The following is a 121,896-nucleotide window of genomic DNA, read 5'->3' on the forward strand; positions in this document are numbered from 1 at the left end:
TGAACAGTAAGATACAGCGAATTCCTCTTCAACAGTTTAGCCTGTTCACTTCCTTGTTCTTTGTTCTCAAACTCAACTTTCTTGCTCTCCATGCCTCTTTGCCCCTAGTTACTGTAAACAACCTTCGCATCGGCTCTAATCAATAACTCACACCTGTTCCCAACACGGGACATAGCCCAAGCAGGACAAGGAGTAAAAAGGATAAAAATAGTAACAAAGATATTCCCCCGATAGTCCCTTAGGTCTCATGTTGAAAAACTGGAAAAACAATGAGAGGACCAAACATAAGAAAAAGCAACAGGCCGGGCGCGGTGGCTCAAGCCTGTAATCCCAGCACTTTGGGAGGCCGAGGCGGGTGGATCACGAGGTTGAGAGATCGAGACCATCCTGGTCAACATGTGAAACCCCGTCTCTACTAAAAATACAAAAAAACTAGCTGGGCATGGTGGCGCGTGCCTGTAATCCCAGCTATTCAGGAGGCTGAGGCAGGAGAATTGCCTGAGCCCAGGAGGCGGAGGTTGCGGTGAGCCGAGATCGCGCCATTGCACTCCAGCCTGGGTAACAAGAGCGAAACTCTGTCTCAAAAAAAAAAAAAAAAGAAAAGAAAAGAAAATGCGCCACTAGAAAAGTATTACATATAGATAGGCTGGGCACGCGGTGGCTCACACCTGTAATCCCAGCATTTTGGAAGGCTGAAGCGGGCCAATCATGAGGCCAGGAGTTCAAGACCACCTTGACCAATATAGTGAAACCCCATCTCTACTAAAAATACAAAAAATTAGCTGGGCATGGTGGCAGGTGCCTCTAGTCCCAGCTACTCAGAAGGTTGAGACAGGAGAATCGCTTGAACGCAGGAAGCAGAGGTTGCAGTGAGCCGAGGTCTCGCCACTGCACTCCAGCCGGGGCAACAGAGTGAGACTTCATCTCAAAAACAAAAAAGGAAAAAGAAAGAAAAGGATTACATATGTATAAGTATGAGGCTATTCTGTTGTTTTCTTTAAAAAAAAAAAAGGTAATTTAACATTAACTACCAATAATTCACTTAACCCAGCAAGTTTCTTTTTTTTTTTATTTTTTTAGACGGAATTTCGCTCTTGTTACCCAGGGGCTGGAGTGCAATGGCGCGATCTGGGCTCACCGCAACCTCCGCCTCCTGGGTTCAGGCAATTCTCCTGCCTCAGCCTCCTGAGTAGCTGGGATTACAGGCACGCACCACCATGCCCAGCTAATTTTTTGTATTTTTAGTAGAGACGGGGTTTCACCATGTTGATCAGGATAGTCTCGATCTCTTGACCTCGTGATCCACCCACCTCAGCCTCCCAAAGTGCTGGGATTACAGGCTTGAGCCACCCCGCCCGGCCTAACCCAGCAAGTTTCTTAATCAGGGACCAAAGCTAAAAAGAGAGCGCACAAGTTTAGACTTAATTAATTACCATACAAAGGTCCAAACAGACCTAAGAGAAACTCGCTTCAAGACAGGACAACACTTACTTATAGATGGTTCCTCCCAGGTGATTGAGGGAAAAAGACACAAGGGGTATTCAGTAATTGACAGAGAAGCTCTTGAAGAAATAGAGTCAGGAAAATTGCCTAATAAACTTGTGAGCTGTTTGCACTCAGCCAAGCCTTAAAGTACTTGCAGAATCAGGAAAGAACCATCCGTACTTACGCTAAGGACGCCTTTGGAGGTGGCTCATACATTTAGAAAAATTTAGACTGGCCGGCCGGGCGCAGTGGCTCACACCTGTAATCCCAGCACTTTGGGATGCTGAGGTGGGCGGATCACGAGGTCAAGAGATCGAGACCATCCTGGCCAATATGGTGAAACCCCGTCTCTACAAAAAAATAAATAAATAAAATAAAATTAAAATTAAAAAAAAAAATTTAGACTGAATGAGGTCTTATTAACAACAAAGATTCAAAATCTTGTTCACAGGAGTTAATCATTCAAGTATTGAATAACCTTCATTTGACAGAAGAAATAGCTGTTGTCTATGTCCCTGGACTCCAAAAAAGCCTATCTTTTGAGAGTCGGGAGAATAACCTAGCAGATCAGATAAGCCAAACAGGTGGCCATTTCTTCTGAAATGCCTGTTTTCCACTTAACTCTGTACCTTCCTCCCCCATCATGATCCTCGTTTTCTCTTCCACTAAGAAAGAAAAGCTAATAAAAATAGGCGCTAAAGAGAACTCAGAAGGAAAATGGATATTGCCAGACAAAGAGAAATGTTGTCCAAACCCCTTACAAAGGAAGTCCGAGCTGTGACTCTCTTAAGGGGATCTGAGCTCTGCCCATGTACAGGCCCAGATAGGAAAGCAGAGCCAGAGATGATCTACAGGCACTGATTTCCCTCACGTGGACCTGGCAAACTTCTTCCAAAGTAAATCAAGAAAACAGAGTACTAGCAGGAGAACCAGTCACAATTGCCACCAAAGCTGTGCAGGCAGCTTTTGTCCAGGCTTGGTGTCATGCATCCATTCCTCAGTGACACCCCTGTCAGCTCCCAACTTCTCTGGGGCCATTTTGCTGAGGAACAAAATGACCTTCCACTCTAAAGAGCATCTAATGGCACTGTCTGCCTGTAATCTGACTCCCCTGGGAATACCACACAGTTGCATCTATTCTGTGGTTAATTCAGAGACTCCTTTGAGAACCTAGGTAGCCAGGCGATGAGTGTGCAGAGCTTGTTTGCAGTTATTTGTAAATATATTTTCTACCTGCTCAGTTTACAAAGGTGACTCATCCAACCAGGCGGCACTGCATAAGCCTCAGGGTGCCTGCACTGCTGCGGATTTAATCGTAGGAAAAAATCCAGGAGCTTCTAACCACATCGCTTTTATCTGTGATAGATTAGCAAGCCAGGGCTTATCTGTCCCATTATTCAGTCTTGTATATACCCTGTCTCCATTTATGCACACACTCTCAGGATTCTAAGCTCCTTTTAGCATGGAGCACTTAAAGACTGCTGGGGGCAGGTGTGGTGGCTAACACCTGTAATCCCGGTGCTTTAGGAAGCCAAGGTAGGAGGATTACTTGAGCCCAGGAGTTTGAAACCAGCCTGAGCAACATAGTGAGACCCTGCCTCTTTTTTTTTTTTTTTTTTTGAGACAAAGCCTCACTTTGTCACCAAGCTGGAGTGCAGTGCTTCGATCTAGGCTGACTGCAACCTCCGCCTCCAGGGTTTAAGTGATTCTTCCGCCTCAGCCTCTGGAGTAGCTGGGATTACAGGTGCGCGCCACCACGCCCGACTAATTTTTGTATTTTTTTTCCTCACTTCCCAGTCCACGAGGATAATTTTTGTATTTTTAATAGAAACAGGTTTTCACCATGTTGGCCAGGATGGTCTCAATTTCTTGACCTTGTGATCTGCCTGCCTCGGCCTCCCAAAGTGCTGGAATTACAGGTGTGAGCCACCGTGCCTGACTGACCCTGCCTCTTTAAAAAAAAAAAAAAAAAAAAAAAAACTTGGTGGCCAGAGCAAAAAATTTAAAAAAATAAAAAAATTTGACCAGGCACAGTAGCTCATGCCTGTAATTCCAGCACTTTGGGAGGCCAAGGCGGGCAGATCACCTGAGGTTTGGAGTTTGAGACCAGCCTGATCAACATGGAGAAACCCTGTCTCTACTAAAAATACAATATTAGCCAGTATGGTGGTGGGCGCCTGTAATCTCAGCTACTCGGGAGGCTGAGGCAGGAGAATCACTTGAACCTGGGAGGCGGAGGTTGCAGTAAGCCAGGATGGTGCCACTGAACTCCAGCCTGGGTAACAGAGCAAGATATTGTCTCAAAAAAAACTAAATCTAAGGATCCTGTATGACCCCAAAAGAGGTGACCACAAAAAGATACGATAAGAACATATTTATAACCCAGGATATTGAGACTCCTACAAAAGAGAATACCCTGAGAGACACCCCGTAAAGATAAACTCAGAAATAAAAATTATAAAGCATATGAGGAAACTCAGTACCATGAGAAATAGAAAATGCCACAGATTGTGAACTAGAAGTAAGATAATTTGGAATCCACTTTAAATAGGTGTGTTTGCATTTTTCAAAGAGAATAAAGAAGAAATTAAAGCCATAAAACAAGGCCAAGACATTATGCAAAATCCAGCAGGGGGATATAAGAAAGATTAAAATAGGAAGTCTATAAATTTTTTTTAAATAATTAAAATCAGCTGGGAGTGGTGGTTCATGCCTGTAATCTTAGCACTGTAGGAGGCAGAGGTAGGCGCATCACCTGAGGTCAGGTGTTCAAGACCAGCCTGGCCAATATGGGGAAACCCTGTTTCTACTAAAAATACGAAAATTAGCGGGGCACTGTGGTACATGCCTGTAACCTCAGCTACTCGGGAGGTTGAGGCAGAGAAATCACTTGGACTCAGGAGGTAGAGCTTGCAGTGAACCGAGACTGCACCACTGCATTCTGGATGACAGAACAGGAGTCTATCTCAAAAATAAATACATAAATTTTTTTAATCAAATAGTTAAAATGAAAACTAGTGGGCAGATAAAAGCAATTTGGACTAAGCTGAAAAAAAATATTACATAAACCAGAAGACAGATCTGAAGAAATTCCCCAGATTAATACATAGAGAGTTAAATAACTGAGCTGGGCCCAGTTGCTCACATCTCTAATGCCAGCACTTTCAGAGGCTGGAGCGAGATAGATGCCTGGGCTCAAGAGTTGAAGACCAGTCTGGGAAACATGACGAAACCCTGTCTCTACCAAAAAAACAAAAATTAGGCCGGGCGCGGTGGCTCAAGCCTGTAATCCCAGCACTTTGAGAGGCCGAGGCGGGTGGATCACGAGGTCGAGAGATCGAGACCATCCTGGTCAACATGGTGAAACCCCGTCTCTACTAAAAGTGCAAAAAATTAGCTGGGCATGGTGGCACATGCCTATAATCCCAGCTACTCAGGAGGCTGAGGAAGGAGAATTGCCTGAGCCCAGGAGGCGGAGGTTGCGGTGAGCCAAGATCGCGCCATTGCACTCCAGCCTGGGTAACAAGGGCGAAACTCCGTCTAAAAAAAAAAAAAAAAATTAGCCAGGCGTGGCGGCATGTACCTGTGGTCCCAGCTACTTTGGAGGCTGAGGTAGGAGGATTGCTGGAGTCCAGGAAGTCAAGGTGGCAGATAGCTGAGATTTCATGGGTGACAGAGTGAGCCTGGATGGCAGAGCAAGACCCAGTCTCAAATAAATAAATATTTCTAAAGTTAAAAATTAAAAAGAAAGTTAAACAACTGGAAGAAATGCAACACAGGGGAAGAGGCGTAAAGGTTAAATGTAGAGGTCCAGAAAACATCTGACAGAAGTTCTGGTAGAAAAGAATAGCAATAGGCTGGGTACAGTGGCTCACGCCTGTAATCCCAACACTTTGGGAGGCCGAGGCGGGTGGATCACCTGAGGTTGGGAGTTCGAGACCAGCCTGACCAACATGGTGAAACCCCGTCTTTAAAAAAAAAAAAAAAAGAAAAAAGAAAAGAATAGCAATAATTGACCGGCCATGGTGGCTCATACCTGTAATTCCAGTACTTTGGGAGGCCAGGGCGGGCAGATCACTTGAGGCCGGGAGTTCAAGACCAACCTAGCCAACATGAAAAAACCCTGTGTCTAATAAAAATACAAAAATTAGGCCAGGCGTGGTGGCTCACGCTTGTAATCCAAGCACTTTGGAGGCCAAGGCGGGCGGATCACCTGAGGTCAGGAGTTCAAGACCAGCCTGACTAACATGGTGAAACCCTGTCTTTAAAACAAAAAATATATATACAAAAATTAGCTGGGCATGGTGGTGCATACCTGTAATCCCAGCTACCTGGGAGGTTGAGGCACAAGAATTGCTTGAACGCAGGAGGTGGAGGTTGCAGTGAGCCAAGATTGCACCACTGCACTCCAGCCTGGACAATAGAGTGAGACTCTGTCTCAAAAAAAATAATTTTTTTGTGGTCGGGTACAGTGGCTCACACCTGTAATCCCAGCACTTTGGGAAGCCAAAACCCCATCTCTACTAAAAATACAAAATTAGCCAGGCATGGTGGCACATCCCTGAGCTACTCAGGAGGCTGAGGAAAGAGAATTGCTTTGAACCCAGGAGGCAGAGGTTGCAGTGAGCCGAGATCACGCCATTGCACTCCAGCCTGGGCAACAAGAGCAAAACTCTGTTTCAAAAAAAAAAAGAAAGAATAGCAATAATGGAAAGGCACAACGTTAAAAAAAGTTAACAGCTAAGAAGTGTCCAGACTGAAGAAAGGAATACGCATCCTGTTTGAGAAGCACATGCCAAGTTCTGAGCAGGATAAATAAAAAGAAATCCATAGATTGTGGTAAACTGCAGAAGACCCATGATTAAAAGGAAAAACTTAAAACTACCAGAAAAAGAGGCAAATACTAATAGGTTTCCTTTTTATTATTTTTATTTTTTATTTTTTTAATTTTTGGGGGACAGAGTGTCACTCTGTTACCCAAGCAGGAGTGCAGTGGTGCAGGCTCAAGAGATCCTCCCACCTCAGCCTCTACAAGTGCGCACCGCCATGCCCGGCTAATTTTGGGAGGGAGTTTTGGTACAGTCAGGGCTTTGCCCTGTTGCCCAGGTTGATGTCCTGGGCTCAAGTGATTCCCCCACTTCAGCCCCTCAAAGTGTCGGGACTACAGGTGTGAGCCATCACAGCTGCCCTAAACAGGTTTCTAACAAGAAAATGACACCCAGAGTGGCAGCAGCCTTTTCATTAGCAACCTCAGATGTCAGAAGACAATGGAATTACACCCTCAACGTGCTGGGGGAAATAACTGTCAGTTTAGAATCTTATACTCAACTTCAAGGGTGAGGTGAATTAGACATATTCAGACTTAACAAAGACTGAGTGTTTTTTTGATGCCAATATTCCTTCTGAAATACCTACTAAAGGATGTACATGAGTGAAAGAAAATAAACCCAGAAAGAAGTTAGTAGGATGCAACGAGAAATACTAAGCATAGAAGCTAACAAAACAAATGGGCTTTTCTAAATATTAATAATTGCATGATTATGGCCAGACGTGGTGGCACACACCTATAGTCCCAGAACTTTGGGAGGCTAAGGCAGGAGGATTGCTCAAGTCCGGGAGTTTGAGACCAACCTAGGCAACATAGTGAGACCCTGTCTCTACAAGAAAGTTTAAAAAAAATAATAATAATAAGGGCCGGGTGCGGTGGCTCACGCCTGTAATCCCAGCACTTTGGGAGGCCGAGGCGGGTGGATCACGAGGTCAAGAGATTGAGACCATCCTGGTCAACACGGTGAAACCCCGTCTCTACTAAAAATGCAAAAATTAGCTGGGCCTGGTGGCGCATGCCTGTAATCCCAGCTACTCAGGAGGCTGAGGCAGGAGAATTGCTTGAACCCAGGAGGCGGAGGTTGCGGTGAGCCGAGATCGCACCATTACACTCCAGCCTGGGTAACAAGAGCAAAACTCCATCCCAAAACAAAAAATAGCTGGGCATGGTGATACGCGCCTGTAGTCCCAGCTACTCAGGAGGCTGAGGCACAAGAATCCCTTGAACCTGGGAGGCAGAGGTTACAATAAGCTGATATCATGCCATTGCACCCCAGCCCGGGCGACAGAGCAAGACTTTGTCTCAAAAAAAAAAAAAGAAAAGAAAAAGTCTTAATCCAACAGAAAGCAGAAGAATAATAGGGAATAGGAAAATAAAAAAGCACAGGTATCCAAAAACTCCAAATAAGATGTTAGAAATATGTCTAACTGGGCTGGGCGCGATGGCTCATGCCTGTAATCCTAGCACTTTGAGAGGCTGAGGAGGGTGAATCACTTGAGGTCAGGAATTAGAAATCAGCCTGGCCAACATGGTGAAACCTCGTCTCTACTGAAAAAAGAAAATACAAAAAATTAGCCCAGCATCGTGGTGAACCCCTGTTATCCCAGCTACTTGGGAGGCTGAGACAGAAGAATCGCTTGAACCAGGAGGCGGAGGTTGCAGTGAGCCAAGATCGTGCCATTGCACCCCAGCCTGGGTGACAGAGTGAGTCTCCATCTCAAAAAAAAAAAAAGAAAGAGAGAAAGAAATTTGTCCAACTGTATGAGAAATTATGATCAAGATGAATGGACTAAACTCATGTAAAAGACAGTCTTTTAATGGGCTAGATAATCTTTGTAAGGCACACCTAAAAACAAAGCAAAAGCACACAGCAAGATTAAACAGGAAAGGATAGAAAGGTATTTAATAGGCAAGTAGCTAAAGAAAGCTGGCAAAGCAATACTAAAATAAGAAAAATAAAATTTCAGACAATGACTATTTACAGAAATAAAGAGTAGTATTTTGTAAAAATTAAAGGAACACTCTTACAAGAATAGATAGGAGTCAGGAAATCACTTGTCCCCTTATAACAGACCCTCAAAAAATAGAATTAGGAAAAATTTGTGTGTTGAATTGTAACTGAAGATTTTAACATACTTTTCTCAGGAACAGTACAAGCACACAAAATTCTAGGGAAGGGCTGGGCACAGTGACTCACACCTGTAATCCTAGCACTTTGGGAGGCTGATCGAGATGGATCACTGGATGTCGGGAGTTCGAGACCAGCCTGGCCCTCATGGCGAAACCTCGTCTCTACTAAAAATACAAAAATTAGCCAGGCGTGGTGGTGAGCAACTGTAGTCCCTGCTACTTGGGAGGCTGAGGTAAGAGAATCGCTTGAACCCAGGAGACGGAGGTTGCAGTGAGCCAAGATCATACCACTGCACTCCAGCCTGGGCAACAGAGTGAGACTCTGTCTTAAAAAAAAAAAAAATCTAGTGAGAATTTAGTAAACCTGAACAACACAGTTAAGCTTGGTCAGGCGCAGTGGGTCACACCTGTAATCTCAGCACTTTGGGAGGCCAAGGTGGGCGGATCACAAGGTCAGGTGATAAAAACCTCCTGGCTAATACAGTGAAACTCGCTCTCTACTAAAAATACAAAATTAGCCAGATGTGGAGGTGCGTACCTGTAGTCCCAGCTACTCAGGAGGCTGACGCAGGAGAATCACTTGAACCTGGGAGGCGGAGGTTGCAGTGAGCAGAGATCATGCCACTACACTCCAGCCTGGGTGACAGACAGAGACTCCCTTTCAAGAAAAAAAAAAGTTTGGTCAAAATTTGTATATGTATACACACAGACATACATGCACATACACACATACCTGTACCCTCAGAATAGGGAATACACTTCTCTTTTTCTTTGAGAAAAAAAAAAAGTCTGGTCTTCAACTCCTGACCTTAGGCGATGCGCCAGCCTCGGCCTCCCAAAGTGCTGGGATTACAGGCACGAACCACTGTGCCCGGAAGGGAATATACCTTCTTTTTAAGCACATACATGAATATTTACAAAATAGACCATACTAACTAGACCATTTACTATGCGCAAAAGAGTTCTCCAAAAAATGGATACATTTCATAACCTCAACGTAGTGCAGTTAGAATCCGCACTCAACGAAGGCCAGAAAATTAAGACACATGATCCTAAAAAAATGCATGAATTCATTTTTCAAGAGAAAAATCTCAATTGAGGTTGCTATTTAGAAGTGGACTATGTTGTGCTTCTGGTTTCTACCAATATGCTGAGCTAACCATAGAGGAAAGACACCACGCAATGTGAAGTTTGTGAAAAGCCCCAGAGGCGGAGAGGTCTGCGCCAAGCGTGGGGAGGAGCTCTGGCTGGCGGCCAGCCGTCTGCAGGTGTTTAAAGGAGGAGAGGAGCAGTCGGAGCCGTGCTTTTGCTTCTCCCCCACCATTACCTCGGGGAAAATATTGTCTGCCTCACATCTGTGGCGGCTCTGGAGAACCTGGAGTTCTGATTTCCAAGGGCGGGAGAAGCAGCGTGTAATCTGGCTCCAGGAGAGACAGGGGGAGACCAATTCACCTTTCCTCTGTTTCATCGTTTCATCCAGGTGTCCTCAGCAGTAAAATCAGGGCAGCTCAGGTGCAAGGGGGAGACAAAGCAAGGAGGCCAACTAACTTGGATATTACCTCTCTGCCGCCCTCCGAATCTCTCTTTCCAAACTCCCAGAAGGCAGTTTCAGCCTCTAATTCAGTGAAACCATGACGGTGCATTCCAACAAGAACCCTCACATCCCACAAACTGAAGATCATGGGAATGGGAAGCAGAAATTATTCAGGCAGGCTACGAGGTGTAATGGTGAGGGAGATAATTCATCCTTCGTTCCCTGTTTCCTCAATCCATGCACCCAGGCTATGGGGAAGAAAACAACATGTCCCAGTAACTGGGTTACGGAGTAACCCAGTTAGAACCTGGCAAAAGGGGCCCTGACTTAGACCCATGTTTCAGAGAAACTGCTGTTTCTCCTGGGGCAGTGACCTCACAGGATGAAGCATCTAAGCCAAGGGGTTGTACTTGCTTAGAGCCCACGTGCTCTCCCCCAACCCTGGTCCAGGCACCTCCAGTGCCCAGGACCTTGCAGTTCCCTGCCCACTTCCAGAGTCTGTGCAGTCCTCTTCCTGAGATCTGTGCCACTGCCAGCAGCGTGCACACCCCTGGGCCCAAGGGGTGGCCCTGGGTCAGCTGTTTGCAGGACATGTGGACAGAGCTTGGGACGTTCACAAGCAGGAACACGTGGACAGAGGCTTGGGTATTCATACCATACTATGGGAAGACAAAGCCAGTGATGGGAGCGGAAGGGAGTGGGCCACACACAGGCTGCTGTAGGGAGCTGACTTGCCTTGCACTGCAAGACAAAAACTCTCAGTTCAGATCTGGGTTTCCAGTTCCTTATGAAGATGTGAGTGTTAAGACAGGAAGGCAGAACGTGAGCCTGATTTATAACTTCAAAATATTTCGACATATGGTGTGTCTGCCTCTATTCCCATTCTTGTCTTAGCCCTGCAATGTCAGGGGAGGGCCCGCGTGCTGCAGGGCAACCAGGTCCAGGGTGTGGGCTCCCTGCTCGCAGGCCACCGAGCCTTCAGTAGACCCTTCCTGTTCTGTCCAGCTGCTGCTTCCTCCTGAGGGGCCACTTGCTAAGACCAGGAATTCTGTGGACATTGGCCCATTGTCACACTTCCTTTGCCATAAAATGTGTCCCCTGGTTGGCATTTTACATGTTACGAGGGACACCAGGGTGATGGACAAAGCATTCTTCTATAAGACCATGAAAGAGGATGGCGGCGAAGTGCTGAAGGTAGCGCACCAAACCCCTAGCCTGGATACGTGTCTATCCCCAAGTGGACAAAGTGCTTCTCCCCACCCCCATGATGGGAAAGGGCCCAAAAAAATCCACTCGCCCCCGGTTAGCCAGCTGGTCCTCCAATAAATTTCAGTAGTATTGATCTCTGCTGTTGGCGGGTTGGGCACGCAGAGGGAGCAGTAGCCAAATCTACCTTGGGAAGAGAATAATGTGTCTCCACTGTGGCTGCTTTGTACCTGGACCTATTGAGCAAGCACTGGGGTGGCTGGGCAGGAGAAGGAAACCTCATGCCTGGAATACATGCTGATAGGGTTTGGGTTAATGTCCTGTGCTCCATCTGCAGGACTGGAAGGTCTATTTAAGTGGTGGCATGCTGGCTTTCACAGTGTGCTCTGAGTTGATAATAGGCTGGTGTGAGCCTGTCATTCTGCTGTTTCAAGGTTTTTATGACTATTAACAAAAGCCAACTAACTCCACTACCCGTATAATAATTTACTTTGCCCAGGCCAGGTGCAGTGACTCATGCCTGTCATTCCAGCACGTTGAAGGCCAAAGCGAGAGGATCATTTGAGCCCAGGAGTTCGAGACTAGCCTGGGCAGCATAGTGAGAACTTGTCTCAACAAAAAATGTAAAATATGAGGCCGGGCAAATCACTTGAACCTGCGAGATCAAGGCTGCAATGAGCTGTGATTGCGCCACTGCACTCCTGTCTGAGCTACAAAGTGAGAGGCCGTCTAGAACATAAAAAATAAATAAGTAAAAATGTACTTTGAGCCGGGCGCGGTGGCTCAAGCCTGTAATCCCAGCACTTTGGGAGGCTGAGGCGGGCGGATCACGAGGTCAAGAGATCGAGACCATCCTGGTAAACATGGCGAAACCCCGTCTCTACTAAAAATACAAAACATTAGCTGGGCATGGTGCGTGCCTATAATCCCAGCTACTCAGGAGGCTGAGGCAGGAGAATTGCTTGAACACAGGAGGTGGAGGTTGTGGTGAGCTGAGATCGCGCCATTGCACTCCAGCCTGGGTAACAAGAGCGAAACTCCGTCTCAAAAAAAAAAAAAAAATGTACTTTGCCCCTGTGTCTTTCCAGTGCCGGAGCTATCACAGGATCCAGTATTTCTCCTTCCACCTTCCTCACACCATCTACCACAAGTGAGGTTTTGCAGTTGTGCTGCCGCAGCACACAGGAGCCTCACTGTCCTGCCTGCCACGGTGAGCAATTAGGTCTAATATGGTTTGGCTCTGTGTCCCCACCCAAATCTCATGCTGAATTCTGGTCCCCACATTTTGGAGGAGGGGCCTGGTGGGAGGTGATTAAACCATGGGGCAGACTTCTCCCTGCTGTTCTCATGATAGTGAATGAATTATCACGAGATCTGATGGTTTAAAAGTGCCTGGCACTTCTCCCTTTACTCTCTGTCTCTCTCCTTCTCTGCCATGGTAAGACACCCTTGCTTTCCTTTTGTCTTCCTCCATGACTGTAAGTTTCCTGAGGCCTTTCAGCCATCTTTCCTGTTGCCTGTGGAACTGTGAGTCAACTAAACCTCTTTTCTTTGTAAATTACCCAATCTCAGATAGTTCTTTATAGCAGAGTGAGAACGAACTAGTCCAAGTCCAGAATTCCATCCTCAGACTATGCTTTCTTATAGCTGCTTCTGCTCTCGGCTCTCCTACGTTGGGCTCCAGTGCAGACCCTGAGGTAAGGATTTGAGTGCATGCCCTTTGTTTGGGAAGCAGTCATATAAAACTGAGGGAACAGGGAGGGGAGACAAGGAAGCAAGGAGAGCTCATGGAGGGTATGTGTCAATAGCTGAGGTCCAATCCCACTGGGGACCCTTTAAGGAAGAGTGTGGAACAAGCTTCAGAAATGCACTGAAGAGCAAGAAAGTTGGGATATTTGTCCCCAGCTGCCTTCCCCCGTTGGTTGGGAGCGTTGCCTGTGGCCCTCTAGGCCTGCCCTGCCTGCAGGCAGAGCATGCTTCCCTGGCAAGGGAACACTCTTGAGCAAAGAGACACAGAAAACCAACAGCATGTACAGGGACTGCGCTCTGGGGCAGGCCAAGTGATGGGTGAGGCACCATCAAGCAGCATCTGCAGGTTTTTACCTTTGCAGCCACAGCCTAAGCCAAGTAACTGCAGATCCCTTACAGAACCAGGTTCTGATTTCCTCAGAAACTTTAATGTTTATTTTTATTTAGAGATAGGGTCTTGCTCCATCACCCTGGGGAGAGTGCGGCGATGTGATCATGGCTCACTGCAACCTCAGTCTCCTGGGCTCAATCAATCCTCCTGTCTCAGCTCCCAAGTACCTGGGACTACAGACACCATCACATCAGGCTACTTTTTTTTTTTTTTTTTTTTTTTTTTTAGAGATGGGGGGGTCTTACACTGTTTGCCAGGCTGGTCTTGAACTGGCTTCTAGTGATCCTCCCACCTCAGCCTCCCAAAGCACTGGGATTACAGGTGTTAGCCACTCTGCCTGGCCAGAAACTTTCTTACCACCCTGATGGAAACAGCACCTAGACTGAGGAAGGAAGACAGATTTCATGATTCCGTATCCTGTGTAGCCCACAGCATGTTTTCCCTCCTGCAAGAAAGAAAACCCCAGTTGAGAGCATGTAGGATCTAGGCAGCAGCTATGCCTTCCATTGGCAGGGTGCACTTACTCCCAGGCCTGCCTCACCTGCCTCCTCCGCCTGGCATGCACTCATGGGAGTCACTTCTGCCTGTTTGTGTTTAAGCCGAGAACTGGAAGAATAAAGCATTTCTGGCAAGAAGCGCAGCTTGCCACTCAAAGTCAATTAGAGATGGGGACACTGTCATCATGATGCCCCATACCTTCCTTCTGTTTTCTCTTAGATAGCAGAGGGTTGTAAATGAAGACGAAGGACCCCCTGTGAAGTCCAGTCTAGTAAAATTCACACGCAGACCTTCTGATGCCTAGCAAATGCTCTCACCTCTAGACCAAGTGACCTGACTTTCCTCTCACCTCTGCGTCCCTCCACCCTTGCTGGCAGCTGGAGGAAAGTGATGGGAGTCCTTCACCCTTCTCAGTTCTGTGTTCTCCAGGACACCTCTCAGCACCTCAGCATTGGTCTCTCTGATGAAGAGAGTTCTTACTCACCCCTAAACATATCTGACTGTGACTTGAGATATGACTAGGTTCCTAGCTACAAATCAGCCCTGTACATAGGAATTAAATTACAGGAAGAAAGCATCAATTTTGGCCAGGCGTGGTGGCTCACGCCTATAATCCCAGCACTTTGGGAGGTCGAGGTGGGTGGATCACGAGGTCAGGAGTTTGAGACCAGCCTGGCCAACATGATGAAACTCAGTCTCTACTAAAGATACAAAAAATTAGCCAGGTGTGTTGGTGGACGCCTGTAATCCCAGCTACTCAAGAGGCTGAGGCAGGAGAACTGCTTGAACCTGGGAGGTGGAGGTTGCAGTGAGCTGAGATCACGCCATTGCACTCCAGCCTGGGCGACAGGGCGAGACTCCATCTAAAAAAAAAAAAAAAAAAAAAAAAACAAAATGTCACTTTTATAAAGGTCAGACCAACCAACAAACACACCCTGGTAGATTCTGGGTGCGACGGCTTATATCTGTAATCCCGGCACTTTGCAGGGCTGAGGCAGGAGGATTGCTTAACCTGGGAGTTTGAGACCAGCCTGGGCAACATAGGGAGACCCTGTCTCTATTTAAAAAAAGCCCTGAGAGAGTGAATGGAGACTAGAAAAATTCACAGATCAAACAAGAAGTCAAGGAAATTAGAGGAAGTTCTTTTTCACCTAGAATCATTTATAATTGGTCTGGGGTTCTTTGTCACAAAGGACATAGTCTCTGTGATTCTCAGTCTGTCTCCCATTATGCCCATTCACAGTGGGCAAATGATCAAAAAAACCTTTTTGCCTACTTTTTGTGTGTGTGTGTGTGTGACAAGGTCTTGATCTGCTGCCCTAGCTGGAGTGCAGGGGCACAAATGGGGCTCATTGCTGCCTCAACCTCCCAGGTTCAAGAAATCCTCTTACTTCAGCCTCCTGAGTGTCTGGGACTACAGACGTGTGTCACCACACCTGGGTTAGTCTCAAATTCCTGGGCTCAGGTGCTCTTTCCGCCCCATCTCTGTCCTCTCCAATCATGCTTTTCATTCTTTCACTGATAGGTGCCAGCTGCAAGGTAGAATAGTATCAGCTACAGTATTTCAGAAAAGAAACAAGGTAACATGAAAAAATCACCTACACCTACTTGTAACTGTTAATAAGTGTGGCATATATTCAGGGCAACTTGAATCTATGCTCTCAGGTTGCAATCCTCAGGCTTGACCCAAATACATTCTCTACTTACCTTAATTTTACTTGAGCTTCTTCCTTTTAGGTCAACAAATGAAAACCTAAAATACACAGCAATGGTCTTGAGAACAAGAAGGCAATAAGTAGCAAAGACACAAAGAGTGTTGGGAAAATGACGAACAACTGCTGCCTGGCAAAACATTTGGGAAAATTGTAACTCACATCTCAAGAAAGAGATGAGCTTATAAAATAACTGGCCAGTTTGCAAACAGTCAAGAGAAAATATGGACAGTGCAGAAATAAAATGGAAATTGTTTAATTGGAAATTAAATTAAAATTAAAACTGGTTCCTAGCATATGAAAGGCATGGCCATCAAACTATAGACTCAAAAAACACCCAGATGCAGCTGGGCAAGTTCGCTCACACCTTTAATCCCTGCGCTTTGAGAGGCCAAGGTGAGAGGATTGAGACCGTCCTGGCCAACCTGGTGAAACCTCTTCTCTACTAAAAATACACAAATTAGCTGGGTGTGGTGGTGGGTGCCTGTTATCCCAGCTACTCAGAAAGCTGAGGCAGGAGAATCGCTTGAATCCGGGAGGCGGAGGTGGTGGTGATTGTGCCGTTGTGCTCCAGGCTGGGCAACAAAAGCAAAACTCAATCTCGAAAAAAGACACAGCCTGTATTAGTTAGATTTTTGCTGCATAACAAGCTACTCCAAAACCCAAAATAGCACAAAATATGCATTTTCCTCACAATTCTATACAGGTTGACTGGGTAACTCTTCAAGTCTAGACCAGCTTGGCTTGGGCTGAGGCTGTATGATCAAAGAGTCTCACCTGCTATCTGATTGTTGGCAGACTGAGTAGCCTAAAGAAGGCTCAGCTGGAACCGCTGAGCTCCGCTTTATCTGGTCTGTCATCTTCCAGCAGCCTTCTTCAGAAGTAGCAGAAGAATTCTAAAATAAGCAAGGAAGGGCAAAGTTTTTTTCCAAGTCTCTCCTTTCATTGTTTTGCTCTCGCAGAGCAAGCCACTTGGCTAACCCCAGATTAAAAGCGTGAGAAATCGAATCCACCCTTTATTATGAAGACTGGCAGAATCACAATGCGAAGGGGTGTGCATACAGCAACTGGAGGAATCTGTGACCATTTTTGCAATCTACGACATGGCCTTAGGGCAAAGACTGAATCAAGGGGGTGATTATCGCACCCCATTTGAAGATCTATGTGAAGATTAAGGTGGTGCCATTCAGCTAGACAAAAGAGTTCCTAAAATGATTAACTGTGTGGTCTCACAGAAGCCTGATATGCCTATTATTTAGCATCTGATATTAAGTCTAGAGAGGAAAGCATGAAAGAATTGTGGAAATGGCTTTTGGCCCATGAAGTTGTCTGAAATCAAATATACAGAAAATAACTTTGCTCAAGAGAGCTATTTTGGCAAAGTGCCCCCAACCTGGCCTGATGGAGACAAGATGTAAAATAATCTCGACGTCCCCATCATTCTACAGACAGAGGCTAAAAAAGCTTCTCACGGCCGGGCGCGGTGGCTCAAGCCTGTAATCCCAGCACTTTGGGAGGCCGAGGCGGGTGGATCACGAGGTCGAGAGATCGAGACCATCCCGGTCAACATAGTGAAACCCCGTCTCTACTAAAAATACAAAAAATTAGCTGGGCATGGTGGCACGTGCCTGTAATCCCAGCTACCCAGGAGGCTGAGGCAGGAGAATTGCCTGAACCCAGGAGGCGGAGGTTGCGGTGAGCCGAGATCGCGCCATTGCACTCCAGCCTGGGTAACAAGAGCGAAACTCCGTCTCATAAAAAATAAATAAATAAATAAATAAATAAATAAATAAATAAAGCTTCTCAGCCAACACAGAGGGCACATGTCCCAGTGCCCTCTTCCACAGTGCCCAAGGAGGAGGATGAAAAAGGAAGGACTTTGTGAATATTGAGGAAGGTGTCAACAGGGACACTCAGGGGTAAATACTCCACTGGGAACTTCGTGTTGCTAAATGCAGTGTTCACGTAACTGTAATCGGTTTATTTCCCAATGCACACAGCAAGTCAACAGGCTAAGACACCGGTCTACAGCAGAGAAAGAGGTTTAATCATAGGGCCGCTGAATGAGGGGGTAGGAGGAAACCACATCTGTCTCCTCAAGGAATTTTGGACTAGAGACTTAAGGGTTTTGGAGCAGGCTGAAGTATGATCATTGGTTGGTGAAAGAGTGAAGGAGGAAGTCATGGGACAGGGAGATAAAGAAACGGTTTTCTCATACTGATTCCATTCCTCTGGGGAGGTCTTCAAACTGATTGGCATCAGCCATTTCACGAATTCAGGATCTGCTTAAGCAACTTTAAACAAAAGCCTTATGATTCCAACACCAGAGATGATCTTATCTTAAACAAAAGCCTTATGATTTTTTTTTTTTTTTTTGGAGATAGATTCTCACTCTGTTGCTGAGGCTGGAGTGCAGTGGCATGATCTCGGCTCACTGCAACCTCCGCCTCCCAGGTTCAAGCGATTCTCTTGCCTCAGCCTCCCAAGCAGCTGGGACTACAAGTGCCCGCCACCACACCTGGCTAATTTTTTTTTGTCTTTTTAGTAGAGACGGTTTCACTATATTGGCCAGGTTGGTCTTGAACTCCTGACCTTGTGATCTGCTTGGCTCTGCCTCCCAAAGTGCTGGGATTACAGGTGTGAGCCACTGCACCCGGCCAATTTTTTTTTTTTTTTTTTTTTTTTTTTTTGAGATGGAGTTTTGCTCTTGTCATCCAGGCTGGAGTGCAATGGCATGATCTTGCCTCACTGCAACCTCTGCCTCCTGGGTTCAAGCTATTATCCTGCCTCAGCCTCCCAAGTAGCTGGGATTACAGGTGTCCACCACCATGCCCAGCTAATTTTGTATTTTTAGTAGAGATGGTATTTCACCATGTTGGCCAGGCTGGTCTTGAACTCCTGACATCAGGTGATCCACCCACTTTAGCCTCCCAAAGTGCTGGGATTACAGGCATGAGTCACTGCATCCAGACTGATTTTTTATTTTTTTATTTGTTATTTATTTATTTTTTTTGAGACATGGCTTTATTCTGTTGCCACACCACCAGGCTGGAGTGCAGTGGCACAATGGGGCTCACTGCAGCCTCAGCCTCCCGGACTCAAGCGACCCTCTTACCTCAGCCTCCCAAGTAACTGGGACTACAGACACACACAACCATGCCCAGCTAAATTTTGTATTCTTTGTAGAGATTGGGGTTTGCCATGTAACCCAAGCTGGTCTTGAACTCCTGGGCTCAAGTGATCTGCCTGCCTTGGCTTCCCAAAGTGCTGGGATTACATTGAGCCATGTGCCTGACCCAAAGTCTTATGATTCTAACATCAGAAATTCCATCTATAGGAACCATGAGGATACAAATGGCCAGTATCTAGTGCTGCTACATGACTTTCAGTTACAAGGAAGGAGACCAAAGTACAGGCTGTTTCATGCTTAATAACTATATTTCTGAGTGCAGTGGCGCAGTCGTAGTTCACTGTAGCTCCCAATTCCTGGACTCAAGGCATTCCCCCACCTCCACCTCCCAAGTAGCTAGGACTATAGGTGTGTGCCAGCACACATGGATAATTTTAAAAGCTTTCTGTAGAAATGAGGTCTCGCTATGTTGCTCAGGCTGCTCTCGAACTCCAGGCCCCAAATGATCCTCCTGCCTTGGCCTCCCAAAGCACTGAGATTACAGGCATGAGCCACTAAAAGGAAAATTTTTTTTTTTTTTTTTTTTTTTTTTTTTTTTTTTTTGAGACGGAGTTTCGCTCTTGTTGCCCAGGCTGGAGTGCAATGGCGCGATCTCGGCTCACCGCAACCTCCGCCTCCTGGGTTCAGGCAATTCTCCTGCCTCAGCCTCCTGAGTAGCTGGGATGACAGGCACGCGCCACCATGCCCAGCCAATTTTTTGTATTTTTAGTAGAGACGGGGTTTCACCATGTTGACCAGGATGGTCTCGATCTCTCGACCTCGTGATCCACCCGCCTCGGCCTCCCAAAGCACTGAGATTACAGGCATGAGCCACTAAAAGGAAAATTTTTATTATAGAAATGTTCCTGCTAATACAAAAAAGAAAAGAAATATTCCCGATAATAAAGAAGAAACAAACATACTGATGCACACCTGTAGTCTTAACTACTCAGAAGGCTGAGGTGGAAGGATCCCCTGCACCCAGGAGTTTGAGTCCAGCCTGGACAACATAGCAAGACCTCATCTCTAGAAACAAATAAATACATCCATAAATAAAGAAGGAATGGTAGAATTAGAATATCACAATATTGCATTCCCTAATGAAATAATGAATCTAGGCGGTGATTAAAAGCTGCTGCTGATAAGTGGATAGGGTGGGTAATGCCTGTAATCCCAGCAATTTGGGAGGCTGAGACAGGAGGATTGCTTGAGGCCAGGAGTTCAAGACTAGCTTGGCCAACATAATGAGACCCCCGTTTCTACGGAATAATTTTTTTGGTTTTTGTTTGTTTGCTTTTTGAGAAGGAGTCGCACTCTGCCCTCCAGGCTGGAGTGCAGTAACATGATCTCCATGTGTTACTGCACTCCAGCCCGGAGGACAGCTTACTGCAGCCTTCGCCTCCCAGGTTCAAGTGATTCTCCTGCCTCGGCCTCCCAAGTGCGGTAGCTAGGACTATAGGCGCCTGCCACCACACTGGCTAATTTTTGTATTTTTAGTAGAGATGGGGGTTTGACCACATTGGCCAGGCTGGTCTCGAACTCCTGACCTTGTGATCCACCCATCTCAGCCTCCCAAAGTTCTGAGATTAGAGGCGTGAGTCACCATACCCAGCCAATTTTTTTACGTTTTAATTAAAATAAATAAATAGGCCAGGCATTGTGGTTCACACCCATAATCCCAGAATTGGGTGACTGAGGGGGAAGGATCATGTGAGGTTAGGAGTTTGAGACCAGCCTGGACAACATATCGAAACCCTATCTCTACTGAAAATACAAAAATTAGCCAAGCATGGTGGCAGGCACCTCTAATCCCAGCTGCTCAGGAGGCTGAGGCAGGAGAATCACTTGAACCTGGGAGGCAGAGGTTGCACTGAGCCGAGATGGTGCCACTGCACTCCAGCCTGGGTGACAGAGCAAGACTCTGTCTCAACAAATAAATAAATAAATAAAAGCAGTTGCATATATTTTCATTGTTATCTATGCATAAGAGTAATATACAGGCTAGGCACAGTGGCTCACATCTGTAATCCCAGGACGTTGGGAGGCCAAGGTGAGTGCATCACCTGAGATCGTGAGTTCGAGACCAGCCTGACCAACATGGAGAAACCCTGTCTCTACCAAAAATGCAAAATTAGCCAGGTGTGGTGGCACATGCCTGTAATCCCAGCTACTCAGGAGGCTGAGGCAGGAGAATCGTTTGAACCCAGGAGGCAGGGGTTGCAGTGAGCCGAGATTGCACCATTACACTTCCAGTCTGGGCAACGAGAGTGAAATTATGCTTAAAAATTAATTGATTAATTAATTGAAAAAGAGTTACATATAATGGATAAAACAATGTCTAAATAAATCTAAAAAGGCTCTTTCAATAAAGTAAAATGTCTAAGTGACTGAAGCAATGGCAAAATTCTCCCCATCATGAGCCATCAGAGAAATGCAAATCAAAGCAAAATGAGATACCACTCCACACTCACTAGGATGGCTACAATCAAAAAGAGACATAAATAAGTGTTGGTGAGAATGTGCAGAAACTGGAATCCTCATGCATTACTAGTAGGAAAGTAAAATGGTACAGCTAATTTGCAAAACTTTTTGTCAGTTCTTCAGAAAGTTAAACATAGAGCTGCCATCTAACCCAGGAATTCCATTCATGGGTATATACCCACAGAAACAAAAATATATGCCCAAGCAAAAACTGGTACAGGAATGTTTATAGAAGCATCATTTATAGCAGCCAACAAGTGGAAACAGCCCAAAAATGTAAATGATTGCAGGCGTGTGGTAGCACACTCCTGTAATCGCAGGTACTCAGGAGGCCAAGGTGGGAGAATTGCTTGAACCCAGGATACATAGGTTGGGGTGAGTCAAAATCTAGCCACTGTACTCCAGCCTGGGTGACAGAATGAGACTCTGTCTCAAAAAATATATATTTTTTAAAAACTAGGCCAGGTGTGGTGGCTCATGCCTATAATCCAAGCACTTTGGAGGCCAAGGCAGGCAGATCACTGAGGTTGGGAGTTCAAGACCAGCCTGACCAACATGGTGAAATCCCGTCTTAAAAAAATAAATAATAATTACATTAAAACTAGCTGATGGTGGTGCATGCCTCCCATTCAGGAGGCCGAGGTGGGAGAATTTCTTGAGCCCAGAAGGTCATGAAACACAAAATGTGGTATATCCATACAATGAAATATTATTTGGCAATGAAAAGAAATGAAAAGCTGATGTATCTACAACCTGAATGAACCTTGAAAACATGCTAAATGAAAGAACCTAGTCATAAAAAGCCACTTGCAGTGAGCCAAGATCACACCACTGCACTCCAGCCTGGACAACAGAGCAAGACTATCTAAAAAGAAAAAAAGAGAGAGAAGCAATGACAACGTTTTCCTGTCATGGTGCATGCTGCATGTTACAACTGATGGCATCTTAGCATTGATTAAGTATGGTTTTCTTTTTTTTTTTTTTTTTGAGACGAAGTCTTGTCTGTTGCCCAGGCTGGAGTGCAATGGTAAATGTCGGCTCACAGCAACCACCACCTCCTGGGTTCAAGCGATTCTCCTGCCTCAGCCTCCTGAGTAGCTGGGATTACAGGCACTCGCCACCACGCCCAGCTAATTTTTTTGTATTTTTGTAGAGATGGGGTTTCACCATGTTGGCTAGGCTAATCTGAAACCCTTGGCCTCAGGTGATCCCCCTGCCTCAGCCTCCCAAAGTGCTGGGATTACAGGTGTGATTGGTGTTTGTTTTCTTAATTGGCGAAACATTCTGGGACTTAAGTATTCATATCTGTATCTTGTAAAGTGAACAGCCATTTTCCTGTAAGACTGCTACATTTTGCCCAGGGAAAGTCTGAGTGATTGCACAGCCAGGTTAGTGCAGTTAGGCAGGAAGCCAGCTGTAATCTGAAGGAGCAAGATTAAGCCTGAGCCTAGGGGTCTCACAGAGCTGCTTTGGACTCCAGGAATCCAGGTGGAGGAGAATTAGACAGATGTCAATTTCATCCAGCACGAGACATGGGGAAAATGGAGCTGGAAGCAGAGTATCATTATCCTAAGCTCAGTAGTTTCCCCAGGAACCTGCCTGGTGCTGGTATGGAACTCACTCCCAACCCTCAAGCCCCAGGTTTCAAGGATGGAGTCATCATAGGCCTTCTCTGTTTTCTCCCATCCTGAGAGCAACACCACCAGCTCTGACTCTCCCTCAGAATGTTTCACCCTGTTCTGTTGGAACATTACAACCAGAAAACATTTTCTCTCTTCCCCATGAGGGGCCCAGGAGTTTAAGACCAGCCTGGTCAACATAGTGAGACCTCAACTCTACGAAAATATTTTTTTTAATTGGGTGGGCATGGTGGCACAAGTCTGTAGTCCCAGCTACTAGGGAGGCAGAAGCGGGAGGATAGCTTGAGCCCAGGAGTTCAAGGCTGCAGTGAGCTAGGATTGCAACACTGCTCCAGCCTGGGTGACAGAACAAAACCCTATCTCAAAATAAATAAATAAGCCTTTCTGAGTCATCATAGACCTTCTCCGTTCTCCCCTATCCTGGGGGTAACATAACCAGCCCTGACTCTCCCTCAGATGGAACATTACAACCAGAAAACTTCTCTCCTCTCCCTGAGGGGCCTATCCCCTTGGGCATGACCTGGGCTCTGTCTCAGAAGCCTGAAGATGCTCTCACAGGCTAGGGGGCTTAGTCTTTAACTAAATGCTCTTATCAGAGGCTTCTTTCCCCAGCCCATCCTTAGTGCACAGCAGTCAGCTATTTGGAGAGTTTCAGGAGCCTCATTTCGAATGATGGCTTGGGACTGGGTTAGAAATTTGGCAAATCAGCTACAAAAGCCACCTGAGCAAGGAAGAGGGGAGAAAAGGCAGATGAGTAGGTGTTTGCTTAAGAAGGTATAGTTTCATCCCCAGATGATACCCAGAAAAGAAGGATCCTCTGAGCAAAGCACTGTACTCCAGCCTGGATGACAGAACAAAACCCTGTCTCGAAATAAATAAATTAGCCATTCTAACTCCCTTCTCTTTCCTGACTTCTCTGGGTTAGGAAAAAGAGCTTGGCCAAGCGCGGTGGCTCAAGCCTCTAATCCCAGCACTTTGGGAGGCCAAGACGGGTGGATCACCTTAGGTCAGGAGTTCAAGACCAGCCTGGCTAACATGCTGAAACCCCATCTCTACTAAAAATATAACATTAGCCAGGCTTGGTAGTGTGCATCTGTAATCCCAGGTACTTGGGAGGCTGAGACAGGAGAATCGCTTGAACCCAGGAGGCGAAGGTTGCAGTGAGCTGAGATTGCACCATTGTACTCCAGCCTGGGCAAAAAGAGCAAAACTCCATCTCAAAAAAAAAAAACCTCCGGGTTCCAGCTTTGACCAGTTGTCTTGTTTGTTTCCCAACCCCAAGTCCCCCAAAACCTGCTGTATTGCCTTCTTTTTCCTTTCTGAGGCTCAGCTTTGCCCTTGATGCCATGAGTAGACTTACCCCTGCCCTGGTAACTATTGCTGCTGGGAATTTGCCACCTCCTGGTTCTTCCCAGCCTCCTGCAAGAGCATCTGTTCAAACCCCCCTGCCCTGTCTGCTCCTGCCACTGCTGAGCTACCAGGACTCTGCCGTGGGGCCCCTCTTATCCTGCATTCTCCCTTCAGGGTGGGGCATAGTCTGTGGCTTGGTCAGGAAAAGACAGACACAAGCTTCAGCCAATTGGAATGAATAGTGCAGCACCTAGAATCAGTCCGCATTCTAGCATGGGTCAGGCTTCCAGGTGGAAAGGTTGGTGGTAGAATCTGTACACCTGAGGCCTTCTCGCTCTTACCAAGAGAGTGATGACTCAGCCCTGGGCTAGGTTTATGGATGGGAACCCCCAAGGGAGCCTTCTCTACAACTTCATCAGGGGCTGGCCTTATCCTTGTTGCAATAGAAGAAGGCTCACTTGGTGAGGTTTAGAAATAACAGGGAGGCCTATCTAGCCCCACAAACCTCTGCGCACAGCACTTGAATCTCTCTGCTTTGTCAAGTTGCCTGGGTTAGCCTCATTAGGCATGCAGCCCTTTGAATTAATTGAATCCAGAGTACCATCCAGGTGGTCAAGATTGTTAGGTTTAACCTAATCTAATATAAATCAGCTTTGCGTAAAGGAAAATACCGTGCTAGATCACTGTATCCCATTAGGTTTGGTCCAGCCCGGGACATGATGCAACATCAAAATGTGAATGGAGACAGGAAGATGAGAGTGGCTCAGTCAGCCATGGGGGTGCTTGGGCCATAGAGAAAGAGAACCCTGGTCACATAGGACTATGCTAGGACCACCTTAGGACTTGTCAGCTTGCATTCATTGATCATTATCATCACTATTCATAGCTTCCCAAATCCAGCAAGCATAGCTGGGAAAGGGAGGACGGCAGAAGGAGCTCGAGGTTAGAGTAACCAACCTCCCTCCAGATCTTCTTTGTTACTTGCAAATTCCGGGAGCCCAGTCTCCTAGGGATAGATGTGGATGGGAAAAGGTGGAGTGAAATGGTTTCATTGAGCCCTCAAGTCCCTTACAGCCATTCTGGGCCTTGTCCCCTTCTTCTCAACATTTTATTTAAATAGGAGGTAACTTTTTGGGAATTGCTACATTCAGAAACAAACTGTGGGTCTTTTTTGGGGAGGGTGTGGAGTTTCACTCTTTTTGCCCAGGCTGGAGTGCAATGGTGAGATCTTGGCTCCCTGTAACCTCCACCTTCCAAGTTCAAGCGAGTCTCCTGCCTCAGCCTCCTGAGTAGCTGAAATTACAGGCACAAACCACCACACCCAGCTAATTTTTATATTTTTAGTAGAAATGGGGTTTCACCATGTTGACCAGGCTGGTATCGAGCTCCTGACCTCAGGTGATCCACCTGCCTCAGCCTCCCAAAGTGCTGGGATTACAGGTGTGAGTCACCGAAGCTGGCCTAAACTGTCGGTCTTAAGTGTATGTGCTTCTGGGAGCTGAAGTTTGGCTATCTAGTCATCCATTCCAGTTTTTCCTTTTTCAAGAATCCATACCATCTTTTAATGACATCTGCTGCCTGGGGATGATAGGGTGCCCGAAAGGTCCAGTGAATGTCCCAGGTACTGCTCACTGCTGGATACTTTTTGCTCTGACACCACCATTATTTGATTGGATGTGTTCAAGGAATCAGACATATAGCATAGTCCATGAAGAGTCTTTGCATAATATGGCACTCATCTACTGTGCAGAGGGAGATGGAAGTGTCAAATCCTGAAGAGATATCTACAGTAGGCAAAATAATGGACCCTCAAAGGTGTCCCGGTCCTAAACCCTGGAATCTGTGAATATATTGTGTTACATAGCAAGGGAAATTAAAGGTGCAGATGTAGTTAAGGTTGCTAATCAGCTGAATTTGAGACAAGGAGATTATCCTGGATTTCCTGGCTGGGCCCAATGTGATCACAAGGGTTCGTGTAAGTGAAAGAAGGAGGCAGGAGAATCAGCATCAGAGAGAGGGAAGAAGGACTGGATCAGCCAGGTACAGTGGCTCAGCCCTATAATCCAGCACTTTGGGAAGTTGAGGAGGGCAGATCACTTGAGGCCAGGAGTTCAAGACCAGCCTGGCCAAATGGTGAAACTGTCTCTACTAAAAATATAAAAATTATATAAAAATTAACCAGGTGTGGTGGCAGGCACCTGTAATCCCAGCTACTCGGGAGACTGAGGCAGGAGAATCGCTTAAGCTCGGGGGATGGAGGTTGCAGTGAGCCAAGATCATGTCACTGCATTCCATCTTGGGTGACAGAGCAAGACTCCATCACACACAAAAAAAAAAAAAAAAAAAAAAAGGAGAAAAAAACAAAAGGGCTGGATTGACCATGGCTGGCTTTGGAGATAGAAGGGGATCAGGAACCAAGGAATGTGAGCAGTCTCTAGAAATCCAAAAAGGCAGCCAGGCGCGGTGGCTCAAGCCTGTAATCCCAGCACTTTGGGAGGCCAAGGCGGGTGGATCACGAGGTCAAGAGATCGAGACCATCCTGGTCAACATGGTGAAACCCCGTCTCTACTAAAAATACAAAAAAAAATTAGCTGGGCATGGTGGCGCGTGCCTGTAATCCAGCTACTCAGGAGGCTGAGGCAGGAGAATTGCCTGAACCCAGGAGGCGGAGGTTGCGGTGAGCCGAGATTGCGCCATTGCACTCCAGCCTGGGTAACAAGAGTGAAAGTCCGTCTCAAAAAAAAAAAAAAAAAAAAAAAGAAATCCGAAAAGGCAAGAAAATTCTTTCTTCCTAGCGCCTCCAGAAAGGAATGCAATCCTGTCAACATCTTGATTTTAGCCCGGCAGAGACTCGTTTTGTGTTTCTGAACTACAGAACTGTAAGATCATACATTTAGATTGTTCTAAGCCTCTAAGTTTGTGGCAGGTTGCTACAGCAGCTATAGGGTATGAACACAGTGTCTACTGCAGTCAACGCCCAGCAGTACTCTCACGAAGAGGGGTCTGTGTAGTCCACCACCAGGACTAGCAGGATCCGGTACCCCCAGCTACATGCTCCGAAGCTCACTTTGCCACTCAACTAGGCAGCTAGCATTTCAGGCATGCTTGCCAGACTTCCTTGACCTCAGGTGCTGGAACCACTAGGCCTGGTTGTGGGGTCCAGTCCTGAATTGTATATAGATTACCACATCCTGTGTGATGGGTATCCAGGGAGCTATGGTCCTCACCTGGGCAGCGCAGATCTCATTACCTGATTGATTCCATTGATGTTCACCCTTGAAGGGTCCTATCTCAGGGGCACCCACATGGGTCATGAAGGAGGGGTAGGGGTAACAGGCTACATTGATGGGGAAAGGGGGTGTGTTAACAAGGGCAAGTGCCACAGCCTGCAGCTCTGCCCATTGAGCAGAATTCTCTTAACCATGCACAGCTTGAAACTGTCTCCTTTGGGGCTGCCCAGGAGTAGTGGTCCAGAACACTCCATCAGCCATTAACTAAGTGGATCCATAAATGAACCAGGCCTTGGTATCTTCAGGAACCTTGCTGTACCAAAACCCCTAGGAAGCCCAAGATGCCAGCATAGACCTGCATCTGAGGTAGCCACATCTGGAGTGTGACTGGCCACTTTTTCATGTGGCTGTGAGGCACCACGAATGCTCAGTTTACTCCTTTCCTGGATATACTGCCTGCACTTAACCATGAATGATTGCTGGGCAACATCCACATGTTGGTGATCTCAGTTCTGATGCATCCAATGGTAGGGCTGGCAGTGCCTGACACCACCTGTGTTGATTTGTTAGTCTCTCAGTGTCCATCAGTGATGTCCGGTAACAAGCCAGTAATTGCCTCTCAAATGAAATATACTGGGTGGCACTGTCAGCCACAGGCTGTTCAAAACCCCAGGGTGCCTTTTGCCACAGGCTCCAGTCTGCATAGTTGTCAGTCACTGACACATGTAGTTCAAATAGCTCATTAGGGCTGATGGCCCGAGCAGAAGTCTATACAACTTGTTGAATAGTTTCTAGGGCTTGTCATTGGTCAGGGTGCCATTCAAAGGTGGTTTCTTTGTGAGAGATCTTATGAAATGGGTTGAGCAGGGTCCCCATGGGAGGTAGGAGCTGCCTCCCATACCCAAACAGTCCCGTTAGATGCTGTGCCTCCGTTTTGTTTGCTGGAGGTCTTAAGGCTGACAGTTTTCCTTCAACAGTTTCCAGCATTGTTCTCTGAGGATCAGCCCACATGGTTCCTACATTAGTTTGTGAGGCCTACCACAAAATAGCACACACTGCGTGGTTTAAACAGCAGAAATTCATTCTCTCGGCCAGGCGCGGTGGCTCAAGCCTGTAATCCCAGCACTTTGGGAGGCCGAGGCGGGTGGATCACGAGGTCAAGAGATCGAGACCATCCCGGTCAACGTGGTGAAACCCCGTCTCTACTAAAAATACAAAAAATTAGCTGGGCATGGTGGCGTGTGCCTGTAATCCCAGCTACTCAGGAGGCTGAGGCAGGAGAATTGCCTGACCCCAGGAGGCGGAGGTTGCGGTGAGCCGAGATCGCGCCATTGCACTCCAGCCTGGGTAATAAGAGCGAAACTCCGTCTCAAAAAAAAAAAAAAAAAAAAAAAAAAAAGAAATTCATTCTCTCACACTTCTATTTTCATTTATTTTATTTTATTTTTATTTTTATTTTTTTCCTGCTGGGTGGTTGTGGGTATTCTGGTTCAAAGCCTCCCTGATACCTCCCTGTCTGGGAGGGGTAGGAGTGCCTTGTGACTGCTTGCCACAATGCTTTCACTGTCACCATGGGGGAAGAGGGAGGAAGGGTGGTCTTGTTATCTCTGGGAAAATGTTAAGTCATTGAATCTCTATTAGTCCTCCTCTGACATGACCCCAGCAGGGAGAGGAAGAGCAGCGTTCTTCATCACTCCTGGTTGGGAGTGGAAGTCCAGGCTCCCCTGACACTCCTAGCGGGTGAGGGATGGGCTCCTTATTACTGCCATGCAGGGATAAAAGTCCATCCCAGTCCTTTTTTTTTTCTTTTTCTTTTATTATTTTTATTTTTTTATAAGAAAAAGAATAAAGAAGAGGAAGAAAGAGAAAGAGGAAGAGGGAGAGAGAATGGGGGTATTGCTTTATTGCCCGGGCTAGAATGCAATCTAAATATGGGTATACCTATAATTGTCCTTAATAATGGAGATATAAAAGAAAATGAGGGAAGAGAATAACAAACAAGGAGCCAATGAACATTTCGTTTAAACTTCTAAGTTGATATGATGTGGTACTGATCTACGTATTCCTGTATTGGATGCGTATATATTTAGGATCTTTAGCTCTTCTTGTTGTTGCATTGATCCTTTTATCATTATATAATGTCCTTCTTTGCTTCTTTTGATCTTTGTTGCTTAATTTTAACTTCTGCTTTTTATTTATTTGTTTTAGCTCTCTGTTTGGTTGGTAAATCCTTCTCCATCTCTTGTTTTAAATCTTTGTGTATCCTTGAATGTGAGATGGGTCTGGATGCAGCATACTGATCGGTTTTAGTTTTTTATTCAAATTGCCTGTCTGTCTTTGGATGGGGGATTTAGTCAATTTAAATTTAGAATCAATAATAATATATGTGAGTTTAATACTGCCAGTTAATATTAGCTGACTATTTTGCCCATTAGTTGATGTAAATTCTTCATTATATTGATGCTCTTTTTGGTATTTTTTTAGAAAGGCTGATACTGTTTGTTCCTTTCTATGTGTAGTGATTCTTTCAGAATCTCTTGTAAAGCAGGCCTGGTGGTGATGAATTCTCTGAGTGCTTGCTTATTCACAAAAAACTTTATTTTTCCTTCACTTGTGAATCTTAGTTTGGCTGGATGTGAAATTCTGGGTTGAAAGTTCTTTTCTTTAAGGATGTTGAATATTGGCCCCCACTCTCTTCTGGCTTGTAGGGTTTCTGCTGAGAGATCTGCTGTAAGTCTGATAGGCTTCCCTTTGTGGGTAACCTGACCTTTCTCTCTGGCTGCCCTTAGTATTTTCTCCTTCATTTCAACCCTGGTGAATCTGACGATTATGTGCCTTGGAGTTGCTCTTCTTGAGGAATATCTTTGTGGTGTTCTCTGTATTACCTGGAGTTGAATATTATCCTGCCTTACTAGGTTGGGAAAATTTTCCTGAATAATGTCCTGAAGCGTATTTTCCAGCTTGGATTCATTCTCTTCCTCACTTTCAGGTACACCTATCAAGCGTAGATTAGGTCTTTTCACATAGTCCCATATTTCTTGGAGACTTTGCTCATTCCTTTTTATCCTTTTTTCTCTGATCTTGTCTTCTTGTTTTATTTCATTGAGTTGGTCTTCGACCTCTGATATCCTTTCTTCTGCTTGATCAATTCGGCTGTTAAAACTTGTGCATACTTCACGAAGTTCTCGTGTTGTGTTTTTCAGCTCCATCAATTCACTTATATTCCTCTCTAAATTGTGTATTTTTTTAACATTTAGTCAAATCTTTTTTCAAAGTTCTTAGTTTCTTTGGATTGGTTTAAAACAAGTTCTTTTAATTCACAGAAGTTTCTCATTATCCGCCTTTTGAAGCCTGCTTCTGTAATTGGAACACACTCGTTCTCCATCAAGCCTTGTTCCGTTACTGATGAGGAACTGTGATCCCCCGTTGAGGGAGAGGCGTTCTGATCTTGGGTATTCTCAGCCTTTTTTGGCTGTTTTCTTCCCTTCGTTATAAATTTATCCATCTGTGGTCTTTGTATTTACCGTCTTTGTAATTGGTTTTCTGAGTGGACGTCCGACTTACTGATTCTCAGCGCCGAAATCTGAGCAACCCACTGCACCGACTAAATCAGCGGCGTTAAGATCGATGGTGCTTTTCTGACTCTGCACCAAGAACCGACGCTCCGAGGCGCCGGCAAAACCGCCTCGCCGGTCACAAGAGTCGCACTGGCGACCCGTGGGGCTCCTCCGCTGGGAATCTCCTGGTGCGTGAGCAACAAGAATTCATGTGAAGGTGTGGCGTCCTCTCGTTCTTTGCACTTTCACTGGGAGCTACAATCCCGAGCTGCTAGTGGTCAGCCATCTTGGATCTCTCTCGCCCTTTTTTTTTTTTTTTTTTTTTAATATTTTTTAGAAACAAGGTCTTGCTCTGTCCCCCAGGCTGGAGTACAGTGGCATGATCATGGATCACTGCAGCCTCAACCTCCCAGGCTCAAGCGATCCTCCCACCTTAGCCTCCCAAGTAGCTAGGACTACAGGCACATGCCACCACACCCAGCTAATTTTTGTATTTTTGTAGAGACAGTGTTTTACCATGTTACCCAGGCTGGTCTTGAACTCCTGGGCTCAAGTGATCTGCCTGCCTTTGCCTCCCAAAGTGTTGGGATTTCAGGTGTGAGCCACTATGCCCAGCCTCAAACTATCTCTTCTTAAAAGGACGCCAGTCAGATTGGATTAGGGCCCACCCTAACAGCGTCATTTTAATCACCCCACTACAGGCCCTATTTCCAAATACATTGTTGGTACTGGGGGTTAGAACTTCAACATATGAATTTAGGGGAGACACAATTCAGCCCCTAATGGTTCCTAAGAACTTGACTTGGTCGACTGGCTCCTGATTTATGCTGGAGTTAATCTTCTGGCCCTGTTTGCTCAGGTATTGAACCACTTTATCTAAGCAGTCAGTTTGCTTGACTTTAGCTATTAGTCTCCTCTTTGGCGACCCCCAGGCCAGGCTCAATTCCCAGGTCTACATTGTCCTGTGGTCTGAAACTTCCATTTGTCTGTTTCTCCCCCTTTAGCCTGAAGCACATGTACCTTGGGCTGTATCCAGGCTTCTATTCCAGACAGTCTGTTGCCCAGTAGCTGAAGGGCTTTCTGGACTTAATTGTCCATGACAATGCCATTTGAACAAACTGGTCAGTCTGACCCCAAGTGACTATGTCATCATCTGGACACTCATGTTTTCATTATAAACCTAGCCCAGGGTTACAAAGACCCTAAAAGCTATGGGGTCTGTTTCCCATGAGTGCTTCTCAGACAACAGCCACTTCTCTTGGGTAGGCCACTGTTTTTATTGTAGATCTAAAGATTCACTGACTGCAAACCTAAAATACACTAAGAAAAAAAAAAAAGACTCACCGACTACAACTGCCTTGATTAGTGTTTTTGTTTTTTGTTTTGTTTTGTTTGTTTTTTGAGACAGGGTCTCGCTCTGTCACCCAGGCTGGAGTGCAGTAGTGCAATCTCAGCTCACTGCAACCTCTGCCTCCAGGGTTCAAGCCATTCTCATGCCTCAGCCTCCCAGCTAGTTGGGATTACAGGTGTGCAGCACGATGCCCAGCTGATTGTTTGTATTTTTAGTAGAGACGGGGTTTCCTGATTGGTCTTTACATGTTCTTCCTCCATGCTCACGTCATCAGTAGGGTGGAGGTGGAACTTGGGGTCAGTAGGCTGCCCTGGAGCTTGGGATCAGTCATTAGGCAATCAAGTGATTTCTACTCCTCAAATAGCACAACCTGTGTGGCTTCCTAATCTATAGCCCAGGAAGCAACGTCTCCAGTCTCAACCCTCTCTCTAATGTTCCTCCTTTCACACTCATTACAAAAGTGGACCTCAGTGCGTCTCTGAATAACTGACTGCCCTTGATGACCAGGGAGCACCTCATCTGTGGTCATGGTTACTGGTCAGAGGGAAGCAATTTTGCTTTCCCAGTAGTTCTAAAGGGCCCTGAGCAACAAGCACAGTGTGCTTTCATAGCTTTATGGGCCCTTTTCCCTTTATATCTCATCCACCGATGCAAACCACTAGGTTTTTCAGGGTAACAGGCAAGTGCCGCTCGTCCCCTTTGTCACTAAACTCTTCATTCAGCAGGCAAGGTCACTACCATCCAAGCGTCCTGATCCATACCTGGCTGGTTGGCCTGCTGATCTCACAGGCTGTATAGAAAGCCCTGTCCTTCTACGGAAGAGCATTGTGATCTTATTTCCTCCAGGAGGAAAGGGTTAAAAATCCAGCGTTGCCAGCCTGTCAGGAGCAGGTGGGCCAAAGCTCATCGTGGTACAACCTCTGTGATGGGTTAAATGGTGTCCCCCAAAACTTTCACCTACCAGGGACCTTAGAATGTGACTTGGAGTAAGTCCAACACTTTATTTGGACTAAAGTGTTCTTGCAGATGTAATCAAGGTAAAGATTTGGGGTTGAGATCATCCTGTATTAGGGTAGACCCTAAATCCAACAATGAGTGTCTTTTTTTTTTTTTTTTTAAAAGACGGGGTCTCGCTATGTTACTCAGGCTGGAGTGCAGTGGCTATTCACAGGCTTGATCCCACTACTGATCAGCATGGGAGCTTTGACCTGCTCTGTTTCTGACCTGGGCCAGTTCACCCATCCTTAGGCAACCTGGTGGTCCCCCGCTCCCGGGCAACGAGTGTCTTTATAAGAGAAAGACACAGGGAAGAAAGCCATGCGAAGATGGAGGCAGAGTGGAGTGATTTGTACAAGTCAATGAATGCCAATGATGGCGAGGAGAGAGCCCAAGATGGATTATCCTTAGGGCCTCCAAAAGGAATTCACTCTACTGACACCTTGATTTTGGACCTCTGGCCTCCACATCTAGTGTTTTAACCCACATATTTTATGGCAACCTGTTACAACCACCTTAGGAAACTAATAAAGCCTGAATTACAGCAAGACAAACAGGACATCTTTAGCCAACTTTTGTTAGGAGTTACAAGTTCTGTATCAGGAACACAGTTTCTTACTCTGTAAAAGACAGAAGTTTCTCCTTAACTGCCAGAGAAATTCAGTGTTGTAAATCCACCTACATTGTTTTAAAATACTTTACTTGGCAAGCAGACCCTGAGTTTTATTGGGGCTTATGGGTTGGGGTTGCTCCCACTGGCAGGCAGCCAAGGCCACTAAGAATGAGACCTTTAACTTGCCAGTCAGCAAGCCATCATTATAGAGTGAAAATTTTGGACACCAGAAGAATTTTCCAATACTTTATGCGCATTCAAAATTCAAACATGTAGCTACTCTGGGCACACTGCCTATGGGATAGCCCTGCTTTTTGCAAGGAGCAGGGGGAAAAAAGCCTCAATTCAAACTTTTAACGCTTTTCAGCACCAATGACACATTTTTACAATAGTTCATTACAGTGAATGGGCTGGAGCCTCAATTGCAAAGTCACTTTATCCTTCCTCCTACCCCTTCACTGCAAGTTTTTTGCCTAATCTGTAAAGCAGCTTTTTTACAGAAACGCAGACCAAGGACTTTTAACACATGTCTGCAGGAGTTATGCAGTAGCTAGAAGCACACAGAGTAATTTGCACCAGGGAGCGCAGCTTTGCACTTACCTTGGTTTTTTTTTTTTTTTTTTAGACGGAGTTTCGCTCTTGTTACCCAGGCTGGAGTGCAATGGCAGGATCTCGGCTCACCGCAACCTCCACCTCCTGGGTTCAGGCAATTCTCCGGCCTCAGCCTCCTGAGTAGCTGGGATTACAGGCATGTACCACCATGCCCAGCTAATTTTTTGTATTTTTAGTAGAGATGGGGTTTCACCATGTTGACCAGGATGGTCTCGATCTCTTGACCTCGTGATCCACCCACCTCTGCCTCCCAAAGTGCTAGGATTACAGGCTTGAGCCACCGTGCCCGGCCTTACCTTGGTTTTAAGTAACCACTAACGCAGCCTTGAACTCACTTTCAACACCTGGGTACCAACCCTGCCTCTAGCTGCTGGACCACCCAACGTATTTTTGGGGTTTTGTTTAATTTTTATTTTATTTTTTGATAAGAGTCTCCCTCTGTCACCCAGGCTAGAGTGCAGTGACACGATGGTAGCTGTAGCCTCGACCTCTCGGGCTCAAGGAATCCTCCCCACCTCAGCCTCCCAAGTAGCTAGGACTATAGTCATGCACCGCCATGCCCGGCTTATCTTTTTATTTGTCGTACAGACAGGGTGTCACTATGGTGCCCAGGCTGGCCTTGGATTCCTGGGCTCAAGTGATCTTCCTGCCTCAGCCTCTCAAAGTGTAAAGGGATGACAGGTGTGAGCCACCACCCTGGCCTGCCTCCCAATGTTTATCAGCAGGTGGCATGAGCTGCCAGCTCCCTGGGAGTCCCATCTCCTAACTGGATCCATGCAGCCCCTGAACAAGTAGGAGAGTGAGAAGATCCTGCTCCTTCCCTCTCACCTGCAACTCAGGTAAGGGACATGCTACCAGATCCTGGGGCACACAGATCATCTCCTTATATTATCTCACAAAGCCTCAAGTCATTTTTTTTATTTTATTTTAGAAAGTAGAGACCAGGTCTTGCTTTGTTGCCCAGGCTGGTCACAAACTCCTGGGCTCAAGCTAGCCTCCTGCTCTAGCTGGGATTACAGGTGTGACCCACCACACTCAGCCTCGAGTTGTCTTTTAAGGGCACTGTAACTTTACAATCCCTACCACTAGATGGCAAATTTGTCGAACTCCTGAGTACAAGATACGGCAAGGCCAAGATCTGACGATTTGACCAGTAAAGATACAAAAAGGCCGGGCATGGTGGCTCACGCCTGTTATCTCAGCACTTTAGGAGGTTGAGGCAGGTGGATCATGAGGTCAGGAGTTTAAGACCAACCTAGCCAACACAGTGAAACTCCATCCCCACTAAAAATACAAAAATAAGTCGGACACGGTGGTGGGTGCCTGTAATCCCAGCTACTGGGGAGGCTGAGACAGGAGAATTGCTTGAATCCAGGAGGTGGAGGTTGCAGTGAGCCAAGATCGCACCACTGCACTCAGCTTGGGTGACAGAGCAAGACTCTATCTCGGGAAAAAAAAGGGGTGGGGGGAGGGTGGGCATGGTAGCACACACCTGTAATTCCAGCACTTTGGGAGGCTGAGGTGGGTGGATCACTAGGTCAGGAGTTCAAGACCAGCCTGGCCAACATGGTGAAACTCCATCTCTACTAAAAATACAAAAACTTAGCTGGCCATGATGGCGTGTGCCTGTAATCCCAGCTGCTCAAGAAGCTAAGGTAAGCGAATCGCTTGAACCTGGGAGACGGAGGTTGTGGTGAGCTGAGAACTCGCCACTGCACTCCAGCAAGACTCTGTCAAAAAAAAAAAAAAGATACAATGAGCCACTCTTAGATTCCACACGTTACTATTTACATCAATGGTAAAAAGAAGGATAAGCCAAAGGCATTTGCTCCGATTATCTTCATCCCACGAGGTATGGAACATCCTACTGAGGAGGAGCCAAGCTGAGGCTGCAGCTCTGTGGTTTGGTATCCTGCAGCTCTACTCTGAGGGCACCACCACACTCCATCCTGGGGGCAGAGCAAGACTCCATCATCCCCCCGCCAAAAAAATTAGCCAGGCATGGTGGCACTCCCTGTAGTCCCAGCAATTCAGGAGGCTGAGGCAGGAGAATGGCTTGAACCCCGGAGGTGGAGGTTACAGTGAGCCCAGATGGCACCACTGCACTACAGCCTGGGAGACGGAGTGAGACTCTGTCTAAAAAAAAATAAAATAAAATTTATGTAGAGAAAATTAAAGCTGAGAAAGGGGAGAGAGCATGTTGGGTTTGAGGAAGAGGTTGCAAGACCCCTTGATGGTCATAGAATCTCTAAGATCTCAGGTGACATTTCAACAAAAACCTGAGGCTGGCCACTGTGCCCCCACATCGTCCAGGTTCCATCTCAGGCCTCTTGTTACCCTCTACCTTGCTTTTCCACTCCAAACAGCTGGCCTCTTTTCATTTTCTTTTTAAATTCCTTATTTAAAAAAAAAAAAAAAAAAAAAAAAAAAGTCTGACATGCATCTGCAGTCCCAGCTACTCAGGGGGCTGAGATGGGAGAATCAGTTGAGCCCAGGAGGCAGAGGTTGCAGTGAGCCTCGATCATGCCACTGCACTCCAGCCTGGACGACGAGAGAGACAGTCTCAAAAAATAATAGCAATAATGGTATCTATATATCTCCATCATTAGCACACTCACACACCCCTTGGTTGCTTCCTCTGACTTCATGGTGTGGATACTTCTAGACTTATTTCTGGATTATAATGGATAAAACATTTTTTTCTTTGGTCTCAGTTAATTCTGTTAAGACAACAAACTCTCACATATCTCTTGAGGTATCTCCTTGTCTCACCTCTTTTTAAAATATTTCGTCCAAAACTGCTTATTTTCTTGTAAGTCCTTGTGGGACAAAACTTCTGAAGCCTTGCATTCCTGGGGATCTTATTATCAGGCACCTATATTTGAGTAGTTTGGCTGGATGTAAAAATCTAGATTTTAAGTTCTTGTGCTTCAATATTTTTAAAACTCCTAGGCCAGGTGTGGTGGCTCATTGCCTGTAATCCCAGCACTTTGGGAGGCCAAGGCAGGTGGATCAGTTGAAGTCAGGAGTTCAAGACCAGCCTAGCCAACATAATGAAACCCTGTCTCTACTAAAAATAAAAATATAATAAATAAAATAAACTTATTTACTTCTCCAACATCTTCTTGTATCTAGTAATAATGTCAGGCCAGACACGGTGGCTCACACCTGCAATCCCAGCACTTTGGGAGGCCAAGGCAGGCAGATCACAAGGTCCGGAGTTCGAGACTAGCCTGGCCAACATGATGAAATCCCGTCTCTACTAAAAATACAAAAATTAGCTGGGCATGGTGGCAGGCACGTGTAGTCCCAGCTACTCAGGAGGCTGAGGCAAGAGAATCACTTGAAGCAAGGAGGCAGAGGTTGCAGTGAACCAAGATCATGTGATGGCAAGGTGATAGAGTGAGACTCTGTCTCAAAAAAATAGATATTTTTATATACATATATAATATACATGTGCATATTATATACATATTATATACATGTGTATTTTATATACATATTATATATTTATATAAAATATACATATATTTTATATACAATATATAATATACATGTTTTTTATATATGTATATAAAATGTCAGTCTGATTCTTATTTCTTTATATGCAATTTGCCCCTAGAATTTTCTCTTTGGCTTTGATCTACCTAAATATTACTAGAATATATGTAGGTGTGGGATTTTCCCACTCTCAGCTTTGGCAGGCTATGGGCCCTTTCAGTCCAAGGTTTGACAAGTTTTTGAATTCTCAGAAATTAATCTGTATTTTTTCTTCAATACTTCCCCCTCTACTTCTTTCTCTCTTAACCCATGTGTCTGGATATTAGCACTTCTGCAACTATCCTTTGCATTTCTTAGCTCTTCTTTTCTACTTTATATTACTTTGCTCTTTTGCTCTTTTTTTATTCTGAAAGATTTCATTACTATGGTCTAATTTTTTTTTTTTTTTTTTTTTTAGATGGAGTCTCACTGTCACCCAGGCTGGAGTGCAGTGGCTTGATTTTGGCTCACTGCAACCTCTACCTTCTGGGTTCAAATGACTCTCCTGCCTCAGCCTCCAGAGTAGCCAGGACTACAGGCACACGCCACCACACCTGGTTAATGTTTGCATTTTTAGTAGAGATGAGGTTTTACCATGTTGGCCAGGCTGGTCTCAAACTCCTGACCTCGGATGATCCACCACCTCAGCCTCCCAAAGTGCTGGGATTACAGTCATGAGCCACTGTGCTTGGCCTATTTATAACTTCTTTTATTGTTGTTTTTCTTTCTTTCTTTGAGATGGAGTCTTGCCCTGTTGCCCAGGCTGGAGTGGAATGGCACGATCTCACCTCATTGCAATCTTCGCCTCCTTCAAGTGATTCTCCTGCCTCAGCCTCCCAAGGAGCTGGGACTACAGGTGCGCGCCACCATGCCCGGCTAATTTTTTTGTTATCTTTAGAGACAGTGTCTCAAACTCCTGACCTCGTGATCTGCCTGCCTCGCTCTCCCAAAGTGCTGGGATTATAGGCATGAACCACCACGCCCAGCCTTGTTGCTTTTCTTTAGGATATTTATATGTAAATGACTCCTTTACTAAATTATTATGTATTATTATTGAGACGGACTTTCCCCTTTGTTGCCCAGGCTGGAGTGCAATGGTGTGATCTTGGCTCATAGCAAACTCTGCCTCCCAGGTTCAAGCAATTCTGCCTCAGCCTCCGGAGTAATGGATTACAGGCACACATCATCACACCTGGCTAATTTTGTATTTTTAGTAGAGGCGGGGTTTCTCCATGTTAGTCACAAACTCCCCACCTCAGGTGATCCACCCATCTCAGCCTCCCAAAGTGTTGGGATTACAGGCATGAGCCACCACACATAGCCTTTTACAAGATTATATTAATTATAAGCTTTTTTTTTTTTTTTTTTTTTTTGAGACGGAGTTTTGCCTTTGTTACCCAGGCTGGAGTGCAATGGCGCAATCTCGGCTCACCGCAACCTCCGCCTCCTGGGTTCAGGCAATTCTCCTGCCTCAGCCTCCGGAGTAGCTGGGATTACAGGCACGCGCCACCATGCCCAGCTAATTTTTTGCACCATTAGTAGAGACGGGGTTTCACCATGATGACCAGGATGGTCTCGATCTCTTGACCTCGTGATCCACCCGCTTCGGCCTCCCAAAGTGCTGGGATTACAGGCTTGAGCCACCGCGCCCGGCCAATTATAAGCTTATTAAGGGCCAGGCGCGGTGGCTCACTCATAGAATCCCAGCACTTTGGGAGGCCGAGCTGGGTGATCACCTGAGGTCAGGAGTTCAAAACCAGCCGGGCCAACATAGTGAAACCCGTTTCTACTAAAAATACAAAAATTAGCTGGGTGTGGTGGTGGGCACCTGTAATCCCAGCTACTCAGAAAGCTGAGGCAGGAGAATCACTTGAACCTGGAAGTAGAGGTTGCAGTGAGCTGCAATCGTGCCACTGCACTGCAACCTGGGCGACAAGACTGAAACTCTGTCATAAAAAAATATATACATATATATTTTACTTTTTGGACTTGCAATATTAATTGCAAATAATGACGTTTCTTATATTAACACATTTTTTCAACTTAGTATCTTACTATATTGCTCTGCCCATAAACTTTAAAATGTAGTTATGTAGTAATCTTTAGTATTTTATTCTTGATCTTAAAGGGTCAGTTCAGTAGTCAGCATGAAGTGTATTTGGACTGACAATCTGAATTAGAGTACCTTTTTTTAAGATGGAATTTCACTATTGTTGCCCAAGCTGGAGTGCAATCTCAGCTCACTGAAACCTCTGCCTCCCAAGTAGCTGGGATTACGGGTTTGCACCACCACATCCAGCTAATTTTCTACTTTTAGTAGAGATGGGGTTTCTCCATATTGGTCAGGCAGGTCTCAAACTCCCAACCTCAGGTGATCCACCCGCCTTGGCCTCCCAAGGTGCTGAAATTACAGGCGTAAGCCACTGAGCCTGGCCGAATTAGAGTATTTGAATCTTAATCACTTTATCTTAATCATGTTATAAAATATTTTTGTATATAAAATCATGTTACAAAGTATTTTTTTAGGCCAGTCCTGGTGGCTCAAACCTGTAATCCCAGCACTCTGAGAGGCCAAGGCAGGTGGGACACTTGAGGCCAGGAGTTTGAGACCGGCCTGGCCAAAAGGGCGAAACCTCATCTCTACAAAAAATACGAAAATTAGCGTCATGGTGGTGACACACGCCTGTAGTCCCAGCTCCCAGCTACTCAGGAGGCTGAGGCTGGATAATTACTTGAACCCAGGAGGCTGCAGTGAGGCAAAATTGTGCCACTGCACTCCAGCCTGGATGACAGAGTAATATCCCATCTCAAAAACAAACAAAAAAACCCAAAATGAAAAAAAAAAATTGGAGAGGGCAGGGTCAGAATAGACCTTTCCCTTTACAGAAAACCCAGAAATAGAAGTCATTTACATGTTTTTTTCCCCTTAGGGCAAGTGTTAGGAAGAGTGACACACCCTTGTGACTTCTTGGATAGCTACTTCCCTGTAGTGATGTCCCAACATCATCTTTATGCTGGAGCCCTCATTCCAAACACCTCACCTGCCCTCCTCCCAATATGCAAAGCTGATTAAGAGCAAAGCACCATTTAAAAACCACTCTTCTGTACATTGAAAAAAAAAAAAATGCCTCCTTTCATTTGGATGACTTAGGTCCCTGGGGACCAGGGCTCCCATGCTGAGGTTAAGCATCTCAGCTCCCAGACCCAAAAACCCTGAGACACAGACACACTCGTCTTTCAATATAAGTTTCCTTTTATTTTGAAATTGAAACAGCAAAATGAAATGGTTTGTGGCTTCACGGGAAAGAAAACTGGAGTGTTCGTTCATCCATCAAAGAACAAACTCCAACATCTGGGCCAGCTGCCCCACCTCCCCCAGACAAAGCAATGCACAGATTAAAGGATGGGAGGATACAATCAAAATTGGGTGGTGATGGCTGGCAGAATCCAGTAAAACACAGTTTTCAAAGTTGCCGAAATTACAGAATAAGGTAGCACTCGTATTTTTTAAAACGTTCCCAAGCAGTAGGCCTCCAGCCCATCCCGATTTGCACTCATCAAAATACATCTTTCCCTCTTCTGCTTCAGAAGGATGTTTCAGAACTGCTTACAAATCCACTTTGTCTCAGGGGAGGAGGCTCTTTTGATTTACTCTGGTGTTGGGGACCAGGGTCAAGATTCTGGAGAAAAGGGAGACTCCAAATGGTGGTGGAGGACATTTATTCATTATGGTAACATCATCTGCTGAAATTCATTTTGAACGTGCTTTTACTAGCAGTGGCTAACATAAACTTTGCACAGAAATGTTACAAGTGGTTCCCCAGCCCCACAGTAGGTAAGTGCCAGTCAAGATTTAAGCATCCCCAAAACAAAGCCTTTATTCCTGGGAGCTTGTTGGCAGGGGCTGGGGTGACTGAAGTCAGCTGGCTGGGAGGGGAGAAGGAAGAGACGCGCAGGAAGGACTCACTGGCAGGAATGGGGTGGGCGTGGGGTGAGACAAGCCAGGGACAGACTGTGAAAGCTGTACCTGTTAGATTAGCTAGCACGTTGTTTTAAACAAGTGAAGAAAATCGCCAAAGAGTGAAACTTATTTATGGGGGAAAAAAAGGCTTGGGAAATTAAAACAATCCAGTGATCACTGGAAAATGTCTCCCTCTTTAACAAAAAAAATTTTTTTTTGGTTTTTTTTTTTTTTTTTTTAGTTTTTTGGAAAGTATTCTCAAGGTATATTTTTTTCCTTTGGAAAAAGAAATCTTTTTCCCCCCCTAACCTAAGCAAGTGGAGTTGCCACTACCTAATTTATCTATTGTTTTGCTAAGAGGTAGATAAAACAAAAGTGAAACGGGGCTTCTATGAGGAGGTCCATTAGAGGGTGGGGAGGAGCTGGGATTGCCCAGTGGAACTCCCCCAACTACAAAGACGGCCTGAACGAGTCCAAGGACCAGGGCCTCAGACTCTCCCAGGGCGAAGGATCCTGCTCCACCTCTTCTTCTAGAGCCAACTGCGGCCTCCTTTAAGACTGAGAAGGGGCCCAGTGGAGGTGTAGGATCTCAAAGAAACCCTGTTGAAGAGGTCTCAGATCTGGCTTCCCCAGGCTTTCTGACTTAGGGGCTGTGTGGGTGGGTTCCAGACCAAGCCCCAGGTCTCACTCCAGCCAGCCCCCTCTAGAAGGGAGGAGGCCATTCCTTTCCTCACCATCTGGTCCAACAAAGCTATAGAAAGTGAGGGACAAGCTGGAGGCCAAAGGGGTGACACATGGGCAAGGAAAGCAGAAAGCAGGGACCTCACGGCCAGCCCTCCCAGCCCAACTGATGCGGGGGGAATCCTGGCAGGCCTGCTTGTTCCCAAAGGACAAACCTTTGTGGCACAAGCCTCAACTCACTTGTCCTGGCTGGGATTCATACCCTTATGCACGAGTCCCTGCCCTTAGTTCCAATCTTACTGTAAGGATTGAGGTAGTTAATCCATTTATACTCGTAGCATCCATCACCTGCGGTTAATCAAAACACATGCTCCCGAGGAGCTTCCTGCTATTTCATTCAAGAAAAAAAAAAATCTTTTTTCTTTTGTCCATCCGGAGTCAACCAAACTAAGGCGCCAGCAAAGGCACCATCAGACTGTGCCCCCAAAGCGGGGCACAGGGCCGAGGGTCAGGGCTGGGGCTCTCACCTCTAAATCCCCCTTCAGACATGAGGCCTCCTCCCTGTCCCATACCCCAATAGAGAAGCCTTATGTATCCAAAGGAAAGAAACTGAAGTTTTCAGCTGGTGTTACTCTAAGTCTGAATACAGAAAAATGTTCTGCATCTAAATTATCGAGTATTTGGAAGAGAAATGGCTTTTATGTCCCCTGGCATTGATGAGGATTTTTCTTCAATCTTCCTGCAATTACTGTGACAGGCTGTGCTGTTTCCCTTCTACTGGTTTTCAAGAAACAAGCAAATAGTCAAGCGGTTTGAATGGCAAAGCCACTAGGATCTCCCCATAAACACTTCAGGGGAAAGAAAGGAGAACCTCCCCTACCCCTGATGAGAGGTGGGAGGAAGGGGTTGCCTAGAGGCACCAGCTTCTCCTGTGGACCAGGAAGGCTCGAGCAGGCCCTCTGGGACTCTGTGAGGTAGTTACTAGCACTGCTGGTTCCCAGTTTGGCAGAGGGTATGTCTGGGGTGGGAGGAGGGGAAGGCACCCTTGAGAGCTAACTGAGGCCCCTCCTCACTGCCCGTCTGCCAGGCCTGAAGGGAACTCGGCGGTGCTATCTCTGCAGTAGGGGTAGGGAACCGAGAGCAGTCCCACAACAGGGAGCTACCTGGAGCCCCAAACTTCCTCTCCTTCCCCAAAGTGCAACCAGGAGCTGACGGACCAACTTCTTGGCTCCCTACCCCTTGGCTTGGCAAACACCACACCCTAGTCCCCCAGGAGCCTCTGAAGGGAAGGGCCTTGCCCTTAGCTCCCAGTTTCCAGGAGGCCTTCCTCCTCAGACAGCCAGGTATGTGTCCAAAGCTGGCGACTGCTTTGATTCAGAAACAGCCTCTCTCAGCCTCTGTCTGTCTGTCTTTGGCACAGAGGAAAATGGACACATAGAACCAACTAGAGCATCCCCTTCCAGTGTTCTCTGGCTTTTAAATGGGGTCTTTTCTGCCAACAGTGAGGCATAAACAAGAGAATAGCTCCCAGCTGCCTCCAGAAGGAGGGGTCAGGAAAAACGAAAAAAGATTGATAAGGACTGGGAGAATGGAAGTAAAGAGTAGAAGGGCTATAAAACTCCCTGTCCTTAAAAATGGCTCTCTCCTAACCAGACCCCTCCACAGGAGCTGAGTCCACAACCCCAACTGCAAAAGGCAACTAGACCCAAGAGGGGATTAAAGCCATTTGGCGTGTAACTGGCAGATGCAGCTTCAAAGTCAGTCAGTGAATCAAACCATTTTGGTTATGTGTTTCAAAGAATTTAAAAATAGATCCTAAAGAGATGGTCCTTTCTTAAAAATATATATGCAGCACACACACACACATATATTTCTTAGAGCACAGAAGCATTTTTTTTTTAAGTCACTCTTCTCAAATCATCCAAATCTCCCAAGTGCTTTTCACAATAGCTTGTTATCTCACCAAGGACGGGGAAATGGAGGCACTGAGTAGGACGGCAAGGAGTTGCCCTAAGACCTAGCCTACAGGGCACAGGAGGGCCCACCGAGACAGGTCCTTCATCCCACTAAACCTTAACCACCAAACCACGCTCCTTTTGCTTACTAGTGGTACAACTTCCACGATTTTCCTGCTGGGCAAATACCAACAATGAGTGGAGCCTTGCCTAATCCAAGCAAGTGAAGTTTTTCCAGTCCCTTGCCACACACTTCCTGGTCTCTTCTGAGAGCTGAATTAGCCAACAGAAAAGGACTTGGATTCAAGCTGTGAAGGGAGCAGGCCCCCAAGGAAACTGAACACTGCAACAATCACATTTCAGGTACTGTGGGATATTTTTTTTCTTCCTGATGATAGCCTGAACCAGGTATCAAAGCATGCTTGCTGCTGGAAACTCGCTTTAAATTACTAAATGGCCGATGTCTGAACGTTATCTGCTTTGTTTTGGGATAAAGCATATAGAGCCAGAGATGGAAAGCTGGGAGACCCTTTCTGTGGTTGGGACAGGTGGAGACGCTTAATTCTACTGGCCTGATGTGATCCTTAAATGCTTTTCTGCTTCTCTTCAACTTGGGCCAGACAGTTCTGGGGGATACAAGGGAATGTCCTAGGGAGAGTGATAGAAGGCAGGAACCTGTCTTTGCTCCATATCCCCTGCCCCTCCTTGCTACCAGCCACCCTAAATCAGTAATTCCCTAAGTTTGGGTCCACTTTTAAAATCAATCAGACCAATCTAAAGAAGACAGGGAGAAAGAGGTGGGGGCAGTTAGCTAGTATCCGTTTGCCCCTTGGATCTATGGACATAGATTAAGAAGAATACCACGATGGAATTGAAATGAAACAGTAACAAAAATAATGAAAAGCATTGCAACGCCAAACCAGGTGGACCTCTCTATGAGGGCGAGAGGGTGGCCTTGTCTTTCTTCCATGAATGGAATCTTGGCTCCCATATTTTTAGACGGAGAAATATAGATTTTTTTAAAGGGTATATTTTTTAGGTATTATTTCTCTCCTCGATAAAACGGAGGCAATATTTTAAAATATCTCAACAGCACCACTGGTGGGAAAAGCTGGCTGGGATGCTGTTTAACCAAAGGAGGAAAGAGAGGAGACCAAGAGTCAGGTGGCTGGTTGTCAGACATTGTTTTGCCACACTGAGGGCCCCCAGCTCTGCTAAGCCTTTTAACCCTATCAGGTAGGATATTCCAGCAGCGGCTGGCAGCTGGGGCTCTAGAAGTCAGGGATCAGAGCCAAATAAGGCTCTGGGCTCTGCCCCTCTGGGCTCTTGAAAACCTAGAACTTCACTCTTAGCACTAGCTAGCCTCCTCCTAAGGGGCCAGCCCCCACAGCCTTTCCCACCAGGCCTGTTCTCCATAGAGAGTTCTTAAAAGGGTTACTGGCTCATGTTGTAAGAAATTATGAAACATAACTTTCTTGTTTTTTCTTTTCATTAAAAAAATAAAATATTCAAGACTATCAGCTTCTCTTTTGCTTTGCTTTTCTTTTTTATATAAAATATCAGCAAGCCGCAAAAAAAAAAAAAAAAAATCAAAAAAAAAATCAAAAAAAATTTTTTAATGGGGTTGGGGGGAACAAAAAGGAAAATAATTGCTGAGGTAACTTCATACCTTGAGGTAGTTTACTTCGCACACAGCATTGCCTGACTACGCCCACATGTTGCGGTTGTCTTGTTGTTACCTTTGTTGCAATGTTGAAAGGAGGGGAACTCCACACATGGGCTTTTCCACATGCAGAGAGGCCTTCCTCCCTTCCCAGCACACTTGATAGCATTGTCCAGGGTAGCTAAAGTGCATTACCTGGCTAATATGCATTGTCAATCAGTATATTAGGAGGGGAGGCCTAACTTCATTTAACTGATGGCTTCTGTCCCCTACAAGGGCTAAACACTCCATGGGATCTTATTGAGCCTGGTAAATTAATAAATTAAGCTTATTTACCCCCTTGGTATACAATGCTGCTGGTATTCTGAATATGCCAATAATAATTCACGGAGACAGAAGCCGTCCGTTAAAAATTCCTCTCAGATACAAACAGAAGCAAGTACTCTCCAATTTACTGAATTTGCCAGATGATGGACTTTAGCTTTATCAGGATTTCAGGGTTGGGTTCCAAGTCCCACTACCAAGGAAACAGTGCCGTGGCTGGGAGTGCCCCACAACCCCTGCCTCCAGGAACCAGCCCTTATGGGAGCACATGGGCTGGGGTGAGGGCACCGTGGCAGCCTTTGGGGCCACTCAAGTCCTCCATGGAACTGAGACTTCATCAAGGGGAGTTAGCGTCCCCTTCCCAGTGCTCATATCCAATCATTAAAATAGACTTTAAAAAAATATAAAATCCGCCTGAGAACGATGGGAATCAGGGACAGTGGTCAGCCCCTACCCTGCTGAGCATTCAATACCACCTATGTGCACCTGGACATAATGTGGAACCTACACGGGACAGGGACGTGAGAGTGTGGTGGGGAAGCCCCAACAGAGTGGGGTAATTTCAGTTGTGCCAATTTGAAGGTAGTGATCTGGAATAGATCAGCCACAGGGGCACTCCTTTTAAACGTGGATTACTATGTATTTTAACCATCTTTCTCTCCATTTTTCCCTCTTCTTCATTCCTTATTATACCTATTGACTGGTTAGGGAGTAATCTACAGACACTGACCATTCTTTTCCCTTGAGTCAGTATTGTTGGCAAAGCGATGAATTCCTTCCCATTTTAATCTGGTAGCAATAAAGATAAAACAGTTAGTGTAAATATAGAAAGAGGTGGTGAATGGAGGTATTTTAATCAATTACCCAAGTAGGAGGAAGAATACTGGAAAAGTGTTAGTAGGGTCAAGAAATGAATCATCCTTTAAGGCTGATTAAAACACCCCTCTGCATGTTTTTAAAACCTGATGGAAATTTTATTTTTCTTCCCACTGGGGGGTTATCCTCCCTCTTAGTGGGGCCTGGAGAGCTTCTTTATACAATCCACGTTTAAAAGTGCCTTGCACTAGAATTTCTGACACCCCAGGGAGCGGACAGTGTTGGGCCAATTAGCTGGGTGTTTGGGGCTGAGAGATCAGGGTTCCTCACTGGAACATCTTTCTCAAGCGAGTGGGCAAACCTGATCTACAGCCCGGCCCAGGTGTCCCGGATTCCCACTCATTCTCAGGCCTGCCGGGAACAGCACACTCTGGATTTCTGCCCGTTGTTGTCCTGGACTTGAAGGGATAGGGAGGGGCTGGTCACTTCCTCCGTGCCTGGGCCTGGTTACTCTGTCCCTTCTGATGCTGCTGCTTAACCTGGGCCAGGATGTCTCGGATCTTCCGCTGAGCCATCTGTGGCAAGAACAAGCAAGAAGGTGGGGTGAAGACCTCGAAGGAAAGTCTTCCACGGAAGAGAAGTCATCAGGCCCAGACACAGGCAATAAACAGAACAGGTCACATGGACTCAGAGGAAAGATAAAGAGGAAGAATGAGGGTTGGGGTGACATTTGTTATTTCTTTGCTTCCAGTGAAGCCTGAGCATCCACTGGAAAATACAGCAAACATGGTGGATGTGGGTGGGAGATGGGGTTGGCAGACGTGATGGGAGGAGAAACAGTAGTATAAACCCATTCATCAGAATCTAAAACTTTGACAAAGTTGATACACATTACCGAACCCAAAATAGAATGCCTCGAGTTTCTAGGTAGAAATACATTACATGTTATAGACCAGCGGTCCCCAACTGTTTTGGCACCAGGGAGTAGTTTCATGGAAGACAATTTTTCTTCCATGGATGGGGAGGGGGTGGGGGTGTGGGCCTGGTTTAGGATGAAACCTCAGATCAGCAGTCATTAGTTAGATTCTCATTAGGAGTGCGCAACCTAGATGCCTCCAATGCACTGTGCATCCCTCGAACACTTCACAACAGGGTTCATGCTATGAGAATCTAATGCCCCACTGATCTGACGGGAAGCAGAACTCAGGAGGTAAAGCCTACTCGCCTGCTGCTCACCTCCTGCTGTGTGGCCCAGTACCAGTTCGTGACCCTGGGGCTGGGGACCCCTGTTGTAGAGGGTTGTTGAAGAGGGTCATAACTTAAGAGATCACAAATCCATGCCTCATTTTAATATCCCAGGAAAAGGAATAAAATGTCCAGATATGGCCAGGCGCAGTGGCTCACGCCTGTGTACTCCCAGCACTTTGAGAGGCCGAGGTGGGTGAATCACCTAAGGTCGGGAGTTCAAGAGGAGCCTAGCCAACACGGTGAAACCCCATCTCTACTAAAAATACAAAAATTAGTCGAGTGTGGTGGCGTGTGCCTATAATCCCAGCTACTTGGGAGGCTGAGGCAGAAGAATCATTTGAACGGAAGTTGCAAATGATTGAGGTGAGGAGGTTGAGGTGGAGCTTGCAGTGAGCCAAGATCGTGCCACTGTACTCCAGCCTAGGTGACAAGGTGAAACGCTGTCTCAAAAAAATTTTTTTAAATAAAGTCCAGATATGGGTTAGTCAAAAAGCATAAATATACAAGCTTCACTGTGAAAATGGACAAAATACCAAATCTTTTACTATTTCCTTCTTAAAAGGTTCTTCCCTAAGAATAAAGTTGTATAAGGGAAATCAACTGCAAAATGGGATTCACTTCATAGAATGAAGACCAGAAGAATGTCTCCTTTCCATAAAGGAGTGCTTCCTTTCCTGGTTAAAGAGGAAACTGAGTCTGGGCATTGTGGCTCATGCCTGTAATCCCAGCACTTTGGGAAGCTGAGGCAGTCAGATCACTAGATCGCTTCAGCCTAGGAGTTCAAGACCAGCCTGGGCCACATGGTGAAACCTCATCACTGCAAAAAAAATACAAAAATTAGCTGGGTGTGGTGTTGCCTGCCTGTAGTTCCAACTACTTGTGGGGACTGATATGGGAGGATCACTTGAGCCTGGGAGGTAGAGGCTACAGTGAGCCATGATCACACCACTGCACTCCAACCTGGGAGATAAGAGCAAGACCCTGTCTCCGGGCCGGGCGCGGTGGCTCAAGCCTGTAATCCCAGCACTTTGGGAGGCCGAGGCGGGTGGATCACGAGGTCGAGAGATCGAGACCATCCTGGTCAACATGGTGAAACCCCGTCTCTACTAAAAGTGCAAAAAATTAGCTGGGCATGGTGGCGCGTGCCTGTAATCCCAGCTACTCAGGAGGTTGAGGCAGGAGAATTGCCTGAACCCAGGAGGCGGAGGTTGCGGTGAGCCGAGATCGCGCCATTGCACTCCAGCCTGGGTAACAAGAGCAAAACTCCGTCTCAAAAAAAAAAAAAAAAAAAAAAAAAAAGACCCTGTCTCCATTTAAAAAAAAAAGGCCGGGCGCAGTGGCTCATGCCTATAATCCCAGCACTTTGGGAGGCCAAAGCGGGTGGATCACGAGGTCAAGAGATCGAGACCATCCTGGTCAACATGGTGAAACTCAGTCTCTACTAAAAATTCAAAAAATTAGCTGGGCATGGTAGTGCATGCCTGCAATCCTAGCTACTCAGGAGGCTGAGGCAGGAGAATTGCCCGAACCCAGGAGGCAGAGGTTGCGGTAAGCCGAGATCGCAGTGCCATTGCACTCCAGCCTGGGTAACAAGAGTGAAACACCATCTCAAAAAAAAAAAAAAACAGCTGAATTAAAAAGATCCCATTTATCCTCTTAAGCTTCATTTATAAAATGAAACTGTTGAAGGAATTAAATGAGTTAATATACATAAACCATATTAAAAAAGTGCTGGTTTACGTCAAAGGTACCCATAAGTCTTAGCTATTATTATTATGGCTCTTATTAATATTTTTTTGTTTGTTTTATATATCTATACACAAATACATATGTATGTATTACTGAGATGTAACTAAAGCCTATTTTATTAATACTTCTCAAAGGATTATCAGACAAAGTTACTTATCCAAGGTCACATAGCAGAAAGGCTGTATATGTGAAGTTTGAGGTCAAAGCTCCCTGGTTCCAAAACCTTCATACTTGATGCTATACCACATGGCACTGAAAGCCAAAAATCCAAGAGCCAGTTTGCTCCAATTGCTCTAGCAGCCCCAGCAGACCACAAGCCTGCTGAGATCCAGATATCCTCTATGAATTATAGGAACTGTGATCAACAGTCTCCAAAGTTCTAACACTGACAGATTTAAGATTTTAGGAAAACGGCCGGGTGTGGTGGCTCACGCCTATAATCCCAGCACTTTGGGAGGCCAAGACGGGTGGATCACGAGGTCAAGAGATCGAGACCATCCTGGTCAACATGGTGAAACCCCGTCTCTACTAAAAATACAAAAAATTAGCTGGGCATGGTAGTGCATGCCTGCAATCCTAGCTACTCAGGAGGCTGAGGCAGGAGAATTGCCCGAACCCAGGAGGCAGAGGTTGCGGTAAGCCGAGATCGCAGTGCCATTGCACTCCAGCCTGGGTAACAAGAGTGAAACACCATCTCAAAAAAAAAAAAAAAAACAGCTGAATTAAAAAGATCCCATTTATCCTCTTAAGCTTCATTTATAAAATGAAACTGTTGAAGGAATTAAATGAGTTAATATACATAAACCATATTAAAAAAGTGCTGGTTTACGTCAAAGGTACCCATAAGTCTTAGCTATTATTATTATGGCTCTTATTAATATTTTTTTGTTTGTTTTATATATCTATACACAAATACATATGTATGTATTACTGAGATGTAACTAAAGCCTATTTTATTAATACTTCTCAAAGGATTATCAGACAAAGTTACTTATCCAAGGTCACATAGCAGAAAGGCTGTATATGTGAAGTTTGAGGTCAAAGCTCCCTGGTTCCAAAACCTTCATACTTGATGCTATACCACATGGCACTGAAAGCCAAAAATCCAAGAGCCAGTTTGCTCCAATTGCTCTAGCAGCCCCAGCAGACCACAAGCCTGCTGAGATCCAGATATCCTCTATGAATTATAGGAACTGTGATCAACAGTCTCCAAAGTTCTAACACTGACAGATTTAAGATTTTAGGAAAACGGCCGGGTGTGGTGGCTCACGCCTATAATCCCAGCACTTTGGGAGGCCAAGACGGGTGGATCACAAGGTCAAGAGATCGAGACCATCCTGGTCAACATGGTGAAACCCCGTCTCTACTAAAAATACAAAAATTAGCTGGGCATGGTGGCACACGCCTGTAGTCCCAGCTACTCGGGAGGCTGAGGCAGGAGAATTGCTTGAACTCAGGAGGCGGAGGTTGTGATGAGCCGAGATCGTGCCATTGCACTCCAGCCTGGGTAACAAGAGCGAAACTCTGTCTCAAAAAAAAAAAAAAGATTTTAGGAAAACACCATTAGCTGTCAACCACCTGTTTGCCTGCCTTGTTGAGGTTCAGCAAAATTAGAATCCAATATTGGCCTTTCCTTCTAGGCTCTGGAGCCTGTCCCAGTGCTGGACAGCAATGATGAGTTCTGGGAAAGGATGGGAAGGGTGGAAGAGCAGAAACCAGGGAGGGAACAGCCATTCTGAGAAAAGCAGAGGAATTACATTTCAAAAATGCAATCAATCCAGGGTAATAGTACTGTTATTATTCCATGAACAAAACCAATCTTCTTTCCTAACCAGTGCAGAAAGGGGCTAGGGAGGGACTAACGTTTAATATACTATAGTGTGTGTGTGTGTGTGTGTGTGTATGTGTGTATGTATATATATATATATATATATATATATATATATATATATATATATATATATATGTTACAATATACAATATATGTAGTATGTTATATACTATATATATATATATATATATATGAAAGTTGTCAAATCACTTTCCCCAGAGAGTAATCAGAGGGAATTAAGTCATCCACGCATCCGACTTCTGCATCTGAAAGAGGGTAATAACCTAACCCAGAGGCAGGCAGATGTGGTTGAGGCCACAGGATTTGTCAAGGTCATGCAAGCCAACCTCTGGAGTCTCTGCTTCTCTGCTCCCTGGGCTCCTGCAGCCCTCCCTCCCACAATGGGGGAGCACCATATGTACCTGACTGGCATAGAAATGTCCGATGATTTTCACGATGACCTGGTCGTTCTCATCAGGGGTCTGGTCTCTTGGCACTACCACCTCAGCTGCTGTCAAATTCTGCAACTCGTTCACCTGGGGGTGGCCAGAGAGGAGCTCAGGGTGCCATCAAAAAAGCATGGGTGGGGTTGGAGGGAGGAGCCAGGGTGACTAATGGGGAGCAACTGGAAGAGTCAGGAGCTGAGCTTGGGGAGTAGAATCAAGTAAATGAACAAATCAGGAGACCTGAAGTTGAGCAGCACAGAAGCCCAGAGAGAGCTGCTGGGATTGGAGACCAAGGCCCAGGACTTTCAACCTGGCCCTCCAGCTCACCGTTTTGCCACCTTTGCCAATGACCCGGCCAGCTGCCGATGCTGGCACCCGTATGTGGGTTTCCAGCTTCACTTCCTCCTTGGGACCAAAGAAGTTCTCCTCCTTGAGTTTGCCATAGATTCTTCCCTGAGCCTGGGAAGAGGAGGTAATTGTTAATCAGTGGATCATGTATCTGTGACAAAAAGGAAAAGTGGGGAAAAGGAAGTATAGCCCCCAAGCTCTGGCCCACAGGCCCTCCCCATCCTAGGCGGGCCAACCATCTAAGACAGCTGAAGGGCAAGGCGCAGGTGGGCAGCTTGTCAGCATTCCTTCTGCTCAGCTATCACACTGGAGACCCTGGGTGGAGATTATGAGTTATGAGTAAGCAAATAAACACTTCCCAAGGGAAAAAATATTTCCCAGAGGAACGTAATTCACAAGCTACAAACCAGACCTATGGGGTCTAGGATGATTACATTTATCTGGACATGGCATTGACCAGCATTTCAAGGCCCTAAATGGCAACTAATCAAGTCACACAGAGGGCAGGGCTGCCTGACACTCCAGTGGCCCAGAGAGCTGTCCCAGTCCTCTATAGGTTAAGTTAAGCTAATAGATGGTTCATTTTTTGGGCTGTCTGATCAGAAGTTCAAGAACCTTAGGATTTAGTGGGGACATAAAAGAAGAGAAATCTGGCATCAAAGGCCTTCCTTAGAAATGAAGGCAGAGTGCAAATAAGATGCTGTCAGACTTCTTTCCTTCCCATCTTCTTCTGTTGACTTTAAAAAGGGAAGTGGAGGCCGGGCGCGGTGGCTCAAGCCTGTAATCCCAGCACTTTGGGAGGCCGATGCAGGTGGATCACGAAGTCAGGAGATCGAGACCATCCCAGTCAACATGGTGAAACCCCGTCTCTACTAAAAATACAAAAATGAGCCAGGCATGGTGACGCATGCCTGTAATCCCAGCTACTGAGGAGGCTGAGGCAGGAGAATTGCCTGAACCCAGGAGGCGAAGGTTGCAGTGAGCCGAGATCGCGCCATTGCACTCCAGCCTGGGTAACAAGAGCGAAACTCCGTCTCTAAATAAATAAATAAATAAATAAATAAATAAATAAAAATTAAAAGGGAAGTGGAAGTCAACAGAAATTGAGTTTGATGTCAATTTGAAAATAGATCTGCTGCCCTTTATCCTGCAGGGAAGGCTTAAAGATATGATGAGGACTTGATGGCTAAAGGCAAACTGCCCCAGCCTTTTTCCTACCACAGAGGAAATACCCAACCTCAATTCCTTCATGCTCAGCTTGGAAAACAATAAAGACCAAAACCTTGAATTGGGCCTCCGGCGGTCCAGTGATAATAACCATACGAACTTTGGAGTCAGGTGTTTCAGGTGGTGCAATCTAAAGAGCAAAAAAAAGCTAATCAATGATGGACCCACTATGGGAAGACCCCCACCATATCCACTTCATCCAGTTCCCCTTTACAACCCTTACTTGCACTACCCATTCTGAAGACTTAGGAAAGGAAGAACAAAGACCCTGAAGCCCACATCATCACCTCTGCACGCCAGAATTATTAGGAGGGCAGAGGTGGTCAGTTAGAAGGACTGGCTTCGACGACATTTTCTAAGTAGGACCTCCTACCCCCTCCACCTACCAATCTTCTGATCTCCCAGAGAGGTTTCAGTGGAGTATTGCCAACAGGTAAGGACACAAATAAAATGACCAATGGATAGAGGACAGTGACTGCTCCACTGAAGAACAATCAAGGTTTATGCCCAACGCCTTTAAGACAACTGAAGTGACTGGGTTTAGTTTATGAAAATTAACAGTACCTTTGTTTCACTATGACAGATCTCCCTTCTCTCTCTCCTAGACACTGGCCAGGGAAAGTGACAAATAATCAACACTTGGTGTTACTATGTGAGCCAAAGTCTTTGGCTGCATAGCTTCATAATATTGTACTGATAAGGAAAGTGAGGCTCGAATCACATAGCATATTGGGGGAAGGGGTGATAAAGTGGGTCTGGGATTTGAACCCAAGTCTATTTGTGTTAGAACCTAAGTTTCCTTTCTATGTTATAAACCTGCCCAACCCAGCCTGAAAACCCAGAAGCACTGAAGCCATTCCATGGGGATCAAGCAAGGTCAAAAACAAAGAGGACTGCAATTCTATGGGGGAAAGGCCCCTCAAGAGACATGGAATTCTCCAATGAGTATGGGGAATCTGGGAGAAAGTATAGAGTGATAGAAGCAGAGCCCCCTGCCTTTCCAGAAACAGGAAGACCCACAGAGCAGATCACCTTGATGGAGGCGCTGGCAAACCGGGAAAGCTGTTTGATGTGCTGCCCCTTCTTGCCGATGATGGCGCCCACCGCCTGGGCGGGAATAAACACCTGCACCATCTCCTGCTCGGGAGCCTGCTGCCAGGACAGAGGGTGTTATTAGCTGGGGGCCCAAGGAGCAGGGCCCAGAAACCCTCCATTCCCCTGCCTTGCATCCTCACTCAACAAAGAAGGAGTAAAGGGAAAAGGCCAGGAAAGAGTGAGGGAACGGTGCTGCCTGTACCTGGGCAGCATTCTAGGCAGACACTTGGGAGCCTCAGCCCGTGGCTAGAAGCAATAGAGAGGAGGGACACCCCTGAGCCCTTCCTTCCCTCTGCCTGCAAATTTGCCAAGCATTCAAATCCCATAGGGTGCTGGACCCCCCCCTGTTAAAGGAGGCTACATATGGGCCTCATATGGGCCTAGGAGTCCCATGTAATAAGCGCTTCCACCTACCATAAAGGAGCTATACGGAGCAGCCCCGGTAACACTGCTGGGAGGTGGCGGGACTGCGCTGGATGAGGCTGGGAAAAGACCTACAGCAGCCAGGTTCAGGCCAGGGATCAGGTGAGACTGAAGCTGTGGAAAAAAGGTGAGGAGGAGGAGTCAGCACACCCTGACAGGGCCTGGTAGTCCCTTGTGTGTGGCTGAACCAGAAGGGCAAGTAGCCCCAGAGTAAATGAGCCTAAAACATGAATTACATGCTTTTGCACAAAAGCGTACTTTGTGCTTTTCATACACTTTCACCTACACACTTCGGTGTGGAATTTTAAGTGATACGATGTTCTCACTGGACTAAGGGCAAGCAACAGCAATCAGAAATACCAAACAGTTACACAACCTCAAATCCTTTCTCTCTGGCTGTTCAGACTGCTGGAGACAGACAATAGACTCATGACACTCTACTATAATGCCCCTATATAAGAAGGTACAGAAACAGAGTTCCATTTGACTTCCAGGACTCTGGTTCTAAAAATTTTTGGTCTGTACCCCAACCCCAAGTCTCCTTTAAAAAATTAGATAAGCTGCATGCAGTGGCTCATGCTTATAATCCTAGTACTTTGGGAGGCCAAGGCAGGAGAATCGCTTGAGCCCAGGAGTTCAAGACCAACCTGGGTGACACAGCAAGACCCTGTCTCAAAAAAGTAAAATTTTAAAAAATTAGCTGGGCATGGTGGTGCACACCTGTAGTCTCCTAGGTACTTGGGAGGCTGAGGCAGGAGTATCCCTTGAGCCCAGGAGGTCAAGGCTGCAGTAAGCTATGATCGTGCCACTGTGCTCCAACCTGGGCAACAGAGCAAGACCCTGTCTCAATAAAAAAGACATAAAATAAAAATCAGATGAAAATGATGAACCTCCCCATTTCACTAAAGTGCACACAAACACAAATTGTACACATACTTGGAATCACAGGACTGAAAGCCCAAGAATGGACCCCTACCCTAGGAACCAGGTGAAGAATCCTTGCTAATTAAATACAATTTAAAAACCTATTTCTGACTGCCAAGGTCCAAAAGCATCAACTAAAGCTTCAAGGCTACATGGCACAGGGCACGTATCCATCACCCCGTACCCCACAAGCTGCTATTGCTAAGACTCAGGAAAGGATAACCAGAGGATACTAGCCCAGCACTCACGCTCATGGCAGCCACATCATTCTCGTAGGCCTCTCGAACTTTCTTCATTATTTCCTGCTCAGCCCTGCAACAATTCTCAATGGCCCCCTTCACAGTGATGGTCCTCTCAGGGTTGTAGAGGGTAAGGTCCTGCAACCTGGCAGGAAGAGCAGAGCCATGTCCTTTTACTGGCAGGCCAGGACCAGGCCCCAGAAGGAACAAAGACAAGAGGCCAGCTGAGTCACAGGCATACGATTTCTGCAGGCTATTCAACTTCGGGCAAACAACTCTGCAACTCCAGTATTTGGTGTCCCCAGTTTGTAACCAGGGCAGGGGGTAAGATGGAAGGAGATGACAACACCCAGCTCAAACCCCTCTGTTAGCAAATGGATCCAATCGCAGACAGATTATGGTTGCTGGTCAAACAGGAAAGAGAATTGTGCCGCCAAGTTTCTCCATTGATTCTACACAATCCATGTTCTGTACCTTTTTGGACAAGAGCAACTACTTTGCCCACAGGCTAGTCTCTGATGAAATGAACAGGCACACTGCTTGCAGCAGCAGCCCGCCACAGACAGAGAAGGGCCAAAGTCACTCCTCAGTCCCTAGCTCCGAGTTGCAGGCTGTCCTCGAGCCACAGAGAAACAGGGCTGTGATGTGGTTGGACACGGACTACAGAGGCAGCACCCTACAACACTCCCACCCCATATGGCAGTGGTAATGGGCATATCCAGTCTTCACAGAGATTTTTTAAATACTCTTTACCACTTTGGCTATTTTTCTTCAAGAGGCAGAAGGAGCATCAATTTTAAAAGAGCACACATGTCAAGGTTCCATGAAGAAATGCTGACCCTGGCCCGCATGCATACCCCACTCGTAAACAGGGAAACAGAAGAGAGCCTTACGAAGAAATGGTGATTTTTGTTTCGGTGTCTTGCTCCACCTTTTTCAGGTTCCGTCCTTCCTTGCCAATGAGACGCCCCACAAAGTTATTATGGGCCAGGATCTTCAGGGGTACCTCATCAGCCCTTGGGAAGACAAGGGAAGAAGTAGAAGACAAAAGCTCCTTCAATTGTGGCCATGATGAAGACTCAATTAACATGCCACTCCAGACCCCCAGATTTGGCATTTTCAAGTAAAACATCTCAAAACTTATCATACTGCACACTTAAAAAAATGTGTGATTTATTATATATGAATTGAATATCAATAAAGCCAATTTGTTTTTAGCAGTGAACTGCTCAAAAAAAGAAAAAAGAAAAAGCCAATTTATTTTATTTTATTTTTTGAGATAGGGTCTCACTCTATAGCCCAGGCTGGTGTGCAGTGGCACACTATCAAGGCTCATCACAGCCTTGACCTCCTAGGGTCAAGCCATCCTCCTTTCTCAGCCTTCCCAGTACCTGGGACTACAGGCACTGTCCACCACACCCAACTTACTTTTCTATTTTCTGTAGAGGTGAGGTTTCACTATGCTGCCCAGGCTGGTTTAGAACTTCTAGCCTCCCAAAGTGCTGGGATGAGAGGCATGAGCCACTGTGCCCAGCCAATAAAGCTATTTAAAACAGCACAAGTGTATAAAGAAGCATCTGTAAGCAGATTTCTTCCATTACTGTTTTCTGATAAGGAAAAATTTTAAACAATTCAAATACCCATCAAGAAATAGGATATTTATTACATCAACTATGGATAGCTATACTGTGGAATTCTCTATAAGAACAATGAGGTCTGTCCATAAGTACTAATACATGTGCTGATACAGAAAATGAAAAAACGTATAGAAGAGCCTGTTCAGTGTGATTCTCTTTGAGCTAAAACTCATGTGCACACATGTAGGCACGCATACACATACCTGTGAGTGCACAGAATTTTTAGGTTATACAACAGGAGTAAGAAGGGGTGGGGTGTGGTGGCACACACCTGTAATCCCAGCACTTTGGGAAGCCAAGGTGGAGGGTCACTTGAGTCCAGAAGTTCAAGACCAGCCTGGGTGATATGGCAAAACCCCATCTCTACAAAAATCACAAAAATCTAGCCAGGCGTGGTGGCACCTGCCTGCTGTCCTAGCTACTCAGAAGGCTGAGGCAGAGGATGCAGTAAGCCAAAATCACGCCACTATACCCCAGCCTAAGTGACAGAGCCCTGTAAGAAGATTTTCTCAGTTCACATCTTTCTGTGCGATTGCTGAGTGTATTTCCTGTATGTCTGTATTACTGCTATAGAGTTGAGTTGGGGAGGCTCAACTGGACTGGCAGCCCCTGAGGATCCAAGAAAAAAGCTAGAGCCTTACGTTTTGGTGTCCTTGGCCTCTTTATGCATAATCTCCAAGATCATCTTACAGGCAGAAGAGCAGCCCTCGGGGGTGGAGTGCACACTGATAGCTTTTTCAGCTGCACCCGCATTCTCCTTCCTATGCACGTCTATCCTGGGGGTCACAAGGACAAGTCTGGTTAGTTGTCCCCAGTGATACCAGTACTTCAGGCTCCCCACCACCACTAGCACTCCTCAGTCAAAGGCATAGAAACTGCTCTTCTTGGAACAAGGTCAAGCAAGTACAAATTTGGAAAGAGCAATGAGAGGACTGGAGAAACATGACCCATCTGTTACTCTGGATTCTGTCTTAGACCAGCAATGTCTCGATCCAGATGTGGTTGGTAGCTAGGCACAGTGGCTCACAGCTATAACCCCAGCACATCTGGAGGCCGAGGCAGGTAGATCACTTGAGGCCAGGAGTTTGAAACCAGCCTGGCTAGCAAGGGAAAATCCCGTCTCTACTAAAAATAGAAAAAAATTAGCTGGGCGTGATGGTACACACCTGTAATCCCAGCTACTCAGGAGGCTGAGGCACAAGAATTGCTTGAACCTGGGAGGTGGGGGTTGCAGTGAGCTGAGATCACGCCATTGCACTCCAGCTTGGGCAACGGAGTGAGACTCTGTCTCAAAAAAATAAATAAATAAGGCCGGGCGCGGTGGCTCAAGCCTGTAATCCCAGCACTTTGGGAGGCCGAGGCGGGTGGATCACGAGGTCAAGGGATCGAGACCATCCTGGTCAACATGGTGAAACCCTGTCTCTACTAAAAATACAAAAAAAATTAGCTGGGCATGGTGGCGCGTGCCTGTAATCCCAGCTACTCAGGAGGCTGAGGCAGGAGAATTGCCTGAACCCAGGAGGCGGAGGTTGCGGTGAGCCGAGATCGCGCCATTGCACTCCAGCCTGGGTAACAAGAGTGAAATTCTGTCTCAAAAAAATAAATAAATAAATAAATAAAAATAAAAACAAAAATAATTTAAAAAAAAAAAAGGTGGTTATGGAGAAGAACACAGCCAATGACACAAATGCAAGGGTGGGAATTACCAGCCCACAGCTCCGAAGCTGCATTTCTGCTTGAAACAAATATAAAGAGAAGACAGTGCCTCAAACTCAAAGTAAATAACAAGTTTACTATAATAAGGACATAATGTGACCTTTCTTTGCCGATGAGTACACTGATCAGCTATAAAGATCAGAGAAAGAAAGTGGCTGTGGCAGAATGGGAGATGGGACACAATTATGAGGGTCTTGGCTTTGGACAGGTTGGCCAGCCGTCTTACCACATTAAATCACACAGCACTGAGGAGTGGCTGACATATCAAAATGAGGTCTGCTTGGAAACTTTCTATGAAACTTAACATGAGAAATTATAGAACCTCTCTTACTAATAAGAGTGTATGACCCAGCACCCCAGACCCACTCTCCGTGCCCATCTGACCTCCCTTTCCCACAAGGCTGGGATTGGAAGCAGTGACCCTTTGAATGCTCCAGGCGACATTTCCTAAAAGGTAAATGTTGATGTCCCCAGCATGCTTCCAGGAGGCCTCTTTAAGTACCGACCATTGTTTTCTAGCACCCAGCCTCCATTCCCTAGGAGCCAAGACTCACTTGGACTGGGTCTGTTTTGTGATGTTGCGGATGGTGGCCCCCTCCTTGCCAATGATGGCACCCACATACTGGGTGGGCACCAGGAGTCGAAGGGGGATGTCCACTTGCTGCTGCTTGGCTGGAGCCCCCGCTGCCACAGGTGAGCCCTGGCGGGGCTGACCCCGGGAGCCAAAGCCTCCGCGGCGCCCATTCTCAGGTCCCTGTGCTATCTGCTCATCAGGGATGTAGGAGACCTTCAGGGCATGGTTCTCCAACTGGTGGCCGTTCAGCTTCATGATGGCTCTAGGGACAGAGTAAGAGCCTACAGGTCATTCCAATCCATGCCAATCAAACCATATGCTCTCTTGGCCAAAGCACTCTAATACGTTACAGCTTGGAACACACTAAAGAAAAGGAGAAGCTGGGTGTGGTGGCTCACGCCAGTAATCCCAGCACTTTGTAAGGCCGAGGCGGACGGATCACGAGGTCAAGAGATCCAGACCATCCTGGCCAACATGGTGAAACCCTATCTCTACCAAAAATACAAAAACTAGCCGGGCAAGGTGGCACACGCCTGTAGTCACCTGGGAGACTGAGGCAGGAGAATCGCTTGAACCTTGGAGGCAGAGGTTGCAGTGAGCTGATCACAGTCCACTGCACTCCAGCCTGGTGACAGAGAAAGACTCTGTCTCAAAAAAAAAAGAAAAAAAAAGAAAAGAAAAGAAAGAAAGAAAATGAGATAGCTACCTGCCCCACCACCCCCACCTTCATCTTTCAGAACTTTCCAGTCTAAATAGCATCAAAGACTTCAAAGGAAAGGCACGTAAATACAGTGATCCCTAACACTTAGTTGGGATTTATTGTTCACAAAGGCCTTCTACTGGAACCATCAGAGAAATGCGCTTCCAGTACAATAGAGAGTATAGGATTCTGCCAGCCTAAAAAGGAAGAGCAAGCCATTGATCTCAAAGTACTCCCATGCCAACTGGAAAGCATACCACAGACCTGAAGAGGCTCCACGAAACTGACACACAGACTTTCTGGATTGAGAAACCAGAAACCGCCACCGCTGCAGGGGCACACCTCAGGGAGGCACCACATGCTGGGGCCCCAAGCGCATGCGCGGAGCACTGCGCACAGAGAGGCTGCGGTCTCAGCTGACCAGCCAGCCAACCCACCACAGGCTGCTGGCCCAGACCGCTGCCCACTCTCGGTGCCCATACGCACAGGCTCCCAGGGCAAAGATAACTGAGTTTCCTCACCTTCCTACGACAAGGTGCGGAAACCAACTGCTAACTACTACATAATTAATCCTAATTTTAGAGATGATGAAACCAAGATCAAAGAACAGTGAAATGTATACATGTAGAATTCAAACGTTAATCCTGCTCTAGCAAATCCTAACTGTGAGATTCGATTGACTCAAGAATGTGTGTTTGCTTTATCTTAATTATGAAAGTTTTTTTAAAAATAAAAGATCTTTGGGCTGGGCGCGGTGGCTCAAGCCTGTAATCCCAGCACTTTGGGAGGCCGAGGCAGGTGGATCACAAGGTCGAGAGATCGAGACCATCCTGGTCAACATGGTGAAACCCCATCTCTACTAAAAATACAAAAAATTAGCTGGGCATGGTGGTGTGTGCCTGTAATCCCAGCTACTCAGGAGGCTGAGGCAGGAGAATTGCCTGAACCCAGGAGGTGGAGGTTGCAGTGAGCCGAGATCGTGCCATTGCACTCCAGCCTGGGTAACAAGAGCGAAACTCCTCCTCAAAAAAATAAATAAATAAATAAATAAATAAATAAAAGATCTTTATTTCAGAAAAAAATTAGTATTTCCATAATTAAGATAAAGCAAACACACATTCTTGAGTTCACTATTTAAGGAGACATACTATAAATAACTTCCATGAATATCAGAGTTCCTAAATGTCATTTGAATATTTGCCTACAGGCTTATGGGAAACCTTCTGAGGCCTTCTCTTTGCAGAAATTCCAGTTTTTCTGAATTCTTCCTTCCTTCAGGTATTCCATTTTGCATTCTTCATAAAAGGCTGGACCATTACAGTGAGCAGTTAGACATTCTTTCAACGCAGAATTTTCTTTCCAGCATTTTCCTCCATCAAGATTCCAGAATTAGGCTGGGCGTGGTGGCTCAAGCCTGTAATCCCAGCACTTTGGGAGGCCGAGGCGGGTGGACCACGAGGTCAAGAGATCGAGACCATCCTGGTCAACATGGTGAAACCCCGTCTCTACTAAAAATACAAAAAATTTAGCTGGGCATGGTGGCACGTGCCTGTAATCCCAGCTGCTCAGGAGGCTGAGGCAGGAGAATTGTCTGAACCCAGGAGGCGGAGGTTGCGGTGAGCCGAGATCGCGCCATTGCACTCCAGCCTGGGTAACAAGAGCGGAACTCCATCTCAAAAAAAACCAAAAAGAGGCCGGGCGCGGTGGCTCAAGCCTGTAATCCCAGCACTTTGGGAGGCCGAGGCGGATGGATCACGAGGTCAAGAGATCGAGACCAACCTGGTCATCATGGTGAAACCCCATCTCTACTAAAAATACAAAAAATTAGCTGGACATGGTGGCGCGTGCCTGTAATCCCAGCTACTCAGGAGGCTGAGGCAGGAGAATTGCCTGAACCCAGGAGGCAGAGGGTGCGGTGAGCCGAGATTGCACCATTGCACTCCAGCCTGGGTAACAAGAGCGAAACTCCGTCTCAAAAAAAGAAAAAAAAAAAGATTCCAGAATTATTGCAATATTTGGTAAAATCTTGAACTTGTTCAGAACACCTCTCTCTGGCCTTTTCCTTCATTATTTTAGGGATCAAAACATCTTTTTCGACATGTCTGAGATGCTGCTTTAAAAACTTGCAGTGTAGCCGGGCGCGGTGGCTCAAGCCTGTAATCCCAGCACTTTGGGAGGCCGAGGCGGGTGGATCACGAGGTCGAGAGATCGAGACCATTCTGGTCAACATGGTGAAACCCCGTCTCTACTAAAAATACAAAAAATTAGCTGGGCATGGTGGCATGTGCCTGTAATCCCAGCTACTCAGGAGGCTGAGGCAGGAGAATTGCCTGAACCCAGGAGGCGGAGGTTGCGGTGAGCCGAGATCGTGCCATTGCACTCCAGCCTGGGTAACAAGAGCGAAACTCCGTCTCAAAAAAAAATAAATAAATAAATAAATAAAATAAAATAAAATAAAAACTTGCAGTGTCGGCTGCGCGCGGTGGCTCACGCCTGTAATCCCAGCACTTTGGGAGGCTGAGGTGGGTGGATCACGAGGTCAGGAGTTCAAGACCAGCCTGATCAACATGGTGAAACCTCGTCTCTACTTAAATTAAAAAACAAAAACAAAAAAAACTTGCAGTGTCTTCCTCTTGTTTCTGACACAAAATTCTAACTCCTTGAAATGGTTTACATGACATTTCATGAGTCATAACTGAAACCCCTCCACAGCCATGGCACACACTTCTCTTTGATCTCAATTCTTTCCTGTAGTCGTTGCTTAAGTTACTGTTTTTCAAATTTCATGGCAACCAATCAGAAAGTTGTTAAATTTATATGCGGGGTCAAGTGCCATCTCAGCGGGTGGAGAAGCAGCAATTGAGGAACTCTTCTAATGAGCTTCTGGTCTCACCAAAAAAAAAAAAAAAAAAAAAAAAATGCAGTCTCGAAATTTTAGTTCCTCTGCAATTCCCATTGTCTTTTTCTTTCTTTCTGTTGATGGAACACTTCACAAATGTTCGTGCCGCCTTTGCGCAGGAGTCATGCTAACCTCTGTACTGTTCAAATTTTAGTATATGTGCTGCCGAAGGGAACACCCCATTGTCTTTTATGCTACCTCTCCTTCCACAGTCTCCAGAAACCCCTAACCGCCCACTTGGCTCTGGGGCCACAATCTCACAACCCGCCCCAACCCAAAGGGGTCCGCAAGCACTGAGCTTAAAACCACACACCACCAGCAGATGCCGGAGCCCAAACCCATCACAAAGCCAACTTTCAAAATTACCAAGTCTGCTGGCAGCCATTTACTACCTGCTATATACTTGCCAAGCTCTACACCAGTAGCATCGGGTCAAACCTACACCAGTTGACCCAGAGGGACGATGCGGCCGCCATGATAACTGAGTTAGTAAACCCCCTGGCGGTGTGAAATTATTACCAGGCCGAGACCAGCCTGGGGCCTCCACAACCGCTCGTGCAGTCCTGTGCCCTCCTGTGCCCTCCCGCAAGGAGATCTGTCCCCCGAACTTGCCTTCCAGCCATTTAGGGCTTTTGACCATTTTCCTGTTGCCTGCCACCAAGCTACTGCTAGGTATCCTGGCTGGAATCTGACTCACCTCCAGCAAACTGGTCAGGGCGGAGGCCCGGGTCAGCTTCCTGCAGGAACTTTTAGAAGGCCAGCAATCCGAAAAATGGCACGGACGGCGGCCTAGGGGTGACCTCAGAGGGCAGGGCGCCCCCATTCCCAGCGCAAGTGCCCAAGCCCACCCATCGTGCCCCAGCCACCGCCGCCACTGCAGGTGCACACCCTCAGGGAAGCGCCACATGCTGGGGCCCCATGCGCATGCGCGCAGCCTTGAGCGCAGAGAGGCTGCGCGGTCTCAGCCGACCAGCCAACCAGCCAACCCGCCGCAGGCTACTGGCCCAGAACGGCGCCCCATATGCACAGGCTCCCAGGGCAAATGAGTTAGGACACCAGTATTCCAATCTCAGTTCTATTGCTCACTAGTTAAGTGAAGCAGGAAGCTTACAACCTAGTCTAAAACTAAGTCTCATCAACTGTAAAGGGAAATTTGATACTTGTGCCCTGCCTACCTTACAGCTAATACCTTTAGATCTGTAATCCACTTTGAATTAATTTGTGTTCAGTGTAAGGTAGAAGTCCGAATTCATCTTTTGTCATGTGGATATCATCAAATTGCCCCAGCGCCATTTGTTGAAAACACCTTATCTTTCCTAATAAATTGTCTTTTTAGCACTTTATGTGAAAATAAAAACAAAAACTTGCTGATCATAAACATAAAGGCTTATTTCTAGGCTCTGAATTCTATTCCGTTGATCAGTATGTTTATCCTGATGCCAGTACCACACTAATTTGATTACCAAAGCTTTCATGTAAGTTTTAAAATCAAGACTGTTAAGGATTTTCTGGGTCCCTTGCATTTCTTCATGATCATCTTTGTCAATGTCAGCCAAAACTGCCTATTTTACAGGATTTTATGTGACAATCACAAGTGAAAGCATGTAATAAATTAAGGGATTTGTCATTTTTACACCTATTAAGTCTGGCACCTCGTTTGGTTGAATCCACCTCTGTGGATTTCATCTTTTTTTTTTTTTTGAGACGGAGTTTCGCTCTTGTTACCCAGGCTGGAGTGCAATGACGCGATCTCGGCTGACTGCAACCTCCGCCTCCTGGGTTCAGGCAATTCTCCTGCCTCAGCCTCCTGAGTAGCTGGGATTACAGGCACGCGCCACCATGCCCAGCTCATTTTTTGTATTTTTAGTAGAGACGGGGTTTCACCATGTTGACCAGGATGGTCTCTATCTCTTGATCTCGTGATCCACCCGCCTCGGCCTCTCAAAGTGCTGGGATTACAGGCATGAGCCACTGCGCCCGGCTGGATTTCATCTTGAAAGGTTGTGTGTTTTGGTTTTGTTGGGGATTTTTTTGGTTTTGTTTTGTTTTGAGACAGGGTCTCACTCTGCTACCCAGGCTAGAATTCAGGGGCATGAAATCAGCTCACTGCAACCTTCGCCTCCACCTCCTGGGCTCAAGCAATCCTCCCACCTCAACCTGCTGGCCATATGCTACCATACCCAGCTAATATTTTGTGTTTTTTTGTAGAGATGGGGTTTCATCACATTGTCCAGGCTGGTCTTGAACTACTGAGCTCATGCAACCCACCCTGCATAAGCCTCCCAAAGTGCTGCAATTATAAGCATGAGCCACTGAGCCCAACCAAATTTTGAAAGATTTTGAGATTTAAAAAAACGTCTGGGTGCAGTGGCTCATGCCTTCACTATCAATACTTGGGGAGGCCAAGGTGGGCAGATCACCTGAGGTCCTGGTCAATGTTGGGAAACCTTGTCTCTACTTAAAAATACAAAAAAGTGGCCCGGCGTGGTGGCTCATGCTTGTAATCCCAGCATTTTGGAAGGCCGAGATGCGTGGATCACCTGAGGTCGAGAGTTCGACACCAGCCTGACCAACATGGTAAAACCCCATCTCTAAAAAAAATAAAAATAAAACCACACACACACACAATTTCCGGGCATGGTGGCAGGCGCCTGTAGTCCTGTAGTCCCAACTACTCAGGAGGCTGAGGCAGGAGAATCACTTATAAACCCAGGAGGTGAAGGCTGCAGTGAACCAAGATCACACCATTGCACTCCAGCCTAGGCAAGACTCCATTATCAAAAAAAAAAAACAACGAAAAAAAATTTTAATTGGCAAAACATGATACAGTTCCAGCACTTTCGGAGGCTGAGGTAGGAAGATTGCTGAGGCCAGGAGTTTGAGACTAGCCTGGGCAACATAGTGAGACTCCCATCTCTAAATATAAAAAATTTTTAAGCTGGCCCAGCATGGTGGTGCATGCCTGTTATCTCAGCTACTTCAGAGGCTGAGGCAGGAGGATCGCCTCAGCCCAGGAGGTTGAAGCTGCAATGAACTGTGTTCCAAACACCGCTCTCCATCCTGGGCAACAGGGAGAGATGTCTCAAAAATATATACATATTTTTAAAGTGTGGCAAAGATGTAGGAATTTGAGACAGAAAGGCTTGCTTACCACTTGTAGACTAGAGTCTCAGTATATTTGGTATGTCTGTAAAATGGGGCTGAATAAAGAGAGGGCACAAGCATAATCCATTCCCAAGGCTGATGCTGGTTAGAAAGGTTAACAAGGTGGCCAGGTACGGTGGCTCATGCCTCTAATCCCAGTACTTTGGGAAGCTGAGGTGGGTCATCACTTGAGGTCAGGAGTTTGAGACCAGCCTGGTCAACATGTCAAGACCCCGTCTCTACTAAAAATACAAAAATTAGCCAGGTGTGGTGGTGCACACCTGTAATCCCAGCTACTTGGGAGATCTAAGCAGGAGAATCACTTGAACCTGGAAGGTGGTGAACAGAGATTGTGCCACTGCATTCCACCATGGGTGACAGAGTGAGACTTCATCTCAAAAAAAAATTTAAATTTAAAAATAGCCAGGCGGGCCGGGCGCGTTGGCTCAGGCCTGTAATCCCAGCACTTCGGGAGGCCGAGGCGGGTAGATCACGAGATCAAGAGATCGAGACCATCCTGGTCAACATGGTGAAACTCCGTGTCTACTAAAAAATACAAAAAAATCAGCTGGGCATGGTGGCACGTGCCTGTAATCCCAGCTACTTAGGAGGTTGAGGCAGGAGAATTGCCTGAACCCAGGAGGCAGAGGTTGTGGTGAGGCAAGATTGTGCCATTGCACTCCAGCCTGGGTAACAAGAGCGAAACTCCGTCTCAAAAAAAAAAAAAAAAAAAATAGCCAGGCGCAGTGGCTCATGCCTGTAATCCTAGCACTTTGGGAGGCTGAGGTGGGTGGATCACCTGAGTTCAGGAGTTCAAAACCAGCCTGGCCATCATGGTGAAACTCCATCTAAATTTAAAAAAAAATTAAAATTAAATAAAATTTTTTTAAAAAGCAGCTGGGCATGATGGTTCATGCCTGTAGTCCCAGCTACTCAGGAGCTTGTTAACAAGGCAACAAAGGCCAGGCGAGGTGGCTCAAGCCTGTAATCCCAGCACTTTGGGAGGCCAAGGCAGGCAGATCACTTGAGCCCAAGAGTTCAAGACCAGCTTGGGCAACATGGTGAAACCTCATCTCTACAAAAAATACAAAGATGAACCGGGCATAATGGTGGATGTCTGTAGTCCCACCTACTCAGGAGGCTGAGGCAGGAGATTGCTTGAGCCCAGGAGACTGAGGTTGCAGTGAGCCGGTATCACATCACTGCAGTTAGCCTGGGTGAAACAGTGAGACTTGTCTCCAAAAACCAAGAACAAGGCAACAATAGGCAGGAGAGAACGAGCAAGTGTTGACATGAGCTTTAAAGCCAAAGGGCCCTGGTGGCCACAAGAGGCAGCAGGAACCTCTAGAAAATTCTGGGCCCAGGAGGTATCTAAAAGAAAATAGTAGGTATTTGAGGAAGAGGTGGGATTTTACCAAGTATTATTAGACTGGAGAAGGCAGCATGTTGAAGAAGCAAGAAGGCCCAAAGCAAAATGTGGAAAAAGCCTAAAGCAGGCTCAGGTATGAATATAAATGAGTAATGTGCAAAATGTGTAGTCTGTCTGTAAATGCAGGTGAGAAGTAAAATTGCTCAACCAAAGGGCTAGGAGCTAAAATTGTGGGTGCGATGGGAATGAAAGGATCCCACAACTATCACCAACTAGGTTTATGAGCATCACTGCAATAAAATGTCTGTTCCAGCATCCCAATGTTGAGGAATCTTTTTTGAACCCCGAAGTTCCTCGTCATTATCACTAGATGGCGCCTTGAACACAGCAAAGGACTCTAAGGTGCTGGAGCAACCAGAGACCAATCAGCAGTGGACCTTTTCTCTGATTTCCCACCTCTCTAGGAGGACTTTGGATCCCTCCCTTCTATGTATTTTTGCTATCAATCCTGATATTTCTGAGCCTTTGAGATCCCTGAAACAAAGGACATGACGGAAACCCCCTGAAGAAACCTTTTATGCAAGAGTCTGGGTTTGACTTGGGCTAATACCAGAACCCCCGGTGGGGACCCCAGCCTGCCTAGATCCCCTGAGTAAAGAGGGACCAAGCTCCTAACATCCTCCCCAGAGCCCCCACCACCACCCCCTGCCCCACTTTCCAGCCCACTCACTGCCTGGTCTGCTCCCGGTTGGAATAGGTGACATTCACCACTGCTGTCTCACTCTCGGTGTTCACTGCAGAGAAAACAGAGGGCAGTGTCAGAGCAGGGAAATCCGGAGGTCCAACCAATGAATCCCCAGCTCCAGCTTTCCACATTTTGGGACCAAGAAGACAGCTGGCAGGCCAAGCCCAGTGGCTCATGCCAGCAAATCCCAGCACTTTGGGAGGGCGAGGTGGATGGATTGCTTGAGCCCAGGAGACCAGCCTGGCCAACACAGGGAAACCCTGTCTCTACTAAAAAATACAAAAATTAGCTGGGTGTAATGGCACACGCCTATAGTCCTGGCTACTGGGGAAACTGAGGCAGGATAATTGCTTGAATTGCTTGAACCTGGGAGGCAGAAGTGGCAGTGAGCTGAGATCGCACCACTGTACTCCCAACCTGGGCAACAGAGGGAGACTCTTAAAAAAAAAAAAACTAAGACATCTGGCACATACTTCAACTTGAATAAAAAGCAAAAAATTTACCATTTCAAGGGAGCTACTTGAAAATTCAAATCTACCAGGCAGGGCTTGGTGTCTTGTGCCTGTAATCCCAGCACTTTGGGAGGCAGAGGCAGGTAGATCACTTGAGGTCAGGAGTTCAAGACCAGCCTGGCCAACATGGTGAAATTCCATCTCTACTGAAAATGCAAAAATTAGCCGAGTGTGGTGGCACATGCCTGTAATCCCAGCTACTTGGGAGGCTGAGGAAGGAGAACTGCTTGAACCCAGGAGATGGAGGTTGCAGTGAGCAAAGATTACGCCACTGCACTTCAGACTGGGTGTCAGAGAGAGACTCTGTCTCAAAAAAAAAAAAAAAAATCCAGTTAAATGGACTGGCAGGAGTGGCTGTAGAAGTCTAGGAAAGAAAATAAAAGAATTTGCATGTTTTCCAGGGGAAAAGATTTCCTGTTGAAAAGATTTCCTGTCTTGGATGTGGCCATTATAGCCTCAGGATGCCACCCATTGATCCCATCAAAGTTCTCCGCTCTAACTAGAATGGTTCAGCAAGCTGACATTAGAATTCCAAGTAGTCTGAACACATATTTCTCACAATTATTAAAATTAACCCTCTGGGGCAGGGCACGGTGGCTCAAGCCTATAATCCCAGCACTTTTGGGAGGCTGAGGCAGGTGGATCACGAGGTCAAGAGATCGAGACCATCCTGGTCAACATGGTGAAACCTCGTCTCTACTAAAAATACAAAAAATGAGCTGGGCATGGTGGCGCGTGCCTGTGATCCCAGCTGCTCAGGAGGCTGAGGCAGGAGAATTGCCTGAACCCAGGAGGCGGAGGTTGCGGTGAGCCGAGACCGCGTCATTGCACTCCAGCCTGGGTAACAAGAGCAAAACTCCGTCTCAAAAAAAAAAAAAAATTAACCCTCTGAGGTGAGAGAATCACTTGAGGTCAGGAATTTGGGACCAGCCTGGCAACACAGGGAGACCCTGTCTCTGCAAAATTAAAAAAAAAAAAAAGTCAGCCAGGTGTGGTAGTACATACTTATAGTCCTAGCTACTTGGGAGGCTGAAGCAGCAGATCACTTGAGCCTAGAAGTTTGAGGCTACAGTGAACTATGATCACACTGCATTCTAGCCTAGGAGACAGAGCTAGACTCTGTCTCTAAAACAAGTTAAGTAAATAAATAAAGTTAACCTTTCTCCTGTAACAATGTCTTGTGAATTTGGGTCCCCGGACTTGCTCAACCATGGGGTGGGGTACCCTGACTTAAGTCAAGCCTCTGCCCCAACAACACTGAGGACAGATAGGCATTTGGCCACAGACTTCAGTGCAAAGAATCTGTTATCCAGGCTGGAGTACAGTGGCGTGATCAGAGTTCACTGCAGCCTTTAACTCCTGGGCTAATGCTATTCCTCCCCCATCTCGGCCTCCCAAAGTGCTGGGATTACAGGCATGAGCCACCATACTTGGCCCCAGACCACTTTTAACTGTTTCGGCCTTTATCAGTAGGTCTCTCCCTCCTCAGTGGTAAGGAAGCTTCTGCAAGAACAATCTTCCAGTGACTGGAAATACAGTAGTAAACCAATAAGACCTCTGCCTTCGGGGAGCTTATGGAGAGAAACAACAATAAGCATAATAAATAAGCAAATTCTATAGAATATTTGACAGTGTTGACTACTATAGAGAAATATAAATCAGATGAAAGAAGATGGGATGGGTAGAAAGAATGGACCTCACTCAGAAAGTAACTTTTGAGCAGACACAAGGACTTTCTCTATTGTCCAACAAAGTCAAACATTGCCCATACTGTTCTCTCCAGGTAGCAGATATCCTTTCCAGATAGTGTGTTACCACTCCCTGGTGAGCCTTGGATAAATTTAAACTAGTGTTAACTCCTTATACACCTCTTAGTGAAACTCAGCATGCACTTGCTCCCAAGCCACTGCTCAATCTTACTCTCTATTTGTCCAGGAGTAATTTATTCATTGGTCTAAACTGTGAACGGTACTGGGCAGTAGTTATCAGTGACTCCTGTTGTATCCTGGCATTTAAGATAAAAGGCAAGCTACAGGATTAGAGCAGGTTAGAACCTGTTTGATAGATTCAGCAGTTTACTCTTGGGTGGGTAAAGATTTTCATCATTTGTAATCATTTATAGCTTGCCCCTTTCCACAAGTAATTTGCAGAGGAATATTTAAATCTCAAACCAAGTGATGATCTATTTGTTTCTTGAAGATCTCCAAACCTAACCCAGTATCTTGTCTACCTAAAGACTACCTTACATCCAACCAAAATCATTTTATTTAAAGTCATTTCCTTAGAAAAGAACTTACAACCCTTGTAATGGAGAAACTTTTTTTCCATTACTAAATGGACAAAACTTGTTTTGTTTTTGAGACAAGAGAGGGTCTTGCTGTCACCCAGGCTGGAGTACAGTGATACCATCACAACTCACTGCAGCCTTGACCTCCAGGACTCAAGCAATCCTCTTGCCTCAGCCTCCCTAGTGACTGGGACTACAGATATGCACCACCACTCCCAGCTAATTTTTTGTAGACATGGAATCTCACTGTTTCCCAAGGTAGTCTCAAACTCTTGGGCTCAAAAGATCCTCCCACCTTGGCCTCCCAAAGTGCTGGGATTACAGGTGTGAGTCACTACACCCAGCTGGCAAACTTTTTATGACCTAGAATTCTTTATCACTTTTCCTTCTGTAGGCCTACTCTTTAAAATATTTTGTTTACCTAGCAAACTACATTAACTAAGTAATAAATCCTCTGCCTTTTATTTTAATTGACCAAAGACATACGTTGCTACCAATCAGAGCTTCTCAAAAGAGACAATCAGTTGATTACTCCAGCCAAAAACAAGAAAACATGAAGTTTTTAAAGTAAAATGGCTGCTGAGGAACTCAGGTGGAATGCAAGATTTCTGTTCTAAGACTATTTCTAAAATCCTAGAATAGCCATTTCTACTTTGGTTGATCCCTAAGAGCCTGGAGTCTCCATGTGGGAAAGGAGTGGTTTTGTTCAAGCTTTCTGCTAAACAGAAAAGAAACCCAGTTCCACAATAATCAAGACCCAAAGCAGAAGCCAGGAGTCCAGGCCCCCGATCCCATGTAACTCCCTGCGTAACACATTCTATCTGCCTTTCTTCTTTTGATTTGCAATGCAGATTTGCTCATGAAAAGTGAAGCAGGGCAGACCCACCGAACTCCTCCAGCCCCCACCATGAGCACCACCCCATGCCCGGCCCACTCTTACCTTGCTCACAGCTCTCCACTGTACCATACTGAGCCAGCAGGCTGTCCAGTACCTAGGAGCATGGAGAAGGGAAGAAAGGTACTTACTCTGAGAGTCACAGGACCCTTGCAAATCAGCCACTGGACACCCTGCATCCCAAAGCGATGGGGAAGAGGCAGAGCCATAGTAGGGTTTCAGCATTATTACCTGTCCAGTGTGACCTTTCTGGGGTGCCAATGCTGATGGGGTGTCTTTGCAGGACTGTACTTAAGTTCTGCCTTAAGGGCCTTTTGGGGAACAGACCTGAGCTGCCTGAGTCCCTAAATATTACCAAGTTTAGGGCTCAGGAAACACTCAGATACCTCCCTAAAGCCTCTCATCATAGGGACAACCCAAAAGGTGGAGCTGTGGGTTAAGAATGGATGAGGTCAGTCGCTGTGGCTCACTTGACATCAGGAGTTTGAGACCAGCCTGATCAACATGGTGAAACCCCATCTCTAATAAAAATACAAAATTAGCCGGGCGTGGTGGTGCTTGCCTGTAATCTCAGCTACTTGAAAGACTGAGGCAGGAGAATGGCTTGAACCCAAGAGGCAGAGGTTGCAGTGAGCCGAGATCGTGCCACTGTACTCCAGCCTGGGTAACAAGAGCAAAACTCCATCTCAAAAAAAAAAAAAAAAAAAAAAAAAAAAAAAGGCAAAAAACCAGGATGAGACCCAACCCTCCCTAGCCTGGCCCCAGATCTCCCAATCATTTCTGGCAATTCCAGCTGGTCCAGACTTACTTTCTAGGCTCCACTATCCCACCCCATTGAGAATTTCCCCCAAACTCATGCTCATGTTTCTGAACGAGAGAGAGCGAGAGCGAGAGCGAGAGAGCGAAAGAGAGAGAGAGAGAGAGAGAGAGAGAGAGAGAAAACTTCCCCCAAACACTTACTTCCCATCGGAGCTGGGGTGGAATATTTCGGATTTGAATTTTCCGGCTCCTGAAAGTAAAGAGGGAGCAGAGTTAGAGAAACCTCTGAATGTATTAGGGGTCTGTGAACTCGCAGTTTCTAATCCTTGCCTCAGTTTCTGTTTCCCTACTTTCTGCCCACCAACATCATAGTCTTAAAATCTAAGAATGATGACCTTTTAGGAATGGAGACATGGCGTAGGGGTACCTCACTTTAAAAATCAAAATTATCGTGGCCGGGCACAATGGCTCACGCCTATAATCCCAGCACTTTGGGAGGCCGAGGTGGGTGGATCACGAGGTCAAGAGATCGAGACCATCCTGGTCAACATGGTGAAACCCTGTCTCTACTAAGGATACAAAAAATTAGCTGGGCATGGTGGTGTTTGCCTGTAATCCCAGCTACTCAGGAGACTGAGGCAGGAGAATTGCCTGAACCCAGGAGGTGGAGGTTGCGGTGAGCCAAGACTGCGCTATTGCACTCCAGCCTGGGTAACAAGAGGAAAACTCAGTCTCCAAAAAAGAAAAAAAAAAAAATTATTGAGGGGTAGGTGGGGCAAAAAAAATAAAGAAACCAAAATTATCATTAATACTACCACAACTAGGAATGCAGAATCAGATGTTCTAAGCACTCAAGTAATATTCCCTTAAAAAAAAAAAAAAAATCACAACTGCTTTGTTTGTCTCACTATTTTCTTGCTCATTCCTTTATTCAGTAAGCAGGTTACCATGACTATGTTTCAGGCACTAGGAATGCAAAGCTAAGTAAGGTATTTTTTGGTTTTGTTTTTGAGATGGAGTCTTGCTCTGCCACACAGGGTGGAATGTAGTGGCGTGCTCTCAACTCACTGCAATCTCTGCCTCACAGGTTCTCCTGCCTCAGCCTCCCTAGTAGCTTGAATTACAGCCTCCTGCCACCATGCCCAGCTAATTTTTGTATTTTTGGTAGACACAGGGCTTCACCATGTTGGCCAGGCTGGTCTTAAACTCCTGACCTCAGGTGATCCACCAGCCTCAGCATCCCAAAGTGCTAGGATTACAGGCACGAGCCACAACACCCGGACCAAGACATTATTTTTTTTTTCTTTCTTTTTTTTTTTTTTTTTTTTTTTGAGACGGAGTTTCGCTCTTGTTACCCAGGCTGGAGTGCAATGGCACGATCTCGGCTCACTGCAACCTCCGCCTCCTGGGTTCAGGCAATTCTCCTGCCTCAGCCTCCTAAGTAGCTGGGATTACAGGTACGCGCCACCACGCCCAGCTAGTTTTTTGTAATTTTTTTAGTAGATACGGGGTTTCACCATGTTGACCAGGATGGTCTCGATCTCTTCACCTCGTGATCCACCCGCCTCTGCCTCCCAAAGTGCTGGGATTACAGGCTTGAGCCACCGCGCCCGGCCTAAGACATTATTATTAATTAATCTAACAACCATTTAATACCTACACTTCATGCACTACTTTGTTCCAGATGCTGGAGACACAGAAATAAACAGAAGAGACAAACTTCCCGGTTGAAGGTGTTCACAATTTATTAGGTGAAATAATATACTCAAACAAATCACAGCAGGGTATAGTGCAGTGGTTAAGCCCCTGGCACAGATATGGATTTAAACCTATGCTCCACTTACTAGTACTGATCTTTACAAAACTGTTTAACCTCTTTGAGGCTGTTTCCTCCTATGTAAAACAGAGACAATACCTTTTCACAGGTTGGTGAGGTGATGCTAGAAAATATAAGTATGTAACATGTAACAATACACGCATCTGTGAATACTAAGGTGGGAGTGATTAACACATATACAAGTCAGCGTAATAACCACTACCTTCCCTTCTCTCAGTAAGTACTATACAGTACTTCATTCTTCCCATCTTTATTATCATTACTATTATTAACAATCTTGTAAAGTGCTCTGTCACCCAAGCTAGAATGCAGTGGCATAAACATAGCTCACTGTAGCCTAGACCTCCTGGGATCAAGCCTGCCCGCCACCCGCCTATATATCTGGGACCATATGCACATGGCCACCATGCCTGGGTAATTTCTTCTTCCCATCTCTAAAATGTTAATTTTTAGCCGGGCATGGTGGCTCACGCCTGTAATCCCAACATTTGGGGAGGCCGAGGTGGGCAGATCACTTGAGGTCAGGAGTTGGAGACCAGCCTGGCCAACATGGTGAAACCTCTCTACTAAAAAACAAACAAACAAAAAAAATTAGCAGGGTATGATGGCACATGCCTCTAATTCCAGCTACTAGGGAGGCTGAGGCAGGAGAATCGATTGAACCAGGGAGGCAGAAGTTGCAGTAAGCTGAGATCACACCACTGCACTGAAGCCTGGGTGAGAGTAAGACTCCGTTTAAAAATAAAAAATAAAAAAGGCAGGGCATGGTGGCTCATGCCTGTAATCCCAGCACTTTGGGAGGCCAAGGTAGGTGGATCGCCTGGGGTTGAGAGTTCAAGACCAGCCTGACCACTACAAAATCAGCCGGGTGTGGTGGTGTATGCCTGTAATCCCAGCTACTCAGGAGACTGAGACAGGAGAATCACCTGAACCCAGGAAGTGGAGGCTGTGGTGAGTCAAGGTGGTGCCATTGCATTCCAGCCTGGGCAACAAGAACGAAACTCAAAAAAAATGTAATTTTCCCTGATGAAGGCTTTCAGGTTCAGGGTTGACTCCCAGATCACTTGCTCACCACCCAAATCAATGCACTAATCCCTGGGCTTAAGACTTTTAAATTGACTTAATATATTGGTCAATTGCCATTTATATCTTTGTTTATCCTTGATCACAAACTCTTAGTCCATGGACAATGTCCAGAAAAATTCTAGTGGCTTGAAGGAAAATTTAACTAAAAAGTAAGAAAGTCCAGTTCTAGCCCTTAGCCTGCACTGCACCCAGAATGGCTCTTCCTCTCATTAAGCCTCTCTTAAGCTTCAGACCTCAGTATTCCAACCTGACAAGCAAAGGGGACAGTACCAGCCCTTGCCAAGCTTGGGCAAAGGGGTGTTGAAAACATAAAGGCCGGGAAAAGGGATGCTAAGCTCTAGTTATCAAAGTGTTGAACTTGGCTGTCCTGGGCCAGTTCACTCACTTCACCCTTGTGACCTCAAATCACCAGCTTTACAATAGGTACAGCAAGGTCTTTATGATCATTTCTAGCCTGCAATTCTAAATGTGGAGTCTTCATCCATAAAATACATTAAGGTAATCTCACCCAGGGATGAAATAATGGGAAATGAAGGAAATAAGTTTGAAGATAATCTGTCTGCGGCTCTCTTCTTTGGTTTGTTCATGAAGTTGACCTGAGTAGGTGAGATTACAGCAGGACAAAACAGTAAGATATAAATCCAGTTCCCCAGATGCTACTAGACCACCTTTTTGTGATTCAATTCATTGGCCAAGAGGGAACCCCAACATCTACCCTTGTGAGGAACTTCTCACAACTCATTTGATGACCAACTAGACAGAATGAAAATGTAGACGCGCTCACAATGAAAGCAAAATTGCTGGAGAAATGAGGAAAAGAAATGACCATGCCATTGAAAGGTTGAGAACACATACCGAGTTTAGCACCTGTAACAGGTATTACCCAGGACCAGGACCAGGACCCCCTCAAGGGAACACTTCTGGATGAAGGGCAAAGAGGTGGGGGTGGCTCAAACCAGTAAGGGCCTAACGGAACCCCAGCTTAGGAGCCCACTTTAAAGTGTGCTCTTTCAAGAGGGTCTCTTAGTACAATCTAAGGCCAAAGGTCAAAATTCCCTCTCACTTCAAACTCCTAGTTTTAGGGGCTTTCTTTCATGGAGGGAATGGGGGGAGGGAGAAGGGTGGCAGTGGTGAAATCAAATCTCTGCTGGGATGTTAATCCATATCCTGAAAGCAATGGCAGGCAGATCGTCTGGAATGTCTGGAATGTTCCAGGAGAGGGAGGGGGAGGAGGGCAGGGCCACCCAACCAATGAAAGAAAAGACATCCTGGCAGCCCTCCCCCACCCGAACCAGCAAAGACTCACCCAGCCCTCCAGGGCACACACCCCACCCTGGGAACCCACTCCAGGCCCCTCCAGGCCTCCTTTCAGCAAAGCCCCCAGCCCTGATTAAAACACAACAGGGCAGGCAGGGAGACACAGAGGCCACGAAGAACCTTTGTCTTTTAAGCCTTTGGCCTGGTTTCTGTTAAAATATGGTGCTACCTAATTTCTTTCAGGCCCAAAGCACATGGGACATTGCTGAGAACTGTAACCTGTGTTCCTTTCCCTTGGTTCCAGTCTCATTCATTCCACACTTACAGAAGGCCTGGTGTGGGCTGAGCTGAGGCAGTGTGTTGGGAACTTGGGGGTTCCAGATGAAAGCTAAGCGCACTCTAACTTGTTACTTCTTCACTCTGAACCTTAGTTACCTTCTATGAAACTTGAATAAGGCTTTTATGAAGACTTCAAAGAAAAAGTGTATAAAACAAGCTGCCTGCCATGTAGTAAGCACTCAATCCATGTCCAAGTCCCCAGTCCCAGGGAATTAGAGTATTAAGACTAGCAGGTAGGGCCGGGCGCGGTGGCTCAAGCCTGTAATCCCAGCACTTTGGGAGGCCGAGGCGGGTGGATCACGAGGTCAAGAGATCGAGACCAGCCTGGTCAACATGGTGAAACCCCGTCTCTACTAAAAATACAAAAAATTAGCTGGGCATGGTGGCGTGTGCCTGTAATCCCAGCTACTCAGGAGGCTGAGGCAGGAGAATTGCCTGAACCCAGGAGGCGGAGGTTGCGGTGAGCCGAGATCGTGCCATTGCACTCCAGCCTGGGTTAACAAGAGCGAAACTCCGTCTCAAAAAAAAAAAAAAAAAAAAAAAAAAAAAAAAAAAGACTAGCAGGTAGGGTTGACAATGGTAACAATTATTAAGATTTTATTTCTGCACTGGTGGGGAAACAGCGAAAAATACCACTGCCTAGAGTCCCCCCCGCCACTCCCCCATCTCCCCAATAAAAGGGTCCAGGAACCAGGGACCAGGGACCCACGCCGGTACTCCAGTGGACCAGCTTCTACCAGAGTTAAGCAGTGCCTTTGCCCTATCTTTGCAGTATCTCCTGGCACCTTCTATATGCCTGGATTGCCTAAACGGATGAACATCCATTGTTCAGAAAAGGAAAGTGAATGCTGAGTTCATTAATTCACCCCATCCTCTTCCACTATAGCTGATAAACCTGTGGATCGAAAGAATGAAGCAACCAGTCCCTGGCAATAAAGGCAATAGTTGCACCAGCCTATTTTCTTGGGTGCCAACATGCTGTGGTTTCTGGTGCTCTCTGCCTGCAATGACCTACACAGCAGTTATCAGGTCCTGGGTCAGGGATGGGGCATGTGGCGGGGTTGTGATGGGCAGTTTGCCAGATATACAGCAACTATTGAGGACTCGCCTCTCAAAGGCTGCTGGGCCAAGGAGGGGGCATAAGAGCCACAAAGATTGAGTGACCATTCTTTGAAAACCCAAGAAGGGCCATTCAGGAGGAAACAGAGGGAAAGAGCATCCTTGCAACAGCTTAAGCCATGTAGGAAGTAGGAAATTCTGGGAGCACAGGGAGCAGGGCCCCTGGGAGGGAGATGAGGTTGGGAACTCTCCCTGGGCTGAGAGTTCTCATCCTTTCATACCTCAAGAGTTCAGAGAAGTGTCACTGATTCAGACCAAACAGAAAAGAAAACAGTTCTCAATTTGGGAAGAGCCTAACTTATACTTTTTTTTCCTTTGAAACAGAGTATTGCTCTTTCATCCAGGCTGCAGCACAGTGGTGGGATCTTGGCTCACTGCAGCCCCAACTTCCCAGGCTCAAGTGATTCTCCCACCTCAGCCTCCTGAGCAGCTGGAATATGCGCCATCACGGTTGGCTCCAGTTATTTTTTTTTTTTTAATTTGTAGAGACAGGGCCTCACTATGTTTTCCAAGCTGGTCTCACACTCCTATAATCAAGGGATCCTTCCACCTCAGCCTCCTAAAGTGCTGAAATTATAGGTGTGAGCCACTGCACCCAAATGACAATAATTTCTTGATGTCAATATTCAATATGCCCAAGAATCACTTTTCAACTAACTATGAATAGGCAGCTGGAAAAACAAGTTAACAGCTTAAAGAATCATAGATGGGATTCTTTTGATTTATCAGAGTGCCAATTCCATGGCGCAGACCCACTGTTCACTGGGTCATGTGAACTCTTAGTGTTTTTTACTTTGCCCTCCAGCCTACCATGAGTTTACTTTGGCAAAGGCTTTTTGTCCCCTATATGTCATCAAAAAGCCACCATAGAAACAGTGCAAAGAGTCTGGATTGAAACAGGCTTTGGGTTCAGATTCTGGTTGTGGCTCTGTGAGGCTGGCTATGTGATTTAGACAAGATACCCAACCTCCCCATCTCAGTGCCCTGGTCCTAAAATAGCCATTGATACCACGTTAGTGTGTAGAGAGGATTGTATGAGGTCATGAATCTTAAAGTCTGGCATGTTAATTCCCTTCATTTAACGTAGAAGTTAGGGTCGGGCTCAGTGGCTCCCACCTGTAATCCCGGAACTTTGGGACATAGAGGTGGGTGGATCACGGGGTCAGGAGTTCAAGACCAGCCTGGCCAACATGGTGAAACCCCATCTCTACTAAAAATACAAACACTAGCTAGGCGTGGTGGCACTCACCTGTAATCCCAGCTACTTAGAAGTAGGAGAACTGCTTGAACCCGGGGAGGCGGGGAGGTTGCAGTGAGCTTAGATCACACCATTGCACTCCAGCCTGGGCAACACAGCAAGGCTCTGCCCCTCACCACCCCCCCTCCCGCAAATGAAAGAGAGTGTGTGTGTGTGTGTGTGTGTGTGTGTGTGTGTGTGTATGTGTCTATAAAAAAAAAAAGCCAGGCATCCACCTGTGGTTTCAGCTACTCAAAAGGCTGAGGTGGGACCAGGCACAGTGGCTCAAGCCTGTAATCCCAGGACTTTGAGAGGCTGACGCGGGTGGATCACGAGGTCAAGAGATCAAGACCATCCTGGTCAACATGGTGAAACCGTCTCTACTAAAAATACAAAAAATTAGCTGGGCATGGTGGCGCGTGCCTGTAATTCCAGCTACTCAGGAGGTTGAGGCAGGAGAACTGCCTGAACCCAGGAGGCGGAGGTTGTGGTGAGCTGAGATTGCGCCATTGCACTCCAGCCTGGGTAACAAGAGTGAAACTCTGTCTCCCAAAAAAAAAAAAAAAAAAAAAAAAAACAGAAACAAAAGGCTGAGGTGGGAGGATCACCTAGGCCCAAGAGGCAGAGGTTGCAGTGAGCCAAGATGGCACCACTGCACTCCAACCTGGGTGACAGAGTGAGATCCTGTCTCAAACTAAATAAATAAAGTGTCAGTTAGGAGCTAGGCACATGACTCACTCCTGTTGTCACTTTTAAAGTCATATTTAATTCTTTTTTTTTTTTTTTTTTTTTGAGACGGAGTTTCGCTCTTGTTACCCAGGCTGGAGTGCAATGGCGTGATCTCGGCTCACCGCAACCTCCGCCTCCTAGGTTCAGGCAATTCTCCTGTCTCAGCCTCCTGAGTAGCTGGGATTACAGGCACGCGCCACCATGCCCAGCTAATTTTTTGTATTTTTAGTAGAGACGGGGTTTCACCTTGTTGACCAAGATGGTCTCGATCTCTTGACCTCGTGATCCACCCGCCTCGGCCTCCCAAAGTGCTGGGATTACAGGCTTGAGCCACCGCTGCCCGGCTCTCATATTTAATTCTTATAATTTAGAAATACATACTGAAATAGTTACAAATAAAATGACATGTCTAAGACTTGCTTCAAAATAATCAGAGCGCAGGGGAAAATAGAAACAGATTGCATATGCATTGGTAATTCTTAAAGCTAAGTGATGGGTGGTATACAGAGGGGTTATTACATTATTCTTTCTACTTTTATGTTTATATTTCTTTCCATAACAAAAAGGTAAAAACAAAAAAGACTGGTAATTCCAGCTTACCCAGTTCTGAAGTTATTAACAGTTCCAAATTAATAGAAACTAGTATGAAGTAATGAAATTTTCCTAATGGTGTTCTATTCGAAATACTCCAGAACCTTAAGGAGCTTGGGGCGGGGGGTGGGGTGGGGGAGCAGAGTATGGAAGGAGACAAAGGGTTGGGGTCCCAGGGAGGAAGGAGCAAGCACACCAGATGAAACTGTCTCAGAATGAGGCCTCCCAGGACACCACTGTGCACAGTGTGAATAGGAACTCTAGGTCTCAGGGAGGGAGGCTGAAAACTGCCCCGGGAAAGGGATTTCTCTAATCCTCTGCAAACCTGCTCCTTCTTTCAGCCCCCATACCCAGAAGGGAGAGTTCCATCTTCAAACATGTTTATGTCCTCCCTCGCCCCTCCCTAGAGGGAGGAGTACCTTTTAACTAGGGTGGGGCAAGCCAGTTGAAGGAGGGAAAGAGGACAAGGTGGGGAACAGGTTTTGGAATCTTTCATGTTTGGGGCCCCAATTCCCCTAGAACCTCTGTCATGAGTCAAGCCTGGACTTTCATCTCTAGCAAAGAAGTAGGATTAAACCAGGATCTTCAGATTAGAACCTTCGCCTCCACCCCTCCCCCGCAGGCCAAGCTTCTGGCTCCATGTGTGGTCTTGGACAGTCAAGCCTTCAACTCTGGACCTCAGTTTCTCACATATGGGAAACTGAGTAGGATCAGTCCATCTCAGAGGGTCCTGTGTCCTCAGACAGGAATCAACCCTATCTACCTATAAGGAAACACCTTCTTAATTAGAGGGATTTTCTGTGCCCTAACAGTCTGAATAACTGACTTTTTTTTTTTTTTTTGAGACAGTTCCTATTAGGAATGTGATAAAAGGCAAGAAACCTCCAACAGAAAAATGCAAACCCTTTGCACACCATTTCAAGATTTCAGGAGTTAATGAAGACTTTGGAATCCATACATAACCCCAAAGTAAAGACATACTCCCTAACTTGCATCCCACCTAACACATTTAACTTCACCCCAATGATATCTAAGTCTTCAGTCATGCCTGCAGGCATCTCAAAATGTGGAGAAGGAATCAGCCTGAGGCAACCAGAAAACAAAGATAGACTGGGAGCCAGTTTTGGGTTCCCAGGATGCTGGAAAAGGGTAAGCAACAGAAGTCAAAAAGCTAGTTACCATGACTTTCCTCATGGTTTCTGATAAGAGTCTAGCTGCTCAGAGCCATTCTTTTTTTGTTATCTTGACAGCGCTGGGCCTTCACTGTCTACTACAAAAGCCACTAATTACATGTGGCTACTCTACTGAGGCACTTGCAATGTGGCCAGTCCAACTGAGCAACTGGATTTTTAATTTTATAACTTTAAGTCTTAGGTTGGATGCAATGGTTCAAGCCTATAATCCCAGCACTTTGGAAGGTGGGTGGATTATCTGAGGTCAGGAGTTTGAGAAAGAGCCTGGCCAACATGATGAAACCCTGTCTCTAGTAAAAATACAAAACTTAGCTGGGCGTGGTGGCGCCTGCCTGTAATCTCAGCTACTTGGGAGGTTGAGGCATGAGAATCGCTTAAACCCAGCAGGTGGAGGTTGCAGTAACCAGAGATCACGCCACTGCACTGCAGCCCCGGAGACAGAACACTCTAGGCAAAAGAGCAAGACTCTGTCTCAAAAAAAAAAAAAATTTTTATTTTATTTTATTTTTTATTTTTTTTGAGACAGAGTTTCGCTCTTGTTATCCAGGCTGGAGTGCAATGGCACGATCTCGGCTCACGGCAACCTCCGCCTCCTGGGTTCAGGCAATTCTCCTGCCTCAGCCTCCCGAGTAGCTGGGATTACAGGCACGTGCTGCCACCATGCCCAGCTAATTTTTTGTATCTTTAGTAGAGACGGGGAGGCTGGGCGCGGTGGCTCAAGCCTGTAATCCCAGCACTTTGGGAGGCCGAGGCGGGTGGATCACGAGGTCAAGAGATCGAGACCATCCTGGTCAACATGGTGAAACGTCTCTACTAAAAATACAAAAAAAATTAGCTGGGCATGGTGGCACGTGCCTGTAATCCCAGCTACTCGGGAGGCTGAGGCAAGAGAATTGCTCGAACCCAGGAGGCGGAGGTTGCGGTGAGCCGAGATCGCGCCATTGCACTCCAGCCCGGGTAACAAGAGCGAAACTCCGTCTCAAAAAAAAAAAAAAATTACCTGGGTGTGGTGGCACAAGCCTGTAATCCCAGCTACTCAGTAGGTTGAGGCAGGAGAATCGCATTAAGATGGAAGTTGCAGTAAACTGAGATTGTGCCACTGCATTCTAGCCAGGGTGACAGAGCAAGACTGTCTCCAAAATAAAAATAGGGCTGGGCACGGTGGCTCAAGCCTATGGTCCCAGCACTTTGGGAGGCCGAGGCGGGTGGATCACGAGGTCAAGAGATCGAGACCATCCTGGTCAACATGGTGAGACCCCGTCTCTACTAAAAATACAAAACGTTAGCTGGGCATGGTGGCGCGTGCCTGTAATCCCAGCTACTCAGGAGGCTGAGGCAGGAGAATTGCCTGAACCCATGAGGTGGAGGTTGTGGTGAGCCGAGATCACGCCATTGCACTCCAGCCTGGGTAACAAGAGCAAAACTCCGTCTCAAAAAAAAAATAAAATAAAATAATTTTAGGCCGGGTGCAGTGGCTCATGCCTCTAATCCCAGCACTTTGGGAGGCTGAGGCAGGTGGATCACGAGGTCAAGAGATCGAGACCATCCCGGTCAACATAGTGAAACCCCGTCTCTACTAAAAATACAAAAAATTAGCTGGGCATGGTGGCACGTGCCTGTAATCCCAGCTACTCAGGAGGCTGAGGCAGGAGAATTGCCTGAACCCAGGAGGCGGAGGTTGCGGTGAGCCGAGATCGCGCCATTGCACTCCAGCCTGGGTAACAAGAGCGAAACTCCGTCTCAAAAAAAAAAAAAAAATAGTTATTATTTTGGGAGCACTTTGGGATGCCAAAGCAGATGGATCACAAAGCAAGGAGATAGATACCATCCCGGCCAATATGGTGAAACCCCATCTCAGTAAACATAAAAAATCAGCCAGGTGTGGTGGCGCACACCTGTAGTCCCAGCTACTGGGATGAAGCAGAAAAATCGCTTGAACTCAGGAGGTGGAAGCTGCAGTGAGCCGAGATTGTGCCACTGCCCTCCAGACTGGCGACAGAGCAAGACTGCATCTCAAAGTAAAATAAATAATTTTAATTTTAAAAATAGGTCAGGCATAGTGGCTTGTGCCTGTAATCCCAGCACTGGACGACTGAGGTGGGTGGATCACCTGAGGTCAGGAGTTTGAGACCAGCCTGGCCAATATGGTAAAACCCTGTTTCTACTAAAAATACAAAAAATTGGCTGGTGTGGTGGCAGACGCCTATAATCCCAGCTACTCAGGTAGCTGAGGTTTGAGAATCACTTGAACCCAAGAGGCTGAGGTTGCAGTGAGCTGGTATCATGCCACTGCTCTCCAGCCTGGAGTGAGACTCTGACTCAAAAAACAAATAAATTAAAATAAAATAATTTTAATCTAGTTTAGAATACTGGATTTCTAAAATTTGAACACCTTCCAAAAAAAGATTAAATATCTCTTTAATAATCATTTATATTGATTGCATGTTGAAATAATTTGTTATATACTGGGTTAAGTATCTTTAAAATTAATATGTTTCTTTTTTTAATATGGCTCACAGAAAATAAAAACTTACACACATGGCTTACACTGCATTTCTATCAGACAGTGCTGGGTACTGTGCTACAGTACTGAGCATACAGTGATAGGCATGGTCCCTGCTTTCATGGGGTTAACAGTGCAGCAGAGGACCTGGTTTGATTTGGTTTGGTTTGGTTTGATGTAAGAGAATAGACAAAGCTAAATTGGGAGTGAGGGAGGGCTGTTCACCAGACCCCTTCAGAAGTAGGTGATTCTGCCGACTCTTCAACAAGAGGGTTCCATGTGGCTGACACCAGAGTAGAAGCCCCCTCCCAAAGCTGGCCCCTCTCCCAACTTGTCCCTCCCATCTGGAAGTTGCCCTAAGGTGCCAACCTCTGCCTTTTCCAGAAAATCACTACTGACTCAGTCCTTAGTCCCCTCCCCGCCTCCTTACCCCTACAGGGTGGAGAAGTGGTGAAAAAAAATTGTCCAAGAAAACTTCTGAAGGGGGCGGACCTGGCACGCTTCAGGCATGGCAGTAGCGGAGAAAGAAGGCGGGGGCGGGGAAGGGAGGAGGAGCTGGCCGAAAGCCCAGGGCTCTGTGCCAGGCTGATCCAGAGGCAGGGCAGCCAGACAGGCGGGAGGACAGGCAGGCGGGCAGGCTGTCGGGTGGCAGGCTGGCAGGGGTAGGGGCCAGAAAACATTGACCTACTGGGAGATGTGGGACTGGGCAGAGCAGATGCCACCATCACAAAGAAAGCCAGAGTATGAGAGGACTGGAAGGCAAGGACACCACTGGAATGCAACTGTCGCCCTATGAGCAAGGTCTTTTAATGTATGTGGCATACATGCACTGCCTCCTTCCTATATTACTTGTTGGGGAAAAGTAGGAAGGAAAAGCAGGTCACCAAGAGCTACTCTGGGCTGAACCCTTCTTCCCACTCTGGAAGGCTCTTCCACCTATATTTAGGGGAGACAAGGGAATCACTCAACTTACATAAGGACAGACACAGAGAATCACTCAGCCTATATGACCACAGACATGACCACAGACCATGCAATACACACATCTTAACCTGTCACCAAGAAGTTCCAGTTGAAAAACATAAGATTCATACACTGAGGCAGAAGGGAAAGGGGGTAAGCCTCTGAAGCCTGAAAGGATGGGAAACAGTCACCCTCATTTCACAGATGGAGAAACTGAGGCTCAGAGAAGGATATCAACTTGCCAACTTGGAGGCAAGACTCGTAGGCTGCTTGTGCTCACTGCACCAAACTGCACTACTTTCTCTCTGAAGACAAGTGTTAATACAGCAGAAGCCTGAACAGCCCCGACGTCAGGAGCAGGAAAAGTGCCCATATTCTGTATGGTTAAGTGCGTGCCAACTGGCTTTTACTGCATGCGGCTCTAATTTGGGCAGGGGATTTCACTCGCAGAAGAGCTAAGTGCCCTATAATACGGCTGGATGACTTTCAGGGAGATTTGTTAACAGGGTGAAAGGGTGCTCACCAAAAATTCCTACCACACAAAATGTCATCTTGGTCTCAGGGAGGAAGGAAGCAGCTTGTGGAAGGTGCTAAGTGGCAGTGGGGTCAAGCCAACCTCAGCATGAATACTTTGCTCAATTCGCCTGTCTCAGAAACAGTTTGACAAGAAACCCATCTGAGCAGCCGGCGGTGAGTAGGCCAAAACAGAAGCTCCGGGACAGCCCAGCTCTTTCCAGACAAATTCCACATCAGCCTGGGCCACCTGCCACCCTCTACCCAACCTTGAGTGGCTCCCAAAGGGGAGCTGGTCATGTAGGAGCACAGAGAATGGGGGGCCCGAGGGGTGGACTGAGGGATATAGAGAAAAAACCATCAGGACAAACCTAAAGTGGGAGAACAAATGGAAAAGAGGTGACCCAACAGGAACTGTGCAACTGAGCCTTCCTGCTAGAAGCAGAGATGGAGAGGTCCCCTCAATGACATTACTCACCATCCTTCTCAGACTGGCAGTGGGAAGGGAAGAGTTTCCAGAATCTTCCCTGGAGGTCGGGAAGGTTACTAAGCTCACTAAGCTAGACAGAGGGAAAGGTGGCAGGGTGCAAGACCATCTGCAGCCTGGCCCGCCTCCCTGGAGATGATGGTTTAGCTCTCACCCCCGCTGGAGATGCCAGCCTCTCTCCAGAAAGCTTAAAAATCACACACTCATGGCCGGGCACGGTGGTGTCTGCCTATAACCTCAGCACTTTGGGAGGCCAAAGTGGGCAGATCCCTTGAGGTCAGGAGTTGGAGACCAGCCTGGCCAACATGGTGAAAGCCCGTCTCTACCAAAAATACAAAAACTAGCCAGGTGTGGTGGCGGACGCCTGTCATCCCCGCTACTCGGGAGGCTGAGGCAGAAGAAGCGCTTGAACCCAGGAGGCGGAGGCTGCAGTGCACCAAGATGGGGCCACCGCACTCCAGCCTGGGCGACACGGCGCACGCTCGGGCCCTTGGGGGCTCAGAGGCCCGGCCGAGGATGGAGCTGGTGCCCAGGGGAAGGCGTCATGAGAGGTGCCTTGGAAAGAGGCAGAGTCCCGCTCTCTCCTCCGGAGGGAACAACGGAGGTGGCCCTCTCAGAAGCCAAGAGGAAACCAGACCAGCCTCCAAAGCAGTCCCACCTCGGCAGCTTCCCACCGCCGCGTGAGAAGGACCCAGCGGGCCTCTGGGTGCTCCTCAGGGGCCTTAATGACCCCTGGCGAGGATGGGCAAGCATCTGGGCACCAGCCCCACAAGCGTGTGCGTGCCCGTTAGCGGCCAGCGCGGCGCAGGAGCCCTCCGGGATCAGGCATCCGCGTCTCCCCTGGCCGGCAACAAGGACCTGCTGGTGGGAGACGGGCGCCACTGCCGGCTTCCTCCGGGCGTGTCTCCCCGGCGCGGCCCCGCGTGGCCCTCCTTCCCCGCGAGCGCCCTCTCTGCGGAGCTCTTCCTCCCCGGGGCTCCCCGCGGCCCAGAATGCCCTACCACCACGGAGGCTGTGGGACGGCTGCCTTCCAGGATGGTTCCCGCCTATCCTTGACCGGGAGGACAGGCGGCTCCTCAAGAGCCAAGAGGACCCAGGCGGAGAACAAACACCATGGCGGAGCCGGGAAGGCGCAGCAGAGCGGGCCACTGAGGGGGACAGCGACTGGGGGGCGGAGACAGACGGGGGGTCTGAGGGGAAGACTGGGGGGAGAACCACTGAGGGGGACGGGGGCTGCGGGGAGACTGAGGGGAGACTGAGGGGGACGGGGGCTGAGGGGAGACTGAGGGGGACGGGGGCTGAGGGGAGACTGAGGGGAGACTGAGGGGGACGGGGGCTGCGGGGAGACTGAGGGGAGACTGAGGGGAGACTGAGGGGGACGGGGGCTGCGGGGAGACTGAGGGGAGACTGAGGGGGACGGGGGCTGAGGGGAGACTGAGGGGGACGGGGGCTGAGGGGAGACTGAGGGGAGACTGAGGGGAGACTGAGGGGGACGGGGGCTGCGGGGAGACTGAGGGGAGACTGAGGGGAGACTGAGGGGGACGGGGGCTGAGGGGAGACTGAGGGGAGACTGAGGGGAGACTGAGGGGGACGGGGGCTGAGGGGAGACTGAGGCGGACGGGGGCTGAGGGGAGACTGAGGCGGACGGGGGCTGAGGGGAGACTGAGGGGGACGGGGGCTGCGGGGAGACTGAGGCGGACGGGGGCTGAGGGGAGACTGAGGGGGACGGGGGCTGAGGGGAGACTGAGGCGGACGGGGGCTGAGGGGAGGCTGAGGGGAGACTGAGGGGAGACTGAGGGGAGACTGAGGGGAGACTGAGGGGAGACTGAGGCGGACGGGGGCTGCGGGGAGACTGAGGGGACGGGGGCTGAGGGGAGACTGAGGGGAGACTGAGGCGGACGGGGGCTGCGGGGACAAGCACTGAGGGGACGGGGCCTGGGAAGGGCGGCGGCAGCTGAGGCGGGGGAGGGGCGCCCTGGTGAGCGGGCAATGGAGACGGCGCAGCTGAGGGGCGGGCCGTCCCCGCCTGTGCCCAAGCTGCTCCCTCCCCAGCCCCTCTCACCTAACCCCGGAAGCTGAGCACTCGCCCTTCCACCTCAGCCTCTGGGTGGGCTGAGGCCGCAGCGCGCAAGGAGGGGGACAGAGCAGCCCCCAGCCCCGCCGCCACACGGCTCCGGTCTCGAATGTTCTACCGCCAGAGCCCCCGGGCGCCCCGACTCCGCTCGCTCCAAACCTGTCCCGCGGAGCCCAGCGGCCCAAGGCTACCCGCCCTGGGCCCCGAGGGGGAGGGGACCCGCGGCAGGGGCTGCGGGGTGGGGGTGGGGACCAGGACTTTGCCCTTTGTCTCTCTCCAGAGCCACCGGCCATCGAAACCCGACCTCGTGGCGAAGCCAGGCAGCCGGCGAGGGGCCGGCTCCCCCTCCGGGGTCCCTCAGTAAACCCAGAGCCGGCCTCCCCGTGGTCAGGGCTGTGACGGAGGTGGTCCTGTGGGGGAGGGGGCTTCCCGCCGGCGCCAGGCCTGCAAGCATTTAAGTGGCAGCCGGTTGGGGGTGGGGAGCCGGGGAGAGGCTGGAAGTGGGGCCGCGGAGGCTTGAGGGGAGAAAACGGCAGGACGGGGCGGGAGGCCTCCCACTGAGAGGCCGGGCACCGAGGCCTGGGAGCAGGGTGGGGCCGCAGAGGAAAAAGAACACCCTCCTCCCGGGCGCGTCCCCACGGAAGGCCTTCCGGGAAGCTCCACGGCCAAGCCGCGGTGGAAGTCACACTCGCCCCCATGCAGAGTACGACGTTTGTTTTGGGGGTGACAATGACCTTTCGGCCCTTTAGGGGTGTCATTAATGAATGATTTCTTGGTCACTCACCTTTGCATGGTGCTTTGGAGTTCACAAAGCACTTCTTGATGCCCACACTATGAACCTGGAACTACCACAAGTTGAGCCTCTCAACAACCTGGGGAGACTGAGAATATTGCTACTTCCGTTCTGCTGGTCAGAAAACGGGCTCAGAGAGGTCACGGTGACACTGGCCAGTAAGTGTCACTACACTGTGCAGCCTGTTCCTGCTTGCCAGGAAAAAAAAAAAAGGTAACTGGGTTACTGTTTTTTTAGAAACTAAATGTATGAAACCAGGCTCTGTGGCTGGTACCGGTAAACCCAACACTCTGGAAGACTCAGGCTCTCCCTTGAGCTCTGGAAGTCAAGGTTGCAATAAGCTGTGATTGTGCCACCGCACTCCACCCTGGCGACAAAAGGAGATCCTGTCTAAAGAAAGAAAAAAGAAACTAACATGGATGAACTATGAATTATGATTCTGTAGACCTGTATGTAACAAAGGTCAACTCTTTGTCCCTTCCTGCTGGGAGTGGGGGGGAGGGGGAGGAGGGGAAGAGAAGCATCTCAATTCCTGCCCTTCCCCCCCAAGCTCCCATTTTCCCCTGGGTTGAACTCAAACAAAAGGGGGGTGGGGATCAGCCAAAAGCTCCAGCCCTTGGTACCTTCCAGAAGCGTCAAAGGATGGAGGTTCCTAGCACTTAAAATACTAATTCCACTTATTTTATGAGGCTTCTGGAGATAGGGAGGACCCTCTCAGTGCATTATTTCATTCCAACAGAATAACCACTTCCCATCGTAGCTGCCCAGACAAGGGGAGAAAATTTGGACCCATCCATCTCAATTTTCTTCAAACAGCCTGGCACAGTAGGTCATGCCTGTTAATCCCAGGACTTTGGGAGGCCAAGAAGGGCAGATCACCTGAGATCAGGAGTTCAAGACCAGCCTGGCCAACACGGCAAAACCCCTTTCTCTACTAAAAATACAAAAATTTGCTAGGTGTGGTGGCATATACCTTTAGCTACTTGGAAGGCTGAGGCAGGAGAATCGCTTGAACCTGGGAGGCAGAGGTTGCAGTGAGCCAAGATTGCACCACTGCACTCTGCCCTGGGTGACAAAGGGAGACTCCATCTCCCAAAAAAAAAAAAAAAGTTTACTTCAACCATTCAAGATAATCTGAAAATCTCAACAGTGACAGGAAAATACAATGCAAGGTATGTATGAAATGCCTGGGGAGGATGGAGGCTCAGAGCAAAGAGAAATTTTATCTGCTAAGCTTATGCCCCACCCTCTAGCCCCTGCAAAAAAAAAAAAAAAAAAAAAAAAAACTCAAGAAAACCTCAACCTCATTTTTTTTTTTTAAGAGACAGGGTCTTATTCTGTTGCCCAGGCTGGAGTGCAGTGGCACCATCATAGCTCATAGCTCATTATAACCTGAAACACCAGGGCTCATGCAGCCTTCCTGCCTCAACCTCCTGAGTTCCCACCTTCTAAGAGAGCTCAGCTTTGAAAAAGAAATGCCTGGATTTGAAATCCCAGCACTCTTACTTACTGACGGTGTGACCTTAGTTCAGATTATTCTGTAGAATGAAGATAATACCTTCAGAGTTCTTTGGGGAATTCGGTGAAGTAACTGAGCCGAGTAGATACTTCACAAATGCTCCTGTAATTGTAGTAGAAACTCATCTTTTGACCCTCATCGCCTCGAATTGCTCAGAAGCACAGATGCTCAATAAGGGAAGTAAACAGGAGTGGCTGCCCTACCTACTGAGAGCCTCATTTCTGTGAATCCTCACTGAATGCCTCCTTCTTCTAGGTGAATGAAGGTCTGCCCACAAACAGCTCCCAGTCTATCCACAGAGTCTCACTGTGTCACACGGGTTGTAGTGCAGTGGCACAACCTCGGCTCACTGCAACCTCCACCTCCCGGGTTCAAGCGATTCTCCTGCCTCAGCCTCCCAAGTAGCTTGGATTACAGGCGCTTGCCACCACGCCCAGCTAGTTTTTATATTTTTAGTAGAGACGGGGTTTCAATGTTACCCAGGCTACTCCACAAAGCTCTTCTTAATCTACTCCTCTATTTTTTCTGCCTAGCCTCCAAAACCCAGTTTAGCTCTAAGCCTCCCTCTTCTATTTTCGTTCCTGAGGTTGTGTGCCTCACATTTTAGTGCATGGACTCCTGGACTCTGTACTCTCAGCTTTTCCTGGATTTAAAGTGAAAATGCTGGAGGGCAGAGACATAGAGCCTTGTACCTCCCTCTTTTGGGAGTCCTCTCCACCTCTATGTCTCACTTCCCCACCTGAAAAAGACCCAATAAATGCTAAATAAAAACTCAGTAAATAATCAGTATTTAATTCAGAAGAGGGGACACACAAAGGCTTCTATTTTCTTTAGGATGAACAGGTAACCACCATGTGGGAAAAAGTAAAACTGACAATGGTTTTAAAATGGCCATTTTTTTGAATCCCAGCACTACCACTTACTGCAAATGACCAGAGGAAAAGAGGAATGGGTAAGTTGTTATTTAATGGGTAGAGAGTTGCAGTTTTGCAAGAGGAAGAGTTCTAGAGATAGATGGTGATGGTTGCACAACAATGTGAATGTTTTTTGTGGGGTTTTTTTGTTTTGTTTTGTTTTGTTTTGTTTTGTTTTTGAGACAGAGTCTCACTCTGTTGCCCAGGCTGGAGTGCAGTGGTGCAATCTCGGCTCACTGCAACCTCCAGCTCCCAAGTTCAAGCAATTCTCCTGCCTCAGCCTCCTGGGTAGCTGGGATTATAGGTGCATGCCACCACACCCTGCTAATTTTGTATTTTTAGTAGAGACAGGGTTTCACCATTTTGGCTAGGCTGGTCTCGAACTCAGCCTCCCAAAGTTCTGGGATTACAGGTGCGAGTCATTGCTCTCAGCCATGAATGATTTTAATGTCACTAAACTATATACTTAAAAATGGCTAACCTTTTTGTGTATTTTATAATTTAAAATGATTTGTTGTTGCTGCTGTTTTTAAGATAGAGTTTCGGCTGGGCGCGGTGGCTCAAGCCTGTAATCCCAGCACTTTGGGAGGCCGAGGCGGGTGGATCACGAGGTCAAGAGATCGAGACCATCCTGGTCAACATGGTGAAACCCCGTCTCTACTAAAAATACAAAAATTAGCTGGGCATGGTGGTGCGTGCCTGTAATCCCAGCTACTCAGGAGGCTGAGGCAGGAGAATTGCCTGAACCCAGGAGGCGGAGGTTGCGGTGAGCCGAGACCACACCATTGCACTACAGCCTGGGTAACAAGGGCAAAACTCCGTCTCAAAAAAAAAAAAAAAGAAAAGAAAAAGAAAAGAAAAAAAGGCAGAAATTCATGAAATTGAAAAAAAAAAAAAAAAAAGAAACAGAAAACCGAAAAGAAAAAGAGAAAAGCAATGAAACAAGGAGCTAATTATTTGAAAAGATGAATAGATGAATACATTAGAGGTACCAATCTTTGCAGCAATATGCAAGCTATCACAGAAGCCTGTAGCATCTTGTTAAATGTTTTCTCCCATGGCTTTTCATTGTAAATATCTTTTTTTTTTTTTTTTTTTTGAGACGGAGTTTCGCTCTTGTTACCCAGGCTGGAGTGAAATGGCGCGATCTCGGCTCACCGCAACCTCCGCCTCCTGGATGCAGGCAATTCTCCTGTCTCAGCCTCCTGAGTAGCTGGGATTACAGGCATGCACCACCATGCCCAGCTAATTTTTTGTATTTTTAGTAGAGACGGGGTTTCACTATGTTGATCAGGATGGTCTCGATCTTTTGACCTCGTGATCCACCCGCCTCGGCCTCCCAAAGTGCTGAGATTACAGGCTTGAGCCACCGCGCCCGGCCGTAAATATCTATTTTTAAGTTATTTTGCAACCAGCTAGTGACTGAGTGGCAAGGACCCTACACACACTCCCAGGCTACAGGTTGCTAACCATGGGGTTCTGACAGACATCATTCCTCTTCTAGTTAGAAGTTTAAAGGAAACTATTCATTCAAGGTGGCCAGCAAGAGGGGCAAGAGCAGAGTGGAACAAAGATTATCTCACAGAAATATTAGGTTTGTGATGATCATTCTGTTCCACCTCCTGCCTACACCCAGAGCTCATTCAGGACAGAAATCACTCCACTCTATTCCAGAAAGCCAACAGCAGCAGCAGCATATCTTAACCAAATGGTAATAATATAGACAGGAAGAAAATCCTATACATGCTCTCAGTCTGCTAGATTTTAAATAAGTTTAAATAAGTTGCAGGAAGACTCTTAACCAGAGTACATTCTTCCGAATCTAGCTGATTCCTCAGCCAACATCCTAGTACTTCTAGTCCTTGTTTGGAATACACTGGCTGCAGCCGCGAACAGCCATGTCTCTCTGTAAAGAATTATCTTTGCCCTTTAATTTACTTTTTTTACTTATTTTTTTCCCCGGAGATGCACCCAGGCTGAAGTACACTGGCGCCATCTCTGCTCACTGCTACCTCCACCTACTGGGTTCAAGGGATTTTCCTGCCTCAGCCTCCAGGGTAGCTGGGATTATAGGCGCCAGCCACCACGCCCAGCTACTTTTTGTATTTTTAGTGGACACGGGGTTTCACCATGTTGGTCAGGCTGGTCTCAAACTCCTGACCTCAGGTGATCCACCAGCCTCGACCTCCCAAAGTGCTGGGATTACAGGCGTGAGTCACTGTACCCGGCCTGCCCTTTAATTTAGAACTTCATCTCCAAATCCTGCCAAAGCAACTGGTCTCTATTACAGTTGGAGTTCTCCTCCCAAGTAACTTAGAGACCTTAAGGAGGAAGTAGAATAAATATTTCGAACTTTGAATAGACATCCTCAACAAGTTTCCTCCACCCAACAGCTCCCATTTCAGTTCCTGTCTCCCCTCATTTTCTCCTCCTCAGAGTCCCTAATGGAAAGTTGACGAGCCCCAAGGGATCCCAAATGCCACCCCAGAAAAGAGGCAACACACATCATTCTGCATAAACTAATTGTAAAATCCTTTATAGTAACTGATTAAAGTCACAAGCCTGTTAAAACACTGAAAACCACATCCGGATGGGAAGCCCTTTTCCTCCCCATCCCAGTAAGAAGGTTCAATTCTTATTCCCAGGGCTGGGGCTGTAGACATGTGTGTATGTATGTGTATGCACCCATCCATGTGCCTGAATTACCGCACACAGCCTTTTAGCAGAGGGCTGAAATGAAGAAATGGGAATAAAGGTGGGTTCTGAGTGCATCTTTGGGGACTGGTTCCAGACCAAGGAACAAGGGAGAGAATGTGAGTACGTTACAGGGGCAGAAGAAGTAGGGATCAATGTATGCAGTCACCCCCTGGGCATCTAGGGATTCCCAGTTTCTGAATGCCTACTTTGTTAGCTTACCAAGAACAGGAAAGGAAGCCATCCCAGCAGATGGGGGAGGCTGCTCTCATTTCCTCCTTCCTCAGACCCCCAAGAGGATCCAAACAGTCACCTTCATCCTGAATTCTTACAGCACCTACCTTATATGCAGAGTTAGGGTAATTCCCCTCTCACTGATGTCCCTACTCTACATGCACCTTTGACAGTAGCACTAAAGTGTGAAGTTTCAGCTAGGAACCTGGACCAAGTTCAGGGCATAAATGATAACAGAATAAATGGCCCATTTCCCCTAATGAACAATTAGTAGCATTATCCTCCATGCTTGCCTCATCTCTCCTTTTGTCTCAGAGAATGTACTGAGGGAATCCATAATCTAGGGACTCTGTGAGGTTGCCCTGGTGAGCTTCATCTCTCTCCACTAAGAGATGGCTTTTCCTTTCAACATATAGGTGGAGTTACCAAAGTACCCTACGCACAGATCCATCACTGTTTATCCATCACTGTTTCTAGTGCCTTAGATATATACCCCAAGCTGAAACACACACTGTTCAAAAACAACCTCTCATGGACACATTTTTGGGCATCTGTACACTTGATCAGTTCTAATACTCACGGAGCTAACCACAGCTTTATGGGGCAGGGTAGCATAGAACTGTAAAGCTTCAAAGGAGGATAAACAATGGCTAGGGCAGGAAGGAGAGAAGTCAATATCTACAACAAAATAATAACAATAGGAGCTACTGTGTACTACTATTAGGATCACTTCTTTACAGTTACAGAAATTGAGCTCAAGATTTTAAACAGTGAATTCTCCTGGGAAGACCTTTCCTCCAAACCCCTGCAAAGGATGAGTGGGGGACCTAGAGTAGGTCATTAAGATTCTAATAGCTGGCCGGGCACGGTGGCTCAAGCCTGTAATCCCAGCACTTTGGGAGGCCGAGGCGGGTGGATCACGAGGTCGAAAGATCAAGACCATCCTGGTCAACATGGTGAAACCCCGTCTCTACTAAAAATACAAAAAAAAAAAAAAAACTAGCTGGGCGTGGTGGTGCATGCCTGTAATCCCAGCTACTTAGGAGGCTGAGGCAGGAGAATTGCCTGAGCCCAGGAGGCGGAGGTTGCGGTGAGCCGAGATCGCGCCATTGCACTCCAGCCTGGGTAACAAGAGCGAAACTCCGTCTCAAAAAAAAAAAAAAAAAAGATTCTAATAGCACTTCTTCCTTCCTGAAGCCTTAAGAATTTGGAATTGGCCGGGCGCGGTGGCTCAAGCCTGTAATCCCAGCACTTTGGGAGGCCGAGGCGGGTGGATCACGAGGTCGAGAGATCGAGACCATCCTGGTCAACGTGGTGAAACCCCGTCTCTACTAAAAATACAAAAAACTAGCTGGGCGTGGTGGCGCGTGCCTGTAATCCCAGCTACTTAGGAAGCTGAGGCAGGAGAATTGCCTGAGCCCAGGAGGCGGAGGTTGCGGTGAGCCGAGATCGCGCCATTGCACTCCAGCCTGGGTAACAAGAGCGAAACTCCGTCTCAAAAAAAAAAAAAAAAAAAAAAAAAGAATTTGGAATTATTCCTTTCCTCCTCATTCCTCTTTGCTAAAGAGCTCAGACCACACAAACAACCATTACACATGTATTTCTGAATTCTCTGATGTCTCCACTTAAAGATCCTAACTATATCCAATCAACTAAACTAAACTATCCAATCAAATTTCACTCAGACTTATTATTTTCCAATTCAAGTGGCCAAAACATCTGAATGAGTGATTGAGTTGGTTTTTGTTTTTGTTGAGACACAGTCTCTCTGTTGCCCAGGCTGGAGTGCAGTGGTGTGATCTCAGCTCACTGCAACCTCCACCTCCCAGGTTCAAGCAATTCTCCTGCCTCAGCCTCCTGAGTAGCCAACAGGCTTGCACCACTACACCTGGCTAATTTTTAGTAGAGATGGGGTTTCACCATGTTGGCCAGGCTGGTCTTGAACTCCTGACCTCATGCAACCTGCCTGCCTCATGCAACCTGCCTGCCTCCACCTCCAGAAGTGCTATAATTGCAGGTGTGAGCCACCGTGCCTGGCCTGAATGAGTGATTGATTAACTAAAATTAATTCAAATTTTAATTTCAAGTTATCCTTAACCCTCTTTCTGTGTGTGTGGGTGGGGTGGCATGGGTAGGATCCCTTAACCCTCTTTTCCTAAGGAAATGTAGAAAGGATTAACTAGAGTCCACTAACCAGACATGGTAGAAAGGGAAAGAGAAAACTGAGAGCTTCCCCTCTTCTCCTGCCTCCTCTATTATGGGATTTTTGTCCACAGCCCTCCTCTAAACATAAGCAAAATTTACCAGCCATCCCATATCAGACACATCCTTTATGTGCCTTCCAGCCACCAAAATGCCACTTGTCTAATAACCAGACTTGTCCTAAGGGGTATCGAAAATATCTGCACAATCCACTCAAAACTTCTTTTAGTCATCTAGCTGTTTGCTCTGTATTTCATTCAAAAGCAGTTTGCTTATGACCAGCCATGCTCCTGGGAGCCTGGACTTCTGCAAAAGAACTGCATTTGTGATCGTGTTTGTTCTGCCAGTTACATTTCAGGGTGTTGCAATCAGTTTTTTTCCAACTGTATTAAAAGTATGAGGTCCAGATCTACTTTTCTGTGATTTACCTGTAATCGACACGTATTTTATGTCAGTCAACTGTGTTTAGGGCAGAAGCTTGCTCCAGCCTGTTGTATTATTGCAAACCTACTGTGCTGCAAGGTAGGAAGCAGGGCTTACAAAGCTGGCTCTGCAATAAACTTCAATAATAGGATGACCACCCCCTTCTATCCACTATTAAGTACACAGTCCCCTCTGATCAAAATCTGAAGAGCCATCCAAGTCCTCTTAGTAGAATGAAGTCACTACCTGGGAACTAAACAGCTTTCTGTTGGCATTGCCTCCTTGCAATGGTGTGTATCAAGTGTTATCTTACAGGATCATTTTTAACCAAATCAAACTATCAATAACCAAATGAGCATACACTTTCTTGAGTACAGGTTTGAGACTTTTCCTTCCAGTTTTTGTTTTAACAGGCATTTAAAAAGGTATCGGGGAGAAGAGGAAAGGTGGAAATGGATGGGGTGTAAAACTTTTAATACTAACATGGAATCAGACGCTGGCTGAGACCCTGAGAAAGACCCTCAGATCCTTGCCAGTGGCCAACTGGAAGGCCTGTTGTCTCTCTTTTACAAGATAAACAAAATCCATGGATAGAACCTCTGACTATTACCGCCTCTGTTATTGTTTCGGTCAGCCTTCAGAACCTGTGGACAGACACAAACTGCTCATTTTGTAAAGATTGCTGGTTACTTAAATTGACACTTAACTCTTTAAGGTTCTATTCACAACCCAAGACCCCAGCTACTGGGAGCGAGCAACAGCTACTTGCACCTCTATTTTCTCTCCAACTCTCATACTATTTTCCTTTTACCCACTCCTCTCTCTCCTTGCCCCTTTTCACTTCACATTTACCCACTGGCTTTTTGCACCTTAAAATGGAGAGCTCGAGGCAGCCCGGGTGCTAGAAAGGGTCTACAGCCCACAAGCCGGGGGGGGGAGGCGGGGTGGCCTTCTCGTGGGGTATCTGCTGCGAGGTTTGCAATCCAGGGGTTCCCAGGACTAAGGCGTGCCACAAACAGCCTGGGATCTCCCGGGGTCTCAGGGATCTGGGAGGGGAAGTCCTCCTCGGAGACCCAGGCCAGCGGATGTTCTCGGTCAGGAGCTCGTTAAGAGAAGGCAGGTGGGCAGCCCCACCTCAGAGCGAGCCAAGCCGAGATTGCCGGGGCTGGGGCTGGGGCTGGGGCTGGGGCTGGGGCTGGCGCGGGCGGGGAAGGTTAGAGCCGCCGGGCAGGGGCTAGCGCTCCAGGAAGAGCCTCCAGCGCGGCTGAGACTTTCTCTCTCTCTTTTTTTTTTTTTAAAAGGGGAAGGGAAGGCAGGCAACTCCAAAAGCAAATATAGCTTTGCCCTGCCGCTAAGTCTACCGCCCGTCTCCGACCCCTCTCCCGGGAGTAACCGTGAGCCTCCAGTCGCTCCCCTTTAAAAGGGAAGCGGGAAATCCACCCAACCCCGTATCTCCCCTCCCTCCCTCTTTCCCTTCCCCCTCCCCGTCTGGAATTTCCAAGCCGGGACTAACTCGTCTGATTCTCCAATCTCCCCTGCTGCTTTTTTCCTCCCCTTTACTCTCCCTAACATTCCCATCCCAAATTCTAAGCTGCACGTTCTGGAAGACATTAGCCACATTTCAAGACTCTTTTAAAAGAGAATGGGGAACGAACATGACTTAATTTAAATTATAACAGCTGGGAAAAAATGTCCGTTCTTCAAATGCCTTTGGTTCATACATTAATTCTAACAACCCCATCAACACCACCACCACCACCACCATCACCAAGCCACACACAAAAATCAACAGATCTAACCAATAAATAACTCTTCACAAAACCTTTAAACTTCAACAAACAGCACTTGCTGTTCCCCACTTCTCACTCAACTAAATCAGACCTGAATCTTAAAATGTTTTAAAATTGTATACTCACTAGAGTATCTCAATAGTATCTTTGTCAACTGGCTGCTATACATTATAGTATAAATAAACTCTAAAAAAGGAAGCCTTAAAAGTACCCACACACATAGATTAAAATGATACATATTAAGGTAATTTTAAAAGATTATAAGCTCAGAACCTTTGAATCAAGATTCTTCCACTGCTAATGTCATGTATTTCGTCTCTGAAACATAATTAAGAAATTTTTTTTCCACCAAAAGCTGTGCCATTAAAACTTTACCTTTTGAACAGTTAACAATACTCTGAATAAATTAGTAATGGGAACTGCAATTCTTCCCCTTCTTTACTAAAAAGTTCTCCATCTGAGAAACCATTAGGGTAAAATTTTATCTTTTTAATTTGGGTCAGAAAATAAGGGGTTCTGGAAACCTGCAGTTCTTCCAAGGGACCGTAAACTAACACTGTCCTTAGGAAAGTCTCATCTTGAAATACTGACCACCCAAATAAGAATAGCTAAGGATTTCTACCAGCAGTGAAGGAAACATAATTTATGAATTTGTAAAGTTAGGTGGAAATTAAAATAGGTAAAGAACATACCCCAGTTTCCACCTTTCCTCCAAACAGTGCACAGAAACTTCAGATTCAACCATTTTTTTCACTTATGTAAAGCAAAAAACAAAAAATTCTAACCTATTAAGAAAATCTTTCTAAAAGGGTAAACAATTGTTTCTACTTCAAGCTTTCTTGAATAGTAGTCAGGTGTATCTTTTACCTTGTATGAGTTAAAAACTTTCTTTTTTATTTGGATACTAATCCATAATTACAACCATTAAAGTAAAAAGTGCTGGAAAACCCTCCCACTCTAGTAGTTTTCATTCCTTTGTTTTTTAACCCCTCTTCATTCATTTTCAGCCCCAAAGTACCAGGTGGGTTGTTGTTTTTTTCCTTAAGTGCAAATCCATTTCTGAAAGCAATTTTTAGGTTGTTTGGAAAACATTTAGTGATCCAATGAGTTCTTCAGTCCCTCAACAAATCATTTTGTTAAAATAAATTTAAAATATTTTGCCATTTATAAGATATCACTTCACAGATTTTTAAAGCTGCTAACTTCAAAAAATTAAACTGTAAAACTAGGAATCAAATTGCAACACTTTCTTTTCAGAGTTCTCAATATTATGAATGGCTTATAAAACTAATTGTTGTTTACTAGGTGGAAATCTAAGGGAAAGTTAGCCCACCTCATTTTAAGTCAACCTAGAGGAAAGGACCATTAATCTGCCTAAAGAAATCTTCAAACTTAGAATTCTTTAATGTGAACACATTTTACCTTAAAAAAAGAATTCAGTGCCTCTCTCTTATTGTTTTCTTAATTAACAGTAACACCTTTTATTTTGAGGACACCAGTTGACAGTGAATATGCTATCTTTAGGTCACATTCTTCTAGAAAAAGGCACACCAAAGTGGCAGGTATAACAAAGGTTTAATTCCCTTAAAATAAAGCAAATCATGTCTCAAAAGTAATCAAATCACACTAAAATGGTACCCCTTTACCTCAACTACTCCTAAGTCTCTCAGAATGAAACATACACAAGCCCTTTCCACAACTGTTTTTAATGCATTTGGTTTTTCTTTTGTCCCAGTATCTGACAGTGAACATATACAAATTCTCAACAAAAAAGCACAAATTGTTAACCAAATTCCAACACTAAGAGTGGGTTTGAGAAGGTGATCTCTGAGAAATTTAAGACCACCTCATTTAAAAAATTCAAGCTAATTGCTGTTTTCAGTTCAAATACAGTGTTCAGTCTGAGTCCTTAAAAAGGTACAAATTATATTTATCAAATAGATTCAAAGTGAGAACAAAATACATTAAGAGGTACTGCTATAGCATATCTTTTGTTTGATTTCCCCCTCTTAAAAAAAAAAAATTTAGTTGTTGGCTTTTATAAATTATCTTAGAAACTGAAATCATAATTCATTTGCAACTGAATGCCTCAAGAAAAGTTCATAAGGAAAATACAAGTATATATACACAAAGTATCATTTGTGTAGTTGTTCATTTTACTTAGAATGTGTTACTCATAATTAACTAGTTCCTGTTCTATACATCCATGAAATGATTGAAAAAGTCAGTAACAAACCTAACTGACGAAATACTTTCCAGACACAGACTAAAGACACACACCACAACATACTTCCTCAAAGACACAAAATGATAGAGCGAACTGACTTAATGACAACAAACTTTCTTTTTTAAATCCTGAGACTTCAAAAATTGATTCATTCTACAAAAATGAAATGCCTTCTCACCACCACCCAAAATAAAAAGCAAAGAAAACACAATTGACTCAATGTTTAGGCTAAAAAAATTATTTCAGGAAGGGGGAGAACACACAAAAGATCTAATTTAATATGAGTGTGGACAGATTTTTTTTTTTTTTTTTTTTTTACTCACAAACCCCCTCTCCCTTCCAACTCAAAAAAGAGCCCTCAGTAACGAATTTTGGAGGGAACAAGAAGAAGCCTAGAAATGGCTTAAAAGCAAGCAGATGGCTTGGGGAAAAAGATCCATAAATACAGGGCACCATGAAAATTAATATATAAATGTTTTGAGTTCCATTTCATCACGTTTTGCTATTTTTCTTGTTTTTCATTTTATTCCCTAAAATTTAATCCATCCTCAAGAGCAAAAGAAAAAATCCATATATTTTATAATTCTACTTATTCCGGATATTTTTCACCAACACTCAGCTTTCAGTTCAAATATTCATATCCTTCTCAATAAACCTGCTAGTGTCAGTGTATGTTCCTTAGTCACATCTCCAAAAAATGTTTTAAAATAACAAATAAGACTTATTTTCTTCCTTCCCATTTTATTGCCACTTTACTCCTAACTCTAATTGCCTTTCCAATAACACGGTATTTCAAGCATTTGAAGTTAAATCACAAGCTCTATAAACGTAGTAACAAGCCATATTGATCTATAGACACAATAGTTCCAAGTTACTTAAATATCAAGCTAAGCCACTAAATAGATCATTTCACATGAACTTTCGAGACCCTCTCAACAGCCCCCCGAAAAAAAGCAGTCACCACTCTCCACCTACCTACCCGGAAAAGGCCAGAGAGACTATTCTGAAATACACCAAGTTTTCAGCTGAAATAGGGGGTGGGGGTGAGGAGGATCAAAGATTTACTGGGGGTTGCTTTCCAACTAGGGACATGAAAGCAAACTCTACACTGTCAACATGTTTAAAGTCTGATTTGAGAAAGTAGAAAGACTGCCCGTATACTTCCCAGCCAGAGTTCAAGGAAATATTTCAAAGTTCAATGGAAGATTTGAAATCCACCATGAATTCTCAGTAAACATGATGGAGGTAACCCCATTTTGCTGAAGAGAGAGGATAGAGAGTATAGGGTATTGGAACACACACACACACACAGAGGGTATAGGGTATTGGAACACACACACACACACCCATTCATCCACGGAGTTCACACACACACACACACACACACACACACACACACCCATTCATCCACGGAGTTCTAGACCCTCCAAAGAGCCCCAGCTCACAGCCTCAACACAAAGCTCTCACCCCAGATGGTCCCCTTGTAACAATGGACTGAAAGAGTGGGGGTAGGGGGGCTCGAAAAGGATAGTACAGCCAAGGCATGTTCTTTGGAAAATCCAGTCGAGGAGGAGGAGGATGATGTGAGATGTGAGGGATTGGGGATGGGGAAGGGGAGGGTCCATGGGTAATAAAATCTTTGCTTGTTGCAGAAATATAAATAAAGTACAAGCAAAAGGGGATTTTTGGGGGGACAGGAAACTCATTCCACTCCGATTAGGGAGTAGAAGGGCAATCTACTTAAGAATTATGGTGTGGAAAGAGTGAGAAAAACAGAAAATGAGGCCTGCTACGAAGTTGCAGAAATCGCCATGAGTCTGAACTCTTCAAAGATTTTAAGGTTCCCCACAAAAAAACGGCCCCACAGCTTAAACAAACTCCACAAGGTTTCTCCTCTATTGATTTTCTTTCCCCTTTAATTCTAATTCTTTTAGCCCACCCCAGCCCCAACTTATTTTTTTTTTTTTACAAGCTGTAAACCACCCATTACAAGATCTTGGCCAATCTTCCCTCCCTGCCCCCAACATCCGGAGTTGGGGGTGGGAAGACCAGTAATGGGTTTCTTCCACTGGAGACGCTATGGACCCCTCAACACAGCTTCTCAGCACACCCCCGCGCCCCCCACCCCGAGAAAACAGCTCTTTCCTACCTTTGTTTTTTGGGCACCGAGTGTTCAATCTCTAGGCGTTTTCCTTGTAATTCTACTTTCCCTAAAAATTAAAAAAAAAAAAAAATTACTGTAAGAGTGTGAACAGGGGCTGGGGGTGGGAAGAGGAAGGGGAAAGACACCAGGGTAATTCAGGAGTTACTGGGATTTCGAGATCTTCCTAGGAATCCAGGCAGTGGCTTCCGTAGCAGGATGAGAAAAAGGCTGCTCTACGAATGGTGGAATCTATAAATTCGTTATTATTCATTTTTAAATTTTTGTTTTATGTAATCACTGAGGCTTGTGGAGTGGGTCGCTCTGGAAGCCCGATTTGGTAAAGGTGCGAGTCTATTTGTGTGGGTGCGCTGCTTATAGAGCTCCCAGATGTGGGGAGAAGGAGCCGGGAGAGAAAGGGCTCCCCATTCCACAGAAAGTGGGGCGGGGGACGGAGGCGTTATGCAGAACTAAACTTTATTTTTCTCTGTTGGCCAGAAAGAAAGGCTTCGGGCCGCGGAGCGGTCACCTGTCCGGGCTGGTTTGGGAAAGGGTGGACCTGGGGGAGCAGAGCCGGGCCCGGCGGGGAGGGTCCCTCGCGGCCACCGCGCGCGCCTCTCGGCCCAGCCTGGGCGTCTCGGGAAGCAGCATGGCGACCCGGCGCCGCCGCCGCCGCGCCACCCCGCTCACGCCCCACTTTCAAATCAAAATGGCTCAAGCCCCAGGCCCTGGGCGGGAGGCGGGACCCCCTTCCTTGCAAGTCCTGCTGGAGGGCTGCATTCCCCAGGCGAAGCGGCTAGATTGCCCGCGGTGCGTGGACCCTTTCCACGCCTGGAAAGGCCTAAGACTGAGGAAGGGGAGCCGAGGTTTTCCAGCTGGGGGGCCGTCCACTGGCGGATAAGGAGGGGCTGGACGTGGAAATAACGCCCAGCCCGGGGTCATCTCCATGTCCCTAAACCCACACCCCCCACTACTGCCATTGGGGGCTCCCGCCCCGTCGGTGGGGAGAAGGGATGGGGGAAGCCAGAGCTTCTTATCTCAGGCTAGGAGGAAATCCCGAATATTTCTGCGCGGGGGTTGGGGGGGGTGCAGAGCGAGGGAGGGGGCATCGAAGCGGGTAGGTCGAGGGTGGGTACGGAGGCCAAGCCCCGCAGGCCCGGGAAGAGAGGAGTTGGCGGGAGAGGAACCGGAAGGTGCGGGTCTCCGTTGTTCGGGGCTCCGGTTGTGGCTTTTCCGGGAGATGGCTGTGCTCTTACCGGAGAAAGTTTCGATGGCCTTCATTGCCCAGTGCTCGTCCGGGCAGTCCACGAAGGCGTAGCCGGATTTGACCAAGAACTGGCCGCTGTAGGAGATCTTGTGCTCCGCAAACACTTTCTCCAAGTCCGCGGGGGTCACGCTCTCGTTGAGGTTACCAATGTAAAGCTTGTTCATGGTGGCGGTCTCGGGGCAGGACGCGGTCCCGGGCAAGGCCGAACGAGCGGGCGCGGGCGGCGAGCCTCCTAGGCCAAGAAGCGGGGAGGCCGGCGGCAGGAGCCGCAAACTTTCTTTGCACCCCACCCCAGAAGTTGACCGGAGCCCAGGGCGGGGAAGGCGGCCTGAGGGCGCGCAGAGGTCGCGAGAGAGTTCGGGGAGAGCCCAGGAGAAGTGCCCGCGGCGCGCAGGGAGACGGACGACGCGGCGCGGCTCCTTCCCTTCGGTCCGAAACCCCTCCGAGAGGGCTGGTGTGTCACGTTTCTCCGCGGCCGCCCTGGCGCCGCCTCTAAATAAAATCGACTTGAAAAAAAAATGGAGCGGAAAAAAAAAAAAAAAGGGAGAAGCCACGTGGTGACAGCCCCCACCCACCCTGTAGGGGAAGACCCCCGACGCCACAGGGCCCCTCGGCCCTCCGGCCAAACCCAATAATCTCCCGCCTGAGGGTGGGGAACTCAACTCACCCCCGGGGTAAACTAGGACGGTGGGGCACCGTCCCCGAAGCTCTACTCGCCCCTTCCCCCTTTGCAAGAACCTGGCCTCTAGGGAAGCGCCCCGCCCCCACCCATCCCCCTACCCCAGCCCGAACTGGGGGAGGATGGTCCAGCCCAGATCTCCCAAGTCTTAAAGGGTGAAATGTACGGTTATTTTTTATTCGTTTTGCCGGGCAGGGTTGCTCACCCCACCCCGGTTAACTGCTAGCGACTGACAAGCAAGGGACGGCCGAGATAGACAAAGAGAAGCCGAAGACTCTGGGGTCTTCAGGAGAGGGTCGCACGAGCTGGTGATTTAAAAAGAAAGGCGCCTTTTCCCTAGATGTTTAAATGGGGGGGGTCTCCACTTTCCCCATCCCAGCCCCCTGGAACTCCCCCGCCTCCGGGGGATGCAGGACCGGAGGACCCTACGAGAGCGGGACCGAGTAGCTGGGAACACGGGGGATCCCAGTTGAGAACGAGGAAGCCGCAGGAAATCATATTTCGAGATACCCACGGGAGAAAGGGTGGTTCGCACCCGGGGTCCGGCTGTTAAAATGATAAATGATAACGTTTCGGGGTCCTAGGGGGAACGCGCGGAACTGGCCGGAGATGACCCCAGGAAAGGGGGACAGTGGGAAAGAAGGAAGAGGGGTGGTAGCTAGAGCTAACCCGAGCGAACCGAAGGGGGAGGCCTTAGGGAGGGAGTGACCGGGTGGAGATTTGAATGGTCCCCTTTTCCCTCCTGGAGTCGGGGGCAGACAGGTGGAGTTTCCAGCGCCCGCACCACCCAGACACCGCCGACAGCTCTCTAGGCCCTAGGTTCGGGTCTCCTAACTTTGTTTGGGGTGCAGGACTCCGTTCCCGGCGGGAAGGCGGGAGACGGACGGAGGGCGGGGGGCTAAGCGCGAAGCCCCGCCCACGTCCCCAGGTCAGACCCGCGGGGGGAGGGGGTAATTTCCGCTCCGCGCACGGGGAAGCGAGGGGCGGGAGCTTAGGGGAGGGGGCGGTAGCCCCTCCCCCATCTCTCCGTTCCTGGGGAGGGGGAAGCGGATCCGCCCGGGTCCCTTCCCTCGGCTTTGACCAACTCATTCCGGATCCTCTGGCTCCCGGAGCCCGAGGGAAGGACCGGACTGGGCTAGGGGCGACACGTGGGCGGTCGCACCCCGTCTGGGCGGTGGGGGAGGGGGCGGCTAGCCGCGGGTTTCGGAGTCCCCGATACGCGGCTGAGAGCGGGACGCGCGGTCCACGCGCAAGCCCTGGCTCCACGGCTGAGCGGCGAGCGAGGCCAACGAGTTTCTAGCGGCGGGGGCTGGGATGGCGCCAGGGGTGGCGGAGAGCGCGGCCGGGAGACTATGGAACCCCCTCGCCTAGGGAACGGGGAAAAGCGAGGGTCGACCCCCAGAAATTCTGGAGTCCCCCTGAACAAGGCGGAAACTGGGTTATTACTCCAGACTCTGCAGGAGGGAGGATGATTCTGTCGGGGGTACGCGTGCTGGGAGGGCAGGTGAGGAAGGGGGTCACTCCCCTTCCCCAGTCCCCGACCCCATTGTCTCAGTCGCCTGCGGCCCGGGCCGACTCCGCAACACGTGTTGACTACACCGATATGAATGCCTTGAAATTTTTTTATTGTTATTATTTTTCGTTTGCAGAGTCTGAGCTGACTCCTACTTCTGCTCAACGCTCTGCTGCTGGATGATTGTATGCCGTTCAAAAGTCGGGAGTTGAAAGACAGCACGCAGCACCTTTGTCCCCCTCCCCGTTTTCCCGGCGCGCTGAAAAGAAATAGGGTTGGGACTTGGGGGCGGGGGAGGGCTTCCAACTCGCTTTCTCTGTCTCCTCCACCACCTTAGAGCCCACCCTCCCCAGTGAGCGTTTTGTTCTACCCAGCCACGTGTTTTTCGGATTTTTTATTTTGAGATTTTTTTCCCCCGTAGAACAACAGGAATTAAAATACTATAAGCTATTTGTTGTTAAGTAGAAAAAGAATATTTTCTGCCCAAGAAGGTGGGAGACATCTGTGTCTCACCCACACACACCCACCTCTGACCCTCCCCCCTTATCTGACTCTTAATAGTTAGCTCTTGATCACAAGCATTATTTTAAAACAAATCAATGAGCTGGAAACAGTGCATGCCGCATAGTAGGCACTCAACAAACATTTTTTAAATGAAAAACAAGCTAAAACAAACAGCACAACAAAGAGAATCATGAAAATTAGAGTCAGAAAAAATTATCTTGGTCAGAATGTGTGGCTCTGTTGCCCGGGAACTTTTCTTGGTGATGTGTGTGGACTTTTGAAAGGGCTAAAAGATGGTCTCCAAAAGGCTGTTGTATTTCTTGGCCTTTTCCTAAAGAGGAGCCCCAATCTCCTTAAATCTTTTCTGTTATATTGGGAAACAAGGAGAAGGCAACTAGGCAGAGCATCCCAGTTCCTAGAAACTTTAAGTGCTGTTTCCTTCATTTAATTTGAATCTTTAGGTGATATTAAAAGTACTTCTCAGATTTTCTCCCTGGGGAACATACCCAATACGCTATCTCTGTGTGCCTAAAACAAAAGCAAGTTATACCCCACAAAAATCTCCATCCAGACCTCTTAAACTCCTGTAAAATGCAATCAACTTTTTACCATCCTAGATTCAAGGGGAAACAAATTTTTTAAAAATAATCATTGAATTCAGCTCACCTTTAGGTTGATTTTTTCCATGTAAAAATCACTAACACTAGCTAAGTGTTAGCTGAATCAGTTTAAATGTATTTAAGATAATATTAGAAGAGAAAATATAAATTCACTTGAACAATCTATTTGAAAATCCTTTTAAATTATGTAATTTAAAATTACCAGTGATTGCTAAATTGAAACTAATTAGTTCTTTTTTTAAAAATCAGCTGTTTTACTTAATTCTAATCCTCTCCACCCCCCAAAAAAGGGCTTATGTCTGTATAGTTAGAAGCTGCAAAGGCTGCAAGAATACGAGAGGAGACAACAGGGGTGAGATACAGATCTTTTTAGCCCCCAAATCAGTTTTGCCTCAGTGACCTGGCCATTTCAGGCTGGGGTTGGGGGAACTAAATCATGTTGATTGGTGTTTCATCTCTCCCTTCTGAATGAGCCCAGCACCCAGGTTAACCTGAAAGAAGGGTTATTTCTTGTCTAGGCTGACATTCCTAGGTTAGGGATAAAAATGGGCATACTTGAGGTACCATAACTTTCCATATTTCTTTTCTTTGTTTTTGTTAATATTAAAGACTACTATCAAACATTGTATTCAATTTTTTTTCTACATTGCTTCTTTGGGACAAATAAATATTTAGTGCAGAGTTACATTTAACTTGTGTAAGCGTTAAAAATACAGCTACAGGATTAAATGTTCTTTTTCTCTTTAATAATTATCCTTTATAATGCATAGCCTATTAATATATACTGTATATTCTATGTGGTAATATTAATACTGTTACGCTTCTTCCGATTCTTGTTCTTCTCCTCTTCCTCCTCTTCCTTATTTTTTCTGTAGAACAGTTTGGTCTAGTGATGGAATTTAATTATCTGAATTCAGAAACACTGACATTTGACTTCATTTTAAAGATAGGATTCTAATCCATTTTCCTCCAGTGTGAACATACAAAAAGATGCAGAGAGGAAAAAAAAGTTTGAGAGAATAAAACAACTTTTTTAAAGATTGAAAATAAAAGAATATTTTTCTTGGAGAAATAAGCCAAGTTAAAAAAGGAAAAACAAAAAGGAAAGAAAAAAATTTAAAGAATGAAAAATAAAAATAGAATTAAAAATCAATAATTTCACCATTGTCATAGAAAATTAATTTAACTTTTAAATGTTTATTTTTCAGCATTTGTTCCTTTATACTGGTTTCAAATTTTGTCATTGTTATATGTTAATTTTTTACTTGTTTTTGTACCATAAGTTTCCCCAGGCTGCCTCAAAGTTTTCATAACTATCAGTTCAGTACAGTTATGTATGTAAATCATTAATCATGATATTTAGATATATGTTACATCAAATTTATTACTTTTGTAAACAGTGCTGAATAGATATTTTGGGGAATATAACTTTTTCCTTTTTTGGATTAGCTCCTTTGGATAAATCCCCAGAATATATATTGCATTTTATATCTAACACTTACTGACTTTTCTATTTTTAAAGTTCAGCATGTTTTACAAAAGAAAGAACAAACAAATGGAAAGCAACTAGGAGAGAAATACATTAAAATACAATTTTTTAATTTTCTGATGAATCAATCAATTTTGGAATAAAATGATGGTTGCTACAAAATATAGAAAAAGAAAAGCTCACATTTCCTGATATATTGCTGCTTTTTTAGAGGAATTTGTTTTTTGTTTGGTGGGTTTTTATTTTATTTATTTTTGTTTTTGCTTGCTTGCTTTTTTTTTTTTTTTTTTATTGCTACCACTTTGGGATGTTTTGTTTCTTCCTGCAACTTAAAGTCTTAGTGTGGTTCTTTTAAATGCCTATAAACTTTGAGAAAGTGTAAATTAGTTCCAGTTTAAAAGCACATGCAGCTTTTTCTCCTGTCAAATAAATAAGGATAAGTATGTGTTTAGGATAGCTCATAAAATGTAAGCAAACTGTAAGCAGAAAAGGAAATTTTCCTCCTTCATATTATCATTCATTCAGAAGTGTTCAGTGTTGAAGACCTGAGAAAGCAATGTATGTAATCCAGAGACAGAAGAGGCTCCAGGGGAAAAAAGTACTGAAGGACAACCGTTTGTTTTTCTGTGGGTTACAGAGTGTGTTTGACAAAACCTCTCAATTTTTTGTTTTGGTTCAGGTTTGCAATGTAGAAACTTTTAGGTAAGGAGGGAATCATTTATTTTATTAACTTTAGAAAGAGATGTTTTCAAATTCATTTTGTTAGTAAGTTAAACTACTCCACCCAACCTCTGTTAATACATGGAAAAGAAATGGTCAATAACATCGTTCACATTACATTCTTACTACCCTTTTACAATTTTTTTTACTCCAAAGTCATTTGAGTAAAAGATAATGCACAACTTTGTTTGGTTCCTACAGCACAAAATACAAAATAGATCACTGATTCATTTGGGGGGGAATTGTATGATTCAAGAAAAGGCAAGGAAATAAATGTTATTTTTCAAAATAAACCAAATTGTAAAAAGCAACAAAAGAGAAGGAATCCATATATAAATATTAAGGTGGAAATAGTAATGACACAATTTTGTATTTGAAATCAACATATCTTGTATCTATTTTAATTCAAAATGAATCAGTTACAATGTCAAACTGCATGAAGTTTCAATTTTAGTTACACATCTATACATTGTAAAACTAAAATAATTTTTTAGCTCAACAACAAATTATTTTTGTTTGCTTTTTTAAAAATTTTACCCCTAATGATTAGATTAATTGACTTTGCTACTGTTTAGGATTTTTTGTTGTTGTTCAGGAGCTGCCACAAAAGTTATTAAAGGATAATGCTATGTTGGGGTATTTTGTTGTTTTTGTTTTAAGTTTAAAAAATTAAGACATATTATTTCACTAGTATTTCGTCACCAAAAAATTTATTTAAAACAGTTCAGTTTGTCTTCATATACAAACCAGATTTACAAAGAAAGGAGGCTCAGCCTAATAGTATTGCATTTTTGTTTTAAATAGTTACTTGGCTAAACAGATAACAGTTCTGAAAGTGACTTCTGATTTTCATGAGTTAATCTACAAAGAATTTTGAATCTATTGGTTTCTGAAATCTCTGCTCATGTAAAAAAAAAAAAAAAAAAGAATTTTGGTTCACCCAGCTGTCCTATAAACACCCCCTTTTTTAAAAAAAGAATTATCAACACAACTTAATTTCCACTCTTAAACACAACCTGAAAATATTTGGTGAGCATTAATATAATAAATTAGTGAATACATTGCTATAATTTTCTTTTCATTTCTAAAATGTGTTTATTAAGTGTATAGGAAAAAAATAGTTATTTCTAAATTGCTTTTAAAATGAGGTTCCTGATCCATCTTTTTTCCTACCTTCCTCTTCCTCTCTGCCCCTCCCCCTGCTCCTCCCCTCTCTCTTCCTCCCCCTCTCCTTTTGTTCCTCCATTTTTCTTCCCGCTCCGGACACTGTCAGTTCCTTTCCTCCTCCCCCTTTACCTTTACCCTCTTTTCAATTTTTCTTTTTCTTTGTTGCTTTTCTTTCCCCTTTTATCATTCTCCTGGTCCTCTGCCCCTCACTCATTTCTTCCTTCTTTTAAATCAATATGCCTATCCAAACTTTCTGTCCTTTCTCCTCTCCCTCTCCTACCATCACTGATTTGTTCTTATTCAAACTTATTTCTGTTGAAAGGGAAGAATGCAGAGATGCTTGAATTAATTTATACACCAAAAAGGGAAACTTGTTACATTTTTGAGGAGAACCTCAGGGTGATTCAGGTCCCAGAACAACTCCGCTCCAGTATTCCCAGTTTCTGTTGGCTGAACATTCATCAGACACTTTTATTTCTTCGTGTCATTTTTTCCTGTCCTACCTTGCTTATAACTAAATTTGTAATTAGCATTTTATGTATCAAATACTTGAGGGCAAAGACTTTGTATCACCCAGGGTGTCTAACGGTGCTGACAGATGTCCAATAAAAATCTATTGAATAAGTATATTTGATACTATCTGAGAAGATGTGATCATTGTGATCAGATAAGATGCTGTTTTCAGCCTGTAAGCGCCTTTTCTTTTTTTATAAATACAACACAATCAGATGAAATACAATTAAACGCAGTCATTTAAAAGGCTAATTAGTCTACATCAAAAATAGCAACAAACGGGCATCTCAGAGCTTGAGCTTGTTGCTCCCTGGTTGTGTTTCCATAACAATTTTGTGCTCATGTCTGGGTACATGTAAGTACCAGTGTCAGCAGCCCCTTTCCCCTGTGTCTGGCTCACAGCAGCCATGAGAATTAGTTGCAGACCCTATTGCTGTTCTGATATCCTCTAATGCCACACAGCCAGGGTGACAATCTCAAGGAGGTAGCCCACATACACCTACTGACAAGAGCTCTCTTAGGGTCTTCCTTCTGGAAGTGTAACTAGCACCCCACTAACTACATACATAAAGATTTGTTACTTTGTACATCATCCAAAGTAAAAATGTCACCCCAAGACAGCCCTTCTCGTTGGTCCCCAGAACATCCATTATAGCTCCTCAGCGAGAGCAGACGTTCACTGAATGTCCTACCTATCCATACAGTTATGAACACCCAAGGAGAAAGTAAACCAGTTTTTATAGCAGGCTAAATTAAAACAAAAACTAAGCAGGTCATGAAAATAATAAGGTTGTGGTTTTTTTAAATATATAATACTCATTACTAGCAAGAATATAGTGAAATAAACATTCCATATGGCTGTGTGGGAGGACAATTTTAAGGCAACAAGAACCTTTAAAAATGCATTTCTCTTTCACTTAGAAATTACATTACTGAGTAACCTCTCTACCAAAAATCTAGTATGTAAAAAAATTTATTCAGCCTTAAAAAGGAATGAAATTCTGATACCTGCTACAACATGGATGAACTTTGGAAACATTATGCTAAGTAAAATAAGTCAAAGCAAAAGGATAAATTCTTAGTTGGTACAAAATTTCAATTTTGGATGATGAAAAAATTCATGAGATGGGTAGTATAATGGTTGTACAATAGTGTGAATGTACTTAAAGCCACTGAATTTTATGCTTCAAATGGTTAAAATTGTCAATTTTATTATGTGTTTTTTTTGTTTTTTTTTTTTAAGAGACAGATCTCACTGTCTACCTAGCTGACTGTAGCCTAGATCTCTTGGGCTCAAGTGATCCTCCCACCTCAGCCTCCTGAGTAGTGGGGACTACAGGCAAGCTACCACTGTGCTCAGCTAATTTTTTTTTTTCTTTTTTCTTTTTTTTTGGTAGAGACATAGTCTCACTATATTGCCCAGGCTGGTCTTGAACTCCCGGCACCAAGCAGTCCTCCCACCTTGGCCTCCCAAAGTGCTGGGATTGCAGGCATATCATGATTTTTTTTTTCAAGGCAAAAACACAAAGGGGGGGGGTCAAAATATCTAAACAAACAAACAATAAATAAAGACATGTTATTAATAACTGTCAAAAGAAACTTTCAGTTGGGCAAAGCGGTTCATGCCTGTAATCCCCCTACATTGGGAGGCTGAGGCCAGAGGATCACTTGAGCCCAGGAGTTCAAGACCAGCATGGAAAACACAATGAGACTTCATCTCTACAAAAAAAAAATTTTTAATTAGCTAGGCTTGGTGGCACATGCCTGTTGTCCCAGCTACTCGGGAGACTGAAGTGGGAGGATCCCTTGAGTCCAGGAGATCAAGGCTGCAGTGAGCCAAGACGAAAGACGGTGCCACTGCACTCCAGCCTAGACAACAGAGTGAGATTGTGTCTAGGAAAAAAAAAAGAAAAAAGAACAAAAAAAACTTTTAACAATATAAGTATTAAAAGAGAAATATTCAAGTAACACCTAGCATAGGCACTTGAAATATGTTCCAAAGGGTTTAGAAAAATTAGAGGAAAAAGTTACAGAAAAAGCACAACACAAAATTCAGTATTTCTGTTCATATAGTTTATATGATTGGAACCTTTTTTAAAAAATTTTAACTACATGAGGCTGGCCTTCGTGGCTCATGCCTGTAATCCCAGCACTTTGGGAACCTAAGGTGGCCAGATCACTTGAGGTCAGGAGTTGAAGACCAGTCTAGCCAACATGGTGAGACCCTGTCTGTACTAAAAATACAAAAAATTAGTAGTGCGTGGTGGTGTGCACCTGTAATCCCGGCTACTCAGGAGGCTGAGATGGGAGAATGGCTTGAACCCAGGGGGAAATGGAGGTTGCAGTGAGCCAAGATAGCACCACTGCACTCCGGCCTGGGCTACAGAGCGAGACTTCATCTTGGGGAAAAAAAAGACTAGAAATTACCCTGCAGAAATTCGTGCACATTGGTGCCCAGAGACATGTCGTACAAGAATATTCACAGCAGCATTGCTTATAATAACAAAACTAGAAACCATACAAACGTTCATCCATAGGAGAACAGATAATGAAGCCTGGTATAATCATGCAGTGAAGTATTAATAAGCAGTGTCAATGAATGAACTTCAGCAACACAAACCAATATGGATAAGCCTCACAGTGTTGACTTAAACTAGGAAGCAAAGGTAGGCACCTGTAGTCCCAATTATGCAGGAGGCTGAGGAGGGAGGGTTGCTTGAGACAAGGAATTTGGGTCCAGCCTGGGCAACAGAACAAGTCTCCATCTCTTTAAAAAATTGTTTAAAGATAAAAGCAAAACAAACAAAACAACACCTAGAACTGAGGAATATACACATTATGGTTTTGTTTACATAAGTTCAAAAGTATGCAAAACTAAACAATGTATTGTTTATGTATAGATTCAAAAGAAGTAACACTTTTTTTTTTTTTTTTTTTTTTAAGAAAAGGTAACACTTGAACAAAAAAAGAGAATGTAGCCAGGCATGGTGGTGCATGCCTGTAATCCCAGCTACTCTGGGAGGCTGAAGCAGGAGAATCGCTTGAACCTGGGAGGCGGAGATTGCACCATTGCACTCCACCCTGAGCAACAAGAGGGAATCTCTGTCTTAAAAAAAAAGAAAAGAAAAGCCGGGCGCGGTGGCTCAAGCCTGTAATCCCAGCACTTTGGGAGGCTGAGGCGGGTGGATCACGAGGTCGAGAAATCGAGACCATCCTGGTCAACATGGTGAAACCCCATCTCTACTAAAAGTGCAAAAAATTAGCTGGGCATGGTGGCACGTGCCTGTAATCCCAGCTACTCAGGAGGCTGAGGCAGGAGAATTGCCTGAGCCCAGGAGGCGGAGGTTGCGGTGAGCCGAGATCGCGCCATTGCACTCCAGCCTGGGTAACAAGGGCAAAACTCCGTCTCAAAAAAAAAAAAAAAAAAAAAAAGAATGATGAACAAAATTCCAGTGTGGCTAATTCTGGAGAAGCAGCAGCACAGGGCTGATTGCATAGGGGCACAGAAGGCACTTCAAAGATACTGAGGATGTTCTAGTTCTTTTCTCTCTGTTTTTTTTTTTTTTTGAAACAAAGTCTTGCTCTGTTGCCCAGGCTGGAATGCAGTGGCATGATCGCGGCTCACTGCAACCTCCATCTCCCGAGTTTAAGCGATTCTTCTACCTCAGCCTCCCACGCAGCTGGGACTACAGGTGCCCACCACCACACCCAGCTAATTTTTGTATTTTTAGTAGGGACAGGGTTTCAACACATTGGCCAGGCTGGTCTTGAACTCCTAACCTCGTGATCCACCCTCCTCGGCCTCCCAAAGTGCTGGGATTACAGGCATGAGCCACCTTGCCCAACCAAGGATGTTCTGATTCTTAATCCATGTAGCAACTACACAGTATTTGTTTTATCTTTTTTTGTTTCAGACTGAGTCTCACTTTGTTGCCCACCAGCCGGGTGCAATGGCTCACACCTGTAATCCTACCCAGCACTTTGGGAGGCCAAGGCAGGCAGATCACCTGAGGTCAGGAGTTCGAGATCAGCCTGGCCAACATGGCAAAACCCCATCTCTACTAAAAATACAAAAATTAGCTGGGCGTGATGGCAGGTGCCTGTAATCCCAGCTACTCGGGGCACTGACGCAGGAGAAGCTTGATCCTGGGAGGCAGAGCTTGCAGTGAGCCGAGACTGTGCTACTGCACTCCAGCCTGGGCAAAAAGAGCAAGACTTCATCTCAAAAAAACAAAACAAAAGGCTGGGCACGGTGGTCCATGCCTGTAATCCCAACACTTTGGGAGGCTGAGGTAGGTGGATTACCTCAGGTCAGGAGTTTGAGACCAGCTTGATCAACATAGAGAAACCCTATCTCTACTAAAAATACAAAATTAGCTGGGCGTGGTGGCACGTGCCTGTAATCCCAGCTACTTAGGAGACTGAAATAGGAAAATCACTTGAACCTGGGAGGCAGAGGTTGTGGTGAGCTGAGATCACACTCCAGCCTCCATGACAAGAGTGAAACTGTCAAAACAAACAAACAAACAAACAAACAAAAACACTAATTAAAATAACAAAAAGTTTAGGAAGAAATTGTTAACAGTAATTCTCTTTGGCGTTGAGAACACCAACGTTCTCTCTCTTTCCCCTCTGTGTTTCTCTCCCTCTTTTTTTTTTGAGACGGAGTTTTGCTCTTGTTACCCAGGCTGGAGTGCAATGGCGCGATCTCGGCTCACCGCAACCTCTGCCTCCTGAGTTCAGGCAATTCTCCTGCCTCAGCCTCCTGAGTAGCTGGGATTACAGGCACGCGCCACCATGCCCAGCTCATTTTTCGTATTTTTAGTAGAGACGGGGTTTCACCATGTTGACCAGGATGGTCTCGATCTCTCGACCTCGTGATCCACCCGCCTCGGCCTCTCAAAGTGCTGGGATTACAGGCTTGAGCCACCGCACCCGGCTGACCAGGATGGTCTTGATCTCTTGACCTGGTGATCCACCTGCCTCGGCCTCCCAAAGTGCTGCGATTACAGGCACTCAAAAAAAAGAAAAAAAAAATTATACATGTATTCATAATAAATTGAGAGGACATGTGCTGAAACTCCACCCACCATGGTAAACAAGCAGCAAGCAAGCACTCAGATTTACACCTGGCCCCACCGCCCTAGATTCTGCAGACACATTGTTTCTTTCCACTGCCAAGCTAGCACATTCTATTTCATTGACTGGAAACCTCTGTGGATAAAGCCCACTTCTTTCTCATCAGTCTGAGAGTTTCTTCTGTGGTATCATGTCTTACAACACACTGGAAACCACAGGGCAAGATCCATATTGCTTCATTTCTTTTTTTTTTTTTTTTTTTTTCTTGAGACAGAGTCTTGCTCTGTCACCCAGGTTGGAGTGCAATGGCATGATTTTGGCTCACTGTAACCTCTGCCTCCCGGGTTCAAGTGATTTTCTTGCTTCAGCCTCCTCAGTAGTTGGGATTACAGGCACGCACCACCATACCCAGCTAATTTTTTATATTTTTAATAGAGAAGGGGTTTTGCCAGATTGCCCCGGCTGCTCTCAATTCACCTGCCTCAGCCTCCTAAAGTGCTAGGATTACAGACATGAGCCACTGCATCCAGCCCATATTGCTTCATTTCTCTTAGTGAATCGTTTCCATTATTTTCATCACCTAGCATTTCCTCTATTATTTCTCCATAAGCTCAATGTTTTGAAAAATGTTTCCTATCAAAAAATTCCATTGATCAAGTAATAACAAATTATGCCTGTTATAATTGTGTAAATGGCAAGAGTTTGTACAGCTGGGCATTATGGCCAATGCCTGTAATCCCAGTATTTTGGGAGGCCAAAACAGGAGGATTACTTGAGCCCAGGAGTTTGAGATGAGCCTAGGCAGCATAGGGAAATCTCATCTCTACTAAAAATAAAAAAAAAAAAAAACAGGGTATGGTGGCCAGTACCTATAGACCCAGCTACTAGGAAGGCTGAGGCAGAAAGATCTCTGGAGCCCAGAAAATTGAGGCTGCAGAGAGCTATGATTGCTCCACTGCACTCCAGCCTGGGCAACAAAGGGAGACCTCATCTCTAAAAAGAAAGACAGACCAGCCGTGGTGGTTTATGCCTGTAATCCAAGCACTCTGGGAGGCTGAGGCAGGTGGATCACAAGATCAGGAGTTGGATACCAACCTGGCCAATATGGTGAAACCCTGTCTCTATTAAAAATACAAAAATTAGGCTGGGCGCGGTGGCTCAAGCCTGTAATCCCAGCACTTTGGGAGGCTGAGGCGGGTGAATCACGAGGTCAAGAGATCGAGACCATCCTGGTCAACATGGTGAAACCCCGTCTCTACTAAAAATACAAAAAAATTAGCTGGGCATTGTGGCGCGTGCCTGTAATCCCAGCTACTCAGGAGGCCGAGGCAGGAGAATTGCCTGAACCCAGGAGGCGGAGGTTGCGGTGAGCCGAGATCGCGCCATTGCACTCCAGCCTGGGTAACAAGAGCGAAACTCTGTCTAAAAACAAAAACAAAAACAAAAATTAGCTGGGCATGGTGGCACATGCCTGTAGTCCCAGCTACTATCCCTATCTTCTTTCCTTCCTAGAGCTCTGAATCTGGGGACCCTAGCTATTAAGAGATGTTATTTAGGCCGGGCATAGTGGCTCATGCCTGTAATGCCAGCACTTTGGGAGGCTGAGGCAGGCAGATCACCTGAGGTCGAGAGTTCAAGTCCAGCTGGATCAACATGGAGAAACCCCGTCTCTACTAAAAATACAAAATTAGCCATGTGTGGTGGTGCATAACTGTAATCCCAGATACTCAGGAGACTGAGACAGGAGAATCGCTTGAACCTGGGAGGCGGAGGTTGTGGTGAGCAGAGATTGTGCCATTGCACTCCGTCTCAAAAGAAAAGAGAGAAAGAGAAAGAGAGAAGCTATTCAGGACTGGGACCGGCTTTCCCAGTCCCCCTACTTTGCCAGGGAGGAGAGCAGAAAAGGAAAGAAGGAATCCAGGAGAACATTGTAAAACACGGCAAACATCCTGAGGTTCCAGTGCCCTTGTTTCTTCTTCGTCGTCAACCATGCCTCAGGTAGATGGCAGGACGAGGAATCTAACCCAGATGCGGCAGGCATCTGTAATTCCAGCTACTGAGAAGGCTGAGGCAGGAGACTCACTTGAACCTGGGAGGTAAAACTTGCAGTGAGCTGAGATGGTACCTCTGCACTCAAGCCTGGGTATCAAAGGGAGACTCCTTTTCAAAAAAAAAAGAAGAAGAAGAAAAAATGCAAACAAATCTACAGTAACACACAGCAGATCAGTGGCTAGGAGGGGAGCGAATAATAGAACACAGCAAATATAACAGGGCTTAAGGATACTTTTTTTTTTGAGACGGAGTTTCACTCTTGTTACCCAGGCTGGAGTGCAATGGCGCGATCTCGGCTCACCGCAACCTCCGCCTCCTGGGCTCAGGCAATTCTCCTGCCTCAGCCTCCTAAGTAGCTGGGATTACAGGCACGCGCCACCATGCCCAGCTAGTTTTTTGTATTTTTAGTAGAGACGGGGTTTCACCATGTTGACCAGGATGGTCTCGATCTCTCGACCTTGTGATCCACCCGCCTCAGCCTCCCAAAGTGCTGGGATTACAGGCTTGAGCCACCGTGCCCGGCTGTTTTGTTTTTTTAAATGAAGCTTCACTCTTGTCACCCAGCTGGAGTGCAATGGCTCAATCTCAGCTCACTGCAACCTCCACCTCCCAGGTTCAAGGGATTCTTCTGCCTCAGTCTCCCAAGCAGCTGCGATTACAAGTGTGCACCACCATGCCCAGCTAATTTTTTTTTTTTTTTTTTTGAAATGGAGTTTCACTCTTGTTACCCAGGCTGGAGGGCAATGGCGTGATCTCGGCTCACCGCAACCTCCGCCTCCTGGGTTCAGGCAATTCTCCTGCCTCAGCCTCCAGAGTAGCTGGGATTCCAGGCATGCGCCACCATGCCCAGCTAATTTTTTGTATTTTTAGTAGAGACGGGGTTTCACCATGTTGACCAGGATGGTCTCGATCTCTCGACCTCATGATCCACACGCCTCGGCCTCCCAAAGTGCTGGGATTACAGGCTTGAGCCACCGCGCCCGGCTAGTTTTTAAATATATATATATATATATATATATATATATATTTTTTTTTTTTTTTTTTTGAGACGGAGTTTCGCTCTTGTTACCCAGGCTGGAGTGCAATGGCGCGATCTCGGCTCACCGCAACCTCCGCCTCCTGGGTTCAGGCAATTCTCCTGCCTCAGCCTCCTGAGTGGCTGGGATTACAGGCACGCGCCACCACGCCCA

General features: G+C 46.3%; 1 protein-coding gene, 1 non-coding gene and 1 pseudogene across 2 annotated transcripts; all 3 read right to left on the bottom strand.

Annotated features, from left to right (window-relative positions):
- Window positions 1–47,820: 47,820 nt before the first annotated feature.
- IGF2BP1 (insulin like growth factor 2 mRNA binding protein 1) lies at window positions 47,821–106,559 on the bottom strand. Its single transcript, XM_003931240.3, has 15 exons — window positions 106,360–106,559; window positions 105,113–105,173; window positions 74,441–74,489; window positions 73,526–73,577; window positions 69,772–69,835; window positions 60,910–61,191; window positions 59,281–59,415; window positions 57,896–58,018; window positions 57,012–57,147; window positions 55,831–55,953; window positions 55,354–55,473; window positions 54,377–54,451; window positions 53,074–53,205; window positions 52,723–52,836; window positions 47,821–48,047 (listed from the first exon to the last, which is right to left on the bottom strand). Exons 1-15 carry the CDS (start codon window positions 106,532–106,534, stop codon window positions 47,955–47,957), a joined length of 1,734 nt encoding a protein of 577 aa, XP_003931289.1. The 5' UTR covers window positions 106,535–106,559; the 3' UTR covers window positions 47,821–47,954.
- LOC120366769 (COX assembly mitochondrial protein homolog) lies at window positions 62,808–64,465 on the bottom strand (annotated as a pseudogene).
- On the bottom strand, window positions 64,603–64,706 carry LOC120367002 (U6 spliceosomal RNA). The gene has a single exon (XR_005581506.1). It is a non-coding gene; the product is annotated as a U6 spliceosomal RNA (small nuclear RNA).
- Window positions 106,560–121,896: the final 15,337 nt, after the last annotated feature.

This window comes from Saimiri boliviensis, chromosome 17 (genome assembly GCF_048565385.1).
Source record: "Saimiri boliviensis isolate mSaiBol1 chromosome 17, mSaiBol1.pri, whole genome shotgun sequence".
Taxonomy (NCBI): Eukaryota; Metazoa; Chordata; class Mammalia; order Primates; family Cebidae; genus Saimiri; species Saimiri boliviensis.

What these genes read in the sequence shown, in the direction of transcription:
- IGF2BP1 (XM_003931240.3), bottom strand. Translation starts at nt 106,534, where the DNA reads ATGAACAAGCTTTACATTGGTAACCTCAACGAGAGCGTGACCCCCGCG. An exon ending in TCGGTGCCCAAAAAACAAAG is followed by an intron (nt 74,490 to 105,112) that starts GTAGGAAAGAGC and finishes CTTTACTTTCAG; the next exon opens with GAGCCGGAAAATTCAAATCC. An exon ending in AACCGGGAGCAGACCAGGCA is followed by an intron (nt 61,192 to 69,771) that starts GTGAGTGGGCTG and finishes CTCTGTCCCTAG; the next exon opens with AGCCATCATGAAGCTGAACG.